The 144,179-nt window shown below is 40.0% G+C and overlaps 1 protein-coding gene across 1 annotated transcript; it reads right to left on the bottom strand.

The window, feature by feature from the left end:
* Nucleotides 1-9,731: 9,731 nt before the first annotated feature.
* mphosph6 (M-phase phosphoprotein 6) lies at nt 9,732-55,019 on the bottom strand. The gene is made up of 5 exons (XM_059993153.1): nt 54,847-55,019; nt 41,660-41,772; nt 28,504-28,594; nt 22,221-22,318; nt 9,732-15,291 (listed from the first exon to the last, which is right to left on the bottom strand). The coding sequence occupies exons 1-5, from the start codon at nt 54,895-54,897 to the stop codon at nt 15,153-15,155; spliced, it is 492 nt and encodes a 163-aa protein (XP_059849136.1). The 5' UTR covers nt 54,898-55,019; the 3' UTR covers nt 9,732-15,152.
* Between the last annotated feature and the right edge of the window lie 89,160 nt (nt 55,020-144,179).

Below are 144,179 nucleotides of genomic sequence, written 5' to 3' on the forward strand. Positions count from 1 at the left end.
AAGGGTTAATTTTAAGTTGAAGATATATGCAGTCAATATTGGTAATCATTTTGGTGTGAAATACATATCCAGTTATAGGAAGTGCAGAAATATCACTTAGGTCATAAACATACTATTTTAACAGTAAAGTGAATAGAAAGAAATATGGGTAAACACTGGCTCTTTCTTTTAAAATGCACAAAATCAGAGGCTAATAAGTGATTACAAGAGCTCTTAAAGTGACACTGCAGTTCAGAAATGATGTCATTAAAAAGATCAAAGATTCTTAAGATTACCATTTGACTTGACATAAAGTAACTAAACTTCATCATGGGGAGAAAGCGATAAATAAATTCATGAGACAGTATATGAAAGAGAACTGATGAACCAAATATGGTTTGAATGGAATAAAATAAGGAGCATTTACCTGAACATGAAAGTTAAATCAAAATGGATGTTCACAAAAAATGTTTACAGTAAGTTTCAGAACAAGAGTTGAAATTCATTTTTTAAAACAAGCTTGTAGAAAGTGGTTCCATTCAATTCTGATTTCCAGCCTCTGCAGCATTTTGCTTTTAGAAGTATGCGTGGTCTAGTTTCTCATTGGTTTAACAAGCTGAATCATATGAAGGGTTGGGTAAAAAACAGCAGGTGAGTTATTTTTTTTAAAGGTTTGCATGCTAGCTTCAAGTATTGTCAGATAAATATGCTAGATGCAAACTTTACCACAGATGCAATAAAGATTATTTAGCAAATACCAAATTTTGACTCCTGTAAGCATGCAGAGAAATATTTTCTCCCCTCCAAAATCAGTTCAAGTAATGTTCTGAAAGGCAAAACAAAATAAACTGGGAATAAATCCCTTCAGCAGAAACACAATAAACTTGAAACAATGAATTTTATTTGAGAAGTTAGAATATCTGTCATGACTTACAACCTCAGTCCTTTCAAATTAACATGAACTTTTTTTTACAAATTTTTAATGCAATGGACCCTTAACATTAACCATGAGGTCTGTGGACCCCAAGCTGAGAATCTCTCATTTAGATGGACTTCTATAGTGTCAATATTATGAATTGTTATAGAAGGATAAGGACCAATGTCTCTGGCTGGTTTTGAGCCTCTGGAAAGCATTTTCATCCCTAAGGTTCCCTACTGGCTGTCTTGTGAGGTTTAGAGGAGCAATCAAGGGCTTCATAAAAAAGCATACTTAAAGTTCAAAGTGAATTTATAATCAAAGTACATATATATCATCATATACAACCCTGAGATTCATTTTCTTGCTGGGAATTACAGTAAATTCAAGAAACACAATACAATCAATGGAAGACCACACCCAGCAGGATGGACAACAACCTATGTGCAGAGAAAACTATGCAAATACAAAAAGAAAGAGGAAAATGTAAAAAATAATAATAAGCAATAAATTTCAATAATATGAGATGAAGAATCTTTGAAAGTGAGTCTGTAGGTTGTGGTAACAGCTCAGTGATGGGCAAGTGAAGTTGAGTAAAGTTATTCCCTCGAGTTCCAGAGTCTGATATTTGAAGGGTAATTGCTGTTCGTGAACCCGGTGGTGTGAGTCCTGAGGCACCTGTACCTTCTTTCTGATGGCAGCAGTGAAAAGAAAGCATGACTTGGATGGTGGAGGTCCCTGATGGTGGATGCTGCTTTGCTGTTTAGATGTGCTTAATGGTGGGGAGGGCTTTATCCATTATGGACTAGGCTGTATCAACTACACGTTTGTACTTTTTGTAGGATTTCCCATTCAAAGATATTGATATTTCCATACCAGACTGTGATGCAACCAGTCAATATACTCTCCAATCACAAACGAGAAAATCTGCAGAAGCTGGAAATCCAAGCAACTTCTAAGAAAGTAGAAGTGCTGCTGTTATGATTTGCTAATTTAATTTTAGCTACTATATCACATTGCTTATTTGTAAGTTTACAGCTGTAGTTCATCACTTACTATTGCATTGGACATCAGGTTAGTCATGATATAATCACTTGTATATTCATTCATTCATTCATCAGAAGCACTTTTATGAGTTGAAGAAATTTTATTTAAAATTTGAATCTATCTTTCGTGAGAAAGTACTGTATTTTTATTCCGTTCCTTGCATACTGTAATGTGTTGGTTTTCAATAAAACCTATCTACCTAGCTTAAGAAATGGGGGAAAACTCTTGAGTGAAGGATAGCTGCCATGCTTTCTTTGTAATAGTACTAAGGTGACCAGGACAGATCCTCTGAAGGAAGGAACTTAATGTTGCTGGCCCTCTCCCCTTCCTATCTCCCAATGAAAACTACCTCATGGACCTTCAGTTTCCTCCTCCTGAAGTCAATTATCACCCCCTGATCTTGCAGACATTGAATGAGAGGTTGTTGATTCACCTTTCTATATGCTGATATGCCACTACTATTGGTTCGGTCAACGACAGTGGTGTCATTGGGAAACTTAAATATGGCACTGGAGCTGTGATTAGCCTCACAGTCATAAGCATAGAGCAAGGGCGAAGTACATGGCCTTGTGGTGCACCTGTGCTGAAGGAGATTGTGGAAGAAATGTTGTTGTCAATCTGCAAGTGAAGACATCTAGGATCCAGTTGCACAAGGAGGTGTTAAGGGTAAAGGTCTGGGAGCTTATTGATATTGGCACAATATTAACCATATTAGTCTGTGAAACTTATGGTAATATAGAATAAATTCAATAAATAAACACGTCTGATTGCTTGGATATATATTTTGTAGGAACCATCTTTTTAAAACAAATTTAACAGTTTGAAATATCTATACCTTTCATGATATTTCTATTAAACTTTCAGAAAACATTTCTTCAGCAACTATATCTCTGCAACTTTTAAAAATCTGCTTCTCAAACTTAATATAACATTCATGTTGACTTCAGATACACAAGATTGAATATTTAAAGAAGTAAGTGCTTTCTTGATCTCTTTAGAGTTGTTTTTAAAATGTATTATGAAAACTGAAATATCAGTTACCTCATTTTTTTTGAGCAGTCTATGATTCATTAAAAACTTCACCCTCACTGGAATAAACAGTGTGATCTGCAAGATGCTCTGTGTATTTAAATAGATAGTCAATTAAGCTCTAATGAATGTTTGCAGATTTGCATGTTGAGAGGCTAAACACCAAACTGTTGTCAAGCCATTTGAAAGAGGATGGCCATTTGTAAAACTCACCATTTGTAAAACAAAGGTCTATACATCCAGTACTGTGTTCCTGAAATAAATAACCACAAAAAGACTGGAATACATGAAGCACTTTCGCATTTCCGGACCCTCCATTCAATGACAGCAAACATCAGCAATGAAATTCACCATCATCGGCAGCCCTTGGCAATCCAAAGAAATAGATTTTGAGGATGGTAACCCTTGTATTATATCATGGTCTACTAGGCAATAGTGATTCCCATTCTCCTTCTGCTAATTTAACTACTTATAGCAGGCACCTAGAACTATTGTATATCACCAATTTTGTCCCCAATGCTCTCTCCAAATCCACTAGCAAGATATGTACCAGCGTTAACATCTTCTCCTGGCCCTTATTCTGACAGTCAAGGCTCTGAGTACATTAGCCCAACTCCACTGGCAGGATGATAATGTTCAAATGTATGACATCATATTCACAAAGTGGACACTCTTGTTGACACAAAGAAGAAATTATAAGGAAGACAGAGATAAATGTTGTGAATTTCTCAAGAGATCCTTGAACAAATGCAACATCTACAGTAACATCTGGGAGAGTGGAGAAAGGGCATTTAGAAAGAAGTCCAGCTAAGAGTGGAAGAAGTGCACCACCTCAGAAACTACAAATTTGCCCAAGTTACCAACCACATCAAGTGACAGTATCTGGGGGGGGGGGGGCATAACCTATATTGGTTTCCTTAGATACCTCAGAACCAACAGAAAGGGAAAGGAAACAATTCATCCTCGATCCTGAGTGGTCACTGAAGAAGAAGGAAGACAATTACCCTTATCCCACCTTTTTTCTCAACAATGGACCCAACCAGCTCCGCTTTACCACCATCTTCTTTCATCTGACAGAACTGGTCTTCACCTTCAATAATTTCTCCTTTTGCTTCTCCCATTTCCACCAAACTCAAGGGGTAGTCATAGGCACACTCATGGACTCCAGTTATGCCTGCCTTTTCATTGGCTATGTGAAACAGTCAATGTTCTATGCCTTCCCTGGTAATGCTCCCCAATTCTTCTTGCGCTACCTTGACAACTGCATTAGGTGTTGCTTCATGTGCCCACGCTAAGCTCGTCAATTTAATCCTCCAACTTGCACCTTGCCCTGAGATTCACTTGGTCCATTTCTGACACCTCCCTCCCTTTTCTTGCTTGCGGTCTCCATCACTGGAGACAAGCTGTCTCCCCACATCTTTTACAAATTTACCGATTCCCACGGCTACCTTGACTATACCTCTTCCCACCTGTCTCCTGTAAAAATGCTATTCTCTTTTCTCAATTCCTTCGTATCTGTTCCCAGGATGAGGCTTTCCTTTCCAGGACCTCAGAAGTGTCCTCCTCCTTCGAAGAATGGGGTTTCTCTACATCCAGTATTGATGCTGCCCTCAGTTGTATCTCCTCTATATAACGGACACCTGCACTCACCCCACCTTCCCACACTTAACAGGGATAGAGTTCATCTTGTTTTTGCCAACCACCACACCCATCATTCTCCACAACTTCTGCCATCTTCAATGGAACCTATCACAAGCACATTTTTAACTTCTACACCATTCTCTGCTTTCTGCAGAGATCACCCCTTCCTTGATTCCCTTGTCCATTCGTCCCTTCCCACTGGCACATATCCCTGGAAGGTACAGAAATGCCACACCAGCCCATTCACCTCCTCCATTCAGGGCTGCAAAGGCCTAACAAGTGAGAGAACATTTCACCTGTGAATCTGCTGGGGTTATCTTTTGTATTCGGTGTTCCTGATGTGGTCTCTTTCACATTGCGAGACTTGAAGTAAATTGGGATACCATTCCATTCTCCAAAATCGGAATTTCCCAGTGGCCAACCATTTTAATTCCTATCCCCATTCCCATTTTGACATGGCAGCCAATAGCCTCTTTTTCCTTGATGAAGCCTCTCCCTCAGGATGGAGGAGCAACACCTCATATTCCATCTAGGTAGACTCCAACCTGATGCATGAACATCAATTTCTCCTTCCAGCAATTTTTTCCTTTCCCTTTCCCTCTTCTTCTATTCCCCACCCTTGCCCCTTACCTCTTTTCCTCACCTGCTTAACAGCTTAGTGAGTGCCTAGGAGCATCAACTAGTGACACTCCTCCCTCCCTTTCTTCCATGGACCACTCTCCTCTCCCATTAGTTTTCTTCATCTGCAGCCCTTTACCTTTCCCACCCACTTAGCTTCACCTATCACCTCCCAGCTAGTCTTGCCCCTTCTTTTCAGTCCTGAAGAAAGGTCTCCGCCTGAAACATTGACTATTCATTCATTTCCATAGATGCTGCCTGACCTGCTGAGTTCCTCCAGTGTTTTGTATGTGTTGATCATATCAAGAATTAGGTGACGCAGACCGGATGATGAATTCTTCTTTCTGAGTTATTGATAACTGCAAGCAATTTCTTTCTATACCAATTATCAAGGAACACAGAAAGAGACTAACCCAGCCAAAAATGAAGCCAAGTACTTTTAGAATTTTGTTTTAATGTACAGAGAAATTTTTCTTGTACAGTGCTGATTATCTCCTATCAGCTCTATTGTGTGATTGTTCAATGTAGCTAGAATAGAAAAGTGTGGGAACAGGTCCTTCAAACAAAATGTTGTGCCAAACTTACTGACTCATTGAACTAATTACTTTTTCCTACACAATGTCTGTACCCATCCATTCTCTGCAGATTCATGCCCCTATCTCGAGTTACCTGTTCTAAAGCACTTAGGGAGAGGATTCTCTGTTGCCTCACATCTCCATTGTAATGAAATCCCTATCTATTTGCTTTGTTAGTGGAGCTTGCATATGTTCTGCGACTATATGGGTTCCCCTGGTATTCCAGTTTCTTCCCTCATTTCAAAGAACTGTTGAATGGTAGTTTAATTTAGTTAGGTTGGCCCTAGCCTAAGTGGTTGGCAAGGGAGTCACGATGGGATTGATCAAGTGCGAGGTTGGATCGCTTTTGGAGAAATCAACGGTGGCTTTGGCTAAGCAGCAAAATCTTTGTCCAAAGCAAGTTGCTGGGTGGCATGTTCTAGTCTTTCACTGCAGCAGTGCCTGGGACCTGGTGTGAGGTACGATATGCTGTTTGGACAATTTAAGTGATATACTGGAAAGACAGGATGTCAGGATCAGAGGTGAGAGCTAATTTCACTCGCTCCCCCCTGATGTTCACCCTTTTTTCTCTATGGCGCTGAGGCAAAGACTGCCCCCAGCTGCTGTACTCCATGCTCATTGATACGATGGACTGATACTGAGGCCTGGACCTATTCCGGACTGCTCCAGGGTTTGGATCTAAGGACTCACTTGGTCTTGAATGCTATTGCTTGCTTCTATTGTTTGCATGAATTGAGTTCCCCTCCTACCCCTTTCTAGGTGCACTGGGTGTTGGTCTTTATTTCAATTTTTTTAAAATTGGATTCTTACTTTGTGACTGTCTGCACACAAACACATCTCCAGGTTGTATAAGTTATACATTCTTTGATAATAAATGTACTTTGAAAAACTTTGAACATGAGGGCGAATTGGTTAACTAGGAAGTAAATGGTGGAAATAGAATTAATGGTATCGCTTTGAGGCAGAATAAACTTGATGGGCCAAAGGGATCCTTCGATGTTATAATAAAAATAATATTAGCTTTAAGAATAAAGCTCTTTCTTATTAACCCTGAATTCTTTCACAATATTACACAATGATAAAGCAGTAGGTTTTAGAGTAAATTAGTTTTACAAGGTGATTCACTGAAGATTCTCTTGGAAGACAAGTATAGTTGATTAGTTAAGTAATAAAGATCAATATAATGCTTACTACAGTTATAATCAAAAGTGTAATACAGAATACAATCCTGTGAGAGGGACCTCTTGGCAAATATGCCAAAAATACAGCATACATATGATTTTCTGAACAATGTGTCCAGTTTGTGTTTCATCCTTTAGCCTCCCAGAAACATTGCATAATTTTAATTCTGAATAAAGCAATAACATATATTTTGTAAGTTGCTAGTAAGAATGATCCATAGCTTTGTATAGTATGCACAGAAACTAGGGCAAATTGCTCAAAAGTCGACAGTGATTGAGGTCAAGGAGGTGGTAGAGCAAAAAAGTAGAGATTTCTTTTTAGTCTTCTGAATTTGAAATTGAGGAATATTGGTATAGGGACTTTAAATCAGTGGCTAATACACTTAGTGGCCACTTCATTAGGTACAGTATATTTGTGGCCAACCGCGCACAGCGTCAACATGTTGTACCTAAGGTTCATAGGTGCTCTTCTGCACACCTCTATTGAAATGAGGGGTTATTTGAGTTATTTTCACCTTCCTGCCAGCTTGAATCAGTCTGCCCATTTTCCTCTGACCTCTGAACAAGGCATTTTCACCCACAGAACTGTTGCTCACTGGATTTCTTTTGTTTTTTTTTCCCACACCTATCTCTATAAACTATAGAGATGGCTGTGTGCGAAAATCCCAAGAGATCAGCAGTTTCAGAGATATTTAAACCTCTCTGTCTGTTACCAACAATCACTCCATGCCATCCATTTTACCCACCATGGGAGATTTCCGGGATCATTTTGGTAGTGGTAAACATTCCACCTCGGGCCGATGTCAATCAGGTTTTAGATGATCTGAACAATGGGATCAACACTCAAGAAACAACACACCCTAACGCCTTCACCATCATTTTGGGGGAGCTTAACCAAGCTAGTCTGAAAACAATTACTAAGCAAATATCATCAACAGATCACTTGCAATACCAGAGGAAACAACACACTGGACCACTGTTACACCATAATCAAGAATGCCTATCGTACTATTCCATACCCTCACTTTGGGAAGTCTGATCAACTGGCTGTACTTCTAATTCGAGTATAGGCAGAGACTGAAGACTGCAGCACCAGTAGTAAGGACCAAGAAGATATGGGCAAGAGAAGCACCAAAGCACTTACAGGACTGCTTTGAATCAGTGGACTGGACTGTATTCAGGGATTCATCTTCGAATCTGGAGTATGCTGCAGTTGTTAACTAGTTCATGAAAATCTGTGTGGATGAGTGTGTGCCTACAAACATATACTGTACATCCCCAAACCAAAAACTGTGGATGAACCACCAGGTACATCATCTGCTAAAGGCTAGGTCTGTGGCATTCAAGTCTGGTGACCCAGGTCTGTAACCGAAAACCAGGTATGATTTGCAGAGGGCTACTTCAAGGATGAAGCAACAATTTCAAATGAGGTTGGAAGTGACATTGGATATACATTTCTGACAGGATTTGCAAGATACTACTTCCTACAAAGTGAAACCCATTAGCATGAATGGCAGCGATGCTTCACTAGCAGATGAACTGAACACCTATGCCCTCTTTCAAAGGGAGAATACGACAACAACTGTGAAGATCCCTGCTGCACCCAGTGACCCTGTGATCTCTGTCTCAGAGGGTGATGTTAGGTTGTCTTTAAAGAGGGTGAACTCTCAGAAGGCAGACAGTCCCAATGGAGTACCTGGTAAGGTTCTGAAAACTTGTGCCAAGCAACCAGCAGGAGTATTCAAGGATATTTTCAACATTTTACTGCAATGGGCAGAAGTTCCCATTTGCTTCAAAAAGGCAAGAATTATACCAGTGCCTAAGAAGACTAATGTGAGCTGCCTTAATGACTATCGCCCAATAGCATTCACATTTACAGTGATGAAATGCTTTGAGAGGTTGGTTATGACTAGACTAAACTCATTCCTCAGCAAGGACCTGGACTCACTGCAATTTGCCTATCACCACAATAGGTCAATCGCTCTTCACACAGCCTTAGACCATCTGGATAATACAAACACCTATGGCAGATTCCTGCTATTCGACAATAGCTCAGCATTCAACATTATTATTCACAAAATCCTGATTAAGAAATTACAGAACCTGGGCCTCTGTACCTCCCTCTGCAATTGGATCCTCAGCTTCCTAACCAGAACATCACAAGCTGTGCGGATTGGTGATACTATCTCCTTCTCGTTGATGCTCAACACTGGTGCATCTCAGGGATGTGTGCTTAGCCCACTGATCCACTCTCTTTATACCCATGACTGTGTGGTTAGGCATAGCTCAAATACCATCTATAAATACAACCATTGTTGGTAGAATCTCAGATGGCGATGAGAGTGTACAGGAGCAAGATATGCCAACTAGTGGAGTGATGTCGCAGTGACAATCTTGCACTCAATGTCAGTAAGATGAAAGAGTTGATTGTGGACTTCAGAAAGGGAAAAACTAAGGAACACATATCAATCCTCATAGTGGAGAGAGTGTGCAGTGTCAAGATCCTGGGTATCAATATCTCTAAGGATCTAACCTGGTCCCAACATATCATTGCAGTTTTCAAGAAAGCAGCGCAGTGACTATATTTCATTAGAAGTTTGAGGAGCTTTGGCAGGTCAACAAATACACTCAAAAACTTCTATAATTGTACCGTGGAGAGCATTCTGACCGGCTGCATCACTGTCTGGTATGGGGGGGGGGGGGGGGGGCTCCATCATGGAACCGAAAGCAGCTACAGAGGATTGTAAATTTAGTGGCTCCATCTTGGGTACTAGCCTAGGTACCCAGGACATCTTCAAGGAGCAGTGTCTCAGAAAGGCAGTGTCCATTATTAAGGACCTCCAACAACTAGGGCATGCCCTTTTCTCACTGTTACCATCAGGTAGGAGGTACACACTCAGCGATTCAGGAACAGGTTCTTCCCCTCTGCCATCCGATTCCCAAGAGAACACTGAACGCGTGAACAAGACCTCACTTTTTGAATATATTATTATTTCTGCTTTTTTGCATGATTCTTAATCTATTCAACATACATATATTGTAATTGATTGATTTTTTTCCCCCCTCTTCTTCTATATTATGTACTGCATTGAACTGCTGCTAAGTTAATAAATTGCACGACACATGCTGGTGGTAATAAACCTAATTCTGATTCTGATTCCATGGTCAAAGTCATTTAAATCACATTTCTTCCCCATTTTGATGTTTGGTTTGAACAACAAGACCATCTTGACAACATCTGCATGGTTTTATGCATTGACTGGCTGATTAGATATTTGCATTAACAACACGTGTACAGGTGTACCTCATAAATTGGCCCATTGAGTGCATTGTTGTGCAGAAATACCAAAAGCCCAAATGAAGCTTTACATTCCTTAATGCAGTCACAAATTGAAAAATTCAAATACCTTTTACATACTTGTACAATTTCCATGCTATTTGATAGGTACGCATTTACTTAGTGTATGCTATTTATCTCAAATGATAGTTAGCAGGATGACAAATGTGATAAACAAGGAGGTCACAGAACTTGTCAGCAATGAGAGTAACCAATTTATTTTTAAAGATATATCAGTGGGCATAATACAAGAGGATTGCAAATTGCTCAGATCTTCAGCATTTTCCACTCTATTCTGAAACTACAATATGTGACGCTAGGTATCTGGAGCTTTGGCTCAGATCAATAAAGCCAGAAAGTCTGAGGTAAAAGTGGTACTCTGCAACAAAGGAACACATCCTTTTGTGACAATGGGTATAACTACATTGACGATTATCAGAATCAAAATCATGTTTATTATCACTGGCATGTAATGTGAAATTTGTTAACTTAGCAGCAGCAGTTCAATACAATACATGATTTAGAAGAAAAATAATATTATGGAAAATATTTTTCACATCACACCTGATAAGCTCCAAATTTAAAATTCAGTCTTTACAAAGCGACTCACTGGTTTTTCTTACATAGAACATAGAAAACCTGCAGCACAATACAGGCCCTTCGGCCCACAAAGCTGTGCGGAACATGTCCTTACCTTAGAAATTACTAGGCTTACCTATAGCCCTCTATTTTACTAAGCTCCATGTACCTATCCAACAGTCCCTTAAAAGACCCGATTGTATCCATCTCCACCACTGTTGCCGGCAGCCCATTCCACGCACTCCCCACTCTCTGAGTAAAAAAGCTAACCCCTGACATCTCCTCTGTACCTACTCCCCAGCACCTTAAACCTGGTTCCTCTTGTGGCAACCGTTTCAGCCCTGGGAAAAATCATCTGACTATCCACAATCAATGCCTCTCATCATCTTATACACCTTTATCAGGTCACCTCTCATCCTCCGTCGCTCCAAGGAGAAAAGGCCGAGTTCACTCAACTTATTCTCATAAGGCATAATCCCCAATCCAAGCAACATCCTTGTAAATCTCCTCTGCACCCTTTCTATGGCTTCCACATCTTTCCTGTAGTGAAGCAACCAGAACTGAGCACAGTACTTCAAGTGGGGTCTGACCAGGGTCCTATATAGCTGTAACATCACTTCTCGGCTCCTAAATTCAATTCCACGATTGATGAAGGCCAATATACTGTATGCCTTCTTAACCACAGAATAGGACGCTGCTTTGAGTGCCCTATGGACTCGGACCCCAAGATCCCTCTGATCCTCCACACTGTCAAGAGTCTTACCATTAATACTATATTCTGCCATCATATTTGACCTACCAAAATGAACCACTTCACACTTATCTGGGTTGAACTCCATCTGCCACTTTTCAGCCCAGTTTTGTATCCTATCAATGTCCTGCTATAACCTCTGACAGCCCTCCACACTATCCACAATACCCCCAAACTTTGCGTCATCAGCAAACTTACTAACCCATCCTTCTACTTCCTCATCCAGGTCATTTATAAAAATCGTGAAGAGTAAGGGTCCCAGAACAGATCCCTGAGGCACCCCACTGGTGACCGACCTCCATGCGGAATATGACCCGTCTACAACCTTCTCCAGGCAAGCTAGTTCTGGATCCACAAAGCAATGTCCCCTTGGATCCTATGCCTCCTTACTTTCTCAATAAGCCTTGTATGGGGTACCTTATCAAATACCTTACTGAAATTCATATACACTAAATCTACCGCTCTTCCTTCATCAATGTGTTCAGTCATATCCTCAAAAAGTTCAATCAGGCTGCTAAGGCATGACCTGCCCTTGACAAAGCCATGCTGACTACTCCTAATCACATTATACCTCTCCAAATGTTCATCAATCCTGCCTCTCAGGATCTTCTCCATCAACTTACCAACCACTGAGGTAAGAGTCACTTACAAAGTTCCCAAGTGTTCTATGAGATATTGACAATGAAAATCAATATAGTCCTTGCTGCATTTGTAATGCAGAAATGTTGTTATTCCTACCGTGCTGCAGTACCCAAATAGCTCTTCACATAATTGTTGACCATTGTATATCAAAATACTAATAATACTTAAGATAGTCCAACTTCAATAGTGTTACACACTGGATTCAGATTTACAGACATTGCAGCTCCTCACAATCTTAGATCCTTACATTCTAGAATGTACAGCTCTCATCTACAGATGAGCCAGCAAATATTCATAGATACTACGAAAATGCCCCATTTCATCAAAATGAGATTGAAAGTTATACACAGCGTATCTTGGTTAACTGGGATAGCCACTTAATTAGGCCAAAATGTACTGGTCTCGCTGTGTCCCAATTAACTGGAATCCAGTGTATTACTAATTTCATATTATCAGATTAGCTCTTGTAGCCATTGATGACCATGAAAATTCAGAAGCAGCAAACTAACTGGTTATCTTTTTAAACACTTTTATTTTAAAGTGGTTTATTATTTAAATTAAGATCTATGCTGACCAAACTAATCAAAGTCTGGGGGGGGTGGGGGGGCACATCTACACCAACAACTGGCACATAAATGAATGAAAAAGAATATTATTTTCAGAGTATTGTTTTGTAATAGGATAGGTTCCAGAGAGGAAAGCATAAGGGAAAATTGATGTATGTAGATTCCAGATGAAATTCTGAATGTTGTTTAGCACAGATCCTACATAAAATGGACATGCTTCTTTTCAGATATTTGTCATCATGGTGAGTGAGGCTTATTGCTGGAGAGTTTTCAAGGATCATATGTTTGTTTCATGAATTCCTACCTATTACAATGATGGGAGAAGAAAACACTGCTTTCGCATTTCAACACGTCTGGACTCTACGAAAGGTTGTTCCTTATTGTACAACATAAACAATTTTAGTTTCCAATACAAAATACCTATCAGGCTCTCTGCATAGATTGACTAATGCAGATCTATGCAGTGGCAAATACATAGACTGTCCAAAGGCATCATATACAAGAGCCTTAATTCCAGCATAGAAATTTTTATTCCAACAATCTGGATTTGACTTCAACCAAATATTTAATATGGTAATATAAAATAGAAAAATCTTGTAAACAATAAATACGATTGGAGCATGAAACAAAAGTAGCCAAACTTTCTGGATTATCTGAAGTTGTTGCGATTTGTCAAGTCATCCATTTTGATCTGATTGCATTTATTCAGATATACAAAGCATTCCATTTTGAACTAACAATCTGCAGTTAAACTGCTCTCACCCCACTTCAGCAGTGATAAAGCAGAAGCTGTTAAACAAAAACCAGTCAAGTTACTCTGTCCTTTCCTGATTTCTGATCATACTACATGATGAAATAAAAATTATGGTTAAGAAATATTCACAAAACAAAACTGATATTACCCATTTTGAAATTTCTTCTCCCCAAAACCTATATACTCCCAGCATGCTATCAGTACTTAGTTGCATCTTATCTTTATGTACTCATTGCTTGTAGTTGCATTAATTGAATCCCAAAGGTCCAGATTTTGCTGGTAAACGCCTGCTGCTCCAAACAGAGAGTTTGGGACTTCCATGGATGTGCATTCAAATATGGACATTTCAATTTACTCATCAAAAATACATCTCAAAATATACAAGTTTAATAAACAGTAATATTTTTAAACTAATATATATTACTTTTTGTATATAAAGGCATTCAAAATTCCAATTTTTAAATGTACTTTAATTTTACAGAACAAGTTGAAATTCCACATGATGCTCAAATATGTTGTATGATACATTGCATGTTAAATGATGTAATGGTTTTGTTTTATATCTCAAGCGACTTTCCAATTTACCATGAATAAATGATTTCAGTAGTTCAGAGCTAATCACACTACCACCCTTTTCTAGAGAATGACAGACAAAATGGTATCATGTACAAATTTAATGTCTGGATTTTTATGGAATCTAGCTTAGATATCAAGGACTTCAAATCCTCACATACTTGATTCAGCTTCCGAATTCATATTATAAATACATCTTACAGAATAAGAAAACCTGAACATCTCTATCACAGAATATTTATATTTTTAGTATTACATTCTATTTATTTATTTATTTGGTGATACAACTCAGAGCAGGGCCTTCTGGTCCTTTGAGCCACACCACCTCAGCAACCACACAACCCTGATTAAGCCTAACCTAACCTCAGGACAATTTTACAATGATCAGTTAAACTGCCCAGTCAGTCTTTGGACTGTGGGAGGAAACTACAGGACCCAGAGAAAACCCACACAGTCCATGGGGAGAACGTATAGAGACTCCTTACAGAACTGCCAGAATTGAACTCTGAAATGCCGAGTTATAATACTGCACGCTAACCACTACACTACCATGGCACCACTTTAAGTAGAAAATCCCACAGGAAGAGAAAACTACATTATTTTCTTTCAGAACTGTAAAACCATATATATTAATTTGGAGTTTGATATTGTTTTGTCTCAAGATAGCTTTCCCTTAAAGTCAATATTAAACATAATTGAACTGATTACTTGAGCAGGTGGTACAATATACTGCTGGATTGCAAAGAAAACATCCAGCAACTTTTCAATACAAGGAAACAGCAAAATCGTTTCTCTTCACAAAATACTCTATGCAGCAAGCTGCAAAACTTTCCAGCTCCAAACTTAGGATACAGACAAACCATACATTTCCTTAATTAACAACAAGCAGCCAGCTGCTGCAGAGTCCCAGACAGGAAGTTCATCCCTTTTTTAATGAAAACATTCAAAATTATACTTCTGCAATTTATTCTTGAGGCTTAATGAATGTCTTCTTGACTTTACCACCTCTAGTAGTGCTACCTTCTGTTTCTTCATTTTGAACAGCAGATCGATCTCGTTTTTTGGTAAATTTCCTTTTTATAGATCCCACTAAGCTTTCATATCTGGAAAAAAAAAATTGATAAGGCTTCACTAAATGCAACATCAACACTGTATGAGTTCTAAAGGAAATTACCACAGTTTTGTGCTGAACTCCTTTATAGCTATGTTCAGAGAATGATCCACACTACAGGTACAAGGAACTCCTGAGACAGTGATACAATAAATCGTAAATCATTATGGTTCAAGTGCTGATTCTAGTCCAGGACACAAACAGGCTGAGTAATGCAGAGAACTGAGTTGAGCTTTAGCGATATAACAAAAGAGTAATATTTTATAATTATGTAGGAGGGAAGGGAATGGAGTTCAAGATATTAATAAAAACTGGAAGGAATAATGTGGAATTCACTGTCAAAAAAAACTGCACTCTTAAATACAGTAAACAGTCCCAAAGTACTTCAAAGAGTGATGAAACACTTGATACTGAACCATAAAAGAAAATTATGAAAGATAACCAAATCTCTTTCTGAAGTAGTAAGTCTTAAAGGAAGAGAAATGGAATTTTAGTATGAAAATTTAAAGTTTAAAATCTATTGCAAGGCAACTTCACGAACAGCTGCCATAAGAACTATAGGAATGCAGAGATCAAAGCTCCCTGTAATTTTTTTTATGGCTGCACAGGTGAACTATTACTTTGAGCAGGAAATTTTTACATGGCCTGAACATTGTGCAGCACTTCAAATCTTTTTTTTTGTAATATACCTACTTAGAATATTTAAAATGAAAATTGAAAAACCACACTTTTAATTTTAGTTATTGATTAAAGAGTGTAATGAAATACAAAAAACAGTTTTCACATTTTGAAGACTTTTTCTCATCTGTCTGTATTACAATCCCTTTGTCTATCAACACAGTCCAGATTAATTTTGCATCCAGATGAAAGATGCAACTTAATCCTCATTAGATCATCCACTTCTCATCAGTTTCTAGGTTTACATGAGTACTACACTGAAGCACTAAAATGTTTCAAAGTAAAGGTTGTGGTACATTTATTATTTAGAAAATTTATGGATTATATTCATTAAAGCAATTACAGAATATTTCATAATTATATCATAGATTTCAAAATTATATTAGCAACATTTCAAAATTATATTAACATTATATAAAATTCCAGCTGTGCAACAGCAAAGACTACATGGGCAGAAGCATTTTAATTACAGTATGGCCGCACATCTCTGCAGCTTAGAGGGACCAGTGGCACAGACCTCTAAGAATTGCAAGGCTGAGGAGGTTTGGAGTTGAGGCTTCAGAAAGATTTGAGTGGGAGCTTGAGAATTTTAAGACCGAGGTGTTAAAGACCATACATTGACAAGACTGGTGAATGGGGCATGGTGTCAGCTATGTATTGTAAGTTTTGTTTGATCTTACATTACAGAGGATAGAAGACAAAAAACAAAACAGAAAATTGTTGAAATTAAGTTTAGAGTTAACCAAGGCATATTTTAAGGACTGCTTACTAGTAAAGCTCTAGAAAAGCTCACAGTGAGTATAAAATGAAGTAGGAAAAACTTTTGTTGGACTGCTTTGGGAGGCAAAAAAAAATCTGATGGTTAAGGAAAAACAGCAAAGATAGTTGAACATTGGCTACCCATGAACTCCTCATATCTATTATAGGTAAACATGGAAGCCATTTTTCTGTCCGTGATGAACTCAAGCGATTCTGCAGATGCTGGAAATCTTGAGCACACACACAAAATGCTGAAGGAATGCAGAAAGTCAGGCAGCATCTATGGTGGGAAGTAAACAAAAAAACTCTCATCAGGATTATCTGAAGACTGTTTAATCCCCTCCATGGATGTTGCCTGACTTGCTGAGTTCCTTCTGTCTATGATGATGATCCCAAAGTTGAGAGATTTGAACTGGATACAAACACATCAGCAAACTTGGTGGATCTGAAGAACTAAGGCTGGGATCATTCCAGTGCAAAACATTCCAGATGCTTAAGTAAATATTTTATCAAGATGGTAATGAATCTTTATCAATGGCAAAGTGCTAGTACTTGGGAATTTCCTCAAAGGCCAACTTCTCTAGAACTGGATCAGGGAGTTGGCTGCTAAAAAGTGACCTTTTCAAGACTGAGACAATGGAATCACAGTTCATCAGAACTGGCAAGGATGAGAAATTATCAGTTAATGAAAAGGTAAAGTTATAGAATGTCTTGGCATTAAAAATGTACTGTCCCTTTATATTTGTTCTCCCAAAGTGCAACACCTCACATTTGAATGGACTATATTTCTTCTGAAATTTCTCTGCCCATATCTGAAACTGATCTGTATCACTTGGTAATTTTCTACACTATCCACAAAACCACCAATCTTCATACCATCTGCAAACTTACAAACTCCATCATCTTTTTATCTAGGTTATTTATACAGATCATTGTGGAATATCACTAGTACAGATGAGTTCAACAGTGGAAAGAGTTAGGTTGCATGATAGAATTAGAATTAGAATCTTATTTCTTAAATCCATGTCACAATATGAGGGAGAAAAATCTTTTTGTTGCATCTCTGTCACTACGTGCAAGCAATAAGGAAGGAAAATGTGGGAGGATATTGTCCAAGCACTAGGATTGGAAACAGAATTGTTTTGTATACATGTATGTACAAGTCAGATATGCAAACAGATCAATATGTATTGATAAGTCTGTTGGCCTGGTGAAAGAAGCTGTCCTGGAGCCTGCTGGTCCGCCCTTAATGCTGTGGTAGTTCTGATAGAGAGATGCAGGGTTAATATGCTCAACAGAGACACTAAATTAAGATGGGCTCAGGTAGGGACTTGAAGCCAAAATGTACAAGTAAATAAACAGGGAGATTCAAATCACAAAGAAACCATCCCATTCTAATTATATATACATCTTAGAGATTATGTAATAAGAGTACAATATTCAAGACTGAGAATATGTGACAAGATGAAAGTGATTAAATAGAGGGGGACCTATTCAATGAGCTGTTGAAAAAAAGTAAACCATCAGTGGATGCTTTGCTTAAGTCATCAGTGGAAGAGAAATGAAAAAGGCTAATATGATCATGAACCAGCAAAAGTGCATGTGGCATTTGCTACATCCATCGGTACATTCAATTTAATAAAGAGCACTGGGAATGAAATACAAGGGCCAACAGCAGCTAAGCCCACAATTTCAGTGAAAGTTAAGATCAGAAACTCTTGGCCCAAAATGTTGGCTCTTTATTCCTCTCCATAGATGCTGCCTGACCTGCTGAGTTCCTCCAGCATTTTGCGTGATCAGAAGCAAAATAAGATTGAGGACTTTAGTCCAATCCAATCCAACCTAATAAAGAATCTCCAGAGACCTATGAAGGATGAGTGAAGCTGGCAACCACAAGAAGCAAACAGATAACAGATGTCATTCAAAAGAAAATAATGAATTTCACAGGAAAACACAAAATTGTTGAGAAATAGGATTTATTCTACAGTGTAGCAGAAACTGAGAAGCCAGCAATTTACTTCTGTCAAAATGGCTTTTCTTAGCAAGATTTACAGCAATGAACTATGAAAATTTCATAATGTAAACGAAGTACATTTGCCAGAAAACTGAGATATCCATTTCAAGCGATTACATTATCAGCAAAAAACTATTTCAGAAATAAAGATTAATGCTCAGGTATCTAATAACCTCTCAATAACAAGCAGTATAATAGTACTTCTGCATTTCAAAAACTCAAGAGTACCAAAAGGATTCACTACTGAAAAAAATGACACATTAATAATTACATTTTAAGATTCAATAATTATTTATGAATGTGCAGAATGATTTGCAATGCAAGCTAAACCTATATGTACTGAGCAATATTAGATGCTTCAACAGAAAGTAGAAATTAGTATGAGTGTGCTACAATAAGCACAATTTAAAATCTTGCATTCTCTACCACATGACTTTTAAAAAATCTTTTAATATCTGATCACGAGTACAACTGTTTGTATCATCGTTAAAAATTGACTGATAGAGAATTAATCAATCTGTTCTCCATGAGTATGTTTATTTTTCTCAAAAGTCATTAACACGACCGTACAGATAAACTGATTAAGAACGTCATCAGCACCTGGACCATAAAGAACTAGATTCTTATCCAATAAATAACGATTTTTTTTGTACTCTAAATCAAATCAGAGAGAAGGATAAAGAAAGAATTAAAGAGAATGGTTTTCTTGCTTTCCTTTTGAATGCATTCTCATTATCTATCGAATTTCTGGATGATTAGAGTAAACAAAACCTGTTACATTAAATATATTGAAATAACACATTTCCCCAGCAATAAAGGAGATGAGAAGTGGTCCATTTATTAAAAAAAAGAGAAAAATGATTAAGGACTCATTATAATCAGGTTATGACAGGAAGTGAAATATTCCAATAGTTTTAATCATTGATATCAGAAAAATAGAGGAGTCACACTATTTTTGGCCTTTATCCAGGGGACAAAAAAGCCACCATGATATTATACCATCTGCTCATTGAAATCATATCTTCAGCTGTAAATTTGCTGGCAACACTTCTGTCTCAGTTTCATAAGATTCTGGTGTCTAGTCTCTTTCAAAGGACTCAGGCAGAAAATTCTGAGCTGATACTTCAATTCATTACCATTGGGAAGTGGAGTCTTGAATGAAAGAGTTTTTCTCCAGGTGGATATAAACGATTATCATGCTACCATTTTGAAGAAGGCAAAAAAAGTTATCCTTGCTGGCCTGGCTACTTAAAAATTAGGTTAATCTAGTCCAAGTCATACTACTGTTGTGGGAGCTAATTATGAATTATTTACTTTACAAAAGTGACTAAAATCAAAATAATTCATTATAAAGTACAGTCCAATCACAAAATGAATAAGGTAGAAACAGTACAAGTCTATTTTTAATAGAACAAACAAGGCAATTCAAAGTTTTTGAAAATGGACAATCGTAATTATTATAGTTTTACTCCCGAACTAGCTGATCTTTACTAAAAGCTATGTTTGCTATGTCCAGTTGTGTGGTCAGTTGGATGATCCAGGTTTATCTCTAGTAAGAGGTTGATAATTGGCCTTAACAATCCTGTATTATGAAAGAACCAAAAACAAACTTCCGGAGGAACTCAGCAGATCAGCCAGCATCTGTGGAGATCTGTGGAGTTGACATTTCAGGTCAAGATCCTGCATCCGGACAGCACTTCCAGAGATGATGCCTGAACTACTGAGTTCTTCCAACATTTTTGTCTTCCGCTCTAGATTAAAGCATTCACAGTCTTGTGTCTCCAAAAACTGAGCTTCCATTCCTAATTTTTTTTAACCCAAAACCATTTCTATATTTTTAGGTGAAGGTAGGTAGGATGCTTAGGAATGGAACTGTAGAATAAACTGTAGAATAGAATGATTAGTATAGCAATATAATAATAATAATCAAAATCCAAGAAAAAAACAATTCGGAATTACTCTGGAATTATAGAAAATTATGGACTGATGAAGGATCATGGCTCTGTGCAGAGGAGTTCTTGTCTAACAAACCTGATAAGCGATTTTTTTTTTGAGGAGGTCATGGAGATGATTGTCAATGGTAGAGTAGGAACGTCGCCCACAAGGACACTAGTAAAGCATTTGGCCAAGTCTTTCATAATAGGCTGGTTTGGAACATTAAACTAGATGGGATCCATGGCAAGTTGGTAAATTGGATCTAGAACTGGATTAGCCATAGAAGACAGAGGATATTTGTTGAGTGTGACTAGTGGTGTTCTTCAAGGATCAGCACTGGGACATATATATATATATAAAATGAATAGAATGAAATTGTGAATGGTCTGATCAGTAAGTGTACAGATCACACAAAAGTTGGTGGTTTACAGATAGTGATGAAAGTTGTCAAAGAATAAAACTAGATATAAATCAGTTGGGAGTTTGGGTGGAGAAATGCCAGTTGTGTTTTAATCTGGACAACTGCAAGGAGATGCATTTTGAGAGGTCAAATACAAGAGGAAAGTATACAGCAAAAAGAGCTCTGAGGAGAGTTCTGAGCAGAGGATACAAGAAACAGCAAATGTTGGAATCTGGAGCAACAAACAATGTACTGAAGGAACAGCAGGCTGAAAAGCAATTGTAGATAAGAAAAAGTGTTGACATTTTGTAGAGGGATATTGATCATGTACAGGTAGACAAATGTCATGGTCAGTGCATACATGGTGATCCAAAGGACTCTGTTCCTGTGCTGTTCTGTTCTATGTAATTATTGGATAGAAAAATGGAAGTTAACCGATTAGATCATTGACCTTTTAGCATGATTTCGATGAAACTCTATCAATTTGAAATATTGTGGTAAATACAACTTGTCTCACCAGACTTGCTGCCCAAACATTTATTATTACCAAAAGTTTGTTTCATTCTATGTCTGCCGAGTGAGTCCTAGTACTGACTGCCTCCTAGATGAGTAATTGCCTCTTGGAGTAAACAATCCAGAAAGGGAAAAAAAGAGAAAAGAAACAGGTACTATAATGCCATTTTGGCACAAAGTCAAAAACTGAGAAATTCTGAGTGTGTGAAGAGAGACAGGGATAATGTTGAGTAATGAATGTCCTAGCATGTAATTATTTTGTACAGTGCTCTTGTTTGATATCAGAGTAATGACTTCAATAAATCTATTAATCCACCTTTATTCCCTTAAAAGTTTGGATCATTTATTCCATTTAAAGTTCACTAGCTCCCTAATTCTTTGCTACTTAAACTTTAGCACTATTTTCATGCATTATGATTTTTGTAATGGAGGAAAATAACCTATTTGTCAATGCTGTATTGCAACACCTCAAAAACAGTTGCAATCTTAACATCCATCATTTGTCTTCAAATATGTGTTTCATCTTCAAATTGAAGTTATTAAATACATTCTATATTCCAGGTCTGATTGATGAATTCATCCTAATGTGTTGAACCACAGGTCTTAGAATGTAGCAACTTACCTCCTAGCCATTTCTTCATCTGAAACATCTACATCCATCTTGCTCTGATCTTCAGGCTCTTCATTTTCATTCTTGGAATACATCTGTGCCACCAGTTTCTGTAACACATTATTTGATATTCAGCCTTTTACTGAATGCAGTTATATTTAGTCGTCTTAAACAAATAGCTCAAATTTTCATTGTGGTTTATTCTCTGAATTTAAATCTAAGGAAGAGGCTTAGCTGTTGAGATGTAATTTGCTGGTATTTGAAGAACATTAAAATTAATAGGATGTTTTTAGGTTTTTTTCCTTAGGAGTGTGCAGCATTGACAAATCTTTGTCAATAATCAAGATGACAAAGACAGATATTGATTGCTTTACATTTCAGAGGTTTGCTAGGCTGTTTTAGATGACATTAACAGCAAAGTATATAGTGAGATTGAAGACTAGGCTTTTTGAAGGCTATTAATGAGCCAAGTGAGCCTTTTATTTCAATAAATAGCAAGTTGTTCATATGTTAGCGGATATATTGACTTCAATTTCAACTCCAGAAGTGCCTATGGTGTAATTTTAATTCATGACCTTTGATTTTTCCATCTGAGTACTGTATTAACCATTAAATCTGAATCTTATTTTACAGTAGGCTAGACCCACAAATTGGTTCATTTCACCAGTAGTGTTCCTATTTATAGCAGTTGTATTATACATAGATTGTAGGTGCAATCCTAACATTTTGTTACTCTGTGTACAACCCAATTTTCTAAAAATACACATTAAGAAAAACTAATGACAAATATTTTCAATTCTACAAGCAGACTTCTGTTTAAATTCCTTTCAGCAAGGACTGCAGACTCGTCCAACCCTTTCATTTCTGCTTCACCTCTTGCACAACTGGTGGTGACCTCAACATATAACGAAAGTATTCGACTACCTCATGTCTAAATTTTATGCTTACCTTTACCCCCATGGATATCCCCACTGTTATGGGAGAAGGGTGGGGAATGGGATTGTTTGTATTATTAGAAAATGGTCTACATTGCAGCCTTCAGAATCGCAAAGTCACTTCATCTGTGCATGTGTAAAGAAATGGAAGTTGAAAAAGGATCAATTTTGTGTTTCTTTGCATATTAATTCTGTGAGAGCAAACTTTGCATCACAAATCTTTGTGTTTGATTTGTGAATTCCATTACGGCCAAATTTCTGTTAACTGAATGGCCATAATGTGGGGACTAATGTATGCTCATGTCAACAACAGAACATTAATTTGCACTATTTTCCAAGTCTTGTTACGTCCAAGGTGTTTATTGACTGGCTCCAGTACCTCCCACCACATGATTGTATTTAATCTCTTTTGATTCTATTTCCAATATGGTCACTTGGTGCTGCTAAGATATGGTCCCTCAAATTCACCAGTAACTGTTTTAACTCAGTCTCTTCCCACTGACACTCCACCATAAGCACCATCGAGACTTAATCAAAAGCCTTTTTAAGGCATTCAGGTAATCACAGGATTTCACAACACAGAAGAACTCAACACAATTTCACATGTCACTGCTGGCTTTTTAAAATGAGATTTTCAATCAATCCATTCCTTTGCTCTAGAATGGGAGATTGCAGAATGAGTTAGAAACAGTTCCTTGCGCACTTCATGCGCCAGTTTTAAAAAGTGAGCAGAGCCTGTCGGGACTTGCTTGCAGACCAAGAGATTGCTTGGGTTAATAGTGACTTAGCAAGGGCCAATAAAAAGAAGTGAAGTTTAAGTGGATCGGCAGCAGGTAGGAGGAGGGGGTGGGGTGGCTCTGTTGGTAAAAATGAAATCAAATCCTTAGATCTGAAGATATAGAATCCTTGTGGGTAGAATTCTGCCAGGGGTAAAAGGCCCTGATAGGAGCTATACACAGGCCACCAAACAGTAGCCAGGATGTGGAATACAAATTTACAACGGGAGATTGAAAAAGCACGTTACAAAGGCAATGCTATGACAGCCATGGAAAATTTCAATATGCAGTTAGATTGGGAAAATCAGGTTGATGCTGGATCCTAAGAGGGGGATTTTATAGAATGCCTATGAGATGGTTGTTAGAACAATTTTTTTAATATTCTGTGTTTCTGCCCAATCTTCCTCGTATTTTTGTGTGGGGAGGGTGTTTTTGGGGGTTGATACATCTATTCCATTTTTGTTCCTTTTTTTGTGCAGGAGGAAGGACTTGGGGCTGATATGTCTGTTCCAATTTTGGTTTTTCTTCATTTTTTTGGTGTGGGGTTGATGATCGTGCTGCCTTTCTTTTCTTTCTTGGTTTCATGGCTACCAGAAAAAAAATTCAGAGTTGCATACTTTGATAATAAATGAACCTTTGAATTTTTGAGGGAGAAGATAAAGTCAGATGTATCAGTATTACACTGGAGCTCGCCAAAGTTGATTGGAAGGGGTTACTATCAGGGAAGATGGCAGAACTGCAATGGCTGGAGTTTCTGGGACAATTTGGAAGGTGCTGGATAGATACATCCTGAAGATGAAGTATTCTAAAGGGAGAATAAGGCAATTGTGGTCAACAAAGTCAGTCAAAAATAGCACAAAATCAGAAAACAGGGCATATAGTATAGGTTAGTGGTCACCAACCTTTTTAAGCCCAAGATCCCCTACCTCAGCCTTAGTGAAAGGTGAGATCGACCCCAGATGAGTTACATGCATGCGCACTGGGGCAGAAAAGACTGGAAGTAAAACCCCACAATCCAGAAGTAGAAATAATGTATACACACCGGGGTACCCACCTTTTTTGCACTGAGCACTAGTTTAATATTGATAATATTCTTGTGGACCAGCCGACAGCTGGGGGGGGGGGGGGGGAAAGGGTGGTTTTAAATATGACGGGAATACAGCGATACTTGAAGCAAGCTCCTTTTGTCCGGTCTATTCCGCAATTTAGTTTTCATGGCTCTCAGCACTTAGCTGCTGTCCCACGCTGCTCACGTTTTTTCCGCTGAGAAAACTCAGCGGGTTCGTCTTTGAGTGCAGGGTGCTTGGACTCAGGGTACCGAAGCAGTTTTGAGGGCTTCATTGCCTCATTAGACAGCCTCCTGGCCCGAACTCCAGCCTCTGCCCACTCGCTGCCAGACGCCCTGGCCAGGTGCGGCTGGTTGTGGGTGGGGTGAGAGGACAAGATCAAGGCCAGAGGTCCCTGTACCGGGGTCGTGGCGGTTGCAGTCCGGAGAGAGAGCGACAGGCCCGCGCCCACCCCCCCTTGCAGAATCTATCAGCTGACAAAAGTTTGTTTCATAGATTGCAGCGTGGTAGCTGCTCTGCTACTTATAAAATGCTGAGCCTGAATTAGGTTGTCTGTGAATATTTTAGCACAGGGTTCCCCACAAACATTCGTTGTGCTAAACAGGTTCAGAGGTGGCGCCCATCTGTCCGTGCTCCAGGCCGGTAGCGTCGGCTGCACGAGGGCGTCACTGCGTTTAGGAGACTCACGTACGTTCAAGTTCAACAGTGGGCGTGACAGGGAATGAGGAGAGATGCAGCTGACTCATATCGTTTCCTTCCGGCCCGGTGGTTGGGGACCACTGAAGTACACTATGTAGTGCGGTGGGGGGGGAGCTTTACGCATGCGCACTGGGCAGAAAGAATGGAACTAAAACCCCGCAACCCGGAAACAATCTCTCAACAGCATTTGCGTATTTCTTTTCCTTTTTTTTTACAGGACCTACTGGGAAAGTCTCAAACGTCAACCAGTCGATTGTGATCGACGGGTTGGCGACCACTAGTATAGGTCAAAATAGTGGGAAGTTAGAGGATTGGGAAGCTTTTAAAAACCAACAGAAAGCAATTTAAAAAATTATAAAAAGAGAAAAGATGAAATATGAAGGTATGAAGCCAATAATATCAATGATACAAAACTTTTTTTCAGGTATATAAAGAGTGAAAGAGAGACCAGAGTGGATATTGGACCTTTGGAAGATGACGATGAAGATGACGACGAAGAAATGGCGGAGAACGTGATAAATATTTTGCGTCAATCTTTACTATGGAAGACACTCGCAGTATGCCAAAAGTTTGAGTGTGTCAGGAACAGAAGTGAGTATAGTTGCTATTATTAAAGTCAACGCGCTTGGTAAGCTGAATGGTCTACGGTAGATAATTCACTTGGACAAGACTGACTACATCCCAGGGTTCTGAAAGAGGTAGCTGAAGAGACTGTGGAGATATTGGTAATGATCTTTCAAAAATCACTAGATTTCTGGAATGGTTCTGAAGGACTGGAAAATTGCTAATGTCACTCTTTAATGGAGGGAGGCAGAAGAAAGGAAATTATAGGCCAGTTATCCTGATGACAGTGGTTGGATAAATGTTGGAGCCCATTATTAAGGATGAGGCTCCAGAATACCTGGAGGCACATGGTAAAGTAAGCCGAAGTCAGCATGGTTTCCTTAAAGGGAAAGCTTGCTTGACAAACATGTTGGAATTCTTTGAGGAAATAACAGGCAAAATAGACAAAGGAGAGTCAGTAGATGCTGTTTACTTGGCTTTTCAGGCCCTTGACGGGATGCCACACGAGACTGCTTAACAAGGTTAAGAGCCCATGGCATTACAGCAAACAGTCAGAATAAAGGGGGTCTATTCTGGTTGGCTGCCGATGACTAGTGGTGTTTTGCAGGGGTCAGTATTGGGACCACTTCTTTTCAAGTTATACATCAATGATTTGGATGACAGAATTGATGGCTTTGTGGCTAAGTTTCCAGATGATACAAAGATAGGTGGAGGAGCAGGTAGTGTTAAGGAAGCAGGGAGTCTACAGAAGGACTTATATAGGTTGGGAGAATGGGCAAAGAAGTGGCAGATGGAATGATAGCATTCACTTTGAGAGACTAGAATATAAGAGCAAGGATATAATGCTGAGGTTTTACAAGACATTGGTCAGACTGCACTGGAGTACCAAGAGCAGTTTTGGACCCTTTACCTAAGAAAGAAATGTGTGGACACTGGAGAAGAACCAGAGGAGGTTCAAGAGAATGAATCTGGGAACGAAAGGGTTAATTCATGAGCATCTGATGACTTGATAGTACGAGGAGCATTTGGTGTTTAGAAGAATGGGTGTTGGTTGGGGGGGGGGTGACGGGGATCTCAATGAAAGCTATTGAATACTGATAGGCCTACATGGAGTGGTTGTGGAGAGGATGTTTTCTTTAGTAGGCGAGTCTAGGACCAGGGAGCACAGCCTCAGAATACAGGGACATCAATCTGTAACAGAGATGAGAAGGAATTTCTTTAGCCAGACAGATAGTTGTGAATCTATGGAACTCAATGCGACAGATGGCTGTGGAAGCTAAGTCACTGATTACCTTTTAAAGCAGAGGTTGATAGATTCTTGACTAGTCAGGGCATGAAAGGTTACAGTGAAAAGACAGGAAAACAGAGTTGACTGGGATAATAAATCAGCCATGCAGTGGCGGAGCAGACTTGATGGGCCTAGTGACCTAATTATACTCCTACTTCTTATGGTCTCTTGACACAATCAAATCCCTTTTAAATTTGATACTTTCATATGCTTCTCCACCATTCTGTGCTTATACAAAATTCTATGGTCATCCGACAAATCATTGCACATGCCATCAAGATGGAGGCTACATAAACAGAATATGAGGCGTTGCTCCTCTACACTGATAGTGACCTCATCATGGTAGAAGAGAAGGCCATGGACCAACATGTCAGACAGGAATGGGGATAGGAATTAAAATGGTTGGCCACTGGGAAGTTCCACTTTTGCAGGATGGAGCAGAGGTACTTGACAAAGTGGTACCCCAACTTATGTCGAGTCTCACCATTGTAGAGGAGGCCAAATCAGGAGCACAGACTACAATAGGTGACCCCAAGAGATTCGCAGGTGAAATGTTCCCTCACCTGGAAGGACTATTTGGGGCCCAGAATAGATGTGAGAGTGAAGGTGAAAGGACCAGATGTAATATTTCTGTCACTTGCAGAGGTAAGTGTCAGAAGAGAGATTAGTGGGAAGGGAAGAATGGACAGAGAGTTGGGGGGGGGGGGGGGGGAGATGAGGGAAGTATGTGTTTGAGGGTAGTAGGATCCTGTTGAAGATGGTGCAAGTTGTGGACAATAGGGTGTAAGATGCAAAGATTCATGGGGTGTTAGGTGAGGACAAGAATAACGCTGAATTATAATAACTTAAGACTAGATATCCAACAACACATCTTATGATGTTTAATTAATGATGCTCAGAACATGTGTTGGAGTATACAAGTCCAATAAAGTAATTTAGCACTCCAAACTGAATTCACCATCCTACCTCAATCTCAGGGTTAAAACCTTTAAAGGACATTCGGCCAAACAGCAACTCTTCACATGGCACAAAACTTTTTTCTTCAATAATATGATTTCTAAAACAAATAAATATATTGACAGCATTACTATTAGGAAAAATAGAAAAACATCAATGTAAAACTTAAATATATACCAATATAATTTTTTTTAATTTTGAAAAATGCAATGCTTTTGAAAGAATAACCAGATTATTCAGCAACAGAAACTCTTCATATTCATAAATTCATGATCTACTCTAACCTAAATATTAAACGTTACTCATTGGATCTGCACCTACTGATCCTTCACTAGAGATGAGTTCCTAATAGGTAATGAATAGCAGGCTAGCTGCAGTGCGTATGTATAAATGTGTCCTGACTTCTTTGCATTGCAGCATGCAAGTACCAAAGGTGCTGTAGGTTATATGATACTACATCTAACCTCCAGACTTACCATGGGACATTGTACAAAGTTATAGGGGTTGGATATGCTTAGTATCCGGACTCCCACTCCCATAGCTAACATTTGAATGGAGTCAATGATTTAATGAAAACGCAAAGCTTAGTTGATTTCTTCTGTTTAATATTTTGATTTCCAAGGTAAATATGTTCTAATAAATCTTTTCATTAAAGCAGCTTGAAACTATGTAATTATGTTTCAACTATTTAAACATGCCTCCCACCAATGACAGGAGACAGTCAGAAATAATAGAAAAGGCAATATGACATCATGAACTGTTTGAAGGCCAAGAGGACAGCTGGGGATCTGTTCTCTGAGGCTTAGTTGCCAACTTGTGGCACTGAGATCCTGTGGAAAGGAGAGGATACAGGCAGGATCAAGTACCATCTACCCAATGCTTTTGCACTAAGATCTTACTTAAGATTTATTACCCCCCCCCCCCCACCAAAAATCAGGTCTCAAACATAAATCTTCAACTGATAAACACAAACATTTATCATAGATCAATTAACCAATTTTGTTTCTATATCCTAAACCATAATAAAAATGTTAAAATGAAATACCTAAGTTGTGAGGGTTTAATTACTGCAAAACTAGTCTATCAAGAGACAGGGGACTTTGGCAATGGGTGTGGCAGATTTGATGATGCTGAAAACAATACTGGAAGAGCCTCAGCCCCAGTACTTCACCAAAAGGTATAGAAGTTCTACAATCTTTCTGAATGTAAACAGAGACTGCTTTATGATGATACAAGAAGAGATTCATTTTGGGAAAATTATAAAGAATTTAGTGGCATAGGGCAGGTATAGTGAGTTGGAAGGCCGATTTTATTCTCTAACTGCATGTGCAACTGTCGAAAACCATTGCCTTATGTAGCACCAAGGGTTAGGCCATCACCTTGGGGATGGTGAGGAACTTAGAACAGAAGGGAAGATATCCAGTTCTTGTGGATCTACATAGCAACCAATGTCAAAGGATAAAGCAGGAAATGCTGCTGAAGATGAATGAAAGCCAAGAGAGCAATTTAATAAATAGAACCATTTGAGCCATGTACAAGTTGGCATTCAGCCAATAGGACCAAAGAGTTGAATTAAAAATTAAATTAATTTCAATTCATCAGGCACTGGTACCTGTACTGGGAAAGAAGGTGCTGTTCCAGTAGTATGGGCTAATTTGGATTATCCTGTAGTAAACTGAACGACGAGGGTTACACAAATAGATTTTTAAACAAAATATTGTCCATGTGGAGGTGGTGGTAGGGGAAGATTCAGCTGAGGGAAGATTTAAAATGTTGGAAAAAAGAACAGGCCTAAGGGTCAAGAGTAGTGAAATGGGTAATGATACTAAGTGTAAGGAAGGTATAGGGCATACAAACATAAATGTACATCACCAAATGGGAGTCAGAGCAGAATAATGACAAATAGGCAAAGCAATGACTTATGTTTTGTTACTCTAAAGTATCAAAACAAGAACCCAGGAGATATATGTGTACCTCATTTTTATTTTAGCAAGGCACATACATATGACATGGCAGCCTGATGACATATGGCATTCATATACAATTACATGTAAACCATAATGAATTATTTTAACAAAGAATGCTTAATTATGCAATATATTTACATTACTCAAATATCTCTGAAATATTAAGTACATAAAGGCTCATTATATGTATGCATTCTGAGTTCCTAACACAATAGGAAAATTAATAGGGTAAGATGAAATAAATTAATGCGATCTATCAGCTTTTACAGAGACATGGTTACAAGATGTTCAAAGATGTAAGCACCTCAGAGAGTATTTATGGCCAAAGATAAACGGACCTGATCTCTCCAGTGATTGACTTTGTTGTCATCTTCCAAAATTCTATAATGGTCCCTATCAATTGTGAGGTAGTAAATGCAACTCATTTAAGGAGAGGAAAAAAATGGGAATTTCAAACTTACCGGCCTTATGAGTTAGCAGGAAGAATAACGGAAACAAGAGGATATGCTGGCAAAAAGGAATTATGACATCATATTTTAGGTTGCAGCTAGATTAGTTAGGGAGGAATAAATAGATGTGGGATATCTTGACTCTTAAAAGGTTTTTGTAAAGATTATTATAGAAAATTAGAGCACAGGGGAATGGGAGTAATACATTGACATGAATTCAGATTAGCTTAAAGAAACATAAAAAGGGCACCAACTATTCACAACCCATACCTAGAAGGCACTGTCATCGTGAGAAGGATACAGAGGGCCATCAGCATAGACATACAAAGTGACTGGACAAGACAAGGTAGATGAGAATAAAACATTGAAACCATGAGGTCATGCACTGTGATAGTGAAATAAAAAAAAACAAAACAATTTTTAAATATTGAGAGGCAGGGAAATTTATTTAAAAGTAGGGATCACAACTTCAAAATAAGGGTCACAGGGAGGAGAATTTTCCTCACCCAGAAAATCTTTGAAATTCTCTGTCCAAGAGATCCAATGACTAGGTATATTAAAGTCTGATATATTTTCGTTTTAGTATATTGCTAAAACTGAGCTAAAAGATCAGCTGTGATCTTACTTCATGTTGATCAGACATAAGGGCATACTTCTGTTTCTTAAGTTTTCATGTAATTAGGTTATTCATTAATCATTTTCATACACTGTTGAAGGCCAAGGCAATAGATCATCTGGTATACAGTTAATTACTTCATAAATTACACTTTCAAAAACATAAATTTATAAGACATTTACAATTCCTTTCTTCAAGCCAAATATATAACATTGCAATAACATTTATTTAGACATTAGTCTTAAAATGAAATCATGATTTACAGAATTTATAAATTATCTACCAAGTCAATTGTTACTTAAGGGAGCTCAAAGAAATGTTTTCAAATATATAGAATCCAAAGAAACATATGAAATTACTTCTGACAGTTAAAATTATTCAGTGTTAGTATTTTGCATGCTAATCAGAAGCATACACAAAACAAGAGAGACAAGTCTGCTGTACTGAAATTGCTTTAGCAATTATTAGTTTTCTTAAAATGTCATTTCCAGGTCTAGGGCTGACTTTTAGGAGTAACAAATGTAGGCTTTGCAGACAAAAAAAGTTTTATTATTTTTCCACTGAAGTCCTTATGTCAAAAAGGATATCATTGCAGAGACTTCCGAACAGCAAAATTAGAGTACTCAATGACCCGAGATAACATGAATTGGACAAAAGACAGTTCAGGTCATAATTTCTGTAGCAGGAAACAAGGTTAGGGTAGAATTCAGTATCAGCAGGAGTGAAGAGGAAATCAGCATTAACAATTTTCAGTCCTAATGTCAGAGTTTGGAAAAATGCCCTCCAAGTTCACATTGACCATCACACTAATCTTTCACCAATCCAATTTTTATTCTTCCAATATTTCCATCAAAATTCCCACCCAACACACTAAATTCCAGTACTCACTAATTAACCTGCATCCCTATAGGAGGTGGAAGAATTGCATGTGGTCTTGATGAATGTATTAGAATAATGGAGTTCTTCAAAATGTTCCTTCCAGTAGAAGCTTGCTTCTATTACATTTTTGGCTCTCAGTGGGGCAAATCCACGGTACTTAAGCTGCAGACTGCCATCACAGCACTTAGAATCCACACATAACCATGCTTTAAAAAAAAGATAAAAGATTAGTTTTATTTGTCACATCTACATCGAAACATACAGTGAAATGCATCACACGAGGAAATCTGCAGATGTTGGAAATTCAAGCAACACACACAAAATGCTGGTGGAACGCAGCAGGTCAGGCAGCATCTATAGGGAGAAGCGCTGTTAACGTTCTGAGCCAAGAACCTTAGTCAGGACTAACTGAAAGGAAAGGTAGTAAGAGATTTGAAAGTAGGAGGGGGAGGGGAAAATGCAAAATGATAGAAGACCGGAGGGGGTGGGGTGAAGCTGAGAACCGGAAAGGTGATTGGCAAAAGGGATACAGAGCTAGAGAAGGGAAAGGATCATGGGACGGGAGGCCTAGGGAGAAAGAAAGGGGGAGCGGAGCACCAGAGGGAGATGGAGAACAGGCAGAGTGATGGGCAGAAAGAGAGAAGAAAAAAAGGAGGGGGGAAAAGCTAAACATATCAGGGTTGGGGTAAGAAGGGGAGGAGGGACATTAATACATCTCCCTTCTCTAGCTCTGTATCCTTTTTGGCCAATCACCTTTCCTGCTCTCAGCTTCACCCCACCCTCTCCGGTCTTCTCCTATCATTTTGCATTTTCCCCTCCCCCTCCTACTTTCAAATCTCTTACTATCTTTCCTTTCAGTTAGTCCTGACTAAGGGTCTCGGCCTGAAATGTTGACAGCGTTTCTCCCTATAGATGCTGCCTGAACTGCTGCGTTTCACCAGCATTTTGTGTGTGTTGCGTGAAATGCATCACTTGCGTTGAGGATGTGGTGGAGCCAGCCCACAAGTGTTGCCACGCTTTCAGCACCAACAATGCATGCTCACAGCTCACTAACCCTAACTCGTACATCTTTAGAATGTGAGAGGAACCAGAGTATTCAAAGAAAACCCACACGACTACAAGGGAAATATACAAACTCCTTGCAGACATTATGCTAACTGGAGTGCCCCGTATTTTTTGTTCATGTTTATCTGAATACTTAGGTTCTAAAGATAGGGTATGTGGATTGGAAAAGATTGTTTAAGGTATAGAATAGAAAGACATGATATCAAATGTGGAGCCAATGGATGCCTCTGACATGGAATTGGTAGATGGAATTTTACGTATATGACTTAAGCCTGATTTATACTTCCGCATTGCATCTACACTGTAGGTACCGAGTACCCTATGCTGTAGGGTGACGTGCACCTCCCCAAAAAAGTAACTCGTGTCACGGTGATGCAGACTGCAACAACTGTGATTGGTCTGCTTGGTAGCATCACATTTCCTCCTACACATTTCTGGTTGCTTCTTCTTCACCACGTTTGTACATCAATGCAAAACAGATGAACCAAATCATCAAATCTACCTGCCGACATGCAAAAATGTTTGAAATGCGTTTCCTTGACCATGTCTCTCACGAAGAAACTCAACACAGTGGCATAGAAACCCCACCACCAACTAGCATTTTGGCGCACACCAACGCATGCTCGTTACGGCGTAGAGCCTATGCAGAAGTGAAAATCAGACCTACGGCGTAGCCCATACGCACAAGTATAAATCAGCCTTTAGGATCCAGAGATTCAGGTTCAATGATGTGTATATACATAGTGTAGAGGCAAAACTAAACCAAACACCAAAACACCAAAACAAATGTTGCTAGTCTGCGACAGCTGGAATTGTTATATTTGCATGGCACGCTTTCATCTCCAAAAGTCAAATCCTTCATTAGAAATAAGCAAACATACAAGCTTGAAGCACCAAAGAAACTTAAGTATACCTAAATGTAAGCTAAGCACTATTCTCAACGGTCAGCCAAAGATACGACTTCCGCCTGTCCCAAGCTAGAAAATACCATGAAATAAGAATACATTATTGTCTTTGTCTTTACCACAGCCCCACTCATGAAACTAGTTACCATAATAAACACAGAATATAAGGCAGAAAACAGCTAGATAACAGATACATGGCTTCTATACATAGATAATATATAAGACCAGTAGTGATGGAATCACTGCAGATGTGGAGCAGTATGTTCTGAGACTGTAAAAAAAATGAGTTGAAAATCAGGCAGTCTGCGTAGACTATATGCTGAGTTCAACATAAATGAAGTTGATCAGAATAGTTGAAGTCAGAGGCCAATATCTTTCATATTGGCACCAATGCAGAATGTAAGTACTGAAAAGAGTATACGTATTTTTTTTCTTCTATTTAATTTTTAGGCTGTGCACATTACTAGCAAGACCAATGTTTATTGCTTACCCATAAATGCCTTTTTGAATCTTAGAAATTTATATAATGGATTCTCATGTCCTACTTTTTCTGTGCCAACTGTAATACTCACCTACTCTAATTCCTTTTGCCCCCATTAGGCTCACATCTCTACTCTATTCCAATCCAAGTAACCATCCAAATGCTGATTAAATGTGAGAAGATTATTTTAGACCCAGCAATGATGAAGGAACAGCAAAACACTTTCAACTCAGACCACAAGTTTGTTGATGATATGAAGATAGGTGAAGGGGCAGGTTGAAGTGAAGGAATACAGCGTAGTTAAGTGTATGGTCATGCACTTTGGTAGAAGGAATAAAGGTGTAGACTACTTTCTAAACAGGATGAAAATTCAAAAATCAGAGGTGGAAAGGAACTTGGGTGTCCTTGTGCAGGGCTCCCTAAAGGTCAACTTGCAGGTTGAAGTCAGTGATAGGAAAAGACAAATGCAATGCTAGTATTCATTTCGAGAGGACTAGAATGTAAAAGCAAGGATGTGATGCTGAGGCTTTATAAGGCAGTGGTCAAACTGCACTTGGGACTATTATGAGCTGTTTTGGGCCCTTTATCTAAGAAAAGAAGTACTGGCATTAGAGAGGGTCCAAAATAGGTTCATAAGAATGATTCCAGGAATGAACGAGAACATTTAATGGTTCTTGGCTTGTTCTCACTGGAGTTTGAGGAATGAGCAGGGAATCTCATTGAAACCTATCAAGCATTGAAAGGCCTACATAAAGTGGATGTTTCCTATAGTGGGTGAGTCCAGGACCAGAGGACACTGCCTCAGAATCTAAAGACATCCATTTATAATAGAGATTAGGAGGAATTTCTTCAGCCAGAAGGTAGTGCATCTGTGGAATTCATTGCTCAGATGACTGAGAGGCCAAGTCATTGAGTACATTTAAAGTGGAGGTTGATAGGTTCTTGATTAGTCAGGTCAGTTAGGATCACTACTTTATTTTAAGAATGTGAAATGTCAGAAAAATAGTGGAGTGTATGATTTATTTCAGCTTTTATTTCTTTTATCACTTTCCCAGTAGGTCAGAAGTTTACATACACTTTGTTAGTATTTGCTAGCATTGCCTTTAAATTGTTTAACTTGGGTCAAACATTTTGGGTAGCCTTCCACAAGCTTCTCACAGTGAGTTGCTGGAATTTTGTTCCATTCCTCCAGACAGAACTGGTGTAACTGAGTCAGGTTTGTAGGCCTCCTTTTTCACACACGCTTTTTCAGTCCTGCCCTCAAATTTTCTGTAAAGTAGTGATCCTAACTGACCTAAGAAAGGGAATGTTTTCAAGGATTAAATGTAAGGAATTGTGAAAAACTGAGTTTAAATGCATTTGGCGAATGTGTACGTAAACTTCAGACTTCAACTGTATGTAATTTTACTGTTCAGTACGGACCAGTTATAGCTTCACCACAATGGCAATTTACTTTCAGGTTTATTCATAATTTTAATAAATTTATGAAGCATGTATTATGCATCAAAAAGATTCTTGGTTTCTGTGGCAACTGAATCAGCTAGTTAGGCTGAGACACTGAATCCTAATCATGATGGAAATCCATGCAAGTGGAGATTAAAAAAATAACAGTATGAACATGATTTAAAAAAAACAGAATATGATAGAAACACTCAGCAGATCAGACTGCATTTGTGGAAAAGGAAAATAAGTTAACATTTTCCAAATTTCTCAAATATGTTCAACATGAAAGGCTGAATCAAAGGTGATGATGAATCAGTATATAGGAGGGAAACTGAAAATCTGGCCAAATAGTGCCCCAACCTCGTATTCAATGTTAGCTGATTACTGACTTCAGGGAGAGAATCAGCAACTGCAATTATGAAGACAGCACGGCACTGCCTCCTTAGGAGTTGCAAAGATTTGGCATGACACCTAAAATTAACAAACTTCTATAGATCTGTGGTGGAGAGAATACTGAATAATTGCATCATAGCCTGATATGAAAACACCAATGCTGTTGAATGGAAAATCCTACAAAATATAGTGGATACAGCTCAGTCCATCACAGCTAAAGCCCTCCTCACCATTGAGCACATCCACATGAAGCAATAATGCAGGAAAGTAGCGTCCATCATTGGGGAATCACACAGGCATGCTCTCTTCATGCTGCTGCCATCAGGAAGATGGAACAAGAGCCTCAGGACTCACACCACCAGGTTTAGGAACAGTTATTACCCCTCAAACATCAGGTTTTTAAACTAGAGGGGATAACTTCACTTGCCCTATCACTGATCCCATAACTCATGGACTCATTTTCAAGGACTCTTCAACTCATATATGTAATGTTCTGGTTCATATTTTTACTGTTATGCTGTGTGTATTTCATTTAGCAGTTGTGTAAGAGCAGTCAGTTCTGTTTTCAGCTTGCTTGGGTTATTGTTGAAGAGAAGGGATGAGGAAAAATGTGTACCATCCAATTAAGATGAGATAGCTAAGGGGAGGTTTTTTTGTTCAGCAGGAGATGAAGAGAGAAGGACATCGGGGGGAGCTGGTCGTCGGATACGATCAGTGGGAGACCCGGTTGTTCAAGATGGATTGCGAGCAACGTTAGGAAGGTGGTGTGTGCTTTCATGCTGACCTAGGACCCAGCGCATGACTGAGAAGTTCAAGATGACCACCAACTTGTGCACATACAACTGTTTAATTAAAATTTCTTTTTGTTTTTGTTTTTCTTTACTACCCTTTGAGTTAAGATACATTAATATAATTCCTTTAATCATATGCAGTATACTGTCCATTATTTCATGGCATTAATTTGCAATAGGGTAGCAAATTACACAGCACCCAAACAAACACAATACAAATGCAGTTTACATGGACACTAAGGATGGAATTATAACAAGAGAGAAACTATTATTTAAATTATGAACATCCATACTGTTTATCTCCAGTATGATTTTTTTCCCTTTCTGAAGAACTGTGCATATCTTACTGCATAGGGAGCTAATAATGATTTGTTCTATGCCACAATGAACACATCATAATACAATGAATATTATTTCCTAGTAATAAATGGGGAATTAATCTTACATCCCACTGATAATTATCTGATAAAACTGCTGCTGTGATGATGTCATAGTTATTGATGCATCAATGCAAGTATCAATATGGAAAACTGATCACTATTTTGTGGCAAACAAAATATGTCTTTAAAACAACTTAATAAAACCCAATACAGGAATGTATACAACTGAAAAAAATGCAAGATATTAGGGAATTAATGCATGCCATGGATTTAGACCTGGCATACTGACAACATGTAAAGCATGTTTGCACACAGCTATCTAGAACATTACTAGTTCCTGGAAAAAGCTACTATATGGGTATCACTGTTTGGCATTCTGAAAAATCTACAGCAAATAGAACAAATAATGAATGCAAATAGAAGTGGAGCATTGGGAAAGGTTGACAGACTAAGAGTGAAATTAACCATCTGCTACGAAACTGCATGATCCGGTATTTTTAAATTCCTTTCTTAGTGCTTCAGTTTTCACTGACAATGGCAGCATTTATGGCCCATCCATAAATACTTTAAAAAGAGGTGATAAATTATGTTGAACCATTGCAGTACTTCTGGTATGGCACTCACGCAACATTATGGAAGAGGAATTCCAGGATTTAGGCCTGGCATGTATGAACAAATCAGGATAGTGTATGATGTGGAAGGACATTTGCAGGTGATGTTGTTCACTTTGATTATCTGCCCTTGTCTCATGAATAAACATATTACAGCAGGGTTTTAAGGAATATCGCAGTAAAAAGAGACCTGGGATAAATGCATGTACAGGTGTCTCCTGTTTTTCAAACGTTCGCTTTACGACACCTTGTTGTTACTAAAGTCCTACATTAGTTACCTGTTTTCGCTAACAGAAGGTATTTTCACTGTTATGAAAAAAGGCAGTGTGCGAAAAAGGCAGCACGTGCCCCCAAGAACCTCCCCCGGAATTGCATTCTAGCCACCATTGCTTAAACACATGCCTGTGAGCATCTGTTAGCAAGATGAGTTCTAACGTATCGGAAAAGCCTAAAAGAGCTCGGAAGGGTGTTACACTTAGCATAAAACTAGACATAATTAAGTGTTTCAATTGTGGTGAACGAAGTAATGACAAAGTGAGTTTGGCTTGTGGAAGTTGACGAAGATGATGTTGAAGAGGTTTTGGCATCCCATGACCCAAGAACTGATGATAGATGAAGAGCTGATGCAATTGCAAGAAGAAAGGGTAACAATAGAAACCGAATGCAGTAGCGAATGGACCAAAAGTGAAGTCGTCCAGGAACTGAACGTGAAGCAACTGTGTGAGATTTTTGCTGCGATTGACAACACTACAACGATTGCAGAAAAGTACGACTTTAACTTTGAAAGGGTACGTAGGTTTAGGGCATACTTGCAGGATGGTTTGAGTGCTTACAAAGAACTATGATAGAAAAATGTGCAAGGCTAAGCAGTCAAGCATACTGTTGTTTTTCAAGACTTCCACATCAGCCACAGCAGATGGCGAACCTCGATCTTCGACATCGAGGCAGGCAGACATAGAAGATGACCTGCCTGCCTGATGGAAACAGTCGACAATCAGATGACACCCCAGTGTCATCTACCTCCCACCACCCCAACCTCCGACGACTCAGCCTAACACACCATCATCAGTGTGCTTTCTGTCTTCCCGACTCCGGTAAGTGAAACCACACTGTACATACATTATTTCTACTTTATATAGGCTGTGTATTTTTATGTGTTATTTGGTATGATTTGGCAGCTTCATAGCTTAAAGGTTACTGGAGAGAGTGCTTCTGCGAGAGCGCTTCGCTTGCGTGAAATTTTCGCTACTGTGGATAGTGCTGCGATGATTGCAGAAAAGTATTTCTACTTTATATAGTCTGTGTATTTATCATATCATTCCTGCTTTTACTATATGTTACTGTTATTTTAGGTTTTATGTGTTACTTAGCATGATTTGGTAGGTTATTTTTTTGGGTCTGGGAACGCTTACAAATTTTCCCCATATAAATAGATGGTAATTGCTTCTTCACTTTATGACATTCCAGCTTACAAATTGTTTCATAGGAACGCTCTACCTTTAGATGGTGGGGGAAACCTGTATTTCCCTGAAAAGAGTGACACAGATAGTGTTGTGAAGAAGGCATTTGGCATGATTGCCTTTGTTGGTCAGTTCCGAGGACAAGAATTGGGATGTCATGTTGCAACAGTATTACTTGTTGTTGAGACCACACTTTGACAGCCATGAATCTTTGGTACATTCTTCCTCAAAGGACAGTGGAAGTAGTCTCTATGAATAGTTGATGGATTCTTGTTAAGATAAGTTGTATAGTTATATTGAGAATGCAGATTTGAAGCTAGAGGTATCAACGTATACAACATTAAAACTGGCATTTCAGCCCATCTCATCTACACTGTGTTTAGATCCCACTTGCCTCCATTTGGCCCATAAACCTTTTCTGTCCATGTAAAAGTCTGAATGTCTTTTAAACCTTGTAAGTATACCTACATCTACAGTTTGCTCTGACAACTCTTACCATATACAAACTATGCTCTCTGAGGAAAAAGTTTTCATTCTGGTCCCTGTTCCCAAACAGGTAAAGGAATATTGAAGGCTTGAAATGTCGACTGTTTATTCCCTTCCATAGATGCAGCCAAATAAATAAATTACTCATTCTTTTTTAAAGGGGTGAATACTTAATTTTTTAACAGTGGACAAAAACTTCAAGACCTAATGTTTCAATTAAGTCCCCTTTTACTCTATTAAGCTCCAGCAAATGTAAGCACTCAATCACTCTTCATAAGACAACCTGATGCAGGGTCTAGACCCGAAACGCTAAACATCCCTCTGGCCCCACAGATGCCATTTTACCCGCTGAGATCCTCAGGCAGTTTGATATTTGCTCCATATTCCAGCATCTGCATTTTTTTGCATCTCTAAATTTTCTTTGAACTGCTTCCAATGCTATAATATCCTTTATTCAATAAAGAAACAAAACTGTACACTGCATTCCATATGTGATCCCACCAAAAAAAAATATATATATATATATAAAGGAGAAATTGAGCTGGCTGGGCTTGCTTTCCTTGGAAAAGAGGAGGATTTTGATAGATTTATACAAAACGGTGACAAGCACGTACAGTAGCAGTGTCTAAGACCAGAGGTCATAATTTAAGGAGTGAAATCAGAAGCTGGTAGGGATCTGAAAAGCATTTGAATCACCAAGGCAGAATAAACTATGTATTAAGTGCCGATATACAAGATCAGTTTAGGCAGAACTCAACAGCATGGACATGGAGCCCAAGGGCCGGTTTCTATCTTAAACAGGTGTGCACAGCACAGAGGTTTTAAAATAGACAAGCATACTTTCAGCCACTACATAAAATAAAATTAACGTTAATCGTAAATAGTTAATCCTATAGAACTGTTAAGGATGGCAAAACAAAATTAAACATAAATGAAATATAAATGAAAGAATTTTTAATTTAATAAAAAAGTAATTCAAAAACATTTCTGAGTGCTAAATTCAAAAAATGTACAACCTAAACTTGCTTCAATTAACTATTCGCTTGCCTAAAATCTGGAAATACATAGGTATTTGATAAACCTGTAAACTCTTCATCAAATGCATTGAGTGATGCAGCAAGATGAGAGAAAGGATCACATGCAAATAAAGTGTAAAGTAGAAGGATGAATATTCAACGGTGCAACAGTTCTATTGTTAACTGACTGATTAGTTAACCTTCAAACAGCGTGTTCACTTACTCTTTTTCTTTCAGTTCTGGCAAGTCCAAATACCAGTGCTCATCACTAATTATCTTTCTCTCCTCCTCTTCCAATTGCTGCTTGGTCTCTGTATCCAAACTCCTCTGCATAAACTGAAAGAAAACAAAATCAAGTATTATCATCACCTCTTCAAAAGAACCTATTTAAACAAAGCATTCAATTGTTGACTTAATCAACCACAGAGCCTCACATATTCCAGTTATGTGGTAATATAACAATGATGAATTTGATATTAAAGGATGATAAACATAATTAAAATATATAAGTCTATCGTTCCTGAGAACATTACTTAGGTCTTACCTAAATTTCAGATATTAAAAAAAAGTTGCAGACAAGTTGCTCACACAACAGATAAAGGGAGAAAAAAGGACTACTTAATTTTATCACTAACAGTAATTTGCAAACGTTAGTAAACATTCATTTCTAGGAGAAATGTACCATTAAACCACATGTGCCTTTTTATATGTATTTTAAAACACTTCTCATGTGATTAAATTGTGTCAGTAACATGATCACACTCAAATAACTATCATTTTAATGCAAACCTCTGGTGCAGCGCAGTTTACCGTAGTAACCCAGTGAAGTGACAGTTTGATTAACAGGCTCTACTCTAAATTCTTAGTCTGAAGTCTTGGAATGGGTGGGTAAATGACAAGGCCCAGAGGGACACAGAAGAAAGAAGAAAAATCTGGAAGTGAACTAGACGATGGCCAGGCACAATGGATGTGGAAACTGGTTAGCAAACAGTGTTGCGGTCAAGAGCTTCAAGTTCCTTGGAGTGAACATCATCAATAGTCTGTACTGGTCCAACTAAGTTGGTGCCTCAGCCCAGAAAGCTCATCAACACATCTACTTCCTCAGGAGGCTAAAGAAATCTGGCATGTCCAATTTCACCCTCACCCATTTTTAATGATGCACCAAAGAATATTTGCATCATGGTTGATCTGCCATGACAGCAAGAAACTGCAGAATGGTAGACCTGGTTCATAGCTAAAAGTAAACTTATTACCAATGTACATATACATCACCATGTACAACCTTGAGATTCATTTCTTGTGGGCATTCAGAGTAAGTACAAGAAACAGAATAGAATCAATGAAAGTCCAAACCCAACAGGACAAACAACCAGTGTACAAATTATAACAAAGCTGTGTAAATGCAAAAATAGAGAAAAAAAATAATAACCAAAAATATCAAGAACATGAAGAGTCCTTGAAAGTGAATCCATAGGCTGTGGGAACGATAAAATGATGGAGTGAGTGAAGTTATGTTCTCTGGTGTAAGAACCTGATGGTTATAGGGTAGTACTGTTCCTGAACCTGGCGGTGTGAGTCCTGTGCCTCCTGTACAGGAGTGAGAAGAGAGCCTGACATGGATTGTGGGAGTCCTTGATGACGGATGCTGCTTTAGTGCAGATGTGCTCAATTGTGCGAGGGCTTTATCTTTAATGGAATGGGTTGTATTCACTATTTATTGTCTACGTGTACTACAATTTCTCTGCTAATGTAATACTATATTTTGTTCTCTGACCCAGTCCTGAGGACCACCGCACTGAATTCCCCGGGTCCGAAAATCCACCACACTGTGGCAGGTTAAATGTGACAAGTGGGAGCTGTGCTGGGTTTGGGTACTGTATTTGATCCTCCACAATATTCCGCGTGGGAATTTAAACTGGAGGTGGCAGTGTCTTTTTTTTACGATGTCGAGTTGCGTGCTGGACATTAACCTGGCATGGATGGTACGAGAGTCACTAGATCGACATCAAGCCAGCACGGGAGTGGCCTGTCACTGGATCGAACTCGTGAAACTCCATTCTCCAGCCCGGCGCTGATCTCACCGTGCCACCAGCCGACTGGAACGGCGGGGGGGTGGGGGGGGGGGGGCCGGGGTCAAGGTGAATCTTGCTAAGAAAGATTTAAGCCAAATACAAAGTTACACACTCAACACAGTGTCAACAGCAACAACTTAAAATGGCGGATGGCGTCACAATCCGACTTAAAATGGTGGACGGCGTTCTCCTTCCTCGGTTCATAAGTACAAGTCGTCCGTAAGTCGGACGTTCGTAACTCGGGGACTACCTGTATTTCTTATATACAAGAAATTAATATTTGTTTATTCTATGTTTTCCCCCCATGTCATCTTGGTTAAATTATTGCAGGTCTCCTTTGTAGGACTTTACAAAAGAGGTTTTTGTTTTTCTCTGAAAGAACTGCTATTCTTCAGATATTATTTTGAAATTATTCATTTCTACTAGTGACTTAAATCAAATATCACAACTAAATAGAAGAACAAAATGGCAATTCAAAGATAATGATTTTTTTCCCCTCAACCTCCTCAGTCTTTTCCCAAATGGAATTTGAATTAAATCACAGGAAGTCTGCAACAAAATCACAGATACTGAAAACAAAACCAAGAAATATGAACTAGTTAACACCAAGTTAATGACCTCACAGCTTAACAGAGGAGAAACCAAGTCCTTCAGAGTCCTAACTAACAATCACCCTTGCCTATAAAACAGCAATGATCACTTTACTATACTGTAGTAATTCTTTCCCAGTTGTCTTCTGAGAGTTCTGAAACCTAAGTTAAGAAAAATAAGATACTTCATTTTCCTTCCTTAACAGTCCCATGGTTGTCAAAGTGTAATCCCGTTCAAAAAAATAATACCAAACCGATTTTTTTGGATTAAACCAATGTAATCTCAATCTCTCAACATCTAGTTTACTACTTTAGATTTAAAATTATCTTTTCCCTTATTCTGCAATGCCTAAAGTAAATTTGTTTTCCCTACTCAGCATATTTTTCAAAAGCCTACTTAAAATAGGATATATAATATGAATAAATGAGCCATTACACCATAAAAACTTAATTATATTATGCTCATAATGTCAACTCTGTAATGGTAGGTGATTTTGTTTAAAGTGGTATTAATGGTTGGGGGGGGGGGGGGAATCCTTCATGAATGCAGTTATACTGATGTCTTTGATAATGAGTTAAAGTATAAAAAAGTTTACCTTTTCCTGAACAGTACTTATAATTTTAATCTAACAAAAAACTTGACAGCAAATTTCTTGTGGAAATTTGCAATCACCCATAAAATACAAAAAACGAGAAATCAGAATCAGATTTAATATCACCACCATGTCGTGATATTTGTTGTTTTGCAGCAGCAGTACAATGCAGTACACAGCAATAAAAATGATAAATTACAATAAAACATATACAAGCTCAATTAAATAAGTAATGCAAAAAGGAGAGGAAAAATGTACTGAGGAAATGTTCATAGGTTCATTGTCCATTTAGACTTCTGATAGTTCCTGAAACACTGAGCGTGTGTCTTCCAGCTCCTGTACCTCCTCAATGGTAGTAATGAGAAGAGGGCATCTTCTGGGTGAGGATGTCTTTAATGACGGGTGTCACCTTTTGAAGGTGTCCTAGATGCTGCGGAGGGTAGTGCCCATGAATGAGTTGGCTGAGTATACAACTTCCTGCAGTTTTTTCCGATCCTGTGCAGTGAACTCTCCATGCCAGACAATGCTCTCCATGGTATCTCTGTAGAAATTTGTGAGTGTCTTTGGTGACTTACCAAACTTACTTAAATTCCTAATGATATATAGATGCTTTCTTTGTAATTGCATAAATATGTGGGGCTCAGGAAAGATCCTCAGAGATTTTCAAGTCAACTTTTATTGTCATTTCGACCATAACTGCTGGTACAGTGCATAGAAAAAACGAGACAACATTTTTCAGGACCATGGTGTTACATGGCACAGTACAAAAAACTAGATTGAACTACGTAATAAAAAACACAGAGGAAGCTACACTGGACTACAGACCTACACTGGACTGCATAAAGTGCACAAAAACAGTGCAGGCATTACAATAAATAATAAACAAGACAATAGGGCAAGGTGTCAGTCCAGGCTTGGGGTATTGAGGAGACTGATAGCTTAAGGGGAGAAACTGTTACATAGTCTGGTGGCGAGAACCTGAATGCTTTGGAGCCTTTTCCCAGACGGCAGGAGGGAGAAGAGTTTGTATGAGGGGTGCATGGGGTCCTTCATAATGCTTTTTCCTTTGCGGATGTAGCGTGTAGTGTAAATGTCCATGATGGCGGGAAGAGAGACCCTGATGATCTTCTCAGCTGACCTCACTATCCGCTGCAGAGTCTTGTGATCCGAGATGGTGCAATTTCCAAACCAGGCAGTGATGCAGCTGCTCAGGATGCTCTCAATACAACCCCTGTAGAATGTGATGAGGATGGGGGGTGGGAGATGGAAGTAGAGACACTGCTGGGCTTACTTTGCTATGGAGCTGGTGTTGAGGGACCAGGTGAGATTCTCTGTCAGGTGAACACCAAGAAATATGGTGCTGTTTACAATCTCTACAGAGGAGCCATCAATGTCCAGTGGGGAGTGGTTGCTCTGTGCCAACTATATCTTTTGTTTTGTTCACATTAAGAGACAGGTTGTTGGCTCTGCACCAGTCCGTTAGCTGCTGCACCTCCACTCTGTAAGCTGACTCGTTGTTCTTGCTGATGAGACCCACCACTGTCGTGTCATCAGCGAACTTGATGATGTGGTTCGAGCTGTGTGTTGCAGCACAGTCGTGGGTCAGCAGAGTGAACAGCAGTGGACTGAGCACGCAACCCTGGGGAGCCCCCACACTCAGTGTGATGGTGCTCCCGATCCGGAGAAGTCTAAGATCCAGTTGCAGAGGGAGGTGTTCAGGCCCAGTAGGCTCAGCTTTCCAATCAGTTTCTGAGGGATGATTGTGTTGAATGCTGAAGTGAAGTCTATGAACAGCATCCAAACGTATGTGTCTTTTTTGTCCAGGTGGGTTAGGGCCAGGTGGAGGGTGGTGGCAATTGTGTCATCTGTTGAGCGGTTGGGACGGTACGCAAACTGCAGGGTGTCCAGTGAGGGGGCAGCAGGGTCTTGATATGCCTCATGACGAGCCTCTCAAAACACTTCATGATGATGGATGTAAATGCAATGGGACGGTAGTCACTTAGGCAGGACACTGAAGACTTCTTCGGCACGGGGACGATGGCGGCGGCCTTGAAACACATTGGAATGGTGGCGCTACTCAGGGAGATGTTGAAGATGTCAGTGAGAACATCTGTTAGCTGGTCTGCACATCCTCTAAGCACTCTATCAGGGATGTTGTCTGGTCCAGCAGCCTTCCGTGGGTTGACCCTGCACAGGGTTCTTCTCATGTTGGCCATGGAGAGACACAACACCTGATTGAGGGGTGGACTTCCTTGCTGCCACATCATTTTCCACCTCAAACCAGGCGTAGAAGTTATTCAGCGCATTTGGGAGAGAGGAATCACCTGCACAGTTAGGTGATGTTGTCTTGTAATTGGTGATGTCCTGGATGCCCTTCCACATGCGCCGCGTGTCACCGCTATCCTGGAAGTGACTGTGGATTCGCTGGGCATGTGCACGCTTTGCCCCTCTGATGGCTCGGGACAGTTTGGCCCTTGTTGTTGTTAGGGCTGCCTTGTCGCCTGCTCTGAAGGCGGAGTCACGGGACCTCAGCAGCGCACGCACCTCTGCAGTCATCCATGGCTGCTGGTTGGCACGTATAGTGATGGTTTTGGACAGAGTAACATCATCAATGCACTTTCTGATGTAGATGGTCACTGATGCTGTGTACTCCTCTAAGTTGGTAGTCGCCATCGGTTGCAGCCTCCCTGAACATGTGCCAGTCAGTGTGCTCAAAGCAGCCTTGAAGAGCAGAGATGGCTCCTGTTGGCCAGGTTTTCACCTGCTTCTGAACCGGTCTGGAGCACCTGATGAGCGGTCTGTATGCTGGGATTAGCATAACAGAGATGATTTTGACACCCAGGTACTTGAAATTGCTCACCCTTTCCACTTTGGATCCCTCATTGAGAACTGGTGTGTGTTCCAACGACTTCCCTTCCTGAAGTTCACAAAAAATTTCTTGCTCTTACTGATGTTGCTCTCAACATGAATGGCAGGGTACGGAGGGCTATGATTCCAGAGCAAGCTGATAGGAGGAGGCAGTTTAAATGGTTCGGCACGGACTAGATAACCCAAACAGCTTGTTTCTATGCTGTACTTTTCAATGACTCTATGCAATGCCACTCAACTAGCTGATCTATCTCACCCCTGCATGCCTTGTCATAATGTGAAATTCTACTAATTCTGCCAAATTTACAACACTCTGACAGTACAGCAACTTTGAAGTTTCTTAGTGATAGCAGGTCATGTACAACACAAGGATCTAAATCTTTTGTATCCCATTTTACAATAAAAGATTTATTTCAAATCAACTGTTTAATCATGCTACAACTTGACTTAATCATGCTAGACTCCTTGAACTGGTAAAATTTTTGTTATTGTGCCGGCAGATAATATAAAAATATACAATAAATATTCCCACAGGAGTGCATTCCTTTTCCAAATTAAAGAGTATGTAATATTTTATCAACCATATTTTTAAGAATTGGATCATTTATCTTCAGTGGAATAACACAAACGATCATGTAGGTTAGCTCAAGCAGATTAGGAAATAAGTGGAAAAGCTGTAGCTAACACACTAACATTTAGGAAGATGACATAAAATATGAGATGCAGTGGCACTTCTATCTGCAAACTGCAGGCTATGTTTACAATCTTAATAGGTAACAGGATAATACTTCCAAAAATAGAACTGGAAATGGCAGATACAGAATAAGTAAAAGATCTTAACATAGTATGATTGGGCTGTCACAGCTAAGCTCCTGAAAGAATGTTTACGATATAGCTAAGTTAAATGATACTTCAGTGGCGGGATATATTCACTGATACTGTTCTCGGTTGAAAAGTATCTCTAAAAATGCAGAGATAACTACTAGTCAAAAATTATTGCCATGGAATTATAAAAGAAATTGACGTTTTTAGTATTAAATAGATTCATTCTATAACAAATCAAGAAATAATTGTTTTTCTAAATCTGCTATTTAATCATGTTGCACCTACATGATCAAAAATAAGTGGAATGATAAATAGTATGGCTTTCTGATGCATACCGACAGCTGATGATACAAATGCAATGAAATGCTGATGGTTTTACAATTTTTGCCAAGCAACGTTAGCTTTGAAAATGCCTCATATGTTTAAGACATAAACTTTAAGACAAATCAATTACTGAGCGATGAAGCATACATATAAAACGTATTAATCAAATATCACTTTTTAAAGAGTTAGCTTGGTTAGAAGCCCACAATGAATGAATATATTGTTTACAGTAATCAAACATCTACTGAATTCATATTGCTTTGAATGATCCAGGAGCGACATATAAAATGTTAAAAGTAACAAGTAGACAAAATGGTAACCATTCCATTGATCAGATTTTCTGTCTTTCCATTCAAATAGAGCATACTTTCAACTCCTATAAGTGATTCTAGAATTGAATACTGCAGGACAACAATAGCTCAGACTTGTAGCATAATTTGTACAATTCACTGTCATTTATATTTTGATAGAAACTTGCTTCCATCAAAACCTCCTTTTGTCTGATTTTCTTGTGTTCATTTTTCGGTTTTCAAAGCTGAATAACCATGACTCATCCTTAATGCACAAGGTTTTTAAACCACAAAATAATTTTTGACTTTTGATGAAAGTACAGGAATTTGGAATCAAAAGCTCCATAAATAAACCTCAATCATTGAGATTACCCATAGAGGATACTGAATCTACATTATCAAATAGAACTTCATATGTTAGAGCAACATAAAATGCAGCAAATAATTAAAATTGTGGAAATATGAAATTAAATTAGCATTTTGATAAAAGGACCACATCCCTAAAAGAGGAAATTGTCAGTTCAGTCCACAGATGATTAACTTGCATTCTATGTCTTTGTTTTTCAAACAATGTTGCACTTGTTTTCTAACTGCTGCATGCAATTAATGTGCTAATTAAGAGATCAATGCAGCCAATTCAGTTGCTTTCTTAGATTGGGAAACACCTGCTTCATCAGTACACAACTTAGTGAGAAATGCCAATTGTGCCTGGTAAAGTGTCGGTATTTACCCCTGAGTAATAGCAAGTTTTGGACCACGGGCACACGCAATTCCAGAACTTGCTGACCCAACTCTCGCAGCAGTTTCCTGACAGTGCTGTAATGCCGCACTTTCAGGAACCCAGTGGCAAATCACAAATTTGATAATTTCTTCACCATTTATTCTGGGGAACCTGTGCATTGAACTGTACCAAGTTAAGCATGGCATAAAAATTGCTAAACTATTTATTTTCATTTAAGTTGGTTAGGTATAAGGTGACACTTTAAAAAAATTCATTGTGTTTGGTTAATTGTTTCAAATTACTTCTATTTATCTTCAATTGAATAACACACAAATAATTTGATTTATAAATGTTTAAAATATTGTTAAATTATCTCAATTATCAATAATCTTTAAATGCATCCAGGCAATACCCTACAATTCATCTACCAATGGAACCAGGTACCGATGATGCCATAGCCACGGCACTACACACCGTCTTCACTCATCTGGAGGAGGGATGCATACGTTTGAATGCTGTTTCTGGACTACAGTTCAGCATTCAATACCATAATTCCCTCCAGCCTCAACAGGAAGCTCAGAGACCTTCATCTGCACCCCACCTTATGCAGCTGGTTCCTAGACTTCCTATTAGATCGCCAATAAGTGATAAAGATGGGTACCGTCATCTCTGCCCCTCAACACAGGTAACCCCCCCCCCCACTGGGTTGTGTCCTGAGTCCCCTCCTCTACTCCCTTTACACCCACGACTGTGCTGCCACACAGTTTCAATCTGCTGATCAAATTTGCAGATGATGCAACACTGATCAGTCTTATTTTCAGCAGCGATGAAACAGCCTGCAGAGAAGTTAACACCCTGACACAGTGTGCCAGGATAACAGCCTCTCCCTCAGTGTCCAAAAAACAAAAGAGCTGAGCGTGGATTACAGGAGGAATGAAGACGGGCTTGCCCTGATCAACATCAATAGCACTGCAGTTGAGAGGATGAGTAGTTTCAAGTTCTTCTGTATGTACATCACTGAAGATCTCACCCGGACTGTACACATCAGCTGTGTGGCAAAAAAAAGCACAACACTGTCTCTTCCACCTTAGGTGACCAAAGAAGTTTGGCGTGAGCCCCCAAATTCTCAAGACCAGGGGCACCATCGCGAGCATCCTGACTGGCTGTATCACTGCACCAATCTTGATCGCTGGCCATTGCAGAGAGAGGTATGGGCAGCCCAATGCATCTGTGGATGTGAACTTCCCTCCATTGAGGATATTTACAACAGCAGGTTCGTAAAGAAGGCCTGGAAAATCATCAGGGACACCAGTCACCCCAACCATAAACTGTTTCAGCTGCTTCCATCATAACAGGCTATAAAACAGCTTCTTTCTGCAAGCCATGAGACCTATAAATTCACATGCCTGTACATTGCGATGGAGTCATAAGTTTTTTTACTTGCTCACATGATGGGATGGATGTAAGATTTAAATAAATTCAACAATTTGACTGCACACAGTACTCCTTAGTGTGGACTGAAGAATGTATTCAGAAATATTTAAAGACCTTGTCAGCAGCTTTTTTTTCTGGCTATTTTATTACTGATATACATTCCAACTTGTTAATGTGATGGCATTTCTTTGTGCAGCACAATAATCATCAAACAGGATCTTGAGCTCGCCCAAGAGCAAGTTAGCATCAGGGATTCCATAAAAGTTAAGAGTAGTGTTTCTCTGTACTTTAGTAGCAAGTACCAATGCTACGCCCACCATTCCTGTCACCCGGTCTCATCTGCCAGCTTTTACTCCTTCCCTTCCCCTGACCTTCTTATTCTAGCTTCTGTCCCCTTCCTTCCAGTCCTGAAGGAGGTGTCAGCCTGAAACGGTGACTGTCTGTTCCCCTCCATAGATGCTACCTGACTTCTAGAGTTCCTTCAGCATTTTGAATGAGTTGCCACTGTCGACAAATACACTTAGCAATTTTTTTAAAAGTGAAGCTCCACTGAGAACTCATATTTTTCTCTAACAAATCTGCTGAAAAGACAGTCCAAATGGCTTTTCAGGTCTGTTCCGCCATTTAAAATTCAGTTTATTGTGACATGCGCCAGTGCATATTTGCACTGGTGCAATGAAAAACCCACTTCCAGCAAAAAGACAAGGAAACAGCATTGTATTATCAGCAGTCACATGAAAATCAGAAATTAAAACCATCAGGATCACAGCTGACCTTCTATCTCAGTACCATGTTTCAGCATTCTCATCATATCTTTTGATATCTTTAATAATCAGGCATCTATTTTGAATTAACAGAATAACTGAGCTTCCATAGCCCTGAAGAGTAAAAGTTCACCACACTGTGTTAAAAGCATTTTTTATATCATTCTAATTCTCAAAACCGTGCTCCCACTAGTTCTCAGCTAGGGAAACATTAACCAGCATCCAGCTTGTTAAATTTTTTGATTTTTTTTTGTTTCAATGAGATCTCTCATTTTTCTAAACTCTACAGCATGGGGTTCCAAACCTGGGGCCTATAGACTCCTTGGATAATGGTAGGGGTCCATGGCATAAAACGGCTGGAAAGCCCCACTCTAGAGAGTAGTCCCATTCTACTCATCTCCACCTCATACCAGACCCACCAACCCTGGAACCAATTTAATGAATCTTCGCTGCATTCCCTCCATGGCAAGAAGATTGTTAGGTAAGCAGAACAAAATTGTACTCAATATTGAACTGTACACTAGTATATATGGCCTTTTCAATTACTCATATTCTATCAAGCAGCATCCACATAATGAAATCTGCAGTCTTTCTGGCTTGCAGTAAAACTATGCCAATAACATTCTTGTCTGGCTCTACCTGATCCCTTTTTAAAGAATTATTCTTTTTGATGTCATTTGGATAAGCCAACAGTTGAGAATTACAGTTCAAACAACCTCCTGGCAACAACCAGAAGCCTATGCTAAAGGCAGTGATTGTGGCTCAAGGCATTTTTTTGTCCATCACTGCACAAGAAAATGGCAGCCTACTAATAAAAATCAAGTCAAACACTGAAGTCATGATGACTTCACTGAAGTCAATTGGCCAAACAGCTGCTGGAAATTGAGTATAAGACCATAAGATATAGGAACAGAATTCAGCCATTTGGCTCATCGAGTCTGCTCCGCCATTTCATCATGGCTGATCCATTTTTCTGGGTGCCAATGTCCTGTCTTCTCCCTACATTCCTTCATGCCCTGACAAATCAAGAATCTATCAACATCTGCCTTAAATATGTACATAAAGATGTGATTCCACAACTGCCCATGGCAAAAAAATTGCAGATTCACTACTCCCTGGCTAAAGAAATCCCTCATCTCCGTTCTGAAAGAATGCATCTCTATTCTGAAGCTATGTCCCCTGGTCTTAGACTCTCCCACCATAGGAAGCATCCTCTCCAAATCCATTCTATCAAGGCCTTTCACCATTGGATAGGTTTCAATGAGGTCACCCCTCATTCTTCCGAATTCTCATGAATAAAGGCCCAGAGCCATCAAATGCTCTTCATATGACAACCTATTCAAACCTGGAATCCTTTCCATGAACCTCCTTTGAACTCCCTCCAGTTTCAGCACACCCTTTCTAAAATAACTGCTCCAAAACTGTTCAGAGTACTCCAAGTGAAGTCTCACCAGTGCGTTATAAAGTCTCAATGTTACACCTTTGCTTTTATAATCTAGTCCTCTTAAAATGAATGTTATCAGTGCATTGGCCTTCCTCACCACAGACTCAACCTGCAAATTAATCTTTAGGTAATCCTGCACAAGGACTGCCAAGTCCCTCTGCAACTCAGTTTTCATGTATTTGCTCTCCATTTAGAAAATAGTCAACCTTTTCATTTCTTCTACCAATCTGTCCAAATCCTTCTGTAACTTCAGAAAATCTTCAGAACTCCAAAATATTGTCTTCCTTACTTTCTATAGCAAAAGACTCTGGGGATTTATTCACCTTAATATGTGTGCCACAGGCATAACACTTCCTCCTTCATGGCACAGACATGTTTTAAAATATCAGCATACCCCTCCCCAAACTTTCTATCCTTTTCCCTAGTGAATACCAATGAGAAGCATTTAATTATGATCTCATGGCTCTACATGTAGAACTCCATCTCAGATGGCCAAACTATCAATTTGCTTTTAATATACTAATACAAAATGTTCTGGAATTGTCCTCAATCCTGCTTGCCAAGGTAATTTCATGTCATCTTTTTGACTTCCTAGTTTCTTTTCTCTTCTACGGTCCTTCAAATGACTCACTCAAAACACCCTTTATTTCTGATCAAATCTTTAATTTGCTCCATTAACCTTACCATCAAAACCTCCTCAATATTTTGCAAGATACAAACAGCTTCTAACACTTTAACTTATTGAAGAAATACCACTCAGCAATACACTGATAGAAAACGGCAATAATGTGCACAGTTTGGATAAGGAGATGGGATTGTGGCTACCTCACAAAAAACTTTTGCAAGTGCCCAGTTGGTAGGACTTGGTGCAAATGTACTGGTGCTATGCTGGTACATGTCGAGAAGTCCCACTATCCATATATGACCACAATCAACATATCCATATAGTCCGGAACTGTAAGGGAAAAAATGTGATGTGTTCTATGGAACTGCAGTAGTATGTTTTGTTCATTATTTTCACTTCAAGATGCACAGAATAAAGTTTAGATTTGTAATTTACTGCAGATGGAGTAAAAACAAGAGTGCACACAGCAGGGAATCAACAGTTAACGTTTCAGATAAAAGATCCATCATCACAACTTGGAAAAAGACATTTAAAAAAAAGAAGAAAGGATCACCCACGGTAGAGGTATGATCACGTTCTGCTCTTATTTCTAAGACATGGACAGCCAAACCAGTGCAAGTTGCTGAAATGTGAAACAATTTTGCTATTACATGCTATGGTATGCAGAGATCATGGTTGCTGTTTAATTTTACGACACATTTCGCTATTTGTTAAGGTGCTCCATGAGTGAGTGTGATTCCCCGCACGGTCTGAAGCTCCCGGCCGCGGCCCAGTGAAGTGCCGAATGTGCGGGGTCCGGGCCTCCAGACGCTCAGGTTGTAAACCGGCCTGGGCTCCAGACCCTTCAGGCAACACCGTACCTTCATTCTTAGCAGGTTCTTTGACAGTTTCATTGTGTTTTCCCTCGCCATTTTTTTTCATAAAAAGTAAGTGATTGCACCGAAGTCAAATGAAACCAAACCAGACTTCACTCCCCTCGGCAACACGCTGGCAACAGGCGCAACCTGTCGATTCGCCGAACACTCGAGCGGCAAAGGCGCAACCTATCGATTCGCCGAACACTCGAGCGGTAACAGCCGAGACATCGATCGCAGAAGATGAAAGTGCTGGAGTGGAAATGGACCCCATCTCTCAGGATACAGTGAGAGGAGCAACGCAAGTAATCAGAATACATATTTTGTATCACTTTTAATGCTAAATTCAAACCGTACTTCTAAGATAAAGTAAATAAAAAATTACTTGAAACACACTCGATTCCTCTCCTTGACCATAATTACATTCAGACACAGACTGAGAAGTGGTAAGTAACATTTAAGACATAAAATTGATAGGCAATTATACAGGGTAATTGAATTATCTACCCTTGTTATCCAAAGGCATTACCGTTGCCAAATCCCTTATTATCAACATCCTGTCGATCACCAGTGTTTGAAAATCCATTGTCCAAAATGGATAAATGAAGCCACATAAGTACTGTGGTTTGTTTGCCTAGGATGATGTTGATCTACTTGAGTGTTGTCGGAGATTATTTTGTCCAGGCTGATGCCGTGCATTCCAACATGCCTCTGCTGTTTCTTATAGATAGTGGAACAGCTTTGGAGTGTAGTGGAGGGGAGTCACTCTCTTCAGCATACCTATCTTCTATCTAATCCTGTATGTTCCTTTTCCACTCTGAGATTCCCAAACATCAGTGAGGATGTTTGGTTACTTCAAAGAGACTTTGAGTGCATCTTTGAAAAATTTCCTTTAATCTTTAAAGATGAAAGAGATAATCTGTTACTCTGGTAGAGTTTAAATAATGTCTATTTCAAGAGTCATGACAAGGCCTGCCCAGTGTAGTCAACTGAATATAATCAGGGTGTCAGAAGTGGATATTTTGGGCTGGAAGAAGACATTGATCTTGGTTTTCTTATCCAGTGGATTTGCAGCGAAAAATGCATTGTTGATGTGTCTTGAGTTGTAGTTCAGATCTCAAATGCATCCAGGAGGGCATACATTACTACTGAGTAGTAGACCATGACCTTTGTGTTCAGTCTGAGATCTTGATCTTCAAATAGCATTTTCCTCAATTAACCAATGTCACGCTGGTACATTGAAGGCAGTTGTGAATTTCATCATCAGTACCTCCATTTGGTAGGAAATGATTCCTAAGATAGGGAAAGTTGTCCACATTTTCCAGGGTATCATAGGGACCTTAAAGTTGGGTGTACTTTGGTAGTAAACTTGTTTGAGGAGAGTTGCAACTTTGTTTTGTGTATGATTGAGAAAGTATTTCAATAATGACACAGCCTTATTTGATAGCAGTGTTACTGAAATTAAAGATTAAAAAGATTAGCTTTATTTGTCACATTGAAACATACATTGAAATGTGTCATTTGAGTTAATGGCCAACACAGTCCGAGGATATGCTGGGGCAGATCGCAAATCTTGCCGTGCTTTCTGTACCAACATAACGTGACCACAACTTACTAACCCTAACCCGTACATCTTTGGAACATGGGGGAAACTGGAGTACTCGGAGGAAATCCACACAGTCACAGAGAGAATGTACAAGCTCCTTACAGATGGAATTGAATCTGGGTCACTGGTGCAATAATAGCATTGCCCTAGCCAAGATTAGCTGTCTTGTGAATCTGTTGTTAGGATCATGACTCATATGCCTTCATAAGCAAATGTTAAAAGAGACACATTTCTGTGGGCATCCAAATTTGAGCAGTGCATTCCACAATATTTGATTGATAGCATCAAGGACTTTAGTGAGGTTGAAAGAGGCCAATGTTTCTGCATTTCTGGTGGAGTTGTTGTTCAATGAAGATCATGTCCTCTATGGCTCTGGAGAAATGACTGATAAATTCTAGTCTGCATTCAAGGGATTCATAGCTTTATCAGATAAATAAGCACAATACTGAATGCCAGTACTTTCCACGCTGAGCCCTGATGCTATTAAAATTATATAGTTGCCCAAATAAGGGACTACACAGATCACCATATCATCCATGCCATTGCAGGTACTGATTGCTGGACTGATTAGTATGTAATTCACTTCATTACCCTAAGAAAATTACCCTAAGAAAATTACCCTAAAACACTGCTGAAAAGATCGACATTGAAGCTTTCAAGAAAACAAAGACGGCTCTTTTCAGGCAGTGCCTCACAGACAACCTAACCACTGACAGCCTATGTAGCCTGAGGTGGTCTGAAGTCTGCCTAAATCAGCACCTGCAATAAAACTTTTGACCCCTCTTCCAAAAACTGGGACTTCATTGATGAGAATGACTCAAGGAATGAGGAGCAAATTAATACAAAAGAAAAACATTCTTGGATTGAAGCTCCATCTTTCATTAAGGAATGAAAAACAGTCTCATGGGCAACTAAAGGGAGAGATTGCTCGGAATCCGCATATCCTAAAGAGCAGGTGGTGGATGGAGGAGGCTCAACATTTCCCTGACCGCTATGATATGTATGGTTTCTTCAAAGCTACAGACCATCTTCAACTCAAACAGCCAAGCTACCACCCCACTGAGAGCCAAGAAAGGAGGTGAACTCATAAATGACACAGAGACAGCCTGCTGGAAGGAAAGCTTTAAAAACCTCCTCAGTTATGATTCTGCCATTGATATGAATGCCCTTGACTTAATTCCATAGCTGTCTACTTGGCCCTGTCTTGCTGCCATTCCTGAACAGCATGAAGTCAATAAATATTTATCCCAAGGGGCATTCAGTATCCCCACTAAAGTACTAAAACAAAGTGATAAAGGTATTCAGTCCAGAATTCCTAATCTCATTGTCCAAACTGAAAGAGGAGAATGTATTGGGATGCTTCAGGTATGGCATAATTGTGAGCATCTTTATGAAAGTTGTGATACCTAGAAAGGGGTCCCCTAGCTGCCTGGTTCATGGAAGATCATTGGTAGGGTCCTTGTCAACACCTCCTACCCGTTAAAAGTTTGCTCCCAAATTGCAATGTTGAAATAATGACATAATAAAAAAAGACATTATTTGAAAAGTTCAAGTCCAAAATGATCTTTGCATTCTTAAATCTATTTTGTTTGTGGAACATTAGAAGTTACGGAATAAAAATATGAAACAGACAAATTATCTTTTGAACCTGCTTTGTCATTCATTAAGAACACAACCGGTCCTGTTTTCTTTATTTCTGCCACGCCCCCTCCCACATTCCATTTTAGATGATTCCTTTAGTGTTGAAAAAAAATCTATTGATCTAATCCCTGAATATATTGAATGTCTGAGTTTGCCTTCAGGGCAGAAAAGAACAAAGACTTTCAATCTCTTTTATAAAGAAATTTCTCTTCATTGGAAATGTAAATGATCAGCTCTTACCAAGTAACTTTGCTTCTCTGGACTATCCTGTTAATCAGCCTCAGAACTTCAGTTCAAAGTTCAAAGTACATTTATGCCACCATATACGACCCTGAGATTCATTTTCTTGCTGGCATACTCAATAAGTCCAAATAACCATAATAGAATCAATGAAAGACATCACTAACAAGACAGCGACCAGTGTGGAAAAGACAACAAATGGTGCAAATACAAAAAGAAAGAAAAAAATATATAATAATTCATCAGAAGCTTGCTTTAAAATACAAAATCATAAATGAAATCACACCTTACTATAAATACAAGCCTGATCCAGTTATATTATGACCAATCAGAGAGGGAAATCCATTATATCTGGATATAATGATGCAGGATAAACAAGCAAGACATACAACTACAAGGAAATCTGCAGATGCTGGAAATTCAAGCAACACACAAAATGCTGGTGGAACGCAGCAGGCCAGGCAGCATCTATAGGGAGAAGCATTGTCAATGTTTCGGGCCGAGACCCTTCGTCAGGACTAACTGAAAGGAAAGATAGTAAGAGATTTGAAAGTAAGAGGGGGAGGGGAAAATTCAAAATGATAGGAGAAGGTCAGAGGGGGTGGGGTGAAGCTGAGAGCCAGAAAGGTGATTGGCAAAAGGGATACAGAGCTAGAGAAGGGAAAGGATCACGGGACCATAGGCCTAGGAGAGAGGTTGGAATTGGAACACGGTGTGGTGAAATCGAGATGGTTGATGTGGGAGAGAGGTTGGAATTGGAACACGGTGTGGTGAAATCGAGATGGTTGATGTGGGAGAGAGGTTGGAATTGACGTACAACTGGTAGCATCCCAAGGCGCTACACAATAGCATCCTATTGACCCCTGGGAAGCATCTGCCATCCACCAAGCCCCACCTCAAGATCTCTATGCTATGACCCGAGTTAGAATCTGCTTATCAAATCTTCAGAAAGCCACAATACTAAACACCACTAGAATTGTCTAAATGTTCCTAGCATATGACAAATAGGAGCTCTTGGCTATACCCATACCTCAGGTTTTATCAGGTGAGCGGAGAAAAAAAATACAAATAATAATAAATAAACAATAAATATTGTGAATCTGAAAGTGAGTCCATAGGTCGTGTGACTCTCAACTCTCATTTTTCTAAGGTCAATTGAGTATAGGCAGATATAACACAATCCCTCTCCTCAAAGGAAAAGACCCTCATTCAGAAAAAAATTATTGAAGCTGCTCTCTATTGACTGTAATCAAGTATGTCATTTTTATCCATGAAGATTTAAGGTTGGATACTGCTAGAAAAGATGTTTCACTGAAACCCCTTACTGTCCCAGTAAGACCTCACTCAATAAATGATAAATTGTTCTCTTCAGTCAGTTATTATTAGATTTTACATTTTACAGTAAGGAATTCAAAAGAAATATAGGATATTAATATGTAAATATTACAAGCAATTTTGAGATACAAGACTGGGGAACTTGTTACAATTGTAAGTAGCTTTGATGAGAAAACTTCTGGAGCACGATGAATGGTTTCCATCTCCTTATCTTTTGAAGAATGTGCTTGCTTTAGAACCAGTGCAGTTAAGCTTTGCTCATTTGATCCCTGGGATGCAAGGAACTGTTCCCATGCAGAAATATTGAATAATGGATTCTCTGGAATAAACTCATAGGACTGACAGAATCAGAGGTTATCCCATTGAAACATCGAAGATTCTGAATTGTCTTGACAGGGTGATTCATGAAAGTTTTATTTTCCTGGAGAATTTAAAACTAGAGAGAGAGAACAGTCTTAGGACAAGGTGTTGGCCATTTAGGATGAAAGGCAGTTAGAACATCTTCACTCAAAAGTTATGATGCCTTAGCTTTCTCCATTTCAGAGGCTGTGGACGTTCCATTGTCACATATGTTTAAAATTTATAATGATAGCATTTTTGAATTTAGGGAAATCAAAAGGGAAAGGGACTCTGGGAGAGTACTGTTGAAGAAGATCAATATTGATCTTACCTAAACATGGTGCCGGATCAAATTCTAGTTTTGTTTGTGTTCCGTTTGAATGGATAATAATGAAGCAGAAAGCTGGTAAATTTGCTGTCTTCTCTTTATTTGTTGCTGCTATGTTTCACCCTTTAGTGCTTCTGTTTATCTTGCTTAGTGCGTTCTTGTACTTTTCTCTGTCATGTTTTTGTTTTGCCTTGCCCTCTGCCCGCTTCTACTTAGACCTTCCTCTTCTCTCCCAGCTCCTTCCCTTCTGTTACTCTATTTTCTTATTCTCATCCTTCATTTTTGATATCCAAGCTATTTTATATGAAGGCTTCAGTGCTGTACTGTGATCATACTTTAGTTTTATCTTCTTTATTTAACAGGATATGGTTATGTAGCAGCATTTACAGTTTCTATTTCAGGGCAATATGTATAAATCATGAAGACTTTGTAATTAAGATTTATTCAGCAACTGATTGGTTTATTTCATCCATTTTTGTTAAGTGATAGTTGTTTCATTTTCATCTGGATGATAAATTGAATTTGAGAAGTAGTAACAATTTGATTTTAGAAGAATAATGAAAGGAGGATTAAATATTTGGTGTGAAGGCAAGAGAGACCAATTGAACAAAATGGGAGCTGGAAGTCTGAGCTAACAATGGATCGATTGCATAGGATGGATAAAAGTCCACATTTCCTAATGTGATGTATCAGTTCATAGATTGCTATTGCTCTATTTTTATGCTCATCATTCCTCATTAAATTAGGAAAGGTTTCCTCATTGAGTTAGTAAAGGTAGTGGATGGTAAAGAGTCATATGAAACATCCATAACAATTTATAGCCAGCATATAAGCTTCACCCTGGCTTTGTCCACCTTTCCTAATTTAATGTATTAGTTCATAGATTGGTGTATCTCATGAGATTAAGTAAATGAGGTTGTGACTAATTCAATGGGGCAGCCTCCTAGATTGCTGCTTTCTTTTGTGCTCTCATGTCACTGTAGTTCAGAATAGATAATGTAATACTGTTTGGAAGGAAGAAAAGACTTCAGTTAACTAATCATCCTTGAACATAGATGACAAAACTTGATCCAATTCTCAGATGTGAAATTAAGTTTAAAACTCAACTGGTGTTCTGTTATATTCTATATATGATTTACTAATTTACTGGTTGCAATATTGTTGAGATGTGTGTTCTTACTCATTGTTACAGCTTTGAATGTTATGATTGACAATGCTGGTAATCATGCTCCATTTAGCTGATGAAAAATGGTAAATATTTGAGTCCCAAATAACCCCTAATGTGCCATATTTAATAGTTATTCTGTGATCAGAAGAGTTACTTTCATTGTATAATTTAAAAGAAAGCATCAAGGAATTACTGAACATGGAAAATATCCAACAATTAATATGATTAAATAGCTCATAAGAAATTTGGAGGAAAGCTGTTTGAAGAGAACACGTTTTTTACAACCAATGTTTGTATGACTCCATCTGTATTAAAAAGAATGAGTAAGTGACTAGGCTATTTATTCAATTACTTGAAAAAAATAATTATGTGCATTACCTTACTTCAGGATAAAAAATGATTCTAGGCATGTTATACTTAGAAAGGACTTTTATTTCTGGCACTTTATTGGATGTTATGAGGTCTTTTACAGTCAATGAAGAACTTGCAGCACCTGCTGCAATGTTGATTTGATCACGAGATCTCACAGTAAATTTATTGAATCACATCCTCTCTCTTTCTGTGGGCCCTTACTAACATTATCAAAAAAAAACAAACCATCAAGTTCCATGCATACACTGAAGACACTCAGCTATTTCTCATCACAGCTCTTTCAAACTCACCACTGCCTCAGAGTTCTCAATCTGCATGTCAAAGGTTAGATGAACATAGATTTATTCCAAATAAGTATTGGGAAAATCAAAGCTTTTGATTTTATTTCTGACATGAAATTCTATTGTGATCCATTGATGTCTTTCAGTTCTTAGGTATTAATTCCCCACTATTGTCTAAAGTCGAATCAATCATTTGGTGTCTAATTTGTCCCTGAGCTGAGCTCCTGACATATTCCTTCCATTACCATGAATAATACTTCCATCTCCAGAACAGTTATCACCTTCTTGCTTACTTTATCTGCTGCTGCCTTATCCAAGCCTTTATTCTGTCTAAACATTATTATTCCAGTACACTCCCAGTTGACAAACCACCTTGGGAATCAAGGGTCAACTCCATCTTGGGTACTAGCCTCCATAGTATCCAAGACATCTTCAAGGAGTGGTGCCACTGAAAGGTGCCCATCATTAAGGACTCCCATCACCCAGCACATGCCCTCTTATCATTGTTACTGCCAGGAAGGAGGTACAAAACCTTGAAGGCAGACAATCAGGAGACTCAGGAACAACTTCCTCTCTGCCATATAATTCCTAAATAGATATTGAACCCATGAACACTACCTCACTTTTTAAAAAATATATATTATTTCTGTTCTTGCACAATTTTTATCTATTCAATATACATAAATATTTTGACTGTAATTGATATACTTATTATTTTCTTTCTATATTATTGTGTATTACATTGAACTGTTCCTTCTAAGTTAACAAATTTCACCACACATGCTGGTGATAATAAACCTGATTCTAATTCTAAATTTAAGTGAATTTAAATCTCTGCCAGACTATATCCGAAAGCACACTGTCTGGTTCATGCCTTACAATCATTCTCCAATGTGCAACTGGCTTTGTAAAACCTTAGTTTTAAAATTCATATCCTCCTTCACAATTCACACAACGGTTTTGTATATTTTCCAGTTTTGTGATCTTCTTCAACCCACCAATTCAAGCAAGTTCTACATTTCTGATTCTAATTATTTCATCACTGGCTACCACATTAATGCAAAACAAGGACCATTTTTTGGAATTCTAGTCTAAAGCCTCCACCCTCACCCCTTCTTGAAAATGCCATTTAATATATTACAATGCAATCCAGTTTTAACATTAATTGGAGTAGATTGTACTGTAGAACATTTGAAGTTAACATTGCCCTAGGTTCAAAATTATCGATTTATCCATGTTAGAACATAGTTTCTGCATTTTTCCATTATATTATGCATAGTTCACATTTTTAACCATATGGTTATAAATTGGAATTAAAAAAAAAGCTCCATAGTTTGACCATTGTGAAGTAGTCACAGTGGGATTAGAAACAAATTATATAATGATGGACTCAGGCTAGCGAACCCAGGTGCGAAGTCTGAGTATAAAGCACTGATGAGAGTTTATTCACAGAAGAATCAATGAAGACAACACAGGTCACTCGGAATGGATGTCACTATCGTAAGGCTAATTCAACACTGAGGAATGAGCGGTCAGCGAAGTAACTTAAGTAGCACAAGGTTGCATGAGACTCCCACTGTTACCAATAAATAGCATGATAAAACTTCAGGGAGGAATTAACAGCTAAATCAAGCTACAATTCGGTAAATTAACGATATTCAGGTGAAGTAGAAAACTGAAGTCTGGTGCCCTCAGGCTCCTCCCACTCCAAAGTGTTCATGTCACATCATTGCTTCTTATGTTACCTAAAGGGCCATTCTGTTGATATTGGGATATCTGATTAGGCATCTTCAGAGGTGAGCATAGTCTGCTCAATTACAAAGCCCAGAGAATGTACAGAAGGGTTAGGGACTGTTTTCTCCATCCAATTAGCAATTGAGGTATTCATGCAATCAATGCCTTGATAGCAACTATGCTGGCAATTCTGCATTACGGCCATGTCTGGTCACTCTGAGTGGGTCCACGATCTTGTGGCAATATGTCCTTAAGCTAAGAGCTGACTCACACACAAGTGATACCACATTCTTCCTGTACTTAAAAAGACCAATGTAACATGTCTGAATGACTGGCGTCCTGTTGTACTTACCTCAATTCTAAGCAATTGCTTTGAGAGGCTGGTTAAGGACTACATCTGCAGCATGCTACCACCCACACTGGCCCCCCTACAATTCGCCTACCAACACAACCGATCGACAGATGACGTAGTAGCCACAGCTCTACACACCGTCCTTGCACACCTGGAGAAGAGGGATGGTTATGTGAGAATGCTGTTCTTGAACTACAGTTCAGCATTCGACACCATAATTTCCTCCAGGCTTGTCAAGAAACTCAGAAACCTCAACTTTCACCCTGCCTTGTGTAGCTGGATCCTGAACTTACTATCAAATCGCTGGCAGGTAGTAAGAGTGGGTTCCCTCACCTCTGCCCCTTTGACCTTCAACACAGGAACCCCCCAGGGCTGTGTCCTAAGCCCCCTCCTTTACTCTCTGTACACTCATTGCCCACAGCACCAATCTGCTAATTAAATTTGCAGATGATACTGCATTGATTGGCTTTATCTCAAATAATAACGAGGCAGAGAAGAAGTCATCACCCTGACACAGTGGTGTCAAGAAAACAACCTCTCCCTCAATGTCGGAAAAATAAAGGAGCTGGTTGTGGCCTACAGGAGGATCGTAGCTAGGGTAACCCCTATTGACATCAATTGCTTTGGGGTTGAGAGGGTAAACAATTCTGTGTACACATCATCGAGGATCTTATGGGGTCTGTACATACTGGCTGTGCGGTGAAAAAAGCACAACAGTGCCTCTTTCACCTCAGACGGTTGAAGAAGTTCTGCATGAGTCCCCAAATCCTAAGAACTTTTTACAGGGGCATAGTTGACTGGCTGCATCACTGCCTGGTATGGAAATTGTACTTCCCTCAGTCACTTGTCTCTGCAGAGAGTGGTGTGGACAGCCCAGCGCATCTGTAGATGTGAATTTCCCACTACTCAGGACATGTACAGTGACAGGTGCGTAAAAAGGGCTTGAAGGATCACTGGGGACCCGAGTCACCCCAACCACAAACTTTTCCAGCTGCTACCATCTGGCAAACAGTACAGCAGCATTAAATCCAGGACCAACAGGCTCCGGGACAGCTTCTTCCACCAGGCCATCAGGCTGATTAATTTACACCGACACAATTGTTTCTCTAAGCTATATTGACTGTTCTGTTGTATATCTTTCTGTACATACTCTTTTTTTTACAAATTACTTTAGTTTGCACATTGCACATTCAGACTGAGATGTAACAAAGATTTTGACTCCTCATGTATGTGAAGGATGTAAGAAATAAAGTCAATTTAATTAAAAAAAGGTATCTACCTAACTGGACTCTCAGATGAACAATATATCCGTGGGCTAAGGTTTTATCACTGAGATACAGCACACAGTATTCTGCAGGAAAACCTCAGGATAACTTTTGTAGTGAAGACCATGGTATCTCTCAGCCTCTTAGACACAGGATATGCTTATACCGTCACAGCAGTTCCTTGCTATTTCTGCTGATTTGCTTCTCCTGGCTGCTCAGTGGAAGCCTCTCCACCAGTATTAGTCCAGAGGCTTCTTTTCACCTCCTTTAGAATCAGTGGAGTATAGATAGCATCTGGGACACATGGAATTTCCACCATTGCATGTTTCTCATGATGGCAGGCAGCCAATGACTGTACTCACCTGTGCAAATGAGCTCCTCTTTGTAGCCTGGTTCTGTTTTATGAGCATCACCGGTTCCCATTCCCTCAACGTGCAGATCATGGTGGATTATCAGATGACTTCCTCCTGTCGTATGCCATGCTTCCAGGAAGACTAAATGATTACTCCACTGAAATAGAGTCTGACCTTTACAGCATTGGGATGGATCGTGGACCACAAGATGTACTTCTTGATACTCACAGATTGTGCTGTTAACCCATGGGAACTGAGTGCAGACATTTAAAGCCATACACACACCAGGTTATAGTGGAAATGCCCTAACATTTCCATAGATGAGATGTTGTTGCTTGCATCAGTCCAGGCTCCAATCAATACATGCTAAAGAACTGAAATGACTTCCTCATTACCTGTTGCGTGCTGCATCAATGTGCCAGTTGAAGTCAGGCGGCTGGCAGAGGAAAAACAACATGGAGACCTCGATCCTGAGGAGCATGAAGCAGAGCATAAGACCATCAGACATAGGAGCAGAATTAGGCCATTTGGTCCATCGAGTCTGCTCCACCATTCAATCATGGCTGATCCTTTTTGTCCCTCCACAACCCCAGTCCCTGGCCTTCTCCTTGTAACCTTTGATGATGTGTCTAATTAAGAACCTATCAATCTCTGCCTTCCATACACCCAACAAATTGGCCTCCACAGTGCCCATGGTAACAAATTCCACAGACTTACCATCATCTGGCTTAAGAAATTTCTCCGCATCTCTGTTTTAAATGGACACCCTGTATCCTGAGGCAGTGCCCTCTTGTCCTAGACTCCCCCACCATGGGAAACATCCTTTCCACATCCACTCTGTCTAGGTGTTTCAACATTTAAAAAGTTTCAATGAGATCTCCCCTCATCTTTCTAAATTGCAGAGAGTACAGACCCCGAGCCATCAAACACTCCTCATATGACAACCCCTTCATAACTTGCATGAAGGCGTAAGAGGGCAAGAGACACATTTCTGTTTAGCCTCATCTCTGAGCTCATCTCATCTCTGGAATGAATGCTGGCATTGGCCACATGGATTTATAAGGGACTTTCCAAAGGAAGCTGGGAAATGAAAATACCCCAGGCAAACCAGGCAATTTCCCCCTTCCCCCACCCTTCCATGCAAACCTTAAACATCCGAGGTAATACAACAACAATCATTTGGGTTGGTATGGGGAATATATAAAATCTCCTCACACTGAGATCTGTCACCCACACAGAATATTACATTGAATGAATGCCTTTTCCATTTACTTGAATATTTGATATCTCCTCATGAGTGCAACAAAGAATTCGGAGCTCTGCAAAGAGTGCATTTTCTATGCACAGTTCCACTCTAATGGTAGTATAGTGTACAGATCACCTTGAAATGTCATGTGAGATCTTGAATTTATTTTATCAACATTATTTTATTATTATCTCATTCCAGGAGGAGAGTGTTGTTGACGCTTCTTTCCAGGATCTGGCAAGTCTCTGGTCTCCTGGCAATATGATCTCCTTGTCAACTGATTGTCTCAGTGAATCAGGGCATCTCTCTCTATCTCCTAAAGCCCCTGTGTCCTCCAGCATGGTGTTGGTTACCATTGTGTGGTTGCTATGATGTCTGTTTAAAAGCATAAGAAAAACAATCAGGAGTAGGCCATATGTTGCCTGCTCTTGCTCCACCAATCAATAAGTTCATGGTTGATCTTTTATCTCTTCAGATGAATCCCATTGCCATTGATTACCTTAACATGCAGAATTCTATGTTTTTGCTTTCAGCGTTCTTAGTGAGTGAGCCTCCACAGAATAATAATAAAAAAATACTGTCACCTTAGCGCTGTACTGAATGACCAACCCCTTATTTTGAGAGCCTGGTTATAATCATCAATGCATCTGATTGCTCTGTAATAAGTGTCTTCAGTTCCTATAGAGCAGAATGTCAGAATGTGTGCAAAGCTTACTGAGGTCACTTTGGGAATTTGGTTGGTTCCTGTTCTGCACTTGTTTATTTATTCAGAGATACAGTGCTGAATAGGTCCTTCTGGCCCTTTGAGATGTGCCACCCATAGGTGCCCAACAACCCCAATTTAACTCTAACAATATACAATGGCCAATGAATCTATCTGGTATATCTTTGGACTGTGGAAGGAAATGGGAGTGCCTAGAGAACACTCATGTGTTCCATGGGGAGGACATACAGAGATTCTTTATGGAGGACGCCAGGATAGAACACCGAACTCCAATGCCCTGAGCTGTAAAAGCATTGTGCTAATCACTACGCTACCATTTATTTGTTTTACCATATTGTTTCGATCTATAAACCTCTGAGACAATACTGCAAACTGGAATGTGATTAATATTATGACTTATTTTTTTTCTGGGGGACCGACTGGGCTTTAGTGCTAAATATGATACTGTTTAAGAGTGCTGAAATAAATGCAATCCTAACTTAAGGAAATGTATAAGGAAATTTGTGTAACCCAATGTCACTGTTTAGCAGTATATCACCTGCTTGTTGAATATCTTGGTAAGTTTAACCACATTAAAGGAGTTACAGAAGTTCTGGTTCAAGTTCCCATTATAATTTCTTCCTTTTCATTTGATAATTACTTTGCTTTTATCTTTGACATTTTCTCAACCGTTCTATTTATTTGGTTTCTCTTCATTGTAGAAGATTTTTTACAGACCTATCTCACAATTTTCTTCTGTCTCCTTCAGGTGTGCATTTGCTTTTCCATTATGCGTACCGTTTTACTTTGGTAAGATTTTGCATTCAGTCTTTTCGAAAATAATTGTTTGAAATTCTTTACCATTCACTTTCTGAAGAGCATATTATTGTCTCATTTTCTGCTAATCTTAGACATTGATTTTCACTTCTAGCTTTCAAAATCAATTTTATTGCAGCTCTCTTCACTTTAATAAGCTATATATCTATGTATAAATCAAGTTTACCTGTTAATCTCTGACCTGCAGTCTTATTTAGCACCTTCCTTTCTGTTGAATATGTCAAGCTGATGTCCTGTGTTTTTGATCAATTGAATTGTTTGTTAGGAGAGATGCAGCATTGGATTTGAACCCAAAAGCAACAATTTTGTGTGACCATTCCATTTCATGTGGCGTGTTCACAGAAATCTATTATCTGTGGTGTCATTCGAGCCTGTGGATATGAAGGACAATGATAGCTTGCCCTAAAATGAATATTTTGAGCTCTGGTGTATCACAATCATGTTGAGGTTTTGTTATTGCTTATATATCCTGAAATAAAACTATCAAAGTTATTTTGGCTGAGATGGCAATTTATTACAATAATCTTTGAATTGGTATCGATCTTTTTATAAATTAGTTCTGCAGTTTGAAAGAAGTGGCATCAGGGACATTTAAGAGACTCTTTAGGTAGGCACATGGATGATAGGAAAATGGAGAGCAATGTAGAAGGGATGGATAATATTGATTTCAGAGTTGGTTAAATGGTCAACACAACATCGTGGGCCAAAGCAGCGGCAGATCTAAGGTATAGCAGGTGCCCTGGGCACCACTTGAAGGGGGGGGGGGGTACCACTGAACAATTTCTATTAAAGTCAGACAAGCCATTCTCAGATAGTGAAAAAAGAATTTTCTTCAAATGTATGATCTGTCTTTGATTATCATGGGTGAGAAGCACTAGGATGTCCTTATTTCAGAGCATTGTTTAAGAAGACCATGAAACGTTTCTTCACGAAGAAGAAGGAGAGTGGAGCTGAAGGATGGAAGAGATGAAAGTTGGAGGCGGAGAAAGTCAAAAAGAGCAAATTCTTTGAAAAGCCCGGAACAAGTAGTTCGACACGTTCCATGGAGTCCCCTGCACCTGCTACAAGTTTGTTAGAATCCAAAGGTGGATTAAGTACAAATGCGTCACAAGCCAAGGAGGAAGTCAAGTCAGATAAATCTGAGTTTGACAAGATTAAGAGTGAGGCTGCCACAGAGAACGTGGGCATGACAGGAGGACATGATGATGGTGGTGGTGGTGATGTTGAGTTTATTGACGAGATTTTACCTGATGAGATTGAACCTGACAACACTGAACTTAGTGAACTGGATGGTGTCAAAGTGCCTCGAACTGTCAGACCAGAAATGGTTGAACAGCATGACATTGGACTTCTGAAGTTCGACAAGGATACTGGAAAAGCAATTCTGCCTGACCCATTGAGAACAGAAATAATAAAGCTAGGTTCAAAGTATTTCTAGAACAGTGAGGGGCCTTTCCGACCAATAAGTAACTGCTCAATGAACAAAACTTGGTTCAAGAGGAAATTAGGAAATGGTTGTAGTAAGGAAATGACTCGCTGATGGTTGGTCTATTCTCCTTCTTAAAAGTCTGCATTTTGTATCTATTGTCTTCTCTATTCCTGGTCGGACCGTTAATCCTCATTGGAGCAGGAAAATGGATTCAACCAGTGGAAAGCCCCTGAAAGGATTAGTGTTCATGAAAATGCTAAGGATCATCAGGACTGCTTCACACAGTGGAAAGAAATGGAAAGAAATTTAGCTGGAAACAGAGGAGTTATTGACGTGGTATTTCAGTCACAGATTAAGAAGGAAAAGCAGAAGTGGTGTGATGTCTTGTCGAGAATCCTTCACTGCATAGAATTCCTTGCGGCTCAGAACCTGGCTTTGCAAGGACACGGGGAGTCACTTCAGCTAGAGTAGTGGTCGCCAACCCGTCGATCTTTGAGACTTTCCCAATAGATCCTGAAAAAAAAAGAAAGATAAATACACAAATACTGTTGAGAGATTGTTTCTGGGTTGGGGGGTTTTCGTTCCGTTCTTTCTGCCCAATGCGGATGCATATAGCTCCCCCTGCCACGCACTACAGTGTACTTCAGTGGTCCCCAACCACCGGGCCGCGAGGAAACAATATGAATCAGCTGCACCTTTCCTCATTCCCTGTCACGCCCACTGTTGAACTTGAACCCATGCGAGGTCATTACCCAAGCATGCCAGGAATCACTGGTCAGCCTCAGGTAACCGGACGCTTCATGCGGCTGGCGAGAAGTGCCGTTGCTACTGGCCTGGAGCACGGACAGATGGGCACCGCCTCTAAACCTGTTTAACACACTGAATGTTCGTGGGGAACCCGGTGCTAAAATATTCGCAGACGACCTAATTCGGGCTCAGGGTTTCGAAAGTAGCAGAGCAGCTACCTCACTGCGATCTGCTGAAACAAACTTTTGTTGGCCAATAGATCCTACGGGGGGTGGGGGCGGGTGGGTGCCCTGCCGCACTCCTCACTCGGTTGGTCAGTCTCTCTGGACTGTGACCGCCGTGGTCCCGGCACAGGGATCCCTGGCCCTGACCTTGTCCTCTCACCCCAACCCACGACCAGCCGCACTTGGCCAAGGCGTCTGGTAGTGGGCGGGCGGGAGGCTGTCTTATGAGGCAATGTCTCAAAACTGCTTCGGTCCCTGAGTCCAAACACCCTGTGCTTAAAGACAAACCCATTGTGTTTTTTCAGCGGGAATAAACGTGTGCAAGCAGGACAGCAGCTAAGTGCTGAGAGCCACATAAACTAAATTACAGAATAGACTGGACATAAGGAAATTGCTTTGAGTATCGTTGTATTCCGGTCGTGTTTAACACCACCCCTCCCACCCCCACCCTTGTCCGGTCGGCAAGAATATTGTCAATATTAAACCAGTCCGTGGAGCAAAAAAAGGGTGGAGACCCCTGGTGTTCATACATTATTTCTACTTCCGGGTTGTGGGGTTTTACTTCCGGTCTTTTCTGCCCTGGTGCGGATGTGTGTAACTAATCAATTTGGAGTCAATCTTGCCTTCACTAAGGGGATCTTGGGCTTAAAAAGGTTGGTGACCACTAAGTTAGACAATGGCTGCAATGTGGGAAATTTCCTTGGCTTACTAAAACTACTGGCCATCTTTGACCCTGTCATTAAAGAACACCTCACTCATTTGGAAAGTCATCCTGGATCCATGTCTTAACTTTCCCCGGGTGTCCAGAACAAATTCATCCACATGATGGCATCCATTGTTTGCCAGAGTTTACTGAGAAGCATTCGTAAAGCCAAGTCCGTTCGACTCGGCTCCTGATCAGGCACACGGTGAGCAGAAGTAGTCAGAAGTAGTGAGGTATGTGGAAGTTGATTTTGAGAAGAAAACAGTCCATGTTAGAGAGTCCTTCCTTGGTTTTATCCAGATAAGCCAGAAGGATGCTGAGAGCTTGGTTGAAGACATCTTGAAACAGCTAGAGAAGGATGAAATGAAGCTACAAGATTGTTGGTCACAGTGTTATGACAACGCTGCTGTGATGGCTGGACATGGAAGTGGTGTTCATCAAAGAATAAGTGAGAAAAACAACCTGGCAGTGCTTTGTGAATTGCGACAATCACTCACTCAACTTTGTGGGTGTACATGCAGCCAAGCAGGATACAATAATGGTCACGTTTTTTGGAACCATCAAAGCTCTCTATGAGACTTACGGTAAGATGGCGATTGTTGAGTTGCTCCGAACTTTTGCTCCGTTATTCTTCTTACCTTTGCACTATATGTCTCCCTTCTTAAACCTTAGTTAGGTATTTTATTAGTTTTCTTTTACCTGCCTGCGAACACATCTATCTTATAATGGCTACCAAAAGTACTAAAACCGGGAAAAAGGAAACTTATACGGCTTTGTCGGCTGACATTCTCGCTGTTTTGGAACAACATCGACAAGATACTTTAATGGATTTTAGAACTGAATTTAGAACTTCTTTCAACCAGCTGGATTCCAAATTGGATCAGATCAATGCTAGACTGGATGAACGTGCTGAACATTTATCTCGCATTGACATAACTTCTGAAGATTTAAAACGCCGTGTTCAATATCTTGAAACTCTCTGCTCCAGCCTAGAGGAGAAGTACAGTAAACTTTTTTCCAAAATGGTGGATCTTGAAAATCGGAGCAGACGTTGCAATCTACGAATTCTTGGTTTGCCAGAGGCCACCGAAAAGGGCTCTCCCGTTGAATTTTTTTTATAAGTTTCTCTGTGAGATCTTTGGGAAAGAATTCCTTCCAACTCCACCTGAGCTTGAAAGGGCACACAGGATCTATGTTCCTCGAGCAATTCTGGGTTCCCGCCCACGGCCGATTATTTTATGCTTTCATCGATACCAGGTGAAAAATCGTTTGATGATGGAGGCATGCCGCAGAGGTACTTTTGCTTTTCAAAATACGGTCATTTGTTTTGTGGAGGATTTTGCCCACCAGGTTCTGAAAATGCGTGCTGAGTTTAAAGGTGTAATGAAAGTGCTTTTTGATCGCGGACTCTGACCCTCTCTCCAAAATCCAGCCGATCTTCGAATTACGCTTACTACTGGAGATTATAAGTGGTTTAAATCAGTGAAGGAGGCTGAGGCGTTTCTTGGAAGTCTTCCGGCCACCTCGTCTTCTTCGGAACCGGCCTGACCTTCTAAAATGGTTGATAAGTACCTCTCGAAGTAAAACTATTTTCTCCGAACTCAGACTTTACTTGAATCATTCAGTCACTATCTATTGAAACTCTAAGGGCTGTAGTCAATCTCTCCCTGGACTTGGTGCATTTTTTCTAAATAGATAATTTAAGTTTAATGTTTCCCTGCGAACTTTTAGATTTTACCTGTGTAATCTATTTTATTTTTGTATAACCTTATCTATAGAGAACTACAATTAACTTGTTCTGGAGGTTTGGAATTTTTATTGAAGGCCTCCCTGTTGGTTGATTCATAGTTTAAGTTTTGCTTTTTTTAATGTAAATGGTTGATATGGACTCTCTTTGAATTTTATAATTTCTCCCTCTTTTTTTTTCTCTTTTAATCTTTTATAATTTTTTGCGGGTAGGTTAGTTTTAGTTTCCTTCTGATTTTCTTTGTATTAAGTTTTATACTTCTGTTGTAGTTGTTCCTATTTGTAATTCTATTTTCTAGTGCATAAATTATCTGTTATTTGCTATATTATTTATACAGAACTTTTGTTAATGACACAGAACTGGAAGTCATACTTGGGTTAATTTTTTTGGTAGAGCTAGCTGCTTTTTTAGGTAGCCGTCTAATTTTGGGTTGCCGGGGGGGGGGGGATTCTCCAGTTCCAACACTACTCACAGTTTCTTTTGTTTTCCTTTGTTATTCAGGACATGTCTCTGTTTTGATTCTACGGATCTATGTTTACATTTTTGCTCCCAGACTGTTATTGTACTGCTTGATTTTTTTATATGTCTGCTACCTTATATGCACTAACAATTGATAATGGTTAATTCACTTAAATTTGTGAGTTGGAATGTAAAGGGATAGAATCATCCTGTTAAAAGAAAGAAGGTCTTCTCGCATATTAAACAACTCAAAGCTGACATTGCTCTCCTTCAAGAAACTCATATTCGTAGTTTTGATAATTCTCGGCTTCTGTCAAAGTGGGCGGGTCAGCATTTTCATTCATCCTTTGCTGCCAAAGCTAGGGGGGTCTCCATCCTTATTAATTCAAATATTCATTTTGAACTCCATAATAAGATATCTGATACAAATGGCCATTTTATTATTGTTTCTGGTAAATTATATACTAAAGTTGCACTAGCAAACCTGTATGCTCCCAATTTTGATGATGTTAATTTTTTTGAACGTTTTTTCTCCTCACTACCAGATTTAAACTCATACTCTCTTATACTGGGTGGTGATTTCAGTTGTTGGTTAGATCCTAATTTGGATCGATCGTCCTCTGTTACTAAACTACCTAGTAAATCTGCCTTAGCTATTCACTCTTTTCTCTCTAATTATGGTATCTCTGATATATGGCATTTCCTTCATCTTACTGAGAGAGACTATTCTTTTTTTTCAACCGTTCACCATACCTTTACTAGAATTGACTACTTTTTACTCGATAATCAACTTATTCCATTTGTCTATTCTTATGACTATCAGAGTATACTGATTTCTGTCCATGCCCCAATTACTTTGTCTTTAAATTTTCCTGGTCTCCCTCAGAGGAATAAACACTGGCATTTTGACTCGACTTTACTATCGGATGATGATTTTCTAAAATTTATTAAAGATCAGATAACCTTTTATTTTAACACCAATACATTATCTGAAATGTCATCCCAGCTTGTCTGGGATGCCATGAAAGCATATTTGAGAGGACAAATAATCTCCTATATGGGAACCACCATCTCTCAGGATCTGAAGTGGGAGCAGAACATCAGCTCCATCCTGAAGAAGGCCCAGCAGCGGATGTACTTCCTGCGGCTCTTGAGGAAATATGGTCCGCCTCAGGAATTGCTGCTGCAGTTCTATACTGCAGTCATTGAGTCTGTCCTGTGCACCTCCATCACTGTGTGGTTTGGAGCCGCCACCAAGCAGGATAGAACCAGACTACAGCGCACAGTGAGGACTGCCGAGCGCATCATTGGAGCCTCCCTGCCTTCTATTGTGGACCTGTACTCTTCCAGGTTGAAGAAGAGGGCGGGGAACATCATAAAGGATTCCTTCCATCCTGCGCACGGACTGTTTGAACTGCTTCCGCCTGGTAGGCGCTTCAGTTCCCTCCAGACTAAGACTAATAGGCACTGGAGAAGTTTTTTCCCTACTGCGGTCACTTTGCTGAACAGTTAACTGCCGGTTAACTGTCGGCTAACTATTACTTGGATTGCGCTACTTGTGTGTATAATCTATATTTTCATATATGTTTATCATTACTATTGTTATGAGCAGAGAGACAACATCTGCCAGAAGTAAATTTCTTGTATGTGCACAGGTACTTGGCGATTAAAGTCTGATTCTGATTCTGATTCTATACAGCAAATCTTAATAGAAAGTCCTGTGCAGATCGATTAGACCTCATTAATCAGATTAAAGAATTGGATCAACTGTATGCTCAAACTAAGAATCCTGAATTATACAAGAAGCGTGTAGAACTTCAAACTAAATTTAATCTTCTGTCTACTCAACCTGTCGAATGCCAACTTCTTGAAAGTAAGAGTCACTTCTATATTCATGGTGACAAATCTGGTAAATTTCTAGCCAATCAGCTGAGGCGTTCCAAAGCCATACAACTTATTATAAAGATCCGGAAGGAGAATGGAGACTTTACATCGGATCACTTAGAAATCAATGACGCATTTTCTCGACTTTATTTCTCTGAATCTTTGAATGACAATATCTCTGTCGATCATTTTTAAAATAATCTGAATATTCCTTCGCTTTCTTCTGATTTTAAAGCCAAACTTAACGCACCTATATCATCAGAAGAAATATCTTTTGCAATTTCTGCATTGTCTTCAGGGAAATCTCCTGGACCTGATGGGTTCCCCGTAGAATTTTATAAATCATTCTCTTCACTTCTTTCTCCTCAGTTATTCTCAGTTTTGTCTGACTTGTTTAATTACAGTAAATTGCCACCCTCTTTTAATGAGGCAACTATTATTCTTTTACTAAAAAAGGGTAAAGACCCAACAGAGTGTTTCTTGTATAGGCCGATTTCTTTGCTTAATGTTGATGTTAAAATCTTGGCCAAAGCTCTGGCTTATAGATTAGAAACTGTTATTCCCTCTATTATTTCTGATGATCAAACTGGTTTTATTAAAAACTGTCTTCCTTTTTTTAACATTTGGTGTTTATTTAACATTTTATATTCACCTCCAACAGGGATACCTGAATGTGTTATTTCCCTCGATGCAGAGAAAGCATTTGATCATATAGAGTGGAACTACCTTTTTGCAGTTTTAGAAAAATTTGACTTCAGTCAAAGTTTTATCTCTTGGATCAAATTGCTGTATTTGTGTCCTACTGCCTCTGTTTTGACTAATTTTCAGAAATCCCAGTTATTTAACCTCAAACGTGGCACCTGTCAAGGATGCCCTTTAAGTCCCTTTCTCTTTGATTTGGCTATAGAACCTTTGACAATAGCATTTCGAAATTGTCCGGAATTGACCGGGATTTGGAGAGGGGGTGTTGAGCATAAAGTTTCTCTTTATGCTGAAACTTATTACTTTTTCTTTCAAATCCATCTACATCCTTACCTCCAATGTTTTCACTTATTGATCAGTTTAGCCAGTTCTCTGGCTATAAACTTAATTTACAAAACAGCGAACTTTTCCCAATTAATAAAGAAGCACGAGAATTAACATTTCGTGATCTCCCTTTTAAAGTAGTTCATAATCAATTTACTTATCTTGGGATTACAGTCACAAGGAAGTTTAAAAATCTCTTTCGTGAAAATTTTGCCAATCTTTCATATACTATAAAACAGAGTCTTACAATGGTCACCTCTATCTATGTCTTTGGTAGGTCGTATTAATATTGTTAAAATGTATGTTCTCCCTAAACTTTTATATTTATTTCAATCAATCCCAATTTTTATTCCTAAATCTTTTTTTGATTCCTTAGACTCTATTATTTTGTCATATCTGTGGAAGAATAAGCGCTCCAGAAATAATAAAGTTTATCTCCAAAAATCTAAAAACGAGGGTGGCATGGCTTTACCCAACTTTCGCTTATATTATTGGGCAGCCAATATACGTTGTGCTACCTTTTGGTCTTTTTTCCATGGCCAACCTGAGTGCCCTAATTGAATTCCACTAAAGACTTATCTATCTCTGCACTTCTTGGCTCGGTACTACCTAGTAGCTTGTCCAGATTAATTGTTAATCCTCTTGTTAGACACACTTTGCGTATATGGGCTCAGTTTAGGAAATTTTATGGTTTCCATGGTTTTTCCTTTTCTAGCCCTATCTTACATAATCACCTTTTTTTTTTACCTACTACTTATGATTCAGCATTCCATGATTGGTATAGGAAGGGCATTAGACATTTTGAAGATCTTTTTATTGACAATCGCTTTGCATCTTTTCAACAGCTATCTGCTAAGTTCAATCTGCCCAATGCTCATTTTTTTAGATATCTCCAAATTAGACACTTTATTAATCCTTTAATTCCTAACTTCCCTGAAATTCCTGAGAAAAATGTTATGGATTTCTTTCTTTCTATTAATCCATTAGGTAAAGGTTTAATATCATTTATTCGTGATAAATTAGCATCCTTATGGCGTGCCCCTGTGGATAAAATCTCCTTATCTGATGAGACTTGGGACTGGATTCTCAAATTGGTTAATTCAACCTCTCTTTGTGCTCGCCATTGCCTTTTACAGTTTGATTGTTCATAGAGCCCATATGTCTAACTCTAAACAATCTTGATTTTACCCTAATATTAGTCCTCTTTGTGATAAATGCAAAAGGGGCGAGGCCTCTCTTATTCATATGTACTGGTTTTGTCCTAGCTTGGAGAAATTTTGGAAAGATGTCTTCACAACATTATCTTATATTCTGAATCACCACCTACAACCGAACCCTTTAATTGCTTTGTTCGGTTTCTGGGGTGAGACAGATTTACGTCTGAGTTCGACCAAGTGTTGAATATTATCTTTTGCTTCTCTCCTGGCTGGACGTTTAATCCTCCTTAGATGGAGAGATGTTGCCCCGCCCACGCATGCTCAATGGTTTAATGATATTATGTCCTGCCTAGACCTTGAAAAAATTCATTATTCAGTTCTTAATTCGGATACAAAGTTCCATAAGGTCTGGGGACCTTTTATTGAGTACTTTCATAACCTTCCTCTTAACCAAGGTTTTTTTTTCGGTCCCTTGCTTTCAGCTCCTTTTTTTTGGTAGTAGGCATCAATATCTTCTGTTGCTAAGTGTATTTACAGTTTTATGGTTTGAATCTCCTGATTTATATTCTCTATTTTGTATTGTGGTTGGTCTGGAGTTTTTTTTTGTTGCGGGGCTTGGGGAGGATACTAATTTTACATATCTTCAATTTGGGTGCTTTCTCAATTATCTTCTTTTGTATTATTATTGTATGTTTAGTTTTGCACTGTATTAATGCTCTTCATTTCGATCTAGGTTTTTTTTATCTGTAGCGATGTAGAAAATGTATAAAAAACTAATAAAACAAAAGCTCTCTATGTGTTTTTCTTTCATTCAACACAGCGCTGGGAAAGACTTAAAAACGCTATGCTTATGGTTGTTAAGTTAGAGTCCGAAACCAGGTGGAGTGCAAGGACAGAAGCAGTGAAGCCCGTCAACAAGCACCTTGAGGAGATACTTCAAGTTCTCCAGGACATGATAGACAATGAAAACGAGACCAGTGAAACAAGAATTGATGCAAGGCAGCTGTACAACTGCATATGGAGTTATGATTTTCTGATTTTGCTAGGATTTTGGAATAAAGTACTCATTCGCATTGACTGTATTCAGAAGAGGCTGCAGCATCCTAGCATGAACTTCCACGATGCCTCCCTGGATTTGAAATCATTTGAGATCATTTTTATGATGAAAGAGAAGTATTAGTCAGTGCTTCACTCGAAGAAGGAGTCAGTCTCTGTCAAGAGTGGAATATTGAAGTTGAAATAAGTCAGAGATGAAAGACATGAATGGCTAATGAGAACAGTTAAGGAGGAAATGGAAAGAGTCATGAAGGGAACACTTGACCGTCTTCACAGAGAAATGGACAAAAGGTTCACTTGTTTGCATGACACTAACGCCACATTTGGGTTCCTTCTCGATGCCAAGGTACTGTGTTATGGTGCAGACAGTAACAACCTAAAGAAGAAGTGCGAAAATTTGGGTGAATTGTACAGTTCTGATGTTGATGATGGTTAGCAAACATGAAGAAATTTTGGATTGCAGAACATTGCTATCAAGGCGGGTCAACATGAAAATATCAAGACTTGAATAGCTTTTTGAATTTATTGTTCAGTATCGAGATGAGAGCTTCTTCCCCAATCTTCGCATTACTTTTCAGATAATGCTAACCATCGCAATTTCCATCGCCAGCTGTGAGAGATCATTCAGCAAGTTAAAACTAATACTTTTGTATTTGCGAGCCTCCATGGGTCAAGGCAGACTCTGTGATCTTGCTCTGCTGAGCGTAGAAAGAGAAGAAACTGAGACAACTGACTTTGATCACATCATAGACCAATTTGCATCAGTGAAAGCAAGGAAGGTACAGTTATAATTTTCATGTAGTGCCATTATTTGTTAATTAAAAGATTAACGAGCTTGACTTGTATTTTTGAGCTGATATTATGGTAAAGTTATCTAAAAGATGGGTGTTAGATGTTTGGACAGGGGTGCAATTTCAGTGCTTACCTTAGGCGCTATTTTCCGTAGATACACCCCTGGGACAAAGGACCAGTACTGTGCTGTTCGATGTTCAGTGTGAAGAACGTGTCTGATTAAAATTGCTTTTAAATACTTAACAGTGAAGCAAGAAAGCTTCTATGCATTTCAGTTATGATATTATTGTCATGTGAATGATGCAAACCTTTCAAATTAGAAACAAGTTTTTTAATAGTGACAGGAAGTTAAACTTTCTGAAGGAAAATGTTAAATTGGCTAAAAATGGGAGGAGGATATCAAATATGCTCCAGTTCATTCAATAGAAAATAATAAGATTTTATTCCAAACATAGTTTCATGAACATATTATTTTAGTACCCAGTCCAGAAATACTTATAACCTAGAGTTTATATTTATGTTTGCAAGGAAACACTGTTACAAAGGATGAACTGATGTTATCACAACCCAACAGCAAGGTGACATATTAAGGCCAAGAAGATGTACTTCTTCCCAGTAGTAGTAATATAATAATATAACTTATTGGGATGAAGCTTCTTCATGTTAATTCAACATTCCTATGTCATTTCTATTTTCATAGATTTTATACCAAATAACAAAATAAAATTACATAGCACATAATGTGGATATCCTCAAAGAATCTGGAATAGCCCTAACTTTATAATGAATTGTTGAAACGTGATACTGTATTGGTGCTTCCAGTCGAGGTGACGCCTGCGTACAATGCTCCTTCAGTCGACATCTTCTGGATAGATCATGAAACCGTATATTTCACTTCTTTTATGCCTTTTACATTTGTTTTACCTCTTGAATGTGATCCTACGATTGGAGACTACGATTTGCAGTTTGGAGATCGTTTGGGTGTTTCAGCACTCTGCGGTCTCCAAGGGAATTCTGGGAGGTGGAGCTGGCGTGCGGGAACCTCGTGGCGAGAAGGCTGCGAGCTGATCTTCAACTCCATATCGCTGATTAAAGCTTCCATTGTTCACTGATTACAGCAGTGTGGGAGACTGAAACGCAGGCTGCCTGCTTCTCTGTCGCTGGGGGATCACTCTGCTGCTGCAGAGGGGAGACTTGTCTTTTTAGCTCTGATGAGATTGTTCTGCTACAGAGAGGGGAGACTGCCTTTTTATCGCTGGTGAGATCACTCTGTCACAGGCATTTAGGGGTCAACATGCCTGTTCCATTTTTGTTTGTTTTTTTTGTGTGGGGAAGAGGGATTTGGGTGTTGATGATGGTGCTGCTGTTCTTTTCTTTCTCCATTTTGCGGTGATCGGGAGAATAGGAATTTCAGAGTTGTATGCTTTGATAGTAAGTGAACCTTTGAACCTGTTAACTCCTTGGTATCCCACTCAAGCTTTTATAGAATTGTGCAATACCACAATTCTTCACCACGTTTAGTTTTCACATAGGATACAACAGGGACTTAGTATTCCTCTGGGTTCTGTGAGTACTCTGTATGGTGCACAGGCACAACAAAGTAGAGTCACTGCCTTTTTGCATCAGGGGCATGAACCCTGATACTGCCTGCATGGAATTTGCCTGTCTCCCTGTGACTGCGTTGATTTCTTCTCACATCTGAAAGACGTGCAGGTTGGTAAGTTAATCAGCATTTGTAAATTGTCCTAAAGTAGGTGGGCAAATAGGAGAACATGAGGAGAGCTGATGTAGGTCGAATCAATTTGTGATTAACGTAGGATGGAATAAGTGGGTCTACATGCACTTGGTGTGCCAAAGAGCCTGTTCATGCTGTTTGACTCTACGACCATCAAATGGTGTCAAGGTAATCATTAATTGAAAGCAATGATGGGTAACTTTTTAGGACATACGATGCTTCATGAAGTACTGTGCAAAAGTCTGAGGTACATACTTATAGATCTTGGGTGCCTCTGAGAATTGCACAGTACTGTAGCAATTTTATGTATTGCACTGTACTGCTGCAAAAAAAAAATCTAATTTCATGACCTATGATTCTGATACGGGTCTCTATTGTGAACTGAGAGTGGCAAGGGGGTTGGGCGAAGCGAATCATGGTTGGGAAAAGGAGAAGAGAGAGCAGAAAGCACCAGAGAGACATTCTGTAATGATTAATAAACCAATTGTTTGGAATCAAATGGCCTTGCCTGGTGTCTCAGGACTGTGTGTATCTGCACCTGGGCCATCTCCCTACCACTGGCACTTTTTCTCTGCCATCTGTCCCACACCGCTCCCGTGCCACTCCACCCTTGCCTTTTCCAATACCCTTTGCTCCTGTCAGATTTACAAGCTCACTCTCCGCTCCACACATTACCAACTACAGTACCCTATACGGTGTCTAATACCTTTGTACAGTACTGTATTTGTCAATGTGGAATGGAGAGTGAGTTTATACGTGTGTGTGTGTAAGACTTTTGCAAAGTATTGTACTAACTTAAAGGTTACTTCTTCAATATCTGCAGTTTGTTTCACTACACACAGAACTCAATGAAAGGCAAGTTGTTCTAATATATCACTGCTAAATGCCATGAAAGACCTCTTTCGATAGTGGAAATAGTTGATAATGTTTTCAACAAATTATTACATCTTGGATTTATATAAGTCATATTCCATTCATATTGTGGTTGGCATAATCCAATTGATTTGTTCCAACCTAAAATGACAATTAGGTTTGTATCTATGTTTCTTGTCAAACTATTCCCATGACTCTAATTTACAAATCAAATATGGCTGCATGTTCAATACACAGATATTATGGATAACCCACATTGTTCATGTACAGTAATCATATATGATGTCATTATTGTGAACGTGATTCAGCTCTTTTAAACAAAACAAATTTTTACTTATGAAACACTTTGTCACAAAGTCAAGGTTTTTTTTCATGGTTCAGAATCAGATTTAAATAATCAGATCACATTTTTAATAATGCGGAGCCATCCATAATTTTATGCTCAATCAACCATAAATGAACTATTAAAGTTGTTGTACAAGTAGCAATCTCATGAACAGGTTATTTGTGACTCTTTTTTAAAATTACTCCAGTCTCATTTGCTTTGATTGTTATTAAATGGAGTTACAATGAATGAGATTTGATGCCCATTACATTCCAATCACATCGTGACAACCTTCAAGTCAAGAAATTGACATGCCTTCCCTCCGGGGAATGTGAAAGTAAAATTTATTGGAACAGAACTCCAATTAGTACTTATAATGAAAAGTTATACATAATTAAAACAGTGTAGATTGCATATTAAATATATTTATTTGTTTTTAATATGAATGAAATACACAGTGCATGATACAGATATACATTAAGTATGAAGAATAGCTTTGTCATAAACAATTATATTGTGTCTTAGTATCTTGAATTGAGAGACACTCTAACAAGTGTTAGACCCCTGGCACCTGATTAGGTGTTTCAGAAAATTGTGTATTCTTACATTTCTCCACTGTGATGGGAACTAAGGGACTTGTAATAGAGAGAGGTAGAATATCTTACTCAGACTTTCTAAGTACAGTCTTAAGATAACTGTCAGCCTTAAGCGATGACAAGCATATTTTTTGAACATAACATTTTTCCTTTCACTCAAAGGTCAGCTGTCCAAGACTGCAATTTGCTTTGCAATTTACTGAATTGCATACAAGCTGAACTACTTCCATACCAGTTGTTGGTTTCCTCAGCACTGAATTCAATACAAATTTTCTTCTGACAAGTAATGATTTTTGCTGTTATCGATCGATTATGGATTCAAATGCCATCCATCTTTCCACTGTTTAACAGTACTAGATTATTCTTCTACTGTACATCCTAAATGCATTGTGAACCAACAATATCTCCAACCTGTTCTGATCTAACTGTAAGAAAATAAACAAAAAGAAAGAACAGAAATATTTAATGTCCCTTCCGCCATTCAACAGGAACATAATCAATCTGATCATTAACCTCCACTCTTCTTATCTGCCTGTTTTCAATTAGATTTGATTCTCCTGTCAACCAAAAAATCTACCTGTCTTAACTTTGAATATACACACTGACTCCTGATGCAGTCCAAGTTGCATGCCATCTTGGACAATGACTCCCATACACTCTATAATGTACTGGTTAGGCACAGGAGTACATTCAGCCGGAGACTCATTCCACCGAGATGTAAGACTGAGCGTCATAGGAAGTCATTCCTGCCTGTGGCCATCAAACTTTACAACTCCTCCCTCGGAGTGTTAGACACCCTGAGCGAATAGGCTGCTCCTGGACTTATTTCCACTTGGCATGATTAACTTATTTAATTATTTATAGTTTTATATTGCTATATTTCTACACTATTCTTGGTTGGTGCGGCTGTAACGAAACCCAATTTCCCTTGGGATCAATAAAGTATGTCTGTCTGACTCAGCATCCATAGCACTCTGAGGTAGAGAATTTTAAAGATGCTCAATCTTCTCAGAGCAGAAATTTTTCCTAGTCTTAGTCTTTAATGGCTTACCTATTACTGTAGCACTGAACTATGGCCCCTCCCCGACCACTGTTCTAGAAACATTTATCAGGAAAACGTCTAAACAGCATTTACTCTTCAGATTCCTATGTATTCTAATAATGTCTTTTTTCTTCTTCCTAGTATAAGCAAAACTATTTAACCTTATAAGAACAACAGTTTTTTCTGTGAAATCAATTTGATAAGCTTCTCTGTACTAACTCTGAGACAAATATACCCTTCAGGGACCATACTCCAGATGTGGTTCCACAAAGACCTGTACATTTGGCAAGAACTCCCCACTTTCATACATCATCCCTCCAGCAAAAAGGTCTGAATTCCACTTGTCTTCCAAAAAATGGCAATTGGCTTCTTGTTTATGTCATGGATTTCCATTGGAAACAGGCTGGGTGCTGTGAGCACTCAATGATAGGCATGACTCAAGATGAAATGGGCTAAATCATTGTGGCTAATATGGCAGTGGAGCTACCTAACCCAAAATGAAGTTACTGTTTTTAGCAGCAAAATAGAAATGTGACATAATAAGAAAATAACTCGGGCTTTTAATAATTTTTGGAGCTCCTTCCTTAGTGCAGAAACATTGTGTACCAAAACACCGTAAAAATGATTCCAATATGTAGAATAAATGCAAGGAGAGTCTTTTGATACATTCTTATTGTTACATGATGAGGTTCTATATTTTCATAATTGTGTGGAAATCACAGAGCTGTGCAAATCCATCCCTAGGACTTCACATTATTTTTCTGTTCTGTATTTATTATTGTAGATCTATTGTTTAATTAAGCATTCTTTGCTGTTTACATAATTCATTACATGATCTATGTATAAGTATGTGAATGGCATGTCATTATTTCATAAGAGTGCGTATTACCAAAGTAAAGAATAATGTAGAGGACATACTTATCCTGATCTTTTCGTGTTTTTTCTTTCGCATAGTCTTATGTTTTGGAGTTACAAAGCATAACAATGGTGATGAGGAAATTTTAAAATGAAACCAAGATGATTACCTACAGTACCTGTTGAAGTACAGAGAGGCATTCGAGTTAAAATGTGAAGCACATATGTTTCTTCTCAAGGGGAAGCGAAAGATGGTCGAAGACAAAAAATGGACTAAGTTCATTATAAACAGTGAGTACTGGGTGATGATAATAATAATAAATAAAAAGAAGCAGAAATGACTGGTTCCATCAGAAGGATAGACGTGTTTGATTGCACAACAGATAGCTGTTTTGTATACTGAGCAAATTGAGCAACATTTTGAAGGACATGAAATAGACAATGAGAAATGAATGATAGTTTGCTAAGTGTAATAGGTTGAAAGCACACAGATTGTTTAAAAGTTTGACTACTACAACCAAACCAGCAAAAATTAGCTTTTTTGATATTGTGAAAGTAACACAGGAACATTTAGAACTGAGACCATTATTGACTGCAGAATACTTTAGGTTTCATAAGCAGAATCAAAAGGAAGGAGAATCCATTTCAGCATATGTGGACTAATTGAAGAGATTATCTGAGCACTGCCAGTTCAGTGATGGGATTCATGATGCACTGTGAGATCATTTAGTTTTTGGAATTTTACAAGCAAGCATTCAAAATGGCTCGTAATTGAAGCACAACTCAAATTTAAGAAAACAATTGAAGTCATTGTATCAATGGAAACAGAGATGCAATGGGAGTTGCAGTCAGGAATGAAAGTGAGCATGAACAAATTAGCAATGTCTAAACAGAAGCCAGCCTGGCTTAACAAATTGTGGCAGGGGCTCATTTACATCAGACGAATGCAGATTGAAAGGTGAAACTTGCAGAACATGGAACAAAGTAGGATACATATGAAGAGCATGTTGAATAGGCAAAAATAAATGGACTACACAGGGAAGAGATAAAGATAATAAGTCAAGTTGCAGTTTCCAAAAGAGCACTAATGTGCATGTTGATGAAAAATCTGATAATGATGAGAGTGACACAGGACTGACTAACCTTGAGATTTACAATATGAAAACTAACAATAGATAAGCCAAATGGCTTACACCAGAAGTGAACAGCAAATTAATTAAAATGGAATTGGTTCGGCTGTTTTAGTCATTCCACGAAATGAGTTTGAACAGCATTTCAAAGATACTGAACTGAAGCCTATAGAGATCCAACTAAGAACTTACACTGGAGAAAAGATAAACTCCCGTGGGAATTACATTTGTGATAGTGAAATACAACAACCAACAAGCCATATTGGACTTGTATGTGGTAAAAACAGGAGCACCAACATTATGGGGTTGTGATTGACTGATGCAGGTCATCTTGATTGGAGATCCATCCACCATTTGAATGTTACACCCCTTGTAATAGTCAATTGAAAGTGAATTAAGAAAGGTATTGGATAATGCCACAGTAGTGTTCAAGGATGGCATTGAAAAACTCAAACATATCAAGGGCAAAGAGTAAAATAGTGTTAAAAGAAAAAGCCACACCCAAGTTTTGCAAATCCCATCCAGTTCCTTATACTATCCATGATAAAGTAGTCAGAGAGCTAGACTGCATGGAGGCTGAGGGAATTCTTTCCAAGGTTAAGTGGAGCCCATGGGAAATGGTAATAGTTCCAGTAACCAAGAAGAATGTGCCTGTCAGGATCTGTGGTGATTTTAAGGTCACCATCAACCCAGTACTGAAAATAGATCACTTCACTAAAGTGTACTTAGGTGAGGCCTACCTACAAATGAAGATAGAAGAAGAGTCTAAAATGTTTCTCACTATAAATACAAACAGCTTTTTCACTGTTTTTAGGCCTATTTTGGTATAGAATCTGCACCTGCATTCTGGGAAAAGATATGAACCATGTGCTGTAAGGCTGCCCAGGCACTCAGTGTTACCAGAATGACATCATTGTTTCTGGTAAGGATGATAAGGAAAATTTCCAAATCCTCAAGACAGTGTTAAAACAATAAGAAGATTATGGGCTCAGAACATGATGTAACAAGTGTGAATTCTTTAAAGCAAGCATCACTTACTGTGGTCACACCATTGGTGCACAAGAATTATGCAAGTATGCAAAGAAAACTCAAGTAGTGGTGGCTGCTCCAAGGCCAAAGTCCATGTCTCTGTTGTGGTTCTTTTCAGGACTTGTCAATCACTACAACAGATTCCTGCCAAATTTGGCTGCTGAGCTCCACCCCTTCAACTCATTACTATGGATCAGGAAGAAGTGACAATGGTCAAAGCAGTGTGAGGTAGCTTTCCAAAAGCTAGATGAACTGTTGACGTCAAACACTGTACTCACAAATTATGATCCTCATCATCCAGTGAAGCTGGTCTGCGATGCCTCCCCTTACACTATAGCTGCAGTCATGTTACATGTTGTGAGTGATGGAAGTGAATGCCCAATAGGCTTTGCATCTCACTCCCTTACTGCTGCAGAGAAAAATTATGCACAGATTTACAGAGAGTCCTTGAGTCCAGATTAGGGTGTAAAATGTTTCAACCTGTACATGTATAGGGGAGAGTTTACCCTCATTTCTGATCATTAAACACTCGTGTTCATTTTCAATTGACAGTAGGGCTTCCCACTAACAGTAACAATACATGTACAGAAATGGGCTCTGTTCCTTGGAGGACACAATTACAAGATCGAATTCAGGAGGATGATTAACAATAGCAATGCTGACATTGATATTTTCTGGTTTCAGGTCTACATGACCATCCAACGTGGCTGGAATGTGGAGCAGAAATCAACTAGCCCACTTATACAAGCACCAAGATGTACTTGCCCTTGATGAGGTTTCCCTTATGTGGGGATTGAGAGGTGCTGTACCATCCAAGCTGAGAGCTAAAGTGTTGGAGAAGGTACATGCCAAAATGAAAGTGTTGGCTCAAAGCATTGTCTATTGGCCTGGGATAGATCAGAACTGTTTGGGATGCCTTCTCATTCAGAGCATCTTGGAGAAGAAAGGAAAAAGGTGGTCAGAGCTGTCAGGACCACTTTCCTGCAGTTTCAGAGTCAACTCCTACAACCACCAAGGAGGAGGCTCCAGAAAGGCCTGTGGAAAGCGGCCAGTGAGTGAGTGGGCCAGTGAAGGAGTGGAGATTTGAGGCTTTGACTCGATAGGCTGCGACGAGAAGAGGCGGAGGACGAGCTTGTTCCCAGTTAGTCCTTACAATGCCTCCTGAGACGGTGATGTGCCTCTCCTGTGAGATGTGGCAGTCTTGGGGGAGCTCCCCTCTCCCGCAGAGTCACATCTGCCAGAAGTGCATGCGGCTGGGCGATCTGGAAGACCATGTGAGGAAACTGGAGCAGCAGCTGGATGACCTTCGACTCTCAAGGGAAAATGAGGCAGTCATAGATGAGAGCTACAGGGAGGTAGTTACACCTAGGCTGCCGGAAGCAGGTCGTTGGGTGACAGTCCGAAGGGGGAAAGCGAAGGAGAGTAGGCAGGTAGTGCAGAGCACCCCTGGAGCTATTCCCCTGAATAATATGTTTACCGTCCTGGATGCTGTTGGTGAGGACGACCAACCAGGTGTGAGCCACGATGGCAGGGCCTCTGGCACTGAGTCTGACCCTGTGGTGCAGAAGGATGGGACGGAGGAGAGCTGTCGTCATTGGAGACTCTATACCAGGGGAGCAGACAGGAGATTTTGTGGACGTGAGAAGGAAACCCGCATGGTTTGTTGCCTCCCGGCTGCCAGGGTCCGGGATGTCTCTGACTGGGTGCATGACATCCTGGTACGAGAGGGAAAGCAACCAGAAGTCATGATACATGTTGGGACCAATGACATAGGCAGCAAGAGGGATGAGGTCCTGAAGTGTGAGTTTCGGGAACTAGGGAGAAGGCTGAAGAACAGGACCTCAAGGGTGGTATTCTCAGGATTGCTGCCAGTGCTACGTGATAGTGATGGTAAGAATTGGAGGAGATGGCAGTTGAATGCATGGCTGAGGAGTTGGTGCAGGGGGCACGGTTTTAGATTTTTGGACCATTGGGATCTCTTCTGGGGAAGGTGGGACCTGTACAGATTAGATGGGTTGCATCTGAACTCGAGAGGGAGCAATATCCTTGCTGTTAGGTTTGCTAGCATGGTTTGGGAGGGTTTAAACTAATTTGCAAGGGGAATGGGACCCGGAGCGATAGAGCAGTGAAAGAAGTGCATGGAGTAAAGCCAGATCCAATAAATAGAGTGGCTTTGAGGAAAGAGCAGCAGAATAAAGGGTATAAAGGTAGTAAGGTAAAAGGGCTAAAGTGTGTATACTTCAATGCAAGAAGCATCAGGGACAAAGGTGATGAACTGAGAGCATGGATACCTACATGGAATTATGATGTAGTGGCCATTACGGAGACTTGGCTGGCACCAGGGCAGGAATGGATTCTCAATATTCCTGGATTTCAGTGCTTTAAATGGGATGGGGGGGGGAAGGGGAGGAGGGGTGGCATTACTGGTCAGGGATACTATTACAGCTGCAGAAAGGGTGGGTAATGCAGCAGGATCCTCTTTTGAGTCAGTATGGGTGGAAGTCAGGAACAGGAAGGGAGCAGCTACTCTAATGGAGGTATTCTATAGGCCCCCTGGTAGCAGCAGAGATACCAAGGAGCAAATTGGAAGGCATATTTTGGAAAGGTACAAAAGTAACAGGGTTGTTATCATGGGTGACTTTAACTTCCCTAATATTGATTGGCACTTGATTTGTTCCAAGGGTTTAGATGGGGCAGAGTTTGTTAAGTGTGTCCAGGATGGGTTCCTGTCACAGTATGTTGACAGCCCGACTAGGGGAATGCCATACTAGATCTAGTATTAAGTAACAAACCGGGTCAGGTCACAGATCTGTCAGTGGGTGAGCATCTGGGGGACAGTGATCACCACTCGCTGACATTTAGCATTATCGTGGAAAAGGATAGAATCAGAGAGGACAGGAAAATTTTTAATTGGGGAAGGGCAAATTATGAGGCCATAAGGCTAGAACTTGCGGGTGTGAATTGGGATTATGTTTTTGCAGGGAAATATACTATGGACATGTGGTTGATGTTTAAGGATATCTTGCAGGATGTTTGGGATAAATATGTCCCGGTGAGGAAGATAAAGATTGGTAGGGTGAAGGAACCATGGGTGACAAGTGAAGTGGAAAATCTAGTCAGGTGGAAGAAGGCAGCATACATGAGGTTTAGGAAGCAAGGATCAGATGGGTCTATTGAGGAATATAGGGTTGTAAGAAAGGAGCTTAAGAAGGGGCTGGGAAGAGCAAGAAGGGGTCATGAGAAGGCCTTGGTGAGTAGGGTAAAGGTAAACCCCAAGGCATTCTTCAATTATGTGAAGAAGAACAGGATGACAGGAGTAAAGGTAGGACCAATTAGAGATAAAAGTGGGAAGATGTGCCTGGAGGCTGTGTAAGTGAGCGAGGTCCTCAATGAATACTTCTCTTCGGTATTCACCAATGAGAGGGAACTTGATGACGGTGAGGACAATATGAGTGAGGTTGATGTTCTGGAGCATGTTGATATTAAGGGAGAGGAGGTGTTGGAGTTGTTAAAATACATTAGGATGGATAAGTCCCTGGGGCCTCACAGAATATTCCCCAGGCTGCTCCACGAGATGAGGGAAGAGATTGCTGAGCCTCTGGCTAGGATCTTTATGTCCTCGTTATCCACAGGAATGGTACCGGAGGATTGGAGGGAGGCAAATGTTGTCCCCTTGTTCAAAAAAGGTAGTAAGGATAGTCCAGGTAATTATAGAGCAGTGAGCCTTACGTCTGTGGTGGGAAAGCTGTTGGAAAAGATTCTTAGAGATAGGATATGTGGGCATTTAGATAATCATGGTCTGATCAGGGACAGTCAGCATGGCTTTGTGAAGGGCAGATAGTGCCTAACAAGCCTGATAGAGTTCTTTGAGGAGGTGACCAGACATATAGATGAGGGTAGTGCAGTGGATGTGATCTACATGGATTTTGGTAAGGCATTTGACAAGGTTCCACACGGTAGGCTTATTCAGAAAGTCAGAAGGCATGGGATCCAGGGAAGTTTGGCCAGGTGGATTCAGAATTGGCTTGTCTGCAGAAGGCAGAGGGTTGTGGTGGAGGGAGTACATTCAGATTGGAGGGTTGTGACTAGTGGTGTCCCTCAAGGATCTGTTCTGGGATCTCTACTTTTCGTGATTTTTATTAACGACCTGGGTGGGTTGGCAAGTTTGCAGATGACACATAGTGTAGAGGATTGTCAAAGATTGCAGAGAGACATTGATAGGATACAGAAGTGGGCTGAGTAGTGGCAGATGGAGTTCAACCCGGAGAAGTGTGAGGTGGTACACTTTGGAAGGACAAACTCCAAGGTAGAGTACAAAGTAAATGGCAGGATACTTGGTAGTGTGGAGGAGCAGAGGGATCTGGGGGTACATGTCCACAGATCCCTGAAAGTTGCCTCACAGGTAGATAGGGTAGTTAAGAAAGCTTATGGGGTGTTAGCTTTCATAAGTCGAGGGATAGAGTTTAAGAGACGCAATGTAATGATGCAGCTCTATAAAACTCTAGTTAGGCCACACTTTGAGTACTGTGTCCAGTTCTGGTTGCCTCACTATAGGAAGGATGTGGAAGCATTGGAAAGGGTACAGAGCAGATTTACCAGGACGCTGCCTGGTTTAGAGAGTATGGATTATGATCAGAGATTAAGGGAGCTAGGGCTTTACTCTTTGGTGAGAGGGAGACATGATAGAGGTGTATAAGATATTAAGAGGAATAGACAGAATGGACAACCAGCGCCTCTTCCCCAGGTCATCACTGCTCAGTACAAGAGGACATGGCTTTAAGTTAAGGGGAGGGAAGTTCAAGGGGGATTTTAGAGGAAGGTGTTTCACTCAGAGAGTGGTGGTGTGTGGAATGCACTGCCTGAGTCAGTGGTGGAGGCGGACACAATAGTGAAGTTTAAGAGACTACTAGACAAGTATATGGAGGAATTTAAGGTGGGGGGTTATACACGAGGCAGGGTTTGAAGGTCAGCACAACATTGTGGGCCGAAGGGCCTGTAATGTGCTGTACTGTTCTTTGTTCTAGAACTCAAGATTGTTTTACAGACACAAGCCTCACCTGCCAAACAGAGTGACAGCTGTTGTTAGGAAAGACACCCTATAAGAGTAAGAAATTATTCACAGCAATTAAATCTTTATGCCTGAATGGGATCATTTAACATTTACTATGTTGTGGATGTCTATTTAGTAGTTATATACTATACAATGACCATATATTGTATATAGAAAATGTATATGTTGAGAAGTGTTCTATATAGCTAAACAGGGAGAAGAATTGTGTATTTAATATTTAATATTTCAGTAATATTTGAGTACCGTATATTCCAGGGTATAAACCGACCCCCATTTTCAAGGTTAAAAAAGTGATTTTTTCATGTTACCTTTGTATAAGCCGACCCCTTCTGTCCAGGTTTTTGATTTACCCAGAAAAGATCACACGATCTCACATGCTGGCACTCAGCTTTGCCGGATCCTGACCCTGGAAATTTTGTGAACCAGTACCTGCTAAGAAAACAGGCCCACAGATTGTAGAGCGTTATAAGTAAATTCTTAATAAATAAATCAGGGAGAGAAATTTTGGATAAGTTTGCAATGGAAAATAATCCTCTGAAATGTAACCCCCGTGAAAGCATCTAGCGCCCATGGTAATCTCGTTAAAACATAACACGGGGTGGCGGGATCAGTACGTGTACTCAGTATTGAGTTTGCGACCATCTTGTACAAAAGATTAAAACAAACGCTATATGATGCTGGCTTCGAGCTGAAGGTTGTTGATTTTGCTAAAAGAACGATTAATTCTGCAGCTGCTAAGAAGTTTAGTGTAAACGAGAGAGAGAGTGAGTGGAGAAAGGCAGAGGACACGCTGAGGGAAATGCCAAAGACGAAATGTGTAAACCGCGGGAACATACGCCAGAAATGGAAGAAAAGGTTTCAGAGTGGGTGAATCACCAGCGATCGTCTGGATACATTGTTACCAGATAAATGATTCGAGTTCAAGCGTTGAAAAACACCGTGAGGTCAGAGAAAATTTCAAAGCTACGCGAAGTTGGTTCACCCTATTTATGAATAGACATGATCTTGTGTTGAAACAAAAGACAAAGATTTCACAGAAAATTCCCGCGAGGTGTCGTTTACGTTCAAGAACGCTGCTGGATGGACGAAGCGGGTTACTTGAAGTGGGTTTTAAAGAGGCGTGGCGACGACATCCTGAAAGTTTCAGGAAGGAAAAGTCACCACTTGTCTGGGATATGTTCAAAGCGCACTTGTCAGGTGAGACAAAAGCAGCATTGAAAGCTGAAAATACGGACATTGCAGTCATCCCTGGTGGTTTGATGTCCGTGCTCCAGCCACGAGATGTGAGTTTAAACAAACCGAAGAATTCATGCGTCGACAGTAGAACCAATTTGACTCAAAAGCATCCAATAAATATGAGCTGTCTTCCGTGTATTCGTTTTCCCAAAGTTGGCATCCCCTGTATAAGCCGACCCCCTGATTTTAGGACCAAAATTTAGGGCCAAATTCTCGGCTTGTACACCGGAATTTATGGTATATTGTTTGGTTAAGCAGGCATAATTCATGTTCTAAATTACGTGAATGGTATAGGTCATTATGCCACCACGTCTGGCACATTTAAAGAATGCAATAGAATGCACATTTATCCCAGTTTTTCCACGGTTTTCTTTTGATTAGTTTTATATTTTGGAGTTACAAAACATAACCTTTTCTTAAAGGAGACATAATTCACAATTTAGGTATAAATAACATGAAATGATATATCAAGAAAGACTCATCAATTCAGTCTGAATTGAAGGATGCTAAAATGATAAAAGTAAACAAATTCTGAAACCATCTGATTAGTTTAAGATGCTCCTTGTTAAGGCAGAAGAGATCTGCTGGAGGACACTGAGATACAATGATACAACCAGTCTGGACAATTTGAACAATAATCTAGAAATTTGTTTAAGTTTCTGGTGACAAGCTGAACCTTCTTAACCTCTTCAGAAACTGAAGACATTAGTATGCTTTCCTTATGATTCTATTTAGAGTATCTCTTGGGCCCAGGACAGATCTTCCAATAGGTTAACATCCAGAAATTTAAAGCTGTTGAATCTTTCCACCTTGGATCCACCCAATGTAGACATAGCGATTTTTGCTCTCCTTCTTCTTCCCGTATTAAACAAATCCCCTATCACCACAGCTCACCTCTTCTCCCCGACTTCTGTTCTGACTCACAGAGCCAGTAGCAGTGCTAATCTGCACACACAGACTTGAGGTGCCCCTGTGTTGATGATCAGCAAGAAGTAGGAGGTGTTATTGCCAATCCGCACTGAATGAACTCTGCCGATGAGGAAAACGAGTAGCCAGTGGCAGGAGGAGGTTAGCTGGCTGAGCCTGATGATGAGTTTGAATGGGATAATTGTGTTCAATGCCAAGCTGTAGTTGATGAATAGCGCTCTGACATAGGAATTCCTGTTGTTCTGATGTATCAGGGCAGAGTGAAGAGCTAAAGAAATCATATCTGGTGTTACCTGTTATAGTGTTATGCAGATTGGAGCATATCCAGTTTATCTCTAAGGTGGAAGATTTGATTTGCTGCATAATACTTTGTGTCTGATTTAGATGAAGGGATTAAAAGTAACATTAGCAAATTTGCAGATGACACGAAGCTGGGTGGCAGTGTGAAATGTGAGGAGGATGTTATGAGAGTGCAGGGTGTCTTGGGCAGGTCAGGTGAGTGGGCAGATGTATGGCAGATGCAGTTTAATGTGGATAAATGTGAGGTTATCCACTTTGATGGCAAGAACAGGAAGGCAGATTACTATCTGAAAGGTATCAAGTTAGGAAAAGGGGAAGTACAATGAGATCTAGGTGTTCTTGTATAGTCACTGAAAGTAAGCATGCAGGTGAAGCAGGCAGTGAAGAAAGCTAATGGCATGTTGGCCTTCATAACAAGGGGAGTTGAGTATAGGAGCAAAGAGGTCCTTCTGTAGTTGTACAGATCCCTGGTGAGACACCTGGAGTACTGTGTGCAGTTTTGGTCTCCAAATCTGAGGAAGGACTTTCTTACTATTGAGGGAGTGCAGCATGGGTTCATGAGGTTAATTCCCAGGATGGCGGGACTGTCATATGTTGAAAGATTGGAGCGATTGGGCTTGTACACACTGGAATTTAGAAGTATCTGATTGAAACATATAAGATTATTAAGGGAGGAAGGATGTTCCTGATGTTGGGGGAGTCCAGAACCAGAGGCCACAGTTTAAGAATAAGGTGTAGGCCATTTAGAACGGAGTTGAGGAAAAACTTTTTCACCCAGAGAATTGTGGATCTGTGGAATGCTCTGCCTCAGAAGGCAGTGGAGGCCAATTCTCTGGATGCTTTCAAGAAAGAGTTAGATAGTGCTCTTAAAGATAGTAGAGTCAAGGAATATGGGGACAAGGCAGGAACAGAATACTGACTGTGGATGATCAGCCATGATCACAGTGAATGGCGGTGCTGGCTCAAAGGGCTGAATGGCCTACTCCTGCATTGTCTATTGTCTATTAAGTATTTATCATGTTCTCTGAATATATTTTAGCTTACCAAGATCCAGATCTTGATTTAACTTGAAAATTCTAATCTCAGAATTATATGTCATATTTTAAAATATTGGATTCAAAGTAAAATTGGTAGTTTTGAGTTTAGGTAGGTGAAAGCATAGCCACGAGGATTGGACCAGGACTCCTGGAGGCTTTGCTTCAGTGTCTGACTTTCCTCATTAGAGGAGCCTCATTCTACGCAATGGAACATGAATTGGCAGCATTTGTCGATGGAAAGGGAGGCCATGCCATCAATGTACAACCAGCGCTGTTCACACCAATAACATTAAGCAGTTCTGTGTAGGAACTCAGAAAGTCAGTACAGTGTCTGGACATGTTAAATTTTGTCAATATTCCCCAAAACGGACAAGATTGCGTACTCAGAAGGACCAATGACAATTTCTCATGAGGTGGCAAAAGGCATTCCAATATATTTCCAGTATGCCTAGTAAAGAAATACCATTAAATGCAGAGAAACCAATGGAAATTCTTTGAGTATTTAGGCCATTTTAAGAACTTCATGTAATACATGTGTTATATATTGCTGTGGTCAGCTACACGACTATCAGCACAGCATTAATCAGATGTCTGTTTCTGAGCAAGGACAACAGTGGCAGGGCTAGACAGCTACTAGAATGTACTTCAATGGATGATGTTAAATTTTGGATCTCGTTTTAACAGAATCTGGGCGGATCTGTGGAAAACATTCACTAGATTGCAGCTAGCAGCCTATGTACAGTCAGGTTCCAGCATTTGAGGAAGGATGTGACAGCATTAGAGATAATTGAGGGGAGACTTATCAGGATGTTGCAAAGGCAGAGCAGAAGAGGCCAAAGGGAGATTTAACCATGGGTTTTTAAAATGATTAAAGGCCTAGATAAGGGACAGAGGAAGGACCAATTTCCTTTAGCAGAAGGCTCACCTAATAGGGGCCACAGACCTAAGGAGGAAGAATTAAACTGAGAAACAAAATCACTCTAAAGGATATTTGAGGTCAGGAACTTCCTTCCTCAAAGAACGATGGTGCCAGTTATCCTCATCAAACTTAAAATGTGGATGAGCACTGGATGCTGAAAGCTGCAATTTATGGATTAAACGTTGGAAGTTGAAATTTACCTGAGCAGCTGTCTTGGGGACATGACGACCTGATCAGCATATCTCTATGCTACTAATTTCTCATTCTAAGAACACCCTGGGCCACATTGCACTCTCTGTATAAGAATCCTTATACATAATTCACCACATACTTAATTGAGCATTGTGAAACATTTAAACCATCTGGCAATCCAGTCTCAGAAGTTATAAAACATAGAATAGTACAGCACAGTACAGACCTTTTGGCCCACAATGTTGTGCTGACCCTTAACCCCCCTGCCTCCCATATAACCCCCCACCTTAAATTCCTCCATATACCTGTCCAGTAGTCTCTTAAACTTCACTAGGGTATCTGCCTACACCACTGACTCAGACAGAGCATTCCACGCACCAACCACTCTCTGAGTAAAGAACCTTCCTCTAATATCCCCCTTGAACTTCCCACCCCTCACTTTAAAGCCGTGTCCTCTTGTACTGAGCAGTGGTGCCCTGGGGAAGAGGAGCTGGCTGTCCACTCTATCTATTCCTCTTAATATCTTGTGTATCATGTCTCCTCTCATCCTTCTTCTCTCCAGAGAGTAAAGCCCTAGCTCCCTTAATCTCTGATCATAATGCATACTCTCTAAACCAGGCAACATCCTGGTAAATCTCTTCTGTACCCTTTCCAAAGCTTCCATATCCTTCCTACAGTGAGGTGACCAGAACTGGACACAGTACTCCAAGTGTGGCCTAACTGGAGTTTTATAGAGCTGCATCATTACCTCGCAACTCTTAAACTCTATCCCTTGACTTAAGTTTTCCTGGGGGTTGAAACAGAGAAGGGCCCAGGCAAAAAGTGCTGATGGCAGGAAGTCTGCCCCATTCCATAGGTTTACACTAGGACAGTTACTAATGCTGCTATCTGGGTTCCTCTGCTGATGCTGGTAGGACAAGCATTTTTCCTTCCCATCATTTCATCTACTGTGCTCCCAGACTCCTCATATGCTAGACATTCTCCCTTCACCCTCCAGGAGATAAAAATCACATACAACCAGGCTCAAGACAGCTTTTATCTCCATTTTATTGAACAGACCTCTTGTACATAAGGTACACTCCTGACCTCAGAGCCTATCTCACCATGGCCTTGCATATTAATGTCTGCCTGCAGTGCACTTTCTCTGTAACTGCAACACTTTATTCTGCATTCTGTTGTTGCTTTTCCCTTGTACCATCTTGCACTCATGTGATAAAATTTTTTGTATGCAAAACAGAGATTTTCACTGTACCACAGATTTATGTAGCAATCAGAATCAGAATCAGGTTTATTATCACCAGTATGTGATGTGAAATTTGTTAACTTAGCAGCAGCAGTTCAATGCAATACATAATTTAGCAGAGAGAGAGAAAAGTAATAATAATAATAAATAAAATAAAACATAATAAATAAACAAGTAAATCAATTATGTATATGGAATAGATTTTTTAAAAATGTGCAAAAACAGAAATACTGTATATTAAAAAAGTGAGGTAGTGTCCAAAGCTTCAATGTCCATTTAGGAATCGGATGGCAGAGGGGAAGAAGCTGTTCCTGAATCATTGAGTGTGTGCTTTCAGGCTTCTGTACCTCCTACCTGATGGTAACAGTGAGAAAAAGGCATGCACTGGGTGCTGGAGGTCCTTAATAATGGACGCTGCCTTTCTGAGACACCGCTCCCTAAAGATGTCCTGGGTACTTTGTAGGTTAGTGCCCAAGATGGAGCCGACTAGATTTACAACCTTCTGCAGCTTCTTTTGGTCCTGTGTAGTCACCCCTCCATACCAGACAGTGATGCAGCCTGTCAGAATACTCTCCATGGTACAACTATAGAAGTTTTTGAATGTATTTGTTGACATGCCAAATCTCTTCAAACTCCTAATAAAGTAACACTGCTGTCTTGCCTTCTTTATGACTAAGAAGGTCTTTCTTAAGAAACTAGTTACCAATTATCAATGTAGTATATTGGACACCTTTATAGTCTGCTTGGAAAATAAATTCCAGGGCACGATGATTTATCTAAACACATGGCACAATCATGAAGTTTTATAGAACAGGAGCATAACAGTTCAATGCAGAGTTGGCTCATCACTGAGGCTGACTTCCAGCTGCTTCAAGTGACAAAGTTACACTATTGGTACATTTCGAGGCCGAGGCAGTTGTGCATGTTCTTTGGTAGGTGTAAATGCCAAAGCCATAGTATGGATCCTGTTCACCTTCCTTATCCTTGTTTCATCTTGGTGTACATAAACCTGATCCTTAGACTTCTTGTCAATTTTACTTTGATAATAAATGCACCACTAGGAAGAGCACATGACAATTTCAATCACAAGGAAGTCATATAGATCACTGAGGATATTGTGTAATTTCGGAGCTGTGCACGTTGGGAAGCGGATCAATGCCCTAGAGAGGACGAAGATGAGGATTACCAGTGTGATAGTAAGAACGAGGGACTTCCTGTGAAAGTTGGCTACCATATAGCTACTTAAAGTTACAAAAAGTTTTACTAGAGCATACTGAGAGTTTGTACTGTCATGATGCTTCTGGCTTGCCATACAGCATTGAACTGCTTGGGTTTTTTGAGCACCTGTATTTACTAATCTCTATCATAACTAGAGTTGTTAGGCCCTTGTGTTTTCGGCTAAATCTTGCCAAGTTAATTGTGACTGGCACAGGTTTCCCACAGTCTATGATTATTTAAAGAGGACTTTCAGTTGATGCCTTAGTGGGGTCATTGTGTTGGAGAGGATGAATTCTTGTGCTGTTGCTCAGTTGTGCCTCTGAGGCCCTGATTCTGATGTTTAACTTCTTGCTTCCATCTCTTCCTGGGGATCTTGCTGTTCCTCTTCACCTGGGTCCCATCCTTCGTGAGTGTATTGTTACGAACCCCGTAACTGGGTCACTTACCAGCAAAGATCGAGAGGTCCGTTGAAGTCTGATGGTACTATTTTTAAAAGTCATTATTTATAAAGGGGCACAAAAATAAGATTAATACAGACATTCAGATAATATACGTCATCAATACTCAATCTAAAAACGCGGGTATAATAATAATCATCAATTAAGCAATAGCTCTATCGTTTGACTAGGGGATATTGTATTGTCTGATGGAAAGATAAAAGTCACTGTCCTTTCAAGCTGCAGCTCTTTGGGTTTAAGAGAGACAGTTTTAAACTTGCCTGGGTCTTTTATGAGGCCAATCTGTTGAGTCGGGGAGTTGGTTCCCCGTTGTTAGTTCCAAGTCGTTTTCCGTGGTACCAGCCACCAGTCCCCAGGCAAGGGAACCGAACGCACGTGGCTTCCTTCAAATGGCTTCCCGCTATTACGGGATCTCTAGTGTTTCTTCTGGTGCGTCTGAGGGGTTGTTCCTACAGCCCCTCTTTTATCTTAACTCGCAGGGTAGTAGATGTCAATCAGGTTGGGGTGATGCAATCTCTCTCTCAACCAGCCCACTTTGCTTGAGGGCTTGCACGTAGCATAGTCCCTAATCTACAAACGTTGTCTCCAGGAGACAATGGCCATGTCTCTCTCTCATTTCCTGGGTCCTCTGACCCAACCCAATAATGCTCTTGCGATTCTCACAAAGGAGGGGGCTACCCCGCACCCTTCGGCCCCTCAGAGCTGTGGTACATTCATAACAGTATCAAATATACTCGGCGCAGATTGGTGATGGTAGATTTGAAATAATTTGCAAAATCAGTAGAGGAGACATGAAAATAAATTGCTTTACACAGAACATAAGGTAACATGACATTTGGAAGGATAAATGCAGTGGCAATGTGTAAAAGTATGTACTCTTTGGGGGAAATATTTTGGAGGTCTATGCCATAGTATATGCCCAAGTTTGACAGCTCTTTGAAAAAGCTAGCACATTTATGTTAGGCCAAATATCCTCTTCTGTGCTGTGGGATTCCATGAACATGGTCTTGTTTCTCCAAAAAAAATCTTTCAGCTCAGTCACTGGACAAGAAATTTGCATTTTTGTTCACCAGGTGTGAGCTACATAGGCAATCACAAAAATGTTTTTGATTGTCTGGAATTATACACATTCAAATAAAACCCTGTCTTTGTCGAAGATTGGCTATCCAGCCAGGAATTTTAAGCTAATTGTACATACAAAAGGAATATACTTTAGTGCTTACCTTCATCAGTCAGGTGTTGAGCATCTAAGTTGGCAGGTTATGCTACAACTGTAAAAATGAAAGCTTTGGTTAAGCCAAATTTAGAGTATTGTGCACAGTTTTGTTTGTCACACTATAGGAAGAATATGGAGGCTTTGAAAAAGATGTAGAAGAATTTTGCATGGAATGGAGTGTATTAGCTATAAGGACAGGTTTGACAAACTTGGATTGACTTTTTCTGGTGTGACATACACAAAATGTAAAGGAACTCAGCAGGTCAGACAGCATCTATAGAAAGAAATAAGCAGTTCATGTTTTGGTTATTTCCCTAGCTGCTGCCTGACTTGTTGAGTTCCTAAGGCATTTTGTGTGTGTTGCTCTTGATTTCCTCCATCTGCAGAATATCTTCTGTTTATTGTTTTCTCTGGGGTATTGGAGACAAAGGGGTGACCTGATAGAAGTATATAAAATTATAGTGCAATTGTTAGAGTAAATGGTCAGAATCTTTACTGTAATGTGAAAATATTCAAATTTAGAGTATATTCCTGTCACCAATCAGGTCTAATCACTTATGAAGCGCCAGTAGCATTATAATGTTCATTTTCTGATTAGCGCATAAATGCATCTTATGCTAGTTGTTAATCTTCTGGAATATATTCTATTATCTGTAAATTTATTTATGTTAAGATTACTTTGTGTTGTGTGTGAGTTATATGTACTGTGTTGTGTACCTTGGTCTGGAAGAATGTTTTCATTTGGCAGTATACTGTACATGTGTACGGGTGAATGACAATACACTTGAACTATAGGAGAGGGAGGAAATTCTGAGGTGATTTGTGAGGCAATTTTTTTTACACAGAGAGTGGTAGGTGCCTGGAAAATGCTGCCAGGGGAGGTTGTAGAAGCAGATATGACATCAATCTTTAAGAGGTAATTAGACACACACACACACAAGACCTGACTTTCTGTTTAAACACTGATTTAGCTGTACAATCCAGCTTTGGCACCATCAGATCTCAGAATCAGGTTTAATATCAACAGCATATGTTCTGAAATTTGTTGCTTTGTGGCAGCAATACATTCCAGTACACAGCAACAAAAACTATATCTTACAATAATAAGTATATATAGAAAATAAATTAAGTAAGTAGTGTAAAAAGAGGGGAAAATACTGAACAAGTGTTCATGGGTTCATTGTCCATTCAGACATCTGATCACTATCTCTTCTGTCCAAAGGAACCACTATTTCAGATAATCTGTTAAGTATAATTAGCCAACAAATTGATTCCATTAATAAAAAAAAACTTTAAACATTTAGCCCTTTCTCTTACATTAACAACTGCAATCATGCATAAGGTCTTCACAAACTCCTGTTATGATTGCAAAGATCCATTTAGCATTCTTCTACCTTCATGAGAAAATCAAATGTCCTTCCTTGTTTCCATCCTTGATCTGAAATCCAATCTTTCCTTCGCGTTTTCTTATTTTGTTTTATGCATTTATCATTTTCCCTTCTAAGCTATTCACTCTAAACTTCTGACTATCCAATTTGTTTTCTTGGCTCCAGGTCAGTTAACAGCACAGTTTTTTTTTTCAAGGCACTGGCCTTCCACTTCAAAATTGGCAGCATCACCCTCCCCTCAAAGTAACAACCATTGGGTATTATGTTTCTGCAAATAAATGCAGCACATCAATCTCCCTTTCAGCTCCAACATTCTTGACTGTTGTATTAACCTCAACATTGCCTTTTCTGGGGCAATAAGGTACCTCAATAAAAAAATAAAGGTGTTTTTGTTTTGTATTCTGCTTGAAGGAATGCATAATCTAGTTATTGGTGTGCTAGGTCCAGGAAAATATGTACACCTAGAAATTGGCACCGATTTATTTATTTTTGTGTATGTACAACTAATACAAATAACTATTGTACCTTACACATGTTAGATCATGCTAGTGGTAATTTCTGAACCTTCTAGCAAATTTCAGGAGATTGGCCAGGGCAGTTCCATGTTCAATTCCCTTGGTGTAGCTGATGATTTCTTGAATCATGGACTACAGAGTGTTCTGTTCCAATATTCTGGCAGAAATTGGAATGATGGGGAGAATCCTGCAACCTCCAATGCTCCTTCACAAAAACAATGCTTTACATTCAGGAATGTGTCAGCAATTCTCAGACATGCACCCTCACATTATCATCTTGCAAAGCAACTCCCATTCTCCCTTCTCACTGCCTGACAATTTGTTAAACAATGCATTGGAGCTCTCTTTGTTGATTATGTTGTGGCGGCTCATTTCCTAGCGTATTCGAACCGACTCACAATTAGATAGCCTACGGGGGTTTGCGAGCACAGAGCTTTGGAGCCTCTTCGCCATGGGGGGCCGGTTGACAGAGGCTTAAAAGTGAGGCTGAAGTTTTCGAATAAAGTTTTTTCCTTCGACTGCAGTTACCGACTCCGTGTCGTAATTTTAGCGCTGCGTGTAGCACACCGCTACAATTGGTGACCCCGACGGTCCAAACGATTTTTGGACCAGAAATGACCGACGCCGCCTCTGTTCATGCGGTTTCGTTGAAACTGCCGGGTTTCTGGACACAGCGCCCGGACCTATGGTTCCAGCAAGCCGAAGCCCAATTCCACGTTCGCCGGATCACCTCAGAAGACACCCGCTACTACTACGTGGTGGGCTCCCTCGACCAGGACACAGCTGCCCAGGTCGCGGAGTTCGTACAGTCGCCCCCGGCAGACGGCAAGTACACGGAATTCAAAGCCCTGCTCCTCAGGACTTTCGGACTCTCACGGCGCGAGCGGGCTGCCCGTTTACTGCACCTGGATGGCTTGGGCGACAGACCTCCATCGGCTTTAATGAATGAGATGTTGTCTCTGGCCGAGGGACACACAGGCCTCATGTTTGAGCAGGCATTCCTGGAGCAGCTGCCCGAGGACATACGCCTGCTGCTGTCCGACGCGGATTTCAGTGACCCCCGGAAGGTGGCAGCCCGGGCGGACTTGCTGTGGAACGCCAAAAAGGTGAGCGGGGCGTCCATCGCGCAGATCTCCCGGCAGCAAACCAGTCCAGGCCCGGCCGCAGAGCCCACTAACCCCCGGCCCAATGAACACTGGTGCTTCTACCACCAGCGGTGGGGCGCAGAAGCCCGCCGTTGCCGCCCGCCCTGCAAGTTCCCAGGAAATGCCAGGGCCAGCCGCCGCTGATGGCTATGGCGGCTGGCCATCGGGATAGCCTCCTGTATGTGTGGGATAGAAGGTCGGGACGCCGGTTTTTGGTCGATACTGGGGCTGAGATCAGCGTTTTACCTCCGACGAGTTACGACACCCGCAGCAGGGCACCGGGTCCCCCCCTGAGGGCCGTGAATGGCAGCACAGTAAGGACCTATGGCACCCGTCAGGTGCAGCTACTGTTCGGCCCCAGCCAGTTCACGTGGGACTTCACACTGGCCGCCGTAGCCCAACCGCTTCTGGGTGCGGATTTTTTGCGAGCTCACAGCCTGCTGGTTGACCTGCCCAGGAAGAGACTGGTACACGCCGAGACCTTTCAGACGTTCTCCCTGGGCGCGGCCCAGTTGCCAGCCCCTCACCTCGGCTCCATCACGCTGTCCGACAACGACTTCACCAGGGTCCTGGCGGAGTTCCCATCGGTTCTGGCACCGCAGTTCACAGCAGCCATGCCCAGGCACGGCGTACAGCACCACATCCTGACACAGGGACCACCCCTCCATGCCCGTGCTCGGCGGCTTCCCCCGGACAAGCTCCGACTGGCGAAGGAGGAGTTCCAGAGAATGGAGGAATTGGGGATCATCCGGCGGTCCGACAGCCCCTGGGCTTCCCCCCTGCACATGGTGCCCAAAGCGACGGGGGGCTGGAGACCGTGCGGCGACTACCGCAGGCTGAACGAGGCTACCACACCGGACCGCTACCCTGTGCCGCACATTCAGGACTTTGCGGCAAACCTGCACGGCGCCCGGATCTTCTCCAAGGTCGACCTTGTCCGAGGGTACCATCAAATCCCGATGCATCCTGACGACGTCCCCAAAACGGCTCTCATCACCCCGTTTGGCCTCTTCGAGTTCCTCCGCATGCCGTTCGGCCTGAAGAATGCCGCACAGACGTTCCAGCGGTTAATGGACGCGGTGGGACGGGACCTGGACTTCGCGTTCATCTATTTGGATGACATCCTCATAGCCAGCGGCAGTCGTCAGGAGCATCTGTCCCACCTCCGTCAACTCTGCGCCCGACTGAGTGAGTACGGTCTTACAATCAACCCTGCCAAATGCCAGTTCGGACTTGATACCATTGACTTCCTGGGCCACAGGATTACTAAAGACGGGGCAGCCCCTCTGCCCGCTAAGGTAGATGCGGTCCGCCACTTCCCCCGACCCACCACGATCAAAGGCCTTCAGGAATTCGTAGGTATGGTCAATTTCTACCGCCGCTTCCTCCCTTCAGCTGCCCGGATCATGCGCCCCCTGTTCGCCCTGATGTCGGGTCCGAGCAAGGACATTACCTGGGACGAGGAGTCCGCCGCCGCTTTCGTTCAAACGAAGGAAGCTTTGGCTGACGCCGCACTGCTAGTACATCCCAGGATGGACACCCCTACCGCCCTCACAGTGGACGCATCAAACACGGCAGTCGGTGGGGTGCTGGAGCAGCTCATCGCAGGTCGCTGGCAACCCCTGGCGTTTTTCAGCAAACACCTGCGGCCACCCGAGCTCAAGTACAGTGCTTTTGACCGGGAACTGTTGGTGCTCTACCTGGCAATCCGGCATTTCAGGTACTTCCTAGAAGGTCGGCCCTTCACCGCGTTCACGGACCACAAACCGCTTACCTTTGCGTTTACGAAAGCATCCGACCCCTGGTCATCCCGCCAGCAACGCCACCTGTCCTACATCTCTGAATACACAACGGATGTCCGGCACGTCTCGGGTAAGGACAATGTCGTGGCGGATGCGCTCTCTCGCCCTACCGTTCATGCCCTTTCCCAAGGGGTAGACTTTGAGGCACTGGCAGAGGCGCAGCAGGCGGATGAGGAGATTCCGAGTTACAGAACCGCAGTCTCTGGTTTGCAGCTCCAGGACTTCCCCGTGGGCCCAGGTGAGAGGACCCTACTCTGTGACGTCGCCACCGGCCGGCCCCGTCCGGTCGTCCCCGCAGCCTGGCGGCGACGTGTTTTCGACTCCATTCATAACTTGGCGCATCCCTCCATCCGGACAACTGTCCGGATGGTTTCCAGCAGGTTCGTTTGGCACGGACTCCGCAAACAGGTCAGTGAATGGGCCAGAACGTGCATGCACTGCCAGACAGCCAAGGTTCAGCGGCACACCAAAGCCCCACCGCAGCAGTTCCATCCCGCCCACCGGCGTTTCGACCACATTCATGTGGATATCGTGGGCCCCCTGCCAGTGTCGCGCGGAGCGCGTTACCTCCTGACTATCGTGGACCGGTTCACAAGATGGCCAGAGGCGGTCCTGCTCACCGACACCACCTCCGAATCTTGAGCCCGAGCCCTGATCGCCACCTGGATATCCCGCTTTGGTGTACCAGCCCACATTACCTCCGACAGAGGCGCCCAGTTCACCTCCAGCCTGTGGTCAGCTATGGCCAGCCTTTTGGGGACTCAGCTGCACCACACCACTGCCTACCACCCACAGTCGAACGGGCTAGTGGAGCGTTTCCACCGTCACCTGAAGTCGGCCCTCATGGCCCGCCTGCGAGGAGCCAACTGGGCGGACGAGCTTCCCTGGGTCCTTCTCGGCATCCGCACAGCGCCCAAGGACGACCTGCACGCCTCGTCGGCCGAGTTGGTATACGGCGCACCCCTGGCCGTCCCCGGGGAGTTCCTACCAGCCCCGAGGGGGCAAGAGGAAGAACCCGCTGCAGTCCTGGGCAGACTTCGCGAGAAGCTCGGTAACCTGGCCCCCATACCCACTTCACAGCATGGGCGGCACCCGACCTGCGCACCCAAAGACCTACGGAACTGTAAGTTTGTGTTTGTACGAAGGGGCGGGCATCGGCCACCGCTGCAGCGGCCATACGAGGGGCCGTTTACGGTGCTCCGGAACAACGGGTCCACGTTCGTGCTGGACGTTGGGGGGAAGGAGGAGGTTTTCACGGTGGACCGCCTCAAGCCGGCCCATGTGGACCTGGCGCAACCGACCGAGTTTCCGGCGCCTCGGCGCAGAGGCCGACCTCCCAAGCAGGTTCTGGCCCAGGCTGTGGACATTGGGGGGTGTATCGCCGGTTCTGGGGGGGGGTTATGTGGCGGCTCATTTCCTAGCGTATTCGAACCGACTCACAATTAGATAGCCTACGGGGGTTTGCGAGCACAGAGCTTTGGAGCCTCTTCGCCATGGGGGGCCGGTTGACAGAGGCTTAAAAGTGAGGCTGAAGTTTTCGAATAAAGTTTTTTCCTTCGACTGCAGTTACCGACTCCGTGTCGTAATTTTAGCGCTGCGTGTAGCACACCGCTACAATGTCCTGTTTTTAAACATTGTCTGTTAACTCACAAAATGCTAGAGGAACTCAGCAGGTTAGGGAGCATCCAAGGAGAAGAATAAAGAATTGACATCTCAGGCTGAGACCCTTCATCAGTCTCTCCAGAATTGTGTATGCATTACTCTGGATTTCCAGCTTCTGCAGAATCTCTTGTGTTTACTAGCTGTTAACTGCTTGCTGTAATCTTTAGCGCTTTGATCAGCAGCGGCAAGCAGTTATTTGGATCATGAATTGGTCAGCCCAATCATCATGTGAGAGGTCACTGAAACTTTGAAGAGGTCTGTGACTCCCCTCAATAACACTTCATCTCACCTTCATAACAGCCTTTTCTGCCACTGGTTCAGTTGGGAGGAGATCTTTCCGTGATGATCTCCAAACTGTTAACATGACAACACATTGAAGACCCAATGGAATGGGACTCAGTTCTGCATTGGAATCTGTTTTAAATGCTAAGGCATGACTGTTAATGCATTTTTAATGATTTTTGAAAATTATTTCAGGTTGGATTGGGCATTAACACATGCTTAGTGCTCTAAAAGAGGTGTACACCAGTTTCTATAAGCTAGAATGAAGGTGTCTCCAAAACCAGCAAAAAGAATTGATCCCAATTAAATGAAAACATTAAAAATTGAACTGATTTGAAATTGTATCCTTTTTAAAGCAATATGTCAAAACTGTTTTATACTCCTACACTCTTATACCCATTTGCTATAGAAGGAATATAGACAAAATTGGAAGAAATATTACAGTGCTGGGTACAGTTAAAAATACCTTCAGATGAAATCTGGGTCTAACTATTTCTCACACAGGTGAAGCAGAACAGATACTATATTTAGCACAATAACAGCAGGACATACAATTTTCCCCCCATTATGCAGTCAGCCAATACCATAAAGCAGCCCACTTGAGCACAGGAGTACATTATTGGTCTTAGTGCCTTACAAGAAAACACGCTTTGTTACTTTTGTAAATCCATAATGCTAATTAGCAAAGGCATTTCACTTCTATCATGCTTTATCAAGGCAACAAGTTGAGCTTTCACTCCAAGTTCTTTTCAGCCTTTTTTATTTTGAAAAATAATTCAATACTTCGTCTGGCCTGTGTAGATTTGGAAACTGCTTCTCTCTTGCAAAATTAGAGTGGCAATGACTGTAAGTAGAAGCACATTACTCTTCAGATCAGGTACCATTACATAAAGTGCTGTAAGGCTTTGCAAACTTGGAAAATAGATTACAGTGGGTTTTATGCAATAAGTGCATTGCTGCTGCCACTAATGGATATTACAGACTTGAGTACTTTTAAAACTTTAAGAAAAAGGAAGATGTAATCCTTTTTGAAAATAAAAAAAGCAAGTATGTTTCATTAGAAATGCGTGTACAGCATAACCTTACCAATACTTGCCTTCTCCAAAGCAAAATACTGCAGCTTGTGTAAATCTGCAATAAAACTAAAATGCTGGAAATACACCACAGGCCAGACAGCATCTGTGAAAGGAAAAAACCGAATTAACATTTCAGATCAACTATATCTCATTTTTGCCTCATCCTTAGTATCATGCTGACATCCTGCCAAGTCATTGTTGTTTTTTTCCCCCCAAATACTTTAATATACCTTTAAATGTCTTGTTAAAGCAATCATTCACCATTGAAATGGTGCCCATGTAAAGTATTTTTGCAAAATGTACAAAAGTCATTTCATAGGAATGTTATCAAACAAAGGATGATGCAGAGGCACAAAGAATATAGAACTAAAATCTGGATCAAAAAAAAGTCAGTTTTAAAGAGCATTTTAATGGAGGAGGATTAAGGTCTAGGAAAGGAATTCCAGAGATTTGTGTTATGATTAAGGTGTCCAAAATGTTAAGAGGCATAGTGGATAAATGGATTTGCTAGAGACTTTTTCAAAGGTTGAAATCGATAATAAAAAAAGGATGTAATTTTAAGGTGATTGGAGGAAAGTATAGCATGGATGTCAGTCATAAATTCATTAGACAGAGTATGGTGGGTGCATGGAATGCCCAGCCAGAGGTGACAGATAGATTAGGGACATTTAAAAAAAACCTCTTAGATAGGCACATGGATGATAGGACAATAGAGGGTCATGTAGTAGAGTTGGGTTAGATTGACCTTTGAGTAAGTTAAGAGATCAGCAAAATATCATGGACCAAAGGGCATTACTAGACTGTAATATTCTATGCTCTATGTTCTAAGATAGAGGATGAACAGAGAGATCAGGCTATCATAAATGGTTGTAGGGCTAAGAAGCTTACAGAGATAGGGAAGTAGGATAGACTGGGGTAGAGTAAATGAGTCTGGGTGACAATCGAAATATATAAGATAATGAGAGGCATAGATAGTCAAAATTTTTTTCCCATGGTAGGAATGTCAAAAACAAGAGGGTGTAGTTTTAAAATGAGAGGTAGGAGATTTAAAGTGGAACGTGAAGATAAGTTTTTCACATGGAGAGCAGCTGTTATCTGGAACACACACCCAAAGAAGGCGGAGGAATCAGATATGATTATGACATTTGAGAGGCGTTGAGACATGCACTTAAATAAGCAAAACATAAGATGCAGTCCTAATATAGGAAAATGGGGTAAGTGTAGATGGGCACAATTTCAGCAGGGATATGGTGGGCCAATGAGTCTATTTCTGTTGTGGACAATTCCATGATTCTGTGACCTGATTGGAGTTCCTTGTAATGGAGGTACTTCAATTCTACTTACAAAGGGATCGCCTTTGCAAGAAGGTGCAACAGACTAGGCCTATTATTGGAGCTTGTATGAATGAAATGTGATCTTATTGAAATGCATATGAACCATACGGATCCTGAGAGACTAGATGATGAGAGGGTTTTCTATTTAGGTGAATCTAACCCAAAGGGGTATAGATCCAGAGGAAGATATTTTCCATTTAACATAGAAATGAGGAGAAATCCCCTCTCTCAAGGGTCTATGAACTTTCACAGAGTACTTTTCCCTAAAGACATGGGTAAGTTGAGATATCTGGGCTGAGACAGAATACTTTGTTTTCTGAATGACCAAAGGATAATTGGTGAACAACGAAGAACATGGAGTTTAAGCCAAGATTTGATCAGACATGCACTGATTATATGACAGACCCAGCAGAGGGGAATATAGTACACTGAGTGGCCACTTTATTAGGTACACCTGTACACTTGCATGTTAATACAAATATCTAATCAGCGGATCAGATGGCAGCAATCAATTCATATAAGCATGCAGACATGGTCAAGAAGTTCAATTGTTGTTCAGACCAAACATCAGATTGGAGAAGAAATGCGATCTAAGTGATTTTTAGCTGTGGAATAATTGTTGCTGCCAATAATTGGGGTGGTTGGACTATCTCAGAAACTGATAATCTCTTGAGATTTTCACACACAACAGTTTCTAGAGTTTACAGAGAAAAGCACCAAAAGAAAAAGCAAAACATCCTGTGAGTGGCAGTCCTGTGGGCGAAAACTTCTTGTTAATGAGAGGGCAGAGGAGAATGGCCAGACTGGTTCAAGCTGACAGGGAGGCAACAGTAACTCAAATAACCACATGTTACAACAGTGGCACACAGAAGAGCATCTCTGAACACACAACATGTCAAACCTTGTAGTGGATGGGCAACAGTAGCAGAAGTCCATGAACGTATACTTGGTGGCCACTGATACAGTGGTTGCTGAGTGCATGTAGCTTACCAATACTCTGATTTCTTTTAGATTCAGAAGAAGATAACTTTTGGATGATCTCAAATTTTGAGGAAATGTCTTAAGTTATAAGATGATTAGAATAAATGGGTTATCACCAGAGATGTGCAATAATCATCAGGTTCAGTGCTCTCAGATTAGGACAGGGCAGTCAAATTTGTAATCCACAATATAAACATGATGTGTTGGGAGCAACTCACTCTATCTATATTTGTACTGGTACCGTAGTATAGGGTATCAGTAAGATAGTTAAAATCATATTCAGTTGTCATGGTTGATCTGAAGCAGGGAATCTGCAGAAGGGCTTAGACTCGGAGAATGGGCAAAGAAGTTGCAGGTGGACTATAGAGTTGGGATGTGTAGGGCCATGTGCTTCAATAATAAAGGAATAAAGACATAGACTATTTTCTAAATGGAGAGAAAATTCTGAAATCAGAGATGCAAAGGGACTTCAGAGTCCTCGTGCAGGATTTCCTAAAGGTTAAATTGCAGCTTGAGTCAGTGTTAGGCAAATGCAATGTTAGCAGTCATTTCAAGAGGACTAGATTGTAAAAGCAAGGATGCAATGTTGATCATTTATAGTGGTTTTGTCAGAGAACTGCGAGTGGTTCTGTGCCCCTTGTCCAAGAAAGATGTGCTGGCACTGGAGAGGGCCCAGAGGAGGTTCACGAGAGTAATTCAGGGAATGAAAGGGTGAATGTATGAGGAACATTTGATGGCTCTGGGCCTGTGCTCACTGGAGTTTAGAAGGATGAGGAGTGTTCTCATTGAAACCTATCAAATTTTGAAAGGCCTAGATAGAATAGATGTGGAGAGGATATTTCCTATAATGTGTGAACCTAAGACCAAAGTGCACAGCCTCAGAATAGAGTGGCATCCATTTAGAACAGATGAGAAGGAATTTCTTTAGTAGGAGTGTGGTGAATCTGTGGATTTCTTTGCCACAGACAGCCGTTGAAGCTAAGTTATTGGGTATATTTACAGAGGAGGTTGATAGATTCTTGAGTAATAAGAGCGTCAAAGGTAACAGAAAATGGGATTGAGAGGTTTAGTAAATCGGCCATGATGGAATGGTGGAGCAGATTCAATGGGCCAAATGGCCTAATTCTGCTTTGATGTCTTTAGTCTTATGATTTAAGCAGCACTCAGTTTCAATGTTAAATGCACTCCTATGGGTTGGTGGAGAATATTAGTCAGATGGTGAAATGGAACGATTTTATTCATTGAAAAATAGCAGTATATTCCTATCATCACATGACATTGGACAGGAAATTACAGAGCATTAATTTTGAAATATAAAATCTGACCAATGAGGGCTTGCTGCATTAGTGAAACTGGTGATGTATCATCAAGCTCCTTCCAATTCTCAGATGACATTTAGGGAAGGAAATCTGCCATCCTTATCAATTCCGGCCTTTTGTGACTCAGCACACATAGCACTGTGATTGACTACACTCTGACATTGCCCAGCGAGCCACTCAGCTTTTCTTTAGTTGAATATGGGAGCCAGTTACTAGACCAATATTTATCATCCATCCCTAAATGCCCATGAGAAAGTGGCAGTGTGAATCTCCTTATTGATCTATTATGATCCTTGTGATAACAGTATTCCACTTTGCTCCTGGATGGGGAATTTAAATATGTCAACCATTGATTGTGAATGAATAAGTGATACTGATATTGCCACATGATGGTAAGATAATTGAAAATCAAAGGTAGGTTTTTTTTAAAAAGAAAAGGATCTCATGCTTTCCTGACATATATAATAAATAAGCTCATCTCGGGCTCAAGTCAGGTACAGGTATTGATTGTAACCAAAATTTTGATGACAAACTCTGCCATCATTGTCAGGGAATGATCATGGTTATAATCGATACCTGTACCCAGCTTGAAGCCTGAGAAGGTTTTATTCGTCAGAGTTAGGTAGTTTGATACTTTCTTCTTGAAAATGAACATTCGCTGGCATTTTCAGTGTTGCATATTATTTTTCAGTCAGCAACACTTAGCCTGAATGTTCAGATTTTGCTGCATACAGTTGCAGAAAGTTATATTTCCCTGGTAGTTGCAAATGGTATTGAACATCACTTCCAACTGTATGATGAAGGGGAATGCAGATTAAGATATGAGGGCCCACTGCACTGTCTCTGAGGAATTCCAGCAATGTTCTGCCATAAAATCAGCATAAATTCAAGAAGATGTCTCACCTCCATTTCTCAAGGGCAATTAGGGTTGAGCACAAAATGCTGCTATTGCCAATATTACTCATTCTGCATTATTAAAAATCTAAAGTTTTGAAAAGGCAGAAAAAACTTGTAACACTATCCTTGCTTCCTGAGACTTAGTTTTAGTAATAAAAGAAGCATCATTCAATATCACTTTCCCTTTCCCAAAACACAGTCATATCTTGACAGACAGTTTTACATTTCATTTCTTGCGGTGTTGACATGACAACAGATTTCTGTTCATTTTACACAATCAAATTGCAGTTTTCATTTCTTGCTTTCCTAATCACATTTCATTACAATGTCTGAGTCAATGAATTTGTTGCAAATCTCAGCATGTACCAAATTTTCCTCTATGTATGGGTAGTTAGAGCCTTCAAAAAAAAAGGCCAATAGTATTTTGGATCTGATAGATGTAGGCACACAGTAAAAGAGTAAAGAAGTAAATGTTAGATGAGCATTGGAAGCCTGACTACACTATGCTATTTTGGACTTCTCACAACAGAAAGGAGATTAAGGTCACAGAGACAATATATTCCAGATTCATCAAGACGATGTTCAGGAACAAAATTGTAGTTAAGAGAGGAGAGTGCAGATATTATGAATAGCTTCATGAGGGAATAAAAGTTAAGAAGGGATTAAATGTAAATTTTAAATATCTTTAGGGATGTGAAAGGAGGAACAATAAATACTTTTTTCTCAATTTGGAAATCATTGAAGAAGGGTCTTGATGAGAGGATGGGCAGAGCTTATGAAAAACTGAATAATGTCTTGTTTCAGGGTATGTACCATTACAGGGAATAATTGTGGTAATCTTTGATTCTTTTTAAGATAAATTGGATAAATATTTGACACTAAAGAGAATGCAGAACCATGAGAAAAGAGTGTAGCAGTGATAGTTTAACATTGTTTAGCCAAAGAACCAAATCATAACAGATGAGCCAATTACCTATTTCAGTGCTGTAAACTAATTTAATTCTTTACTAAATTATTCCTCTGTTTGTAGGTAAAAGGTTCCCACCAGCAGTGCAGAAGCATTTATTTCATCAAGTATTTACGCATTCACAGCAGTAAGCCCTCATTTGGCAAAACATTTCACAATGAATTGTTGTAGGGCTGCTATCCATGAGTAAAGGTCAGAGGACTGTAGAAATGCCATCATAGCTCTGTGCTTTTGACCATTTTCCAAGGGGAGGTATTTACACATGAGTTATAATTAAATATTTGAAATTTAAATTGAAATGTACAGAAGTCTTTGATAATAAAGCAGTTAATTTTGTTGGTCATTGTAGTTGCCTTGCTAACACAAAACATTTGCTTAGCCTATCTTGGTATTTAATAATTACCTCACACAACAACTTGAACACTGGACTGGTTGTCTGGCACGGGCCCTGCCACTGCTTTGGGAACAGAAGGCGCTGTTTTAAAAAAAAGTTAGAACAAACTAAGCTGTTAAGGGCAATGTTTTGCTTGGCTTAGGAGTTTAGACTTCAGGAGAACTCTTCAAAGATCCATTGATGTAGGGGAATCATAATGAAGCAAGTTTATACTTGCTATATAAATTGAATCCAACACTTGCCCTACATCTTCAACTGCTGTGAAACAAAAGAGCCTTATGAAACATACTTGACCTCATTTTACCAGGTATTTTGTTGGTCTGCCTTCAAAAAGATCAGCAATTCATGCAAAGAGCACAATTATAAACTCAGAACACCACAAGGAGCAAATATTGTCATACCTTAAGCACATTATCATGTAAGTTGATATCTCCAGCATTGTGTCACATTTGCGATACTGGGAAAAATTGCTGCAGTTGGTTTATATCTACACACCTGCAGGTTTTGTCTGGGTTATAATTGAAAGACTGTTCATACCACGAATAATTGTTCTGCTGTTCAAGCAGTGTCTATACAGAAACAAGCTGAAAAAATTAACTTTTATTTCTTTATTGACATTGCCTGGACATAAGAAGCTTAAATGTTCCACCTTCAAAGCTCCATTTGCTAGAATTATAGAAATGTTCAGCACAGAAACAGACTCCTTAAGCCTACCTTGTTCATGAGAAGGAAAACTATCTTGCAGTAGCATGCTAGGGAAATTCTAGGCAGTTTCTGGAATAGGTTACACAGCCGGCACAACATTGTGGGCCGAAGGATCTGTAATGTGCTGTAGGTTTCTAAATTCTATGTTCTAATCCCATTTACCTGCAATAGACCTGTATCATTCCATGCATTTCCTAACCAAGTACCTTTCCTACTACTTTTATGTTCAACTGAATAGTTTTGCCTACTTTTATACAGCCACATAACACTTGTCCATGTCTCAACTATAGTATCACTCCTTCTGCAACAGAAGTGTTTGTATTCTCATTTCCCATATGCGTATTTATAGCTAATACATTAATATTTTGAAGAAAAATTTTAAAAACCTTTTTTTCCTGCATTTCTTGGAGCATTCTCCAGGGATTAATCTGTAATTCTGTAGAATCTACAAACCTACTATGAATTTTCTAGAACACATGCTATCGTAGTGACTAAATCAGAATAATGTTTCTTTCTATTCAAGCTACTAAACACACTTCATATTGCATATGAACAATTGACCTCTTAAAAAAAAACGAACTGTGGTAATTGTGAAGGCTCTTTATCATGACGTTTAAGCATTATTGCCTGGGTCTTGAATAACAAGTGTGGTACTTACGATGTTATCCTTTTTTCATTATAGAGGAGTGCTATTTATGAGACCAAAAAGAATTTTGCCAGATGTTAGTTGGCAAGATCATAACCTTCAAGATCTCTGCCATGCTTCAGAAGGATAGAGTGCATGGCATTTTAAAAAAACATAAAGAAGAATAAACAAGTTATGCAGCTCAAGAGAAAAATAGACACCTCACATAAAATGGCTATGCTGATTGTAGCACTGAGGCAGATCAACGCAACTCTAATTAGAATTTCTACAAAACATTTGATTCTTTATATGCAGCCAAATTTCATTCAGGAATGTCTGTAAAATGTTGAGGAAAGTCATACGTATCTAGTCTGATCCTAGGATCAAATGACAACATTTTCCTATAAACAAGGATAGGCACAGAAACACATATGGTTGTTGGTTCTGAAAAATAAAGAAGTAATGCAAGACTAAAAAACGTGCTGAAATTGAGTGTCCTGGTTTGACAATACTTAATTTCTATTTTGTTCTTGTTACCAAGACTTAAGGGGTATTTGAAACTTAAGACTGTATCTCAAAGAACCACACAACTGTTTCTAATATTAAGTATTTTGAGTTATGTGGAGCAACAGGAGGAACATTTTAAGAAAATGGATTTGGATTTTTTATTGATGTGCTAAAGTGGAGCCAGTTTCCTCAATAAAAATAGTGAAATTGAAAAGAAGGACATTGGAAACAGAATAAATGGTTCTTTACTTTCAGAGTCATGTGCTGAAACTGCACCTGTGCAGCTGGTTGCTTACCAAGTTGTTTTGTGATGCAAGAATCATAGAAAGATGTTAGCCCTTCACTGTACACTCATCAGGACAGCCAGACAATGACAACAGCATTATGCCTGGCATTGAAGAGAAAGAGGCATCAAGGGAAAGGGGGTGAGTGTAATATTCCGCCTGGTGTGATGGGGAATTTCCTGGTGCACAAAATGAAGCCTAGAGTGAAATCCAGTGCTCTGAAGGAGTCAGGGACCCGAAGAACTGACAGAACCACTGTTTAAAGAGGAAAGGAACAGAAAACTAGAGTCGTGTTGGCCGGGAGGAATAATGCTCGGCACTGTGGATCAACAGAAAATACATGATTTTCATGACCTCACCCACACAAATATTATACATATGCACACTTGTGCACACATACACACAGATACATTGTGAATTCATCAGAAGTTCATGCATAACTCACCCTCCACAACACCAACCTTGGCCTTACTCCACTATTCATTTTCACTTCCTCTGAAGGAATAATCTTGAAAAACCTGCTCAGTTCCTTCATGTTTTCCATTTAGGTGTCAGGAGAAGGAGGGAGAGAAGAGCGAGGTCACCCGTGCGAAAGGGAGACCCTCCAGAATGTAATGTTGTAAACATATGCAGTTGCTAGGTGAAGAGATCACCTACTCCAAAGCAGTTCATTTTCATATCTGCACTGATATTCTTATTATGATTACCACATCCCCCTGATTTAAGACCATAAGATATAGAAGCAGAATTGGGTTATTTGGTCCATCAAATCTGCTCTGCCATTTCACCATGGCTGATCTAATTATCCTCTCAGCCCCAACCTCCTGCCTTCTTCCCGTATCCCTTCATGCCCTGACCAATCAAGAATCTATCAACCTCTGCCTTAAATATACATAATGACTTGGCCCCCACAGTTGCCTGTGGCAAAGAATTCCACAGGTTCACCACACCCTGGCTAAAGAAATTCCTCCTCATCTTCATTTCAAAAAGATGCCCCTCTATTCTGAGGCTGTGTCATCTGATCTTAAAGTTTCCCACCATTGGAAACATCCTCTCCACATCTACCCAATCAAGGCCTTTCACCATTCAAAAGGTTTCAATAAGGTCACCCCTAATTCTCCTGAATTCAATTGAATACAGGCCCAGAGCCATAAACGCTCTTCATATGACAAGCCATTCAACCTGGGAATTATTTCCATGGACCTCTTATGAACCCTCTCCAGTTTCAGCATTTCCTTTCTTAGGTAAGGGGCCCAAACCTGCTCACAATACTCCGAGGGAGGCCTAACCAGTGCTTTATAAAGTTTCAACATTACATCCTTGCATTTATATTCTAGCCCTCTTGAAATGAATGCTATCATTGCATTTGCCTTCCTCACCACAGACTCAATACAGATGCAAACTAATTTTTAGGGAATCCTGCACCTGAAGTCCTTTTGCACCTCAGTTTTTCTTTGATCAACAATAGACACTTTCATTATCATCTATGCTGCTGAAGGTGTATTGGTGGTAATTTACAAAAGTAACTATTTTCTGTTCTGCCTTTGCTAAATAGCTGGATAGGGTATTTTGTTTTTGCTTTTCCCAAACAGGGAAAGCAGGAAGAGCAAGAAGGGCAAGAGTGGAAACTAGAGGGAAGGGAGTTGAAGAGGTTTCAGGAAAGGGGTATTGAAGGATGAGGAAGAGGAAGAAAATGGTGAATGGAAGAAAATGGAAGAAAACACTGTTTGTTTATTTATTTAGAGATTCAGCACCATAACAATCCCTTCTATCCCAATGGGCCCACAACACTCAATTACACCTATGTAACAAATTAGCCTACTAACCCACATCTTTGTGTTGTGGGAGGAAACTGGATCACCTGCAAGAAATCCACATGGTTATGAGGAGAATGCACAAACTCTGTTGTCGGCAGCAGTGGGAACTGAAGCTGGATCACTGGTGCTACAATAGTGTCACAGTGACTGCTATGCTACCAGCATACTGAAGGAAACTGCTCAACTAAAGGGGAACCAATGAATTTTCTGCTATTGGATTCCCAGTCATATTTGATAAAGTGCCACATCAAAGCTGATTACAGAATACATAAGAACGTCTTGTAGAAAATAACACACTACCATAGACAGAGGATTGGCTGGCGATCAGAAGATAGAAATAAAGCATTAATTGGTCTTTATTTCCCAGTTTTCAAGATGTTCTGAGTGGTGTGCCTTAGGGATTAGTGCTGCAAATTCAACTTTTTTACAATTTAGATAAATGACTTGGATATAGACACTGATAGAATGCTTACTAAAGTTTTGCTGACACAATGAAAGACAGAAAAATAAGTTGTAAAGAGGACGTTAGGAAAGGATAGATTAAATGGTGAGACCAATGGAGTATAATATGGTAAATGTTGGAAAAATAAAATAAAGTGCATTATATAAAACATGACAGATTACAGAGCTATTCACTTGACTATCCCAGGATACTCAGGCAGACACTCGAGATCTGGTGTTGGTACTGACTGATGGAGAGGTCCATGTATATGGGCACTAACCACAGAGAACTCCGATGAGAATGATGTTGGTATGGCTTCAAGTGAAAGCTGATCTAAACAGATATTGAAGTGGTCAGTGTGTTGTCATTGCCTGTCTGAATGCATGAAATGTCATGGAACACGAAGGAGTCCTTCTCCATGAGGTTGTACAGAGGCAGGAGACATGACCCCACAAGTATGATTCAATTGCATTACACAGTGCCTATTGGTTCAGTTGATGGCTGCAGTGGAGGCCGTGCAAAGTCTTTTTGCTTGTTTGTAATCCAGCAACTTCTGAGAGATGTCCCATGGAGAACATTCTGATTGGTTGCATTACCTTCTGGTATGGAGGTGCCAGTCTACAGGATCGGAAAAAGCTTCAGAGGGCTGTAAACCTAGCCAGCTCCATTGTGGGCACCAGTTTCCCCACCATCAAGGACACTTTCGAAATGTGATGCCTCAAAAAAGAGGCATCCATCATTAGGGACGTTGAAGGAGGAGGTACAGTAGCCTGAACGCCCACACTCACCGAGTTTAGGAACAGCTTCTTCCTCTCTGCTATCAGATTTCTGAATGGTTCATGATCCATCAACACCACTTCACTCTTTTTGCACTATTTATTTACTTATTTTATAAATTTCTTATTGTAACTTTTGTAACTTGTAGTATTTTTTATCTATTGCACTGTAAAGCTGCCACAAAACAACAAATTTCATGGCATATGCCACTGATGTTAAACCAGATTCTGATTAGAATCAAAATTAGCTCAGAATCAGAACCTGATTCAGATTCTAGTCTCACATTAATCCAAACAATATATCTCATTCATGAAACATGGAGACCCCTGAAACTGTAAAGGAACAGGGAAATGCCACCATGATAAACTTCATGCCTTCACAGAGCTAAAAGGTGCTACGTGTGAACAGGTTGTTGCTCTGAATGAATTCTAAGCATTAGCCAAGATCAACCGCAGTTCCTCAGGAGAAAGAAGATTCTGCACGCAATAGGGCTACAGGCAGACAATTGCACTTTTATTTTTGCAGTCCCCGGAGAAGTCACCTGGGCGCAGATTCAGGCAATTGATATATTCCTTCATGAAGGGACAAAGCCATCTCCTATAATAGCTTTGATGGCCTCCAGATGTTGTGCACGGTCAGCTATCTCAGACTCACCCCTTTAATTGCTTATGGGCCGCTGTTTAAAGGTAACCCATTCAGAGAGATGATGTTCTTGAGCATCATCTGGGTTATCTGTTTGGATGTAATCTTTGAATAGACAAACCAGAGCCACCCATGGGACCCTGAGACATTATACATGGACGTCCAGATTCATGTACAAGATTTCTAAATGGAAGAGGCACAAGGGTGTTTAACTTTACTGAAATATGTTACAATCTACATAATGTTTTGTTTAATTTACCATTGTTATAAAGAATTCTCAGGACAGCAGCACTGTTGAAAAACATTGTCATCTCGTGCCAGCAGCATGATTAATAGAGCAGAAATAAATGGCGCTGAAGTGCAGCTGCTGGCATTGCCGCAAACCCTGCTTTTCTAAAAAGATTATGAATGGATTGCTGCCAATAGCGTCTCTACTGTGGTGCCCATTGAATGAATGTGTCAGTAGACAAATGTTGAAAAAAGTCCTGTTGGTTTAAAAATACTCTGAAGTTTGGAAGTATTTGAGTTCTGATGCTGCCCAGTCAGGTTTCCTGACCTTGGCAGTGTGGCCTGTTAAATGGACTAAGTTCCACCAAGTAGCATGATCTAACAGGTTGAGTGTGCTTGCATTGTGAGCGTCTGAGAAAGGTCAGAGCATGCATGGAAAATCACCAGATGTTGCTGTCAAGGGAGGGAACACTGTGTTGTGACATTATTGGGTGTGTGACTGAAATCAGAAAAACATCAGACATCATGAAGTGAGTTGTATATGGAAATGCCTGGGCCAATTTCCCACTGAGTGTGAAATCCAGAAACAACCACTAGCATGAACCGACGTGGTATGTACATTCAGTGACTACCTTACTAGGTACAGGAAGTACCTAATAAAGTGGCCACTGAGTGTATCTTTGTGGTCTTCTGCTTCTGTAGCCTACTCTAACCTTCCTGGTAGTCTGTCCCAATCTCCTCTGACCTCACTTATTAACAAAGTTTTTCCAGAAACTTGGATGTTTCTTTTTTGTGTGGTATTCTCTATAAACTGTAGAGACAGTCAGGAAATGAATAGTTTCTGAAGTAGTCAAACTTGCAGCACCAGTCATTCCACCCTCAAAGTCACTTAGAGCTTATTTCTTCCCCATTCTAAGGTTTGGTCTGAACAAATGAACCTCTTGACCAAGTCTGTACGCTTTTATTCATTGAATTGCTGCAATATGATTTGGATTATTGAACAGGTGTATGTAATAAAGTGGCCACTGGCTGCAACTTTGTTCAATTTGTGAATAAAACATGGAGACAAAATGAACCTTTTTTTTGGAATTTTCAACTTTCATAAGATACAAAATGGTTAATGAGAAAGAATTTTTAATCGAATATTAATTTCCTAGACTGTGAAAATGGGTTAAGACATCGCAGGTTTCTAACATGTCTGTTCATGGCTGCCTCCACTGACATAATGAGGCCAAACTCAGGTTGGAGGAGTATCACCTCACATTTTGCCTGAGTAGTTCAAACCTGATGGTATGAACATCAATTTCTCTAGCTTCTGGTAATTTCTCCCCCTCCCACCTTCTCACTTCCTCCATTTCCCCATTCTAGTTATCCTTTCACCAATTCTCATCTGTCAGTTACTTACCTTCAGTTCCCTCGTCCTTTCCTTTATTCCACAGTCCACATTCTCTCCTATCAGATTCCTTCTTCTTTAGACCTTTATCTCTTCCAACCTGTCCCCTCCCAGCTTCTGACTTCATCTCCCTCCCACTCATCCACCCACCTGGTCTCACCAATCATCTGCGGCTTGTACTCCTTCTCCTTCCCTAAGCTTCTTATTCCGTCTTCAGCCCTCTTCAAGTCCCAACAAAAGGTCTCAGCTCACAATGTTGACTACAGTACTTTGTAGTCAATGGAGTACCCTCCATTGACGCTGCCTGAATTGCTGAGTTCCTTCGGAATCTTGTGTGTGATGCTGAAGATTTCCACCATCTGCAGAATGTCCTGTGTTTATCACAGTCATTTTAAAATTGTTGTCAGGGAATTCTTCAGAAGAAAGAAGAACAAATAGCAGATAAGGATACCACAAAGGAGCTTTCCGTGAAAACGCTCATAGGCATATAATCGATCATTAGCATATCAATCCATATGAAAACTTGTGTGTAAGTTGGCCTTTTCTAATCTCAGAAAGAACATTTCAAAAGTGTTTAATTACCCTAAAACCATTTAGCATTGTTGATGCTATGAAAGGATCCACCTCAATGCAGTTTCCCTTGTTACTGTAAACTTAATATTTTTAATATATCCTTCATTTTTCTCCATGTTTGACTTTTCAATATTGTCACAATTGTTAAATATCCAAAGCATTATCTCATCTGAAGGAGTTTGTTCTTGGGATGATTGGCTATTAGTGAACATAGCTGACATTATTCGGGTTATTCTGCAAGCAATGGTGATATTTGCATTTATTTCTATGCAATTGCATTTTGTAACATTCCTCATAAATGAAATAATATCAAACCTGTGCATACAATTAATTCACAAGTAAAATAATCTGGGGGTTAAAATTATATAGTTTAACTAAAGCTACCAGAAAAACATCTAAGTTCTAAGTAGAAATATTTTCAAAAATTAGGTATGTACATTGCATAAATTTAACTGATTTCAATGTTGAAGTGCTTATTTCTTCCTTTTGAATCTGTTATAAAGATTTGTAGATTATTTTTATCTTCAACCAGATAAAAAGAGCAAGCTTGGGAAAAGCATTGAATTTTGAGATAAAGACCAACTAACTGAATGTCTGAATCTGTTGCCTGGTATGGTGGTAGAGACAAATACATTGGAGGCTTTTAAGAGGTCTGGATAGGCACATGGATGTAAGGAAGATGGAGGGATATGGAAATTGTGTAGGTAGGTGGGATTAGTGTGTGGGTGTTTTTGGTTTGCTTTTTAGCTGGTTCGGCACAACATTGTGGGCTGAATGGCCTCTCCTGTGCTGTACTGTCATATGTTCTATTAACTGTTGGTAATTGTCTTTGTGCCTTGTTAATAACCATTGCAAATTTAGGTTGAATAAGTAGCTGAAGTCACTTGAATCAAAGAGGTTGATCAGATAGGATAATTGATATCCAAGGGATGAAGTAATTTTCCACAACAGTAGCCACAATTAAAAGTGTTAGTAGTTTATAAACCGATAATTTTGAGCATTGCATAGTATCCAGACTCGTGTAATATTACTAGAGTTCTTCTGTTAGTTCAACATTATGTGATGGCACACCAGGTGGTGGCAGAGAGTTTAAAAATTCAACAGAAAAATATACAGCTTTATCACTGCTTGTCACACTGTTAATAGATTTACAGGTTGTCTGGAAGCTTCAAAAGTAGGTCTTTATTCATGGTCCGCACTGCATTACTTTTCCATGTTAAATTTGTTCTTTCATCCAACTGTTGGCAATTCAAATAATGCTGAATAGCATTTGGGAAAAGAGCTTTGCAACAGGTCATGTGACAACCCAACCCAAGGTTATATTGCAATCTCTCCTGTCCAGTCTTAGGTGTTAAATTTCCCCACTTCCTAATCTGAGTAAATTTGAAGTAAACTCTCAGATTGCCTGTCGTATATGATTATATGTTGGTTGTAATCATTTAACAATTTTCATAGTACTAGAGGAACTCTGCAAGTCAGGTAGCATCTATTGACTTAGGAGGAAATAGTTGATGTTTCAAGCTGTGACCCTTCATCAGGGCTGGAAAGGAAGGGGAAGATGACAAAACCTAAGAAGGTGGGAGGACGGGAAGTGGTACAAGTTGACAGGTGATAGAAGAAATGAGGTGAAGAGGAAGGTGGATGAGTGGGGGACGTGAGATGAAGCCAGAAGCTGGAAAGTGACAGGTGGAAGAGGTGAAGGGCTGAAGAAGGAATCTGATAGGAGAACACTGTAGACCATGAAAGAAAGAGAAGGTGGGGGGGGGGGCACCAGAGGTGGGTGGTGTGCAGGTGAAGAGAACAGGTAACAGGGGAATGGAAAAGGAGAGAAGGGAGAGTGAAAGAAAATTGCAGAAGTAAGAAAAAAAATGATGCTCATACCGTCAGGTTGGAGGTTACCCAGGTGGAATATGGGGTGTTGCTTCTTCAACCTGAGTATGGCCTCAACATAGCAGTAGAGCAGGCCATGGACAGAAATGGAATGGGTAGTTGAATTGAAATGGAGATCCTGCCTTTTGTGACAGATGGAGCAAAGGTGCTCAATAGCGACCCAATCTACACTGGGTTGCACCAGTGCAGAGGATGTCTCACAGGGAGCACCAGGTACAGCAGATAACCCTGACAGACTCTCATATGAAGTGCCTCCTCACCAGGAAAGACTGTTTGGGCCCTGAATGGTGGTGAGGGAGGAGATGTAGGGGCAGGCATAGCATTTGTTCCACTTGCATAGATACTTGCAAGGAGATCGGTGGGTAGGGATGAGTGGATGAGGGAGTTATACAGAGAACAATCCCTATGGAAAGAAGAGTTGGGGGGCGGGGGAAGGGAATGAGGTGTTTAGCTGTGGGATCCTGTTGTAGATAGTGGAAGTTATGGATATGCTGGATATGGAGACACGTGTGGTAGTAGGTAAAACAAAGGGAGCCCCATCTCTGTTGTGGCAGTGTGAAGATGAGGTGAAGGCAGATATGTGGGAAATGAAGACAGCATTGATGGTGGTGAAAGAAATATCCTTTTTTTTTTAAAAAAGAGGCCATGTCAGCTATTCTGGAATGGAAAATATCATTCTGGGAACAGATGCAGCGGAGAAGGAAGAACTGATAAAAGTGAAAAGCATTTTTATATGTGATAGGGTAGGAAGAGCTGTAATCAAGATACCTGTGAGAGTCAGTATATTTATAAAAGGTATCAGTAGATGATCGGAGGGTTGGAGAGAGCGAGATTGAGAAAGGGGAGAGAGTATCAGAGTTGTGATGCCTCATTTCCTCTTTTTCATTCCTGTCCTACTTCTCTTCTCAGCCCTCCTCCCTGCCTGCCTGTCTCTTCCATCTATCATCCTTTAGTTCATCCATCTACCCCCACCCACCCATCTGGTTTCACCTATGACCTGAGAACCCTTATTACTTCCCTTTCTTATTTTGGCTTTCCCTCTCCTCCTTTCCGGTCCCGATGAAGAATCTTGGTCCTAAATGTTATTTGTTTATTCCCCTCCACAGATGCTGCCTGACTTGCTGTGTTTCTCCAGCAGTTTCTGCTGCTTAGTATTTCCAGCACCTGCATAATCTCTTGAGTTATCATTTTTTTCCATTCACTGGATGCTGTAATACAATTCACTTTCTTTAGTACTTCATGGAAATACTGGTAGCGTTTCACAAAAATCAGATAGTGCTCAAGTCACACCCTCCCATTAATCGATCATTATGTCTAAGATCTTGCAACATTCAATCTAATGCTTCAGTGGCTGCTTTGTGAGCCATGGTACTTCCATCCTAGGCAATATGTTTACAATCATTTTGACTTTTTTTTTGTCTTTGCAGTTCCTTGACCAATGTTAACATGTTGGAGTCTCTACATATGTCAAAGCTGAAGGGAAATTAAAAGTCAAGTGTGGAAGCAATGTCTGATTGTGCAGCGGTCAGACCAGTCATCAGTCTGCTGGAAGAGCTCAGCTGTAAACAGCACCTGTGGGAAGAAAGGAATTGTGAACGCTTTAGGTTGAAGCCCTGCATCAGGATTGGAAATCCTTTCCTCCCACAGGTGCTGCTTAACTCGTAGAATTGCTCCAGCAGATGGTCTGTTGCTCTAGATTCCAGCACCTGCGGCCTCTTGTGCTGTCAGCGAAATCATGTTTTCTTTTTCTTGGAAATTTAACCTGATTAAGGATTTTTTTTTTGTCTTACTATTCTACCAGAAGCAAACCAATAATAAATATGGCAAGCGTGAATCAGTCATTACCGACCGGGCACTTCAGCCAGCCCTCTTACTGGCTCGCAGCAGCTGCTGTCACTGGGAGATGCTGCATGTCACCAAGCGGCGGGGGCGAGCGGGGAGAGCAGTGCGCGTGCCCGTCCGCAATCCACATCCTTCAAAGTCAGATCGGGCCCTTGTTCAGCCTCGCAGACACCACCAAGCAGTCTGCGCTGCTTTGGCGTACAATGCACGGAAGGGAAAATAACGGAGGGTTAATATTTAGTCGTTTTAGAAATAAAAGAATAGTCAAATCGTTTTTATTGTCCTCTAGAAAAATTACAACTATGATTATTTTTTAAATGGTGTAGATTTCCTCATGAAAAGCGACAGTAAACCTCACCGTATGTGAGGGACGAGGAGAGTTTTCGAGGCATCTGAACCGCTTGACATCACGCACCAAATGACAGTCTTACTTATGGACGAGGTCTCCCGGTCCACACTATTCCTCCGGTTTCTCCCACACCTCATCGCCGCAGTAGTATTTATACACAGAGCTCATCTCTGGGGACGGTAATCAAGACCTTAAAATTGATTTTCCAGCAGATGAAAGGCACAATCTTAAAATGCAGCACAATATAAAAAAGAAGCTGGAAAAAAAAACTATTCACAGGAGCTGTATATTATGGCCCTTTCCCAGCTTTATTTTCTGGAACTGGCGAATTAAAACTATAATTATTGACAGCTGGGCAGGATTTATAGAGAAGAGTTTACGTGTACGCTTTCAGAGTAAGAATTCAGTATGGCGGATATATTACGGAGAAATCACTTTGTCCTTGACTGAGTTTATGTTCTATGCGACCTGCCTCCATTTCTGCCTTTTGGCCTGTCGTGTGAGGGAACAGGTGTTTTCCCAGCCCAGCCAGCAGTGCTGTCAGAAATTGCGGAGGATCGCTGGCTGTTCTCGGCACAAAGCGGACTGGTTAACCGGCGGCGTTTCCTAGTTAAAGCGAGTGTAAAGCGACGCGGTTTTATGACAAGGACCGACCCAAACGTGGAAGGAAGCGTTGACAAACGATAGATACCGCATTCTGAAATTCGACAGCTGGAGACGTCTTGATGGCGAAATGCACATACATCGGCACTGGCGCACAGCTTCAGAACTGGCGCGAAACACCTATCTAGCAAGTCAGGCAGCATTTATTTAGAATCTTCACTGATTTGTACTTCATCTCAAAATTGTCATCCTAGTAACCAGGAAGCCGATAAAATTAATCACAAACTAAGTGCAATTGACACAACAGCTTTGGATGAGGACAGATGGCAGTAGGAAGCCTAAACCAAGTAGTCTCTGCTCTAGGTGGACTGTTCAATGTAAGCTTTGCGAAAGCAACCCAAACTCTTTCAAACTTTAATCAAACGGCATTAAATTCGAGTCCTTACAACAGTGACGTGAAATTAAATCACCAAAATTGTTATTGAATTCTTACAGGGGAAAGTTTCCTATTCTAACCTTCTCTATTCTTTGGCAGAATTGGCTCAACATGTCTCCACTTCTTGGACTGGAGGTTAAACCAATGGCCCTGCTGTACCCGCCGCCTATTGGCGGAGGGGTGAATAAAAGACATTGCTGAGGAAAGCTGGATGCCGATTCCGTGAATATTTGTCGTTCACAATACAGTATAGTCTTTTCTACAGAGAAATCAAAGTGAGACTGAGTGGCTGATCAGCAGGGGATCCCTTATTTAGTCTTAGAAGTACTGTCAGTCAGCTGTACTTTTATTCCACTGTTCTACTTTCACTCCGCTCACTGTTGTGTCTATTGTCCTCACACCAGGGGCAGCATCTCATCTTTTAACCAGGCACATTATATCGTTATGTACTAACCATTTCCACATCTTTTCACTTATCCTTTTGCATTCCTTTATTCTTGCACTGCCATACCTCAGAATCAGAATCAGAGTCAGGTTTATTATCACCAGTATATGCCATCAAATTTGTTAACTTAGCAGCAGTACTTCAATTCAATACATAATATAGACCATAATAATAAAAAATAAATTTTATTCAGTATACTTTATATGTATATTGAATAGATTAAAAATTGTGCAAAAAACAGAAATACTATATAAAAAGAAAAGTGAGATAGTGTCCAAGGGTTCAATGCCCATTGAGGAATCAGAGGGAAGAAGGTGTTCCTGAATCACTGAGTGTGTGCCTTCAGGCTTTTGTTCCTCCTACTTGATGGTAACAGTGTGAAAAGGACATGTCCTGGGTGCTGGAGGTCCTCAATAATGGACTCTGCCTTTCTGGGACACCGCTCCCTAAAGATGTCCTGGGTACTTTGTAGGCTAGTGCCCAAGATGGAACTACTATATTTACAACCCTCTGCAGCTTCTTTTGGTCCTGTGCAGTAGACCCCCTTCCCCCCATACCAGACAGTGATGCAGCCTGTCAGAATGCTCTCCACGGTATATCAATAGAAGTTTTTGAGTGTATTTGTTGACATACCTTTTGTAATTTTCTCTCCTTCCTTTCACCAATTTATAAAATTCTCCTTTCCCTTTTTTTTGCATTCCCTCTCTTTATATCTTAATTGTTTTATCGTTTAATTTCCTTGATCTCTCACATGTTGCCTAGGCTCCTAAATAATTATAGAATTTTCCAGTTTCATGTTGAGCTATTTAACAACATAGTACTATTTAAGTACTATTTAACAACATAGTACGTGTAAATTATCACCAGTTAACCTCTCCAGAATTTAAAATTAGATGCTGGAGGTATGGAGTCATTCCTTCTGGAATATGAATCATGTTTAATATCACTGGCATATGTCACGAAATTTGTTAACATTGTAGCAGCAATACAATGAAATCCATGATAGATAAACATAGAGGGAAAAAAACAGAATTACGTTAAGCACATATATATGTTTATAAATAGTTAAGTTGAAATAAGTAATGCAAAAAAACCCAGAAATAAAGTAGTAAAATAAAGCCCAGAAATAAAGTAGGGAGGTGGTGTTCATGGGTTCAATGTCTATTCAGAAATTAGATGGCAGAGGGGAAGAAGCTGTTCCTGACTTGTTGAGTGTGCGTCTTCAGGCTTCTGTACCTCCTTCCTGATGAGCTATTGTGAATTGAGAAAAAAACATGGTTTTATTTATAATACTTTTCTGAATATTTTTCCTTCTGTGCTCTCAATTAAGTTTTTGTTCTTGTTTTGATTTACCATTGAATTCACTGTTCAGTCTAACTTCCTCAGTCAAATATGTATTGCTTATTTAATATTTCTTCAATTTGGCTGCTGAAGATGACAGTAGGCTCCCTGCCCTGTAGACTCAGATCTGAGATGCTTAATAGTCTTGATCATGACCGCAGCACTGTTTAGATGTTGAATATTTAATAGCCGTCATCAAGCAAATATGAAGTCAAATGGAAAAGGGACAAGAGGCTAACTTCTGTTAAAGTTCCTTGATTATTTAATGGAATTTTTGGGTCATTGTACAAGAACATTATTCTGAATTTATGATGAAGTTTGGTATGCAACTAAAACTAATAAAAAAAATCTTCTTGCTCTATCTGCCATTTTTAACTTTTGCATTGGAAGTCATGGAAATGTGCAAGATCAAGTAGTTACAAGAAAAATTATGTTTAAATTAAATGGCTAACCTCAAAATTAAAGGGTGGTTATTTAAGAAATATAACAACTTATTTTAGTAGCATATTAACATTAACTCAACATGTACTGACCATTTCAAATATGAGGCCAAATGGGAGAGAAAAAGCAGATTAAAAATTTTACAAAAAGATTCAGATAAATTAAACATACAAAATCTATTAGATCCCAATACTCTATTGCCCATATCCCAATAAAGCTGAATTTCAACTGTCACCTCTGTACACCCTGACCCACACAACTTGAGTTTAAAATTCTCCTCCTTGCCTTCAAATCCCTTGATTTCTGTTACTCTTACTCTGTAACCTCCTTTGATTCTGAGAAGTCCTAAAACTTTCACACTCTTCCAATTCTCACTCTTAGTCATCCCCAGTTTTCATTGCTCTGTTTTTGGTGGCTATCTCTTAGGTCTCAAATTTCCTTCCTAAACTTCATTGCCTCACTATCTGTCCCACCTCTTTTATGATCCTCCTTAAAAATAACCTCATCGACTTAAGTTTTTTGTCCATAAAACTTCTTAAGTGACATAATTTCAAAGATACTTCCTCTTATGAAATGCTATTTAAAGACAAAATGTTATTTCAAATGAAATCCAACAGGTGTTCATTTGCTTGCATCAAACAATGAAAGGTTATTCTCATTGATACAAGAAAATCTGCAGATGCTGGAAATCCAAAGCAACACACTAAATTCTGGTGGATCTCAACAGGCCAGGCAGCATCTTTGGAAATTAATAAACAGATGACGTTTTGGGTCACGATCATTCTTCTGGATCTGAGTCCTGATGAAGGATCTTGGCCCAAAATGTTGACTGTTTATTCTTATCCTTAGATGCTACCTGGCCAGCTGAGTTCCTCCACGATCTTATGTGTATTCTCATTGATAACAGCTTTAACTTGTTTGTAAGAAGCATTTTATATTATAGACAATAGACATTAGACAGTAGATGCAGGAGTAGGCCATTCAGCCCTTCTAGCCAGCACTGCCATTCACTGTGATCATGGTTGATCATACACAATCAGCACCCTGTTCCTGCCCTCTCCCTATATCCCTTGACCCCGTTATCTATAAGAGCTCTATCTAACTCTCTCTTGAATGCATCCAGAGACTTGGCCTCCACTGCCTTCTGGGTCAGAGCATTCCACATATCCACCACTCTTTGGGTGAAAAAGTTTTTCCGCATCTCTGTTCTAAATGGCCTACCCCTTATTCTTAAACTGTGGCCTCTAGTTCTGGACTCACCCATCAGCGGGAACATGCTTCCTGCCTCCAGCATGTCCAATCCCTTAATAATCTTATATGTTTCAATCAGATCCCCTCTCATCCTTCTAAATTCCAGTGTATACAAGCCCAGTCACTCCAATCTTTCAACAAAACCTACACATTTTGATTTCAGACTTACAAGCTTATATAGTATATGTTATAAATAGTATGTCATACCTTGGGGATAAAAATTATTTTTTCAATGAAATTTATTTGTGTATTTCAAAAGATGCATTTGCTGGCATATTCACGATGCAGAATCAGAAATATACAGGGTAGAACCATAAAGTGGCAGATATTCATTGTTTAAAGCTGTGAAGATTGTGGAACTTTAGAAACTTTTCCAATAATGTAAAATCTGATTTTTGCTAAGATGCTGTGAGGATAATGTATGCTGTTTGATAGCTTATATGTGCTAAACATAAAAACTGACAACTAAAACAGAATATGGGAGATCCTGAACTGCTGTCTAACTATAGTCGTATCATTTTTCATGTGGCAAGCTTCTGTAAATAAAAAAAATCAGCTTTTTTAATAACCAAAGGCAATTGGAATATTAATTAGTTCCACAACTGAGTTAAATACCATGTGCAAGGCCTTTTCCTCATTCGTTCATGACACTCAGGCATAGTAGAAATTGTTATGAATGCTGAGGATAGGACTGCGTATCCATATACTGTACACTAAAAGTGAAAGTATTTGACACTGGCCAAACAAAGCTGAACTGATCAGTTCTAAATACACATTTTGACAGCACAAAAAGCCAGTTGCTTCACTTCAAAACTAATAGCTATCTCTAGAGAATTTCATGTATTCCTTCTCTCTGCAAGGATAAAGTAATTGTTTGAACATTAGTGCTGCACATAAGCAGGAATTAACCCACAACAGTCTGCCTGTTTTCAAAAGACTTACCGTACAAAAGTTTATTTGAGGGATAAAAGGAGTTCCAAATTTGTTTCCTCTTCCTTCGGTGTAAACAATATCTATTAGAAAAAGGACCCAAGTGGAAACATAAACAGAAATGTTGAAAACACTTAGCAGCTAAGCAGTGTGTGTGAAACAGAGATATCACACCAGGTCAAACACCCTTCATCAGAAATGGAACGGCCTGTTTGAAACCTTATCCATTTCCTTTTCCACTCATGCTGACTTACCAGCTGTGTGTTTCAACCATTATCTGTTTATATTTCACTCTCAGATCCTATTTTCTAATTTTGTTTTGGATTTCCTGCATCTGCAGTACTTTTTTTTATATTTTTAACAGCGAAGAACAGTTCAATGGGGAATATGATCCCTTGGAAACTTAAGTGCCTCATAATGATTCCACTCATTTCAGTTTTCTCTATTTCCCTTTTACCTGTTATTCACCTTTACCAAGCTATTTCAGGCCTGGGACCTTGAGCAATGGGGTAACTTCATCATGAGCATTGGAAGAACCTGGAATCAGAGGCATGGACTATTAGTTCAGAGACATAAAACATCCTATCATGATAGCTGGGGAATTTAAATTAAAGTAATTAAATAACTTCGGAATGTAAAAATAAATAGTAATGATAAAGGGAGCATCTTAAAAGTGAATTGTTTTGCTAATTTCTTACGGGGAAGAAATCTGCCCCTTTAATTGATCTGGCCTGTCTGCGACTCCATTCTCACAATGGCTGACTCTGGTGTATCCTCAGTTCTGAGGCAGTCAAGTACTGGCAATAAATATTAACATTGCAAGCAGTAATCACCTACCAGGAACAAAATTTTATAATAAGCTTTCTTAACAGTTTCAGACAAAACAGACATTGAAGATATCCACAATAGGGAGCCACATAATATACGCAGTTCACACAAGACTTCACTCTGCTGAATTAATGACTTTACAAACTAATATTAACAAGCTTATTAAGGTGAATGTTCTGAACAAGGCATTCAAATACTCATACAATGTAGGGACATTGTGGATAGCTGTTTTAAACCACTGCTAGACTGCTTAGAATATATTATTTTTAAAAGTAAAGGAAATCTCTATTTATCATGTACTCAATGCAGCATTTTCTTTTGCCATCATAGAGGTTCATTATTTTCTGTGGATTTTTGTAAAATGAAAAACAGGTTTCAATTTCCTCTGTGCCATACTTTAGAAATTATTCATTTATTATGAATTTTCACTGGTGCATGAATGTTATGGGATGTCAGATATCATTGTCCATGTCTGTATTTCCTTTTCTTGCTTAGTGTCAACAGAATAGCTTAGAGAATGCATATTTAGAATTGAAGAATTACTTCAATAAATTAAAGCATTTCCTTGTAGCATTGTACCATCTTACATCTGTCCTTTCCTGCCTGTGACAAAAAGTGTCACATACCTGAGAGTATATTTGCCCCTCAAATTGGTGAACTTGATACAGTAAATTTCAACTAATATCTGGATGGGTGTCTAATCTTACCACATGAATAACTTAACATGCAGACTGTTGGAATTTCTGATATTCTCACTGGGGTAGTAACTGAATGCATTTATTGCCCCAGAACCATCTAAAATGCCTAAAGCTTGGTAGTGAAGGAAAAAAAAGCAGCCTGTTAATTACAAAGATTTTTCTTTCCCGACATTTGAAATAGATTTGAGCAATCATGCATGGTGAGAATGAATTAAAGTGTCTGAAATGATACTGCAAATAAAGAGAATGTTAAAATGTGAATACATATTCAAAAAGGAATTGCTCAATTATAGGGCATGTTTGAGTAAAGATCATATTTTGAATTTGATAATGGATTATAAATGTAAGTGTTACAAACTAAAATATTTTCCTTTTAACTACACATTCCATTTGGCTAACTATAGACAAATGAAGACCACAGTCACAATAATAAAAGTAGCAACATGAGACCAATTCAGATTTGGGCATGTGGACTCTCATCTATTGATACCATCATGACTAATTGGAAATCAGTTTTGACTCCCCAATTGTCCAGAAAATGGAAGCAGTTTGGTAATGCAGATACTGACAGCCAGAAGTGCTTTTGCATATTTCATATATTGATTTATTATTTTTGTCCCAAGGCCACCCTATAACACAAGGATTTCCAATTATATTCAGAAAATGCTGACATACCTTGCTTAAAAACATTTTAATTCTGCTTGTACATTTTAATTTTTATGCCCAGTGGAGTAATTCCTTGGTACTCGCTTCCTTTCATCTGCATTTCACATTCACTTTTTCTGAGACTAAACCTGATATCTTGCTATACTACTCAACGTCTTCCAAATGCTGCAGCATACCTCCAGTTAGTTTTTTATTCTGTTTCTTTTGAGATACTGTGCAAGTTTTACAGTCTCCCTTGATGCAGAGCAACCACCTGCATGATAACTAATGTGGATAGATGGTACGTGGAATTAATACCCCATCTTTATCTTTATGGTATGTATTGTTGATGTAACTATAAACTAGAGACACTAATGTGTGTCCCATTTAGACCCTGCGGCTAAGAAAGCACACCTGCACCTCTACATCCTCAAAAGGATAAGGAAGCTTAGACTAAGGAAAGGCAATCTGTGAATCTGTGGAATTGTTGCCACAAACTGCAATGGAGATCAGGTCATTAGGTATATTTAAAGTGGAGATTGATAGAGTCTTGATTAATAAGGGCATCAAAGGTTAACAGGCAAAGGCAGAAGAATAAGGTTGAGTGGGATAATAAATCTGCAATGATGGAATGGTGGATCAGGTTCGATGGCCTAATTCTGCTCCTATGTTTTATAGTCTTACAGAAATTCAGCATATCCACTTTGACTCACCAATCTTTATAGATTACTTACTTACTACCCGTTATGTCTGCAGGCATTTAGGGCAGCAATGAAGGTCCTCCATTTGTGTCATACAATTGCACACAGATGTGGAAAAATTCTTCATTGCTGTTTCTGCAACTGTTTTGTTTGACCAATCAGGGTTGTTAGCCCTGAGCTGAACCCTTGAACCTGAAGGACCAGTAGACTACCCTTAGTCTGACCTTTAGATTTTGACCTGTTTGGCATGGGTGACTCTAGCAAGAGCCAAAGCGTAAATTCGACTCCACCCAGCATAGCTCTCTGGATCATTGATGCATGCAAGCCTCCAAACCACAACAGGTTGTGGTCCTCTTGGAGGAACTTTAAAAGCTGCACCATGGAAAACATTTTATTCAGATGCATTATGGCTTGGATAACTAAGTGTCTGTCCAAGATCAGAAGAAATTGCAGAGGGTTGTGAGTATAGCCCAGTCAATCACGAAAACCAGACTTTCCTTCATTGATTCTATCTATACTTCCTGCTGATTTGGGAAAGCAGACAATTCCAGTAACTCTCTCCTCTTCCCCACCCCACCTTGGATTGGACAGAAGTTATAACAGTTGGAGAACATGTACCTGGCTAAAAACAGTTACCGTCCCACTGTTATAAGACTCCTGAAATAATACCTTGTACAATAAAGATGACCTCTTTATCTCTCTGTTTACCTCAAATTGGATCTTGCACTTAATTTGTCTACCTGTAACAGTTGTATTACATTCTACACACTCTTTTGTCTTCCGTTTGCACTACCTTGATGTATTCACTGTATTTACTGGTCTACCTGGATGGCATGTGAACGAAGTTACTTATTACTAATTAATTTTAATCTCCTGCTATCAGGCAGGAACTTGAAAGCATAAATTGGGAACAGATGTTCACAGGGAAATGTACAGAAGAAATGTGGCATATGTTCAGGGGACATTTGCTTGGAGTTCTGCACAGGTACGTTCCAATGAGACAGGGAAAGGATGGTAGGGTACAGGAACTGTGGTGTACAAAGGCTGTTGTAAATCCAGTCAAGAAGAAAAGAAGAGCTTACGAAAGGTTTAAAAAACTAGGTAATGATAGCGATTTAGATGATTATAAGGCTAGCAGTTAGGAGTTTAAGAAAGAAATTAGGAGAGCCAGAAGGTGCCTTGAGAAGACCTTGGTAGACAAGATTAAGGAAAATCCCAAGGCATTCTACAAGTATGTGACGAGCAAGAGGATTAAATGTGAGAGAATAGGACCAATCAAGTGTGACAGTGGGAAAGTGTGTATGGAACTGGAGAAGATGGCGGAGGTATTTACTTTGTACTTTGCTTCAGTATTCACAATGGAGAAGGATCTTGGTGATTGTAGGGATGACTTACAGTGGACTGAAAAGCTTGAACATGTAGATATTAAGAAAGAGGATGTGCTGGAGCTTCTGGGAAGCATCAAGTTGGATAAGTCACTGGGACAGGACGAGAGGTACACCAGGCTACTGTGGGAGGCAAGGGAGGAGATTGCTGAGCTTCTAGCAATGATCTTTGCATTATCAATGGGGATGGGAGAGGTTCCGGAGGATTGAAGGGTTACAGATATTGTTACGTTATTCAAGAAAGGGAGTAAAAATAGCCCAGGAAATTATAGACCAGTGAGTCTTACTTCAGTGGTTGGTAAGTTGATGGAGAAGATCCTGAGAGGCAGGATTTATGAACATTCGGAGAGGCATAATATGACTAGGAATAGTCAGCATGGCTTTGTCAAGGGCAGGGCCTTCTGAGCCTGATTGAATTTTCTGAGGATGTGACTAAACACATTGATGAGGGCAGAGCAGTAGATGTAGTGTATATGTATTTCAGCAAGACATTTGATAAGGTACCCCATGCAAGGCTTACTGGTTTATTGAGAAAGTAAGGAGGCATGTGATCCAAGGGGACCTTGCTTTTTGGATCCAGAACTGGCTTGCCCACAGAAGGCAAAGACTGGTGTAGACAGGTCATATTCTGCATGGAGGCCGGTGACCAGTGGTGTGCCTCAGGGGTCTGTTCTGGGACCCCTACTCTTTGTGATTTTTTATAAATGACCTGGATGAGGAAGTGGTGGGATGAGTTAGTAAATTTGTTGATGACACAAAGGTTGGGGGTGTTGTGGATAGTGTGGAGGGCTGTCAGAGGTTACAACTGGACATTGATAGGATGGAACTGAGAAGTGCCAGATGGAGTTCAACTCAGATAAGTGTGAAGTGGTTGATTTTGGTAGGTCAAATATGATGGCAGAATATAGCAATAATGGTAAGACTCTTGGCAGTGTGGAGGATCAGAGGGATCTTGTGGTCCAAGTCCATAGGACACTCAAAGCTGCTACGCAGTTTGACTCTGTGGTTAAGAAAGCATACGGTGCATTGGCCTTCATCAATCGTGGGAATGAGTTTAGGACTGAGAGGTAATGTTGCAGCTGTATAGGACCCTGGTCAGATCCCTCTTGGGGTACTGTGCTCAGTTCTGGTCACCTCACTACAGGAAGGATGTGGAAACCATAGAAAGGGTGCAGAGGAGTTTTACAAGGATGTTGCCTCGATTGGGTAGCATGCCTTATGAGAATAGGTTGAGTGAACTCAGCCTTTTTTCCTTGGAACGACAGAGGATGAGAGGTGACCTGATAGAGGTGTATAAGATGATGAGAGACATTGATTGTATGGATAGTCAGAGGCTTTTTCCCAGGGCTGAAATGGCTAGCACAAGAGGGCAGGGTTTTAAGGTGCTTATAAGTAGGTACAGTGGAGACGTCAGGGGTAAGTTTTTTATGCAGAGAGTGGTGAGTGCGTGGAATGGGCTGCCAGTGACAGTGGGGGAGGCAGATACAATAGCTTCTTTTAAGAGACTCCTGGATAGGTACATGCAGCTTAGAAAAATAGAGGGCTATGGGTAACCCTAGGTAATTTCTAAGGTAAGGAAATGTTCAGTACAGTTTTGTGGGCTGAAGGGCCTGTATTGTGTTGTAGGTCTTCTAATGGACGACACATCTAATATACTAAAGAAAAATGTTATGAATATGATGGAAGCAGAGGACTGCAATATAATCATTGTTACTGAAGAGGTAGTCATTAGCAAATTGTAGGTTTAAAGATAGACAAGCCCCCTGGTGCTGTGGAATGCATTCTTGAGAACAGAAATAAATAAAAGGAAGCTTGTGATAATTTAGCAAATCACTCTGGATTTTGGGGAGACCCCAGCAGACTGGAAGGCTGAATGTCATGCCATTGTGAAAAAGGATACAGACAAAACACAGCCCTTTAGTTTAAAGTCAGTAGTCAGGAAAAATGCTTTAAGCTATCATTAAAGAAGAAATAGTGAGAGATCTGGATAGAAGTGGTTTCATCAGGGAGATACAGCATGGAATCATGAAGGGCAAGTCCTGGTTGACCAACTTTCTGGAGTATTTGAAAGCAGTGGACAGAGAGGAACACATGAATGTTGAATACTTGGATTTCCAAGTGTTCAATAAGGTACTATATAAGAATGATATTTGGAGTTAGGGGATAATGTAGTACCATGGTTAGATGATACATTTTCTAATAGAAGGCAGAGAGTTGGGATAAATTATATGTCATCAGCAAACTTAGTAGAGGATGTGGAGAGTCTGCAGAGAGATAAACTGTAGATAGCTTAAGTAATTGGGCAAGGGTCTGGTAGATTGATTACAATGTCAGTAAATGTAAGGTTATCCACTTTGAAAGGAAGCATGTAAGATCAGATTATTATTTAAATGGTGAAAGGTTGCAGCAAGTTGTTGCGCAGAGTGACATGGGAGTGTTTGTGCATCATTCACAATAGGTCAGTTTGTAGGTGGAACAGGATATCAAGAAGCCAAAAGGAATGTTGACCTTCATTGCCAGAGGTATTGAATATAAAAGCAGGGAGGTTAAATGGCAACTATGCAGGGCATGGGTGAGGTTGCACCTGGAGTGCAGTCTGGTCTCTTTACTTGAGGAAAGATATACCGTCTTTGAAGGTAGTGTAGAGGAGGTTCACCAAGTTGATTCCAGAGATAAGGGGGTTAGTCTATGTAGAGAGATTGAATCGTCTGCAATTTTGCTTGCTGGAATTCATAAGAATATGAGGGAGTCTTGTAGAATCATATAAAATTATGGAAGGGGTTGATGACACAGACGCAAAAAAGTTGTTTCCATTGGTAGGTGAGACTAGAACTAGAACTAGCCTATCATTCGGGGGAGTAGATTTAGGACAGAGATGAGGAGAAACTGCTTTTCCCAGAGAGTAGTATATCTGTGGTATTTTTTCTGTCCATGTAAGCAGTCAAGGCTACTTCATTTAATTATTTAAGACAAAGTTGGTTAGATCTTTGAATAATAGGGGAATTAAAGGTTTTAGAAAAAAGGCAGGTAGGTGGAGCTGAGACCTTGGCCAGAGCAGCCATTATCTGATTGAATCGTAGAGCAGGCTCAATGAGCCAAAAGGTCTACTAATGCTCCTAGTTATTATGTTCTAACTTCAACAATAATTATCTGGGCAATATTAGAAATAGTTTAAAAATTCAAATAAGCCTCACAAGTTAGCTCACAGCGATGATAGAGAGTAAATTGGGGATTGATTATTCAAAGATAAAACTGAAAGTGATCTGATTGGGATGCTTAAAATAATTCAAAAGGAGGACTTTTAAAATATTAAAGAGAATTGTCAAGCACATAAAGACTTTCTCCCCAGTAAGGAAATTCACAACATAATCTTAAAATTAGCCTAGTTAAAAGTGAATCCATAAAAATGCTGATGTGCTTAAAATGGAAACTAATACTTACATCAAAGTAATGGTTTTAAATATGGAGAAGGATGAAGAAGATTAGATTTGCGAGAGAAAGATAGTTGTTATGGCTATTAAACTGGCAGAGCCAGCTCAGTGGGTTGATTACTCTCCTCATTTTGTTTCTTTTCTGGGCAATAGATCTTGCCCTAATTTGCCAATCTTTCCAGATTTAACTGGGTTGCAGGCAAGCCAATTTAAAGGCCTTTGTATCTTTTTCTTCTGCTATCATAACTATCCATTCAATCTGTGCTTACTCTTATCAGTTTCTTGTATTAGTTTTGATGATTTTAGTTCCATGCAAACAATTCCCATTTTTCTTTGGAGTGTTTTCTGGACCATTTCATACTCATGTTGTCCTGTTTTAGTGAAGCATTCACAATCTGTATATGTTAACATTTTATCTCCACAGTTACTGCTTGGCCAGTAGTGTGTTTCCAGCAGGTTTAGTCTTGGGGACACAAGACACTACAAATGCTGGAATCTGGGACAATACACAAAAAGCATGAGGAACTCAGCAGGTCATGCAGTGACTATAGAGAGAAGTAGGCAGTAGATGGTTTGGATCAAGACCCTACACCTGGATTGAGAGATAGAGGGAGGTAGACAGTATAAAAAGGTGGAGGGAAGGGGCAGAGCAATAACTGGCAGATGATGGGTGAATACACATGGGGAGGAGGGGGTATATGATAGGGAAATGAGGGACGGGAGAAAGGAAATGTAGCCTGAAGCTGGACTTGATAAGTGAAAGTGACGAAGGACGGAAGGTAATGAAATATGATAGAAACAAAGAACATGGAATAAAGTAGAGCGGGCAAACGGACATAGCATGGATGGGAAGCCGGGGGAGGAGTGTGTTGATGGGTGGAGAAAAGGGGAAGACTGATTAGGGGCCAGGGAGCAGAGAGAAAATGGGCAAAGTAGAAGCAATATATCAGAAGTTGGAGAATTCAATGTTCGTGAGCTAGGTTGTAGATGACCAGGATGGAATATAAGGTGCTGTTTCTCTTGTGTTTTATCTTAGCTCCTCTGTTGCTTCCAGTGTCTTTGCTCAATGCACTGATACTATTAAAGTGTTCACTGTTCATTATTTATGTACTGTACTTGAGCAGGAAACTACACTCAAAACATCAAACATTTATTAATAATAAACACAACAAATTCTGCAGAAATCCAAAGCAACACATACGATTTGCTGGAGGAACTCAGCAGTTTGGGCAGCATCTATAGAGACCATAAGACTATTACATACAGAAGCAGAATTAGGCAATTTGGCCCATCAAGTCTGCTCTGCCATTTCATCATGGCTGATCCATTTCCCTCTCAACTCCAAACTCCTGCCTGCTCTGAGAGGGTAGCATACATGGAGATGATCATACAGTCAACATTTCAGATTGAGATCATTCTTCAGGACTCAAACATCTCTTGTCCTCATTGATGTCAACAAACTCATGTTGTGCTTCCAGCGTTTTTTGCCTTTAGTAGATTTTATGTAGGTTACCATCTATGCCATCAGTTTGTCTGTAAACAGTTTTGCAACTTTTCTCTGGTGGGCATGTCAATTTGCATCAATTGAAATTACTCTGATTAGGGCAGGTTGTGGTTCACTGACCACTTGCTTAAAGGAATTGGTCAATGGTATAAAAAAGATTGGGAACTCTTGATTTAGTCACATCAGGGGCAAAAAACATGTCATGCACCAGAGGGCGGCATTGCCTGAGTGCAAAGTACAGTTGCATGGTTTGCTTATTTTTTTATTAAGAATGAGGTTTCTTCATTAGATTTTACTGTACATTTGTGTTTGATTTAGATTTATCAAACACTTTTCATATCCTCAAGACATTAAAAAAAATTCAGAAAATTCAGTACCTTTGAAATATACTGTAACTACTATTGTAATTTGCAAATTATGGAAAATAATTTGTGCATGAAATAAAGCCCACAAGTAAAAATACTACAATGGCTAGATAAGATGACGAGAATGAAAAACTGGAGTAGGGATGCACCATCATTTAGAAAGATGACATTTCCTTATGCTGATCTTTGGTGATGTTGATAGCTAGGAAATTGGGCAGAACTTTGCTGTTCTACAAAATGTTACCATAAGACATCTTAATTCTACCAATGAGGACAATCAAAGAATTTGATTAATGGTTTAAAAGAAAAAAAATGGCTCCAGCAATAAACTAGACTGAAGAGTCGGTGAGATTTTCGCTGGACTGTAGAATGAGACTTGAGCCTACAATTTCATGATTCTGTGGCAAAACTGTCAGATCAACACCCTAGACAGGTCAGAGCCTTGTAGAGGATGTTTGTAGTCCTTTGCCCTCAAAACTCAATAATTCTTGATCTGTTTTTGAGCCCTACTCTAGAAATTAATTAAATAGATACTAAGGTACAGTGAAAAGTTATTTGTGCCTCTGTGACTATTTACTTGAGTCTTTGTAGGTTTTAGTGGCTCTTAAGGACTCTATGACAGGATTGGCAGGTTAGCCTTCATGAGTGAAATGCTGGTTTTCTAGCATTATTATGTTTCTTATACAACCCGCGTTCCCAATAACAGATTAAGATCACCTGCTTCAAAAAAATTGGCTGATAACTTTTCCTATATAACAGGCACAGCACATTTCACAGTAATTAATTACACTTGAAACTTTGAAATGTATCTGACTGAGTTCATAAACCACTATCTGAAAGCAAGTTCCCTTACTCTGTGTGCCTATATGGAATATTTTTAATTAGAATGCAGTTGAATGTCTTCTGAGGATTGAGGTAGATTGAGCCTTTCTGACCTTTACACTAGAAAGATATAGATCTTCAAGACTTGAATTGCTTGGTACCTGAAACCACATAAACTAGATGTATTAAATTACATAATTTAAAAAAAAACATTAAGGTCCTGTCCAATCTGCAATCTCATAGACATTGCAGATTGTTCAGTTTTAACCCTGTACTACAATTTTGGCCCGTGTCAATGGTGCTGGGTATCACTCCAATCATTGACCCTCTCCCTCTCTTTCTCTCATTCTCACTGTATCTTAATCCAATTCTCAGTATTCCAGATTTTAGGTCTGGAAAGGGGAATGACAGAAAGGAGAAAGATGGATATAGAGATTGAGTAATATTTACAGCCGCACTTTGGGGAAGCATGTGAAGGGATCATGCATCTGGGCTTACGTTGGGGTTAGTGACACTTAGAGGACAGGATATATGGGTGGGTGTGATGGAGTACCCAGGGCAGTCTGCTTGCCCACCAGTGAGCCCCTGGATCAGGCAGAGGGTTGGGACTTTCCTTCACCCTGTGCTGTGAAAAGGAGTGAGGCAGCTCAGCTCTGACCCATCAGAGCCAAATGCTGGCTCCCTGCTTCTCAGGCCAAACCGGAGAATGATAGCTTATGGCTGAGTGCTTACAGAGGATGGTCCAGACCTGAAGTGGCAACACTATTAACAGAAAAAAAAACTGTTTGAACAAAGAATAAGATGTCTTTCTAAAGTTAGATCTGTTTCTCCCACACACATTAATGTATTGCTGACTGCTGTAAAATATTTCTGTTAATAAATGTCAATATTATACTTCTGAAATTTTGCCTACTTTGTGCACAACCCAGTAATAAATTTTTGAAGCTCATCTTGTAACTTAGGGCCTACAGATCTATCTGCAATGCACTCACATCTTGATCTTTCATAGCCGCCCTATAAAACCTTCTATTTGTATGAATCTCTACCAGACTAAGTGGGTGTTTGCCAAATTTCATGCATGTTTCCTTCAGTTTGGAGATCTTTCAGCATATTGACCAGATTTTCAGGTGCAACGGGAAGCAAATAATTGTTGGTTTCTCCTTCTAACTTCTGTAACATATATCTTCACAGAAGTTTGTTAGGTACAAATTATGTTTCCTTGAATTCAATTACTGTGAAAATTATAGATGC

Source organism: Hypanus sabinus, chromosome 17 (genome assembly GCF_030144855.1).
Source record: "Hypanus sabinus isolate sHypSab1 chromosome 17, sHypSab1.hap1, whole genome shotgun sequence".
Taxonomy (NCBI): Eukaryota; Metazoa; Chordata; class Chondrichthyes; order Myliobatiformes; family Dasyatidae; genus Hypanus; species Hypanus sabinus.

Bases quoted from the DNA above. Each gene is read 5' to 3' on its own strand.
- mphosph6 (XM_059993153.1), bottom strand. From the start codon at position 54,897: ATGGCGAGGGAAAACACAATGAAACTGTCAAAGAACCTGCTAAGAATG. The intron at 41,773-54,846 runs GTACGGTGTTGC...GTTTTCTTTCAG, and splicing joins AGAACCTGCTAAGAATGAAG to TTTATGCAGAGGAGTTTGGA. The intron at 28,595-41,659 runs GTAAGTGAACAC...TATTTGTTTTAG, and splicing joins CCAGAACTGAAAGAAAAAGA to AAATCATATTATTGAAGAAA.